At 40.3% G+C, this 122,837-nt stretch overlaps 4 protein-coding genes and 1 long non-coding RNA gene across 15 annotated transcripts in view; 3 read left to right on the forward strand and 2 right to left on the reverse strand.

The window, feature by feature from the left end:
• Positions 1-4,071, forward strand: part of SLC23A1 (solute carrier family 23 member 1) — a 24,982-nt gene extending 20,911 nt beyond the window's left edge. For both annotated transcript variants that reach the window (XM_039367025.1, XM_039367026.1), the window contains 2 exons: positions 1,040-1,135; positions 2,069-4,071. In XM_039367025.1, coding sequence (XP_039222959.1) covers positions 1,040-1,135; positions 2,069-2,316 — 344 coding nt within the window. In that variant the 3' untranslated portion in view covers positions 2,317-4,071. The remainder of the gene's footprint in view (positions 1-1,039; positions 1,136-2,068) is intronic.
• A 1,150-nt stretch (positions 4,072-5,221) lies between these two features.
• PAIP2 (poly(A) binding protein interacting protein 2) lies at positions 5,222-21,295 on the reverse strand. Of its 5 annotated transcripts, none has more exons than XR_005559620.1 (5): positions 15,546-16,489; positions 12,872-13,031; positions 11,836-12,012; positions 10,130-10,206; positions 5,222-6,316 (listed from the first exon to the last, which is right to left on the reverse strand). XR_005559620.1 is itself a non-coding variant. In XM_039367029.1 (4 exons), exons 2-4 carry the CDS (start codon positions 13,007-13,009, stop codon positions 6,260-6,262), a joined length of 372 nt encoding a protein of 123 aa, XP_039222963.1. In that variant the 5' UTR covers positions 13,010-13,031; positions 21,138-21,295; the 3' UTR covers positions 5,222-6,259. The 5 variants fall into 5 exon arrangements, 3 of the variants coding, with proteins under 3 accessions (XP_039222963.1, XP_039222964.1, XP_039222961.1); XR_005559621.1 differs by lacking the exon at positions 5,222-6,316 and adding an exon at positions 6,323-8,803 and having other exon boundaries at positions 15,546-16,490; XM_039367029.1 differs by lacking the exons at positions 10,130-10,206; positions 15,546-16,489 and adding an exon at positions 21,138-21,295.
• Positions 20,714-24,375, forward strand: LOC120318885. Its single transcript, XR_005559622.1, has 2 exons — positions 20,714-20,863; positions 24,331-24,375. It is a non-coding gene; the product is annotated as an uncharacterized LOC120318885 (long non-coding RNA).
• Positions 24,376-29,321: 4,946 nt separating this feature from the next.
• MATR3 (matrin 3) lies at positions 29,322-77,766 on the reverse strand. 4 transcript variants are annotated; one of them, XM_039367033.1, is made up of 16 exons: positions 77,742-77,766; positions 47,582-47,680; positions 44,074-45,132; positions 39,402-39,463; positions 38,550-38,591; positions 37,445-37,545; positions 37,054-37,103; positions 36,029-36,154; positions 35,550-35,675; positions 35,268-35,438; positions 34,807-34,938; positions 34,358-34,401; positions 33,873-34,254; positions 31,461-31,797; positions 30,798-30,919; positions 30,277-30,327 (listed from the first exon to the last, which is right to left on the reverse strand). In XM_039367033.1, the coding sequence occupies exons 3-16, from the start codon at positions 44,968-44,970 to the stop codon at positions 30,277-30,279; spliced, it is 2,643 nt and encodes an 880-aa protein (XP_039222967.1). In that variant the 5' UTR covers positions 44,971-45,132; positions 47,582-47,680; positions 77,742-77,766. The 4 variants fall into 4 exon arrangements, with proteins under 4 accessions (XP_039222965.1, XP_039222967.1, XP_039222966.1 ...); XM_039367032.1 differs by lacking the exon at positions 77,742-77,766 and adding an exon at positions 73,902-74,058; XM_039367034.1 differs by lacking the exons at positions 47,582-47,680; positions 77,742-77,766 and adding an exon at positions 73,902-74,058.
• A 176-nt stretch (positions 77,767-77,942) lies between these two features.
• Positions 77,943-121,028, forward strand: SIL1 (SIL1 nucleotide exchange factor). 3 transcript variants are annotated; one of them, XM_039367037.1, is made up of 11 exons: positions 77,954-78,031; positions 80,272-80,416; positions 80,945-81,058; positions 81,830-81,977; positions 85,979-86,099; positions 87,859-87,967; positions 89,304-89,495; positions 90,565-90,686; positions 101,025-101,121; positions 113,673-113,837; positions 120,599-121,028. In XM_039367037.1, exons 3-11 carry the CDS (start codon positions 80,951-80,953, stop codon positions 120,947-120,949), a joined length of 1,413 nt encoding a protein of 470 aa, XP_039222971.1. In that variant the 5' UTR covers positions 77,954-78,031; positions 80,272-80,416; positions 80,945-80,950; the 3' UTR covers positions 120,950-121,028. The 3 variants fall into 3 exon arrangements, with proteins under 3 accessions (XP_039222972.1, XP_039222971.1, XP_039222969.1); XM_039367035.1 differs by having other exon boundaries at positions 80,272-80,392; XM_039367038.1 differs by lacking the exon at positions 80,272-80,416 and having other exon boundaries at positions 77,943-78,031; positions 120,602-121,028.
• Positions 121,029-122,837: the final 1,809 nt, after the last annotated feature.

The following is a 122,837-nucleotide window of genomic DNA, read 5'->3' on the forward strand; positions in this document are numbered from 1 at the left end:
ACTCTGAGAAGGATGGAAGGTAAGAATGTGTGCTTTCTTTGGTTGTTAATGTGTTGATAAATCTACAAGGGATACTTGAGATGGTAGTAGAGGTGGATGAATTTGGAATATAAGCCTAAGTAGATTTGTTTTTATGCAGCAAAGACTCCAAGGCAGAAAGAATTTGATTAAGAAGCCAAATGATTTCCTGTGAATCTTAGATTTTATGATGTTGTGAGGAATTAAAAACCAAGGTAACTGTGTTTGAGTGAAAGTGAGGTAAATAATTACAAGTTATGCCTATACATGATAAAAAGTGACATATAATTAATGTGTGTCCTGGTGGAATAAGATGGAAAAACAGATGGATAGATTTAAGATATGTAAATGCTGGTTGAAAGGTAGCAGGTAGCATATGCTGTTGTGAGGAATATAAATGTCACAAGAAGTGATAATGACTACGTACAACAGCTCTGCTCACTTTATTATATTGAAGTGAGAGTTGAGTAGGTTGGATGAACATAAAAGCTATGTGCAATTGGAATGTAGTAAAATGAGAGAATGGGTACTAAATGCAACCATGAATGACAATTATATTAGAATTATGTGGTGGTGGTTTGGTTATATAAAGTGCATGAATGAGGATCAAATTAAAGTGTGAATGAGTCAGGAGGAAAGGGAATTCCCAGAAAGTCATAGTTGGATGAAATTGATGGAATCATCAAAGAGACATGAGAGGTGTTAAAAAACAAAAGTCAGAGTATGTATGAGGTGATATGCTGTATAGACATGGTGGAAGCATGGAGTGGTTTACAAGGAGAGAAAGATATAAAGAGATGTAAGGAATGGTGTTTGGCTAAATCAGATTTAGCTATATTTCTCTTCCTTTTTCTGTCACTTATATCTTGCATTCCTACTTTTTTTCTATGCTTTATATAGTGTTTCCTACTCTAAAAGGGAATACAATGAGATATTATAATCAAGATAAATTTGAGAAATGCAGAAGTATATCAAGCTTATTTTGATCATATTTTGGACTATAAATTATTACTGTTTGTAGGCATTGCTGAAGTGGACCAGATATTAAGAGTACTCTTGACTACAGAAATGTTTGTTGGGGGCAGCATTGCATTTATATTGGACAACACTGTTCCAGGTAACAACCTTTTCATTATATTATTTGGATGTGTTTAGCCTGTATTTCAAAAGATTAGATTTAAGGAACCCCCAAATTCATCCAAAATAATATACACTTTTATCACTTTGAGCTACCTGTGATCATTTGGTGCTTCCTGGTTACTGCATTAGCGCTATTACACTAGATAGAACCTCATACATAGCAGTGGCATAAATTTCAGAATTAGATGTACAAATATTGTATTTACAACCATTTCTTTTTCATATCTGCTTTCCCAAATATATTAGGAGACAGATGACTCCCAACATTTTAATCTCCTATCGTAATACTGTAGCCTGACAGTTTTTGTAAAGGCAGATGTAGTGAATATTATCTTAAAAAATTGATTCTTGTAGTCCTGTCTCATAACATTTGCCTTTTAATATTGTAACTACCTTGTGGCATCATAAAAGGCTAACGAATTTATTATGGCAAGGATTTTCAAGAACCAGTTGCCTCTCAAGTCTATCAAAATATGCCACAATAAATATGCTAAATGTTAAGGGGCAGGAAGTTGTTTTTGTGGCACCATAACTATTGCCCCAGAATTTATGGTAGGGATTTCCCACCTTTCACCTGGTTCTCCACTGGGTAACAAAATCATATTGAAAACAAATGTGTTTTCTACCAGGATTTTAATATTTTTCAAAATGTAGTATTCAATTGATTCATTTATGGGATGAGATGCAAAAAGCAGATGCTTCTTTTAACACTGTTTGAGCCATCACAAGCAAATCTAGCATGCATTTCCCATTAAGTTTATTATTTCAGCTTTTATGTTCCTTGAATCTCATGGCATAACTCTCTACTTCGTTAATATATTATTAGCACAGCTTTCTTTTGTGAAGAATTGGATCATTGGAACATTTTTTCCACAACCACCTGATTTATAATACACATGTTCTTTTCTAGGGACTCAAGAGGAACGTGGCTTAGTACAGTGGAAGGCTGGAGCACATGCCAACAGTGATGAATCTGCAAAACTGAAAAGTTACGATTTTCCATTTGGGATGGGTGTAATTAAAAGGACTCACTGGTTAAAGTATGTACCAGTGTGCCCTGTTTTCAAAGGTTTTAAGTCAAGAACAAAGAAAGATCCCACTCTATCAGAACAAGTAGAGAATACAGTGGATGCACCAGAGATGTGTACCAAGGTTTGAAGGGGTTGTCCATAGTATAATAAAAAGTTAACAACAGAGACTGAAGAAAGGTTTAGGTGTATTTAAAATATTCCAGTGAAAATGTCTCAGATCAGTCAAGATCAATGAGTGAATCACATCAGAGGACATTTGTGTGGCTATTCAAGAACTTTTATTTTTATATATATTCTCTTAAAAATGTGATTTAAGAGTTCACATAAGCATTGTCAAAACACACTCACTCAGAGACAATAATTTCATTCATTTTCATTTGCAAATATCTAGTATGAGTTTAGAAGGAAAAGAGGTACTTGTACTTGTATATGTACCTAATGCTGGAAGACATCTATTCTAAGACTCTGAGATCTGGGCCACAAAATCCAGCAGATGATAAAAAGATACACAAAATAATCTTTGTTCCCATCCAGATTTTAATAGCCCATATCTGATCATGTGTCATCCAGGGTCAAGCTATTGTAGTCAATCCCAATTATGTGACATTTGTTCATACTTACATGCAAGTAAAACCTTGGTTTTTACTGACCAGGGTTTTTTTTGGGAGGTGGGGGGGGGTGAGGGGACAACAATGTCCATAAAAGTGAAATATCTGTAACATTCAATCTGATATATTTATGTCATTGGTTATTTCTGTCAATTTCTGTCAACTGTGTAATGAAGCAAAATATGTCAATTGTTGGCAATGTGCCATAAACAACAGATTTTTCCTACTATTTGAGGTAATATCTGAACTAAAATATTATCCGTAATTCAGAATCAAAAATTGAGGTTTAGCAGTCACTTGTTTCGCTTTGGTAAATCAGGCACTTTTATTAAAATAGTAATAGGTGGTAGATAATCTGATGAACACTCTTATCAAGATTTTCTTCACAAGTATAGGAATTAGATGTAATTCCAAGAATCAAATTCTGTTTTTATATACACATATATGAAATGGTGCAAATATCCAAGATCCATTCATCTTTTTACAATTATCATCCTTTTACAATTATTAACATGTTTGTCTTATAGAGACAACCAGTAAAGGCTGAAACCTAAAATGAAATTTTAGCAAATCTGAACTGAGTAATTTAGCAGTAGAAAAAGGAAATTGGAAACTTGCCCTTCCAAGTGTTGCCAGATTAAACTTTTAGCATCTTTATCCATTAACATGGTGGTAAGGTAGCTTGCGTTGAGATTCAGTGACATGTGGAGAGGCCCAAACCCCCATGCCATACCTATTCAGGTATTTTCTTGTATACTTCTCAAGTATGTACTAAAAATAAATAAACAATACAGCTACAGTCCATTCAGAAGGTATTCAGACCCCCTTCACTTTTGTCAATTTTGTTATGCGGCAACCTGATTCTACAGTTGTTGAAATAGATTTTTTTCCTCATTAATCTGCACTTAGTACCCCATAATGACAAAGTCAAAAGAGAATTTTAGAATTGTCCATAAATTTATTAAAAAGAATGTCCTGGAGTGGCCCAGCCAGAGCCTTGACTTGAACCCTGTTGAACATCTCTGGAGGGACCTGAAAATGGCTGTCACCAACGGTCACCATCCAGCCTGATCTTGAGAGGATTTGCAAGGAAGAACGGCACAAAATCCCCCAATCCAGGTGTGCAAAGCTTGCTGCGTCATACCAAAAAAAAGACCTGAGGCTGTAATTGCTGCCAAAGATGCTTTAACAAAGCACTGAGTGAAAGGCCTGAATACTTATGCCAATGTGATATTTCAGTTTTTTTCTTTTTAATAAACTTACAGACTTTCCTAAATTTCTGTTTTCACTTTGTCATTATAGGGTACCGAGTGTAGATTAATGAGAAAAAGTGAATTGCAACAACTGTAGAATCAGGCTGCAGCATAACAAAATTGACAAAAGTGAAGGGGGTCTGAATACTTTCTGAATGCACTGTATATGGCTTCTAAATGTGAAATTGTTAAGGTCAGTCTCCTTCAAGCTGAAGTCCCCCATTGTTTGGGCTATAGTTTTCTGCAGTTGCATGACTACTGGGAACATGCTGTAGTACATGAAGGGAATTATAATTCAGAACATATGAAGTGCAGCACATTGAAGAACAGTGACGTAGATTATTAAAATACAGTATCTTCATGTGATTATAACTGCTATTTTTAAAATTTATCATTAAGCCACCACCTATGTTCTGGATTTTTCCAGTTCATTTTTCCCAAAGCCACTTTTCCCAGAACTATCTTTTGGTGTATATCTGAAACAAACCAGCCTTGTTCTGTTTCATGAACAGACTAATATATTCCAAACTATACCAGTTTGGGCCTGGACTACCAGAAATAGCTCTTCTGTTCTTGAAATCTTCTGTATATTCCTAAAAAATCATTAAACAAGGGTAGTACACACAAGCTACCACAAGTAGAAAAGGAGCGGCACTGTTGTGGAATTACACACCAGAGTAACTACTATATGCTTTGGTCAGGTTTTTATAAACTAGCTAATTGGCTTTTATAATTGTCTACTTGAAATTCTGGCATCTACTTTTCCAGGAAACATTCCTGATATTCCACACGTAGTCTTGAATGCCTACATCACCAATGTTGTCATTTCATTGGCAGCTTGCAAAACGATAGTTGCTTTCAATCTCAAAGGGTCACAACTTCATTAAAAAAGCTTCCATATTTATGGCATATAGTACTAAATAAAGACAAACTGGGTTAGTAAATCAAGGGACAACATGAATACACATTTGCACCTACTTGAATTTGCTTCTATTATAGAAGTCTCTCTCTCTCTGACAAGAATGTCATTTGGATTATTTCTGAGAATTGCAAAGAATTTTTCATATTTCCAGCTTTTATCACAGACACTGGATTTGCTTTGGTTGTAAATGTAATGTATGAACAGGACAACAAAGGCATTTTCACAAGCTCCAAATAAGATGAACACTCATTTTGTCATTTCTACTGTTATTTATTTTTTTTAAATATTTTTGAAAAAATATAATTTTTTTACAATATTTTCAACTTAAACACTATTCACACTGAACACATAAGGCAGCGTAAGCTACCCAAATATGAAGTTTAAGAAGCCAAAACTGTACTAGGTGTTTTAAAAAAAAAGTTGTGCTGTAGACTATTGTGTAGTGATGATTAAACAAAGCAAGGGAAAAGCACCACTCAAATCACTAATACTAAATTTTACAGTTAAATCCAATTTTTAAGATTGTAAAATTTTACAGAGGCAGTGCCATGTTTCTGGATTCCTGGAAGAATCTGTGATGTACAACTAAACATCACCTTAAATATACACTCAGAAGTGGGACAAACATTCCAACATGATAACTTGCTGCAAATATAATCTCAATTGCCAAATTTTCTCCCCCCGCCTCCCCCCAACCAGATCTGTAGCCAAGAGAAAGGATTCTATACAGGCCTGTAAAAGTGATTCAGATATTTTTACAATTCACACTTTCCTCAAAAAAGAACAGCATGAAATAAAGTTTTGCTTGATAATGGGAAGAATTCATAGCAGTACTGAAATTCAGCTAATCTGCATAATCAGATAAACCTTGCTTTTATTTTCACATTAAGGCATTATTGGGTGCATATCGACACCGCCATAAGTTTTAATTAAAACAGACCACTCTTTATCAAAGTCTGAATCCTTCTAAAAACAGAATTGCAAGAGTTTCTCAGAAACTTGGTACTTTTCTCAACATGACTGGTGCTTCCTTCCTTATTGTCTCCCTCACAAAAAGCCTGGATCCAATTAGATTTTTCCAATTCATTAACCTCTGACAGCAGTTGACTTAATAACAGTCTCAGCACTTTTATTAAGCATGCAAGACTAACAAAACTTTGGCAATGCGTAAGTGTAACACAGTGACAAGAAGAGAGAGCGTTTTAACAATTAAATCTTCTAATACTGGCTTCACAGTGTGGAAATTGTGCTACATCCACCAAAAGAGGGCCCAGTCTACTCATATATTTAGTACTTCACCCCAGGAACAAACTCCTTTGCATTGGGATTCAGATTACTCTTGACCTGGAAGAGAGAAATTTTAAAAGCTTAGACTGTGAAACCTAAGGTTTTCTTTTGAACATATTTGCACTAAGTTTAACAGGAATTCTTTGCAGTGAAAACATTCCTGAACATAGGCCTCAGTGGAGAAAGCAAGATACTCTTGCCAAGGAAACAGCTTAGAGTCAGCTTACATGCCAGATAGATCAGGATCCCCTGGTTTGATTGATACCACCCAATTCAAGATCTCAATCTCTTCCTTCGATAGAGCTAAACCAACTTTCACAACAATAACTGAATATATTATAACACAGGGGCGTCAAACTGCTGGCCCACGGGCCAGATGCGTCACGTGGAAGCCGCGCCCACCCCAGCTCCGGCAATGGGAGTTTGACACCCCTGTTATAACATGTGGCTCTCCAGATGATGTTAAATTGTAGTTTTCAGCATCATTCTCCACTGGCTATTGTAAGACAAACAAAAGTGGTAATACAGCAGCAGCATCTAGAGCAGGCATGTCAAACTCGCGATATCACGCCATTGCCGGCAATGGGGTGGGCGCGGCTCCAGTATGATGAAACCAGCCCGCGGGCCAGCAGTTTGACATCCCTGATCTAGAGGATCACATTATTGCTCTTCTTAAACTAATTTTCTAAACTTGTTGACAGTATTAACAAAAATGTAGAGGAGGAAATCCATCAGACACTGTATGAACCTTTGATAATGTCCTTTACCAGAGATTCTTGAGCAAACTTGGAAGCGGGGGGGATAAAGAAGGCTTATGTTCTTAGGGATTGGAAATTCTCTTAAGAATTAAAAAAGAGAGAAGAATAAATAGACAATAGTGCAAAGTGAAATTCTCAGGGACTGGGGGTGGTAGATCATTGTTTCTAATTAGTTTATAAATAAACTGAAGTTAAGGACTAAGGTGATCCAGTCTGCTAATGACATAAAGATGTGCATTTTGATTGCAAAGATATTGGGAAGAGCTCCAAAAGGTCCTCTCTCCAAACTGAGTAAGTAGGCCTCAAAATGGCAAATGCAAATCAGTAGGAGCAAGCACAAAGTAATGCAGATGGGTATAAAAATTCCAAAGGTTACCTCCATGAATGGGAGTTGAGGTTACTAAGAGTGATCGGAAAAAGAATGCTGGGAGTCAGGGGTGCACTGCTCAACAAAAAGGAACAACTCAGAGAGCATTTCTTGTTAAAAATGACAAATCTCGTGTTCAGATTTAAGAATAGAAAATGTAAAAAAATTCAGTACAGTAATGGCAGGACTGGAATACACTTGAAAAGGTGCAAAATAATCAATACATAAAAGAGCAACCATAAGTATAAGAGGGGCTCAGATAGGTTTCTTATAAGAAAGGACTACTTTAGGGCTTTTTAACTTGGGCTGAAAGTAAATAAGGAAAGTTGTATAACATCATGCATGATGCAGAAAATACAGATCCCATTCTTCGTTTTATTTACAATACTGGAAGTTGAGGTCATGCAAAATATTTCACACAATGCATATATAAACTATGGAATTTCCTGCCGTAAGATGGAGTCCCAATTTAGACTTAAAAGAACACCAGGCTACGAGTTCTCAATCTGTAGGCCAGCGATGATTATGCTCCACAAAGGTACTCTAGTAGCTTATCTAACGTGCAGGTATCCAATATAAATAAATCAAAGTATTACAATTTTAGAAGGCTGTTATACCTCTCAATATTTGGTAATGTCATTTGAAATTTTGCAAGATTTTGACATTCTCACCCAGAATATGCAAAATCAATCTTATGAAAGTCCTAAGATTTTAAATCTATTATCTTCCTATCCACATGTCTGGATTCATGTGTACTATAATACAGACCATGATACACCAGGGACCCTCATATATTTTTCTTACAATATACAAATCCTACTTTTAAGAAATAGTTTTGTGCTTTATTTGATACAACCCAACTTGTAAATTCAGAGCAGGGTGAACAAGCTTAATAGGCAGGTACAGGCAATCACAAAATAACTTTACTTTCAGTCAGAATACTAAAAAGACAGTAATTTACTTATAATGAAAGCAACTAGATCAGTTCAATACATTTGATATCCACATAACAAAATTGCCCATCCACATTAAATGTTCAACTGGCAAATCTAGCCAAGGTAACAATTCACAGAGAGGGAGGTTAATCTTTCAACGTATCAATGCAAAAATCTAAAGTGCAATAAATTGTTCCCAAGTCTGCAATGAGCTAGGTTTAGAATTTATCAAGTTTTTTCAAAACAATATTCCTGTTAGTGATAACAGGCTGAAATTATAGCTAAAAAAAGTAGTTCATCTTATAAATAAAATTCTAAGCTTTTTAATTACAACCAAAACAATAGAATTTTAAGAATACCTACCAAATGAGAACATCATCAGACTATGATATTGTATCTACTATAATATAGGAGAGTTCATGTGATCTTTAGAACTATTTGTAACCCTGCAGACCTACAACAGGATCTGAGCTTCCTGAAAAACCTATTAACAGATAAAGATAATCTAGTTAAAGCAGGGTCTTCAAACTTGGCCCTTTTATGACTTGTGGACTTCAACTCCCAGAATTCCTTAGTCAGCGTGCCTGGCTGAAGAATTCTGGGAGTTGAAGTCCACAAGTCATAAAAGGGCCAAGTTTGAAGACCCCTGAGTTAAAACATTGCATTCTGTCATGTCTTTACTCAACAGTTTGAGCCAACATTTACTTTCCTTGCTGGAAAAAGTATGTGACACTTTAATAATCTAACAATATAGTAATAGTAGAACCTCCTTTACCAGAAATTGTTTCAATTAAATGCTTCCAATGCTTGTTGATCAATACTTCAAATTGGCTTGGAAGAATGTTGGCCCCACCCCTCTTTACACCCATTTCAATTCATGGATATTTGTGGACTGTCTAGCACAGAGGTAGGCAACCTTGGCTCTTTTATGACTCGTGGACTTCAACTCCCAGAATTCCTGAGCCAGCACGGCTCAGCTTGGAAATCTTTCCCTGTCCCCTCAGCATGGCTGGCTCAGGAATTCTGGGAGTTGAAGTCCACGAGTCACAAAGCAGCTTGGGCCTAGGCCAGAGGTAGGTAACCTTGGCTCTTTTATGGACTTCAACTCCCAGAATTCCTGAGCCAGCCATGCTGAGGGGACAGGGAAAGGTTTCCAAGCTGAGCCATGATGGCTCAGGAATTCTGGGAGTTGAAGTCCACGAGTCATAAAAGAGCCAAGGTTGCCTATCCCTGTCTAGCATAAATTGCGTATATTAGCATTTTAATATTTTAGTTGGGTTAAAGGTCAAGACTCAGCCATTCCTGAATGTAACATTTATTTTGCTTCACTAACTCTGTTATAGACCTACTTGTATGTTTACAAAACAGTGAACTGAGTTTTTGGAATTTTTTTAATATTTACATATAAAGAATTCCGTGCAAACTATAAACAAACCTTCTTTTTAAGTCTTTACCCTATCCCAGAGGGTAACATTTACAGGAATGATTCCCATCTATCAATGTCAAAGAAACCTCTATATATCTCTTACTCATATTCAGTATAATTATATGAGAAATACCCTGTGGAATAAGAATACCTAAATAATTGATAAATTCAGTACAGGCCTGAAAATCAGAATGATTTAAATACGAGGTTCAAGAGATGAGGAATAAATCATAATGATACACTTCTAGTAACATTGCATGAAAATATGTTTTTACCATGTCCTAAAGTATTATCTTCTTGGCAGAAATAATTTACATATATTTTGACTTTGAAACAAGGTTCATAATTTTCAGAGGCAAACATTCTTTTGAACTACATACTGACCTCAAGGAAACTGACAGATGAACAATGGAAATGAATTCTCCATGTCCTTATTATTCCCTTGAGGTTAATTCTTCAAACTAAATTTAAGACAAATTTATGAATTACCCAGTGGACTGAAGACATCACGTTACATGCATCCTATAAATGAGTTGGCTATTGACATAAATTACGCATGGACAAGTACAATGAAATATGGTTATCTTTTATGGAAACCTTTGTGGATCAGTGTGTGTTTGTGTGTACGTGTACGTGTACATATATATAAGCACTCATATAAATTACTTAGCTTGTAATCAATCTTTACTGTTTTGTTTTTTTAAAAATAATGTTTATTTTACTTTTCTTCTTGGATGTTTTAAATGAAGCAAAAGTAAAAAAAATATGAAGAGGGCCCCTCAAGCTCTGATTGCTCTCTCATTAACTGGAACATCTGACTCAATTAGCGTCTCCATACAGATTATTTCACATACTTTTTCCAACAAAGGCAAGCAGCGTTGCCTGAGTGTGTCTAATAAAGACACAACACAGCATGCCATTTGCAATATTGTTTATTTAACCATCACCTCTTTATCCATTAATAAGACTGCAGGATTATGGATGGTACCCAAGGATTCACCAACTTTCTCACACCATTGTAGGATTTTAATTAGTCGGATCGCTTTAAAAAATGTACCAAGATTTTGTAAAAAAAAAAAAAAAAGGTGCTTTCAAAAAACATGCACAGTCGGTGCCAACTCGGCACACTTCCTTCAAGACACTGACTGCCTGTGTAGGAACCATTTAAGCAAAATGCATTTTCTTCAGAACAGGAGGTTTACTTATTAGTAAATTTATGTAAAATTTAATTTATCAAACCCAGTAAATACAAATAAACAAACCAATATTGTAACTTTGGGAAAAAAATATATGCATGCTGAATATGAGCTAAAATGTCATGCTCAACAGGTTCCTCTATTTAAATAAGTTACATCATCTGTGACATCAAAGTAACCACAAGTTGGCTTAAAAAATCAGGGGAATATTTAAAGGTTTAACGTTCTAGTTATACTTTATGACCTATACTCATTTTCATATGAGCCTAATTTTACCCTTTTAATTAAAAAGTAATTAAAGCCTACATCAGGGGGTCTTCAAACTTGGCCCTTTTATGACTTGTGGACTTCAACTCCCAGAATTCCTCAGCCAACGTGCCTGGCTGAGGAATTCTGGGAGTTGAAGTCCACTAGTCATAAAAGGGCCAAGTTTGAAGACCCCTGGCCTACACTATTAAAAAATAGTCCTATGCATCATGGCCAGTAGACTTAATTGTACGGCAAATGTTAGTAATAAAATGCTTCCGGTCTCTCTCATCTACCAGATCTTCAAATGGTATCTCTGTAGAGTGAAAAATTAAAATTAGGGAGACCTCTGAACCCTACAAGAACTAAACCACTTTCCTAATCATTTAGCCTACACATCCAGTCTTTACCCTCCCAAATGGTTCCATGTATTCTTCTCTCCCAATGCACACCTGTGCACTTGACAAAAGCAAATACTAAAAGGAGGAGGATAAGATGGTACAGTTGTTCTACGTACAAGGTCTTGATTGTTGTCAGAAGGCCACATCTCAGCTAGCTTCTGAGTGAGACAGCTAACAAAGTATACTGCTAACATTTGAAGAAAGGGGCTTGATTAAAATAATTCCAAATTTAAAATCAGATGCTTACCACCAGATCTTCCAGTGACGAACTGTCACCGATAACAAGATCGTTAAACTGGTCTTGAATTTGATCCATCGTTTGCGGAAGATCTCTTGCTGGAATAAACCATTCGTGCTCTTCCTCTTCCAGCATTTCTTGGAAGCAACGTTCTATAAATTCTTCTTCCCACAATTCCTCTTCAATCTATAATTGGAACAACAGAAGGAAATCTACTATCAAGGGACCTGAGTGGAACTGTCTGAGCGCTATGGCAAAAACCTCTCAGATGGATCCTCCCCAATGTTAGGAGAGCTCAGGTGTTGAGCTCCCACAAGCGGCAGCAACTGAGGGCAAATGCGGAAAAGGAAGTTTAAATAGCTGCTTCTTCCACACAGCCACAACATTGGGTCTGAGCCCTGCACGGCTCTTCCTTTACTTCCTCAGTCACCTGAAGTAACCCTTCCCCCTCCCACCTGGTGGGTTATTGTTGTTCTCTGAGCTTCTTTTTCTGCAGACATCGTTATTAAAATATAGAGATAAACCTTATCTATGCAACCAAAAGTTAAAAAAAAAGCAACCAAAAGTTAACAAAGGAAACAGATAACAAAGCCAACATTTAGGAAACTAGGAAACAGCACCAGATAAACAACTGGGGAGAAACTACACTCCAACCAAGTTTGGCAGACTATATATAAAAACAACTTCAACTACCTCCACTCTCTAATGCACTAATGATGTAACCTAGCTTGATATTGAAGTGCAAGGAAACAGCACCAAGAGACCAATATATAGCGTTGCATACTAAATGGTAGTTAAACAGCAAATGCAAACTGGGAATAGACCTACCATCAAAAATCAACTCTTCTTCAAACCAAACAAGGATGCAAGATCAGGAATTCTGGGAGCTGAAGTCCATGAGTCATAAAAGAGCCAATATTGCCTACCCCTAGCAGAGATTCACAGAAAACACTGGAAGAAAACTAGACTAACGGAAAAAGTGGGATCTGTCCAATAATGCAGAAGAAAAACAAAAACAAAAGAAGCAACGTATCCTCTCACTTACCTGCCTGTTGAATTCCTCTTCATTTTCCATCCACATATATTCTGCAAATGGATTATCATCTTCATGAGAGTGACCATTCATGATCATGTCTTCACTGATAATGCTTGGACTAGTACTCCTACGACTTGGATCTTTCATGGTTGTGCCTTTGAGCTTAAGCCTGAAAGAAAGTGTCCCCAGGAGTTAAGATTTTTAGTTGAATTTGTAGCAATGTATGCTTAGATGTCAGACCCGTGTGAGGTCAGCGATATTTTCATGCAGGTTTGTCTGTCTACTTGAACTTTCAATGGACTTGTTTAGCAGAGAATTACTTTATAATGCAAGATTCTTGCTAGGAAGACAAGAGGAAAAGAAGAAAAGAAAGGACAAAACGTGTTTGAAGATTGGTCTTGTGAACCTACCTTGTCTTCTTCAAGTAAAGGTTCTAGTTCTAGTATATACAGGTTTGTATCAAATAGAAACCCATCCAGGAATATGGCAAGGAGGACTTAAAGGTATATTCCACAACATGTGCTGCTCAAAAGCAACTAAGCACAGTCATCTTCCCCTCCATCCATTGCTTTCTTACAGATCCTGTCAGTAAGAAATCTAAATTGGTCCAAAGTTAATTTTATGGATTCTCCAAGCTTGTAGCTATGCAGTACATGTGACAATATGTTGCATATAAATTCTCTAGTGAGCTATTAATTTTTTAAAGCTTTTTAAAACAGTTTTTCTTCTTCTAAATATTACTTTTCCTCTGGGTTTTATTTATTTGATTTGAGCCTTCTACTTTCAATGAACTCTTGGCAGGTAACAATCAAGAACTAATAATAAAACATCCATAATACAGGACCCTTCATTTCAACCCTGAGCTAGATATTCTCCTTTACTGGTACACATTGTTACCATCTAGCTTAAGGGTGTCAAACTCAATTTTATTGAGGGCCGCATCAGCATTGCGGTTGCCCTCAGAGGGCCAGGTGGGTGTGGATGGAGTGGGTGTGGCCTACTGGGTGGGTGTGGCCAGCTCTACATCGTTTGCGTTAAGGGTGCCTGTTGGGGCCTGGGCAGAAGTGGGATAGATCTGAGGGTCTCTGGCAGAAAGGGGTGGCACCAGGGCAAGTGCCAAGGCATGGTCCACTGGAGGAGCCTCACTGTTCCTCTCAGGCCATGTGGGGGGGGGGGCTTATGGAGCTAAGACTGAATGCGTTTCAGCATAGATGGCCACCACAGAATTGTACATTGGCTCCCAGCTGGCCTGGGCCAGGGCCAAGGCAGAGGGGGCTGTTCCCTCACTATTTCCAGGATGGCTTTGCGGGCCACATGAAACCACTTCGTGGGCCGCATCCGGCCCCCGGGCCTTGTGTTTGACATGTCTGGTCTAGCTCAACATGGTTTTTTTTTTTTTTAACCAAATGAGATGTCAATTTTACTATCAGTATCTGTAAAAATTTTCAATTTTACTAAAATAGTTCTAATGCAACAACTACCATATGTGAACTTACACATCATCTTTTCAGTTAATTAAGTTTGCAACTGAGGCATCTTTGAATTTTTGCATTTGAAGGGTTTAGCATCTGCATGTTATCAATTCATGTTTGAAAAACACAGTTTTAGAATGCTATATACCAGCATCAATGCTTGCACTGAACTTCAATTACTTTCCCTGACCAGAACAAGTATCCAGGCTTTTGACCTATAAAAATGCCCAGCTATAAAGGTTCCATGAATCTCAAAGGGTAACTGCATTTTTCTTTTTGACTACTGACAGTCCTCATTTAACAACTGCCTAATTTACTAACTGTATGCAGTTACAGAAATGGTGAAAAAATAACTTTAGGATCAATCGTCACATTTACAATCTTTACAGGTTTGTAAAGCAAAAGAAAACTGAAGTAAGATCGTAAGCATAGCTGTGACTTCACTTAGCAATTTATTGACTGAATTGCTGGTCCCAACTGTGATTGCTAAATGAGAACTACATCTATACCATTATGTTTTAAGACTCAGTAATATTAGCAATTTTGTGTTACCCATCATATTAGCAGCCCATCCAAATCGGAATACTTTCCCCAAAAAATGCCACAAGACTTTATTATTTAAGGTATCTTTAAACAGTAAGCAGTAATGGAAGAATTTTGTTTCTAGTATTTGTTGTTCCCGGTGTTTGCTGAAGATATCCACATATTATCTTGCCAACCCAGAAAGAAAAACCAGGTTATTAAGAAGATGAACACTGAAATTAAAAATAAGCTGCTTTTTAAAATATTATTCAAGTCATAAATATATGCAATTATTAAAAACATAGCAGTAATATCCAAGCTGGTTTTTAAAATAAGAATTTAATGTTAGCTCTGCAATTTTTAACTGTGCATTTATTAATCTGACTATACATCTTAAATACCTACAATACTACATTGTTCTTCAACCATTATTAGCAGTGAAGAAATGATGTCCTTATGTTTCCCAGATACCACCTCCTGGAGGCATAAATTGTATTATTATAATCTGCAATTTAAAATCCAAATTTACTCTCGCTCCCATAGGGAAACAAAAACACTCTCTAATGAATATTTTACCATAATGCTTAAAAAGTAAAGATGTATTCAAACAAACGCTTACGCTTATTACACATTTTGTTTAAAACATATAGATTCTATTACTCAGTTTGGGAATCTACGCGGCTGGTCACCTTAGAAATTTCATCATGTTCCTCTCTCCATTTGCAACAATCCAAGGGAGCTGTGTTTAAATACAGACTTCCCTCTGGCAGCTCTATGTCTCTTTCTGATGAATCCTGCTATGCAGGAGTTCAGGGGATTCTGATGTCAAATGAGATTATGACCTCACGAAGCTCACCTTTGAAGGAGGATGAAAAAGGAAAGAAAGAAAAAAATCCCCAAACCTGCACAACTGCTCTAAAAGAACGGGTTTCCAATTTTCTTTGCTGTATTACTTGTAACTGTACTTACTGTATAACACTATGTGATGAGAGTCTCAAAAGATCAACGATTTTTTTCCCCACGGTTTAAAAACCTGTTCCAAAAACTGCACTAATGCACAGAAATTATGGATGTGTTCTAGGGAATAATTTTTAGGGTTTGGTAGTTTTTCCTAAACTGGGCATCCTTCAGATATACAGTATTCAAGTCTCAGAATTCTCAGCAGTAACCATATTGGTTGGATAAGTTTGGGAGTTCTCTAGAGTCTAGACCGCACATGTCAAACTCGCGACATCACGTGACGTTGCGCAATGCATCGGAGCTTTTCCCCCATTGCCGGCAAAGGGATGGGCATGGTTTCCCGGTGATGCGTCCGGCCCATGGGCCGGGAGTTTGACACCCCTGGTATAGACCATGTCCAGATTTGAGAAGACTGATATATGGGTAACTAAAAGGTCCAACACTGTCCTGTACATTTTTACGTATGCTGCAGATATTTTTAAATCTGATGAATGTCTGTAGGAGTTAAACAGGAATTCCTAAATAGTAAAGCGATGTGGAAAGTGTTCTTTGAATAGCCAATACATTAAAAAAACCCTGACCATGCTATATATTAGACCCATCTCTTAAGCAGCTAAATACTTTATACAGAGTGAGTTAATACATAATCGTACTTTTGCTTTTGAAGCCCAAGTGAAGGGTTTCAAAAGCTCCACTCAATACATCTAAAAACCAGGATACAGTATTCTGTTTCTTTTACCTCTCTCTCTCTCTCTCTCTCTCTCTCTCTCTCTTTCTCTCTCTCTCTCTCTCTCTCTCTCTCTCTCTTTAGGAGTTGGAGACAAATGCTGAAAGTCAGTAAAATCAAAGGATGGAAAAACAGCTGTCCTCTTCCTTATATTAGCTCTAAATTGTTTACATGTACTAACTTGTAAAAAGCATTCCCTTGAATATAAATTTAAATCTAGAGTAGAAGGGCAGCATCCAAATTATAAAATACCTTAACAACCAAAGCCTCCTTTAAATTTGATAAAAGATGCCTCATTGTTTGACTTCAGACATCTCTGAAAAACCAAAAGAAAGAAGTGAGTTACGCTAACTCTTAGCATCAATGCATATTTATTTATTTATTTATTTAATATGCCTGAGTTATTATTTTTGTAAATAGTTCAGGGTGGCACATATATGATCCTAATAATCCTTCTTCCTCCAATTTCCTCAACAACAACCTTGTGAGTCAACTGGGCTGAGGGAAAGTGACTTGCCTAAATCACCAAGATGGCTTTCCTGCCTAAGGTGGGACTAGAACTCAGTCTCTTGCTACCAGTGTTTCTCAACTTTGACAATTTTAAGGCATGTGGACTTCAACTCCCAGAATTCCACAGCCAGTGTTGCTGGCTGTGGAATTCTGGGAGTTGAAGTCCACATGCCTTAAAATTGTCAAAGTTGAGAAACACTGAATCTAGGCCAACATATTAACCTCTGAACCAAACCAGCCTACAAATACTTGCATTTTAAGTAATTCTGAAGACACATCACTGACCATTCAAAAAACAAATAATTAACATGCAGGTTCTTTTTTTTTTCCTTTACTTTAATCATGATAGCTATCTATAAATCAGTAACGTGATTTTGACAATGCTAGAAGTGCCCTCAAACAACAAATTTACCGCTTCTGGACTTTATGTTGGTGACTGAAAAAAATAATGAAAATTTGATGTTAGATTTTGATGACTAGATTGACTTTGTTGTTATAGAAATAGTTTGAAATAGAAATATAAAATAAAAGGCTGAGGTGTACAGGTAATCCTCGACTTATGAACACAGCTGGACCCAAAATTTCTGTTGCTAAACGAGACAGTTGTTAAGTAAATTTTGCCCCATTCTATGATCTTTCTTGTCACAGTTCTTAAGTGAATCACCGCAGTTGTTAAGTTAGTAACATGGTTATTAAGTGAATCTGGCTTTCCCCATTGACTTTGCTTTTCAGAAGGTCGCAAAAGGTGATCACGTGACCCTGGGACACAGCAACCGTCACACACGAATCCGTTGCCAAGTTGTTTGAATTTTGATCACTTGACCACAGGGATGCTGCAATGGTTGGTTGTAAATGTGAAAAATGGTCATAAATCAAGGTTTTTTTCAGCGCTGTTTTAACTTTTAACAGTCATTAAATGAACTGTGGTAAGTCAAGGACTATCTATAATTAATTTTTTTGTATTCTTTCGCACTGAAGAAAGTCGGAAGTACTATTTCTCTTCCTTTTCTTGGCACCTCTCTTTATTTCTCCTTTTATTTTTATTTGTATTTTATCTCAAAACAAACTCCTAATAAAAAAGATAAAAAACAGATCTCCAAAGTTATTACACCTGATTATTCATCATATTCTTTTGAAAGGCTCCGTCATGATTCTGAAATTTTGTAATGGTTTTATCTGAGCTAGGCTGGATGTGTTGCCCTCAGTACCATAGATGCCGGCGTACAAGGCGACCCGGCGTATAAGACGACCCCCGTGTTTGTCGCCGAGCTGCATTCCTAGAACGTCATCTTATATGCCGGAAACTACCAGTATTTCCAGCGTATAAGACGACCCCATCTTTGGCGCCGAGTTTAGCGCTTGCAGAAGTCGTCTTATACGCCGGCATATACGGTAGTTTTTTTTGAACATTTAAGGGGATTCCTTTGTCTCTCTGGTGATGTCCATGGGGCAATGGCTCAATAGAAATGCTAAGCATTATCCTGCTACATATTCCCTATATAAGCACTCTAGACTGACTTTCATTTGTCTGATCTTGACGGAATTTCCACCACTTTTTTTTTGACAAGGACTCTAAAATATCCTACCAACTCACTCCATTTATGCTATAGTCTGTACAATGCATCACACCATTAATTAACTTTGAACAATCATTCATTAATCGATTTTTATAATACTATTTTATTTTATGATGTACGTTTCTACTTTAGATCAAGGGTCCCCAATCCCCGACCCATTACTGGGCCGTGGGCTATTCGGAATCGGGCCACATGAAGCGGGCCGGTGCACACAGCTCCACTTGTGCAAGTGGCAAGCCAGCACACAGCTCCACTCACACAGTGAACGATGTGCACGTGCATGTGTACTGGTCCGCCACTCACCTGAGTGGAGCTGCATGGGTACCAGCCTGCTGCTCGCGCAGCCGGGTTCTCCTCTCCCCCCCCCAGCAGGGACACCAAGCTGCCGTGGCTCCTGGAACATCTTCCACCCTCCTGAGATCAATTCCACTCCCCCTCTTTTGGCCTTCTGAAAGACCTTGAAGACATGGCTATGCCAACTAGCCTGGGATCCCAGACTGGGGTGTGGCGCTTTGGAGGTGGCTAATGGAGTAGATAACACTCCACCTCTTGTCTGGGAGCACTTTGCTCCCTCCTTCTCCCTCCTGTCTAGTTTGATTTTAATTGATTTTAAATGTAAGATCCTTATTTATTGTTTTAATGTTTTAACGTGCATTTTATTCTGTGTCTGTAAGCTGCTGAGTCACCTTTGGCAAGATAGGTGGCATACAAGTTTTTTTTTATTGAAAAGTTTTATACAAATTTTATCACAATACAATATCCCTCCCTCCCTCCAACTGCACAGTTTTCCCCTTTATAGATTGGATGTGTTTTGACACCAGTAGTCACAGATCACAGATCTGTGATCCAATTTTTGGCATAGTTGCATGCAGTTGCTAAGGCTCATTCATGATTTGTGAATTAACAGAACTTCCAAGTGGACTCTATGGAAAAATTAGCAGGATCCACATCTGTTTTCTGAGGTATCAGATCCATTACTATGAATACAGGTAGTCCTCAACTTACGACCACAATTTATGTTAAGTGAGTTTTGCCTCATTTTAAGACTTTTCTTGACACATTTGTTAAATGAATCACTGCAGCTGTTAAATTAGTAAGACGGTTGTTAAGTGAATCTTAACAACAAGAGCCGAGGTGGCGCAGCAGTTAAGAGTGCAGTACTGCAGGCCACTTTAGCTGACTGTGTTCAGCAGGTCAGCGGTTCAAATCTCACCGGCTCAAGGTATATATATATATATACACACACACACATTGCTTACTGGTGTACACCACTTAGAGCAGCGGTTCTCAACCTATGGGTCGCGACCCCATTTGGGGTCGATCGACCATTTTTCGGGGGTCGCCAAAGGCGGCGATCCGCCATTTTCTCCCCTCCGGGGGCGCCGCCGCGCATGGGAGCGCCGGCGCGCATGCACGCCACGCACGGGGGCGGGGCCACGCATGCACGCCGCACATGGGGGCGCCGTGCATGCGGGCCCCCCGCATGCGCATAACGTTTGTGTGACGGGGGTCGCCGTCACACAAACATTGAGAACCGCTGACTTAGAGAGTGCTTGCACTTAAAGCGGTATATAAGTCTCATAAATAAATAAATAAATAAATAAATAAATCTGGCATCCCCATTGACTTTGCTTGTCAAAAGGTTGCGAAAGGTGATCTAATGATCCCCGGACAGTGCAACCATCATAAATGTGAGTCAGTTGTCAAGCATCCGCATGTAAATCACTAGACCATGGGGATGCTGCAACGGGTCATTAAGTGTGGAAAAATGATCAGTCAATGGTCATTTTTCCCAGTGCCGTTGTAAATTCGAACAGTCACTAAGTGAACTGTTCTAAGTCGAGGACGCTCTGTAGTTCATGCAAACTGATGGGAGAACCGTTTCAGAGGATTCCCTCTGTCAAAAGGCATCAATCTTTTTAGGTCCTGGCGTTAACTGTCACTTTATCACCTCCGCCCTCTACCGTTGCTTTCTGGCCTGTACAAAAACAAGACCCAGACGACGGAGCCTTCCTTCGCAGACAAGCCGAGACACCCAACCCGCCATGCAGCTCCGCCCCTTCCCCGGCCAAGCCCCACCCCTGACCACGCGCCCCTCTCGAGCCCCGCCCACTCCGACCTCTTTGTTCGATTTCTTCAGAGCGCGCGACGGCTTCGCCCCCACCGATGGGGAGGGGGAAGCTGTGGAAAGAAGCGGCGCTATCCCATCATGCACCACGCCCCCAACAGACAGGTAGTACACTTCTTGAGAGACCCGGATGGATGGATAGATTGGATGGGGCGGAGGGGGGGGGGGAAGTAAACCAACGAGAACTCGAGCCCCGAAAAGAGGCGAGGCCGTTGAGCTCTACAAAGTCGACTGCTCCCCCTCAGGACTCTCGTCGTTTTTTGCCCAGTAGTCCAAGGGGCGGGGGGGAAGGGAAAGATAAGAGGCGAATGGAGAAGAAATAACGGCACCTTTCAATATTCAGCCCCTCCCCTCTGCGCTTCCGAGCCCTGAGGCGCACCTCGTGTAAGCAGCCTTTCAGACACCGAGGCTCCCAGCTGGCCGTTGCTTCTCGCCCTTCTTTATTCAGGTCCCTTTCTCCTTTGCCACCCCCTTCCTTTGGATACACAACAACTCTCTTAGGCCGGATATGATGTCACTTCCTCCGCTTGCGTGGTTTTTTTTTTGCGAATACCCGTTTCTACGCAAGTTCTCTCACTTCCGGTAACGGTCGTAGATCTACCAAAGTGTAGAGCGATTCCTGTCTATATAAAGCAGGGCGCTTTGCTTTGAATGCTTCGAAGTGACCATTATTCTCTCTTCTCCCTCCCTGGGGAGAAAAATTGGAAAGGGGAAACTATGATCAAAAACCGGCTTAAGAAGTATTTTTCAATATTGGACGCTACCTGTGTAAACCAGGCTCGAAAACTACGATGATTTTTTCTTAAGAATTTCTTTAGAGGATGAGCCAGTTAGAAGTCAAGACTTCCGACAGCCTTTAAAATTTGACGTTAAGGCCTTTTAAACCACGTGCCCGGTGAAATAACTCTGTCAACTCTGCTGATTTATTGAATAAATCTTGGCTGGGTTTGTTCAATAAACTAAAATGTCAATTTTCATACAGACCGCAGATATCCAGGGTGGATAACCCGTCTCGTAGGGTGCGATGCAAAACTCACCCTAAAGGTATTACGTTATACTTCTCATAGTTGGCGATGACCTATCATTCTCTTCAGGTTTTCAGGGTGAAGAAATTGAATTTAGAAATTGAATATAGGGAGGAAGTTTAAGATGCTGTCTTTTAAGTCCCATTAAAATTCCAAAAGTTGGTTAAGTTATATCTAATTATAATTACAGATCAGTTCATTCGATTTTAGCCCCGGACACACTGATTTTCTGAAGTGCAAATTCCAGAATACAATTTGAAGATGAAGTGTTACTGACCCCCCCCCCCCAAGATTGGGCACCCTTCTTTAGCACACTGTTCCACTTAACTGACTCTTTGCATAATTAATTGCAGAAGCTTTTACCAATCCTAGCAGGCTTCCCTTCTTAAAGTTTATCAAGATTTAAGTATAATGTACAATTCCTTCCCAACGACTTCCTGGCTAGAGGGTTCTAATTCTTGTACTCATTGCATCTGCATTAGTCAGAATGGTCTTATAAGATGTACTGTTAACGGTGTATTTAATGGTAATCCAAGGTATATCCATTTAATAGTTTAAAAGAAAATTTCTGAGATCAAATACCAATATAAAGGAAAGGCATGGTATACTTAGCATTTTTTAGGAGTGTTCAAAACATAGCTAGCTCAAAACAACAATTTTGAATATTCTAAAGTTGAATCAACCCACAGTGCATCCAACGTTTTGGCTTTTGCTTGGAACAAGACAGAGCAATTATTTCCACATTCTCATTCTTTAGCTAAAGGAATTAAAATCAAGCCAGCTAATAATGGGAATTGATACAATTGATACAAAGGTGGCATTATACAGGAATAATAGAATGATAAGGCTGGAAGAGACTGGGAGGTCTTCTAGTCCAATCCCTTGTCCAAGGCAGGACTCCTTATAGCCGTGGTGGCGAACCTATGGCACGTGTGCCACAGGTGGCACGCAGAGCCCTCTCTGTGGGCATGTGTACCATTGCCCCAGTCCTAGGCCTTCAGCTGGATTTTATAAAACCTTTTCGCTTTAGGCCTCCACCGCCGTGTGCAAAAAAAAAAAAAAAAAAGGTTCAATCAATTTCAACTTATGAGAAAAAGAAAGATCTCGCAAAGTTGGAATTGATTGAACTTTTTAGTCCCACCCAGTCTGCCGTTACCACCGCAGCCACGCCCACCCAATGGGCCACACCAACCTGGCACCCGACGATATGTAAATGGGTTTTGGGTTGCAGTTTGGGCACTCGGTGTCTAAAAGGCTCGCCATCACTACCTTATAGCATCCCATACAAATGATTGCCCAATATTTAAATTTTTTTTTCCAGCAATGGAGTACCGATAACTCCAGGAGGCAAGCTGTTCCATTTATTAATTATTCTGTCAGGAAATTCCATGTTTCCAGGTTGGTTCTCCTTCTGATGAACTCTCACCCATAGCTTCTTGTCCTGCCCCAGGTGCTATGGAGAACAAATTGGCCCCTCTTTCTTCTGACAGCTCTTCCAAGTATTGGAAGATGACTATCGGGTCTCCCCTAAGCCTTCTCATCATTAGGCTAAACATAGTTCTCTTAGCCGTTCTTTGTATGATTTAGCCTCCTTACCCTGTATCATCTTTTTTGCTCTTCTCTGCACTCTTTCTAGAATCTTTTTTTGTATCGTGGCAACTGGAACTGGACCCAGTATTCCAAATCTGGGCTCTCTAGTACAGTATAGAGCGGTAGTATCACTTTCTGTGATCTTGAAACCATCCCTCTGTTTTACAGAGGGGATATCAAATTTTATATAGAGAAAAAAACCACAAAGGATATATATGATACATCAGAAACAACAAATTAAACAATAAAAGATATTGATGTGCTTTATTAGATGTGAGAAAAGACAAACTCCCTTAAAATATGTTGCATTTCCTACTTCCACATTCTGGTTTATTTAACACTTGCAACTGAATCAAATAGTCCTATTGTTTGGTTATTGAAAAGGCTAGTTTTTGCACATCAAAGAAAATGGCTTTGACTCAAAGGAAAAACTTGTTTCCTGATCTTCAAAAGGAGGCATGGATGCTGTGCTAAAATGCTAACATCTTCCAGAAATGCTAATAATAAAGCCTAAATTTTTACATGTAACACTTTTATTCCATTACCACAGGTTCCATTTTCATTTTCATCTATTATCAGCATAGCCCAGGTTGACGTTTCTTGTTCCAGTTTTAGAACCACATACACTGTCTTCCAATACAGTTTCCCTCAATATGTATCCGGTATATAGGTTGAATAAATAAATAAAAACCCATTATACAGTCTTGCCTCACTTCTTTGCTGATCTGGAATTTGTCTGTTTTACCATTTCTGTCTGGACGGTGGCTTTTAGACCTGTATATAGATTTCTCTTGAGGACAAAGAGATGTTCTGGGATTCCCATTTATCTGAGCACATTCCATTTGATATGGCCAACACAATGAAAAGCTTTTCTATAATCAATGAAGCACCTATTGAGTTCCTTCTATTACTTTTGTCTTTCTTTTTTAAAAAAAATATTGAAAATTTTAATTACAGTAGTAAAAGTCAATGCAAACTAACTTCAAAAAAAAAAAGAGAAGAGAGAAAAGAAGTAAAGAAAAAAGGAACAAATAAGAAACAGGGATAATGAATGTTTAAGGCAAGTGACTTTCAATTTTTATTACAAGTATAAATTTAGTAATTTGTCATCGTGTATAAGGATATGTACAAGTGTCTCTTCTTTCCATAACTCCATGGTGGCGAACCTGTGGCGTGGCACACAGAGCCCTCTCTGTGGTCACGCATGCCATCACCCCAGTCCTAGGCCTTCAGCTGGGTTTTATAAAACCTTTTTGCTTTAGGCCTCTACCGCCATGTGCAAAAAAATAAATAAAATTCAATCAATTTCAATTTCTTGCGATAAAAAAAGGATCTCGCAAAGTTGGGATTGATTGAACTTTTTAGTCTCACCATTTGCTAGTTACCACGGCAGCTACAGCCACCCAATTGGCCATGCCCACCCAATTGGCCGCGCCCACCCGGCACCCGACGATACATAAGTGGGTTTTGGGTTGCAGTTTGGGCACTCAGTCTCTAAAAGGTTCGCCATCACTGGTATAAGGGATAGAGGGTTTGTGTGGTATCATTTCCATCAATTTATACAATTTTTAGAGTTAATCGGCATAAATATTACATAACTTTCATAATTAGATAAAAATACAAATAATATAAACTGGAATCCATGCTAATTTATGTAAATTGTTAAAAACAACCCATTATTACCCATTATTTTGAGGTAATGTTGGACTGAAACTTTGTCTGTTCCATGTAGTCTTTAAATGGTTCTGCTAAACTGAGATTTTATTGTATGCTTCTCTATTGAAGCATCTATTATTCGCTACAAGTCATTAAAAAGCATGTCCTTGATCAATTTTTCTTTAGGTGACGTGTTCTCTTCAGTCAGTCTACTTTCATGGAAAAACAAGTTTTGAATTTGCCGTAAACAACAAATGTTTCATAAGAGATCATGCTGACCTCTAAGTACAAAATGTTTTCTTCTGTTCTGTACAAATACCCCATTTCAAAAGAAATGTAAGATGTATTATTATTTTTAATAAAAGAGCAATGTAATTGATATGACCTATATTTCCACTACATTTTCAAGATTTAATGTGTTTCATTGCAGGCTAAATACACATTGCACAAAAGACGCCATATTCACAATACCAGAAAATTAGGCTGCTAACTGTGTTTGCATTAAAAAAAGTAGTCCTAACTGAAAACCGAAAATGAGTGTGTGCCGTTAATGATAAAGGATGAAGAACTAGTCTCAAATTTAAACAATTTTATTCCATCTCTTCATATGTTCAAATTTCCACATACTGTACTTTCTTCCAATTCACAATTCGGGCTTTCTTTGGCTTTTCCCCTCCAGATGCTTCCTACTAGCATCAGTTGAATTTTTCTTAGCTACAGCCATCTTACTTATTTGACAGACAACAATAAATTAGTGAGAGCACAAATAGAGCAAAGCAGAGAAGTAATGAATCCAATTGGGATCTTTAGTTCTAAAAAATTAACTGTTCCTGGCTGAAGACTTTTCCACGAATGAGCAAAAACAATGGCTGCTGTGAGGAACAAAAACGTCTACAAGTTCTTCGGATCTCTCTGGAGCAGAAACTGGGAAATTGCCTGTGAGTATTCTGAATGGCAACTCTTTGTGAGGAGAGAGTGGTTTCCCATAGATTGGAGGTCTGGAAGCCAAGGGAGATGACAGCTTTGTTCTCAGCAGTGGCAGAGCTTTTTATAAGAACACTAAGCCAACCAAACTCACTTTCTAATCAATTATGGAACTGTTCAGTTTAACCTCTTTATGGATATTAGAGATCTTCAAACTGTGAGCTTAATTTGACATCTGATGAGTTTATCTTCTTCTTTGGATTAAAAACAATTTTAAACAGAAACGTAGGAATTTAAAATAATATACAAGTAACAAAAAACAAAAAATAAACATTTTGATTTAAGGTTTTTAAATGGACTGGGACACCAGAGAGATTTGGTATGTTATACTTTTGCTGTGAGATTTGAAAAACAAGTACGTAATTACTCATGGGAAGCAACTGAAACGGAACTAAAACCATATTAGGGACCAAGACTTGCTAATTATAAATGGATACTAAAAGGAATTGAAGGACCAGGCAGAAAAGCAATAAAATGCTAACCTGCTATAACTTTTTTTTAATCTTACGAGTTTTTTAAAAAAAACATTATTAACTAATATCTCAGAAAGGTTATAGATTTCAATGGATAACTTTTAAATGATGATTTTTTAAAAAAACTTTTACCCAATATAGATATTAGAATTTGAAGAAAATATAATTGAGATTACCAAAATCAGAATACAAAAAGATAAATAAAGGATCTGGATATGGAACAGCTGTGACATAATATCCTGGATGATGCTGTTTATTGGATTTACAAAAGTAGGTTGGTAAAAGCTTTGAAGATGTCTGTTGAATGCCAAAGATGATATAACAAACCCTGGGATGCCATAGAAATGATTTAGAGGTCAAGATTGTGCAGAGCAAAAAGATGGAATATGACTGAACTATTTGTTCTTACTTGTAACCTCTAATAGACTTTTCCTGAACTAGGATTGAAAAGAAAATGATTTCTGGATTGTATATAGAAAAAAGTTAGGCTACAGGGGAGAATAATTTACAGGTAGTCAAGTTAAAACTGTTCACTGTTTGAAGTTACAAGAGCACGTTAAAAAGTAACTTATGACTGTTTTTTAGTTATGACCGTAGCAGCATCCCCATGATAATAATAGTAAAGTTGGAAGGGACCTTGGAGGTCATCTAGTCCAACCCCCTGCTAAGGCAGGAAACCCTATACCATTTCGGACAAATGGCTGTCCAGTCTCTTTGATTACGTGATCAAAATTTGGACGCATGGCCACTGACTCATATTTATGAGTTGCAGTGTCCCAGGATCATGTGATCACCTTTTGCCACCTTCTGAGAAGCAAAGTCAATGGGGAACCCAGATTCACTTAACAACCGGGTTACTAACAACTGCAGTGATTCACTTAACAACTATGGAGCAAAGCTCACTTAACTGTTTCACTTAGCACCAGACATTTTGGACTCCATTGTGATCATAGGTCGAGGACTATCTGTATTTGTAATATTTAAAGAGGGTGGTTTGTTTTTTTTTACTGTTTATTAAAAACCAATAAAATTAACAAAAATATTTTAACTTTTTTAGTCCTTAGTAGCTCCAGCATTTCTAAAATGTTTTTCTTTAACACTGCCCTCCATATCGATTTCTTGTTCTTCTGCATAGTGATTCTATATGTTAATAGACGTTTATAATGATTTCAGAAGTGCACATATTAATATTACATAAATTTATGGGTAATGGCTTGTATTACTGGTTTTACAGTCGATCCTACAAAGAATCCAACTGATTATTCAAAAGTACATGACTACAGCTATTTTTCCCTCAATAATTAAAGAAAGCCGAGGTGATGCAGCAGTTAGAGTGCAGTACTGCAGGCCACTTTAGCTGACTGTATTCAGCAGATCAGCAGTTCAAATCTCACCGGCTCAAGGTTGACTCAGCCTTCCATGGTAGGTAAAATGAGGACCCAGATTGTTGGGGGCAATGTAAATATATATATATATATATATATATACACACACACATACATTGCTTACTGGTGTACACCGCTTAGAGAGTGCTTGCACTTAAAGCGGTATATAAGTCTCCTAAATAAATAAATAAATCCTCAACAGGGATCTCCAAATCATTTGGGACTTAACCGGATTTCTTAGGCTAGGCTAAATAATGAACTCCTGACCTATAGCATAGAATGTTCATTCAGTAACGATTTATACCAAGGATAAGAAAGCAGTGGCCTTACAAGTGATCCCTGCTTAATTCATTCAGTGACAGCATTGCCATGGCCACTGGGGTGCCCCTGTGGGCATAGCATCAAAATTTGGGTGCTTGGCAACCCAGCTGCTTTTATGGGGTGTGCTTCAGCAATTCCCACCTAGCTTTCCCCCCTCCAGTTCTCTGCCCTTTTGGCGCTGTGCATTAAATATCTATTGCTGCCATGCATTCCACACACCCAACTGATCTTCACCGTCCTCTTGTGCCTGCTGACAAAGGATGCCCCATCATGAGGCCGCCGCTGAGCACACAAGGCCGTCTTCCTGAGGTTGCGTGAAGCCTTGAAACCTTGCCAGGCTTCCTCATGAAATATTGGGCTATGTCACAAGGGGCCAGGCCAGATGTGCCTTGTCAGCAGCGGGAGCAAGAAAGTGAAAGATAGGTGGGGGACAGTGAAGCACAGAATTGGGACAGCTATAGCTTCATACTCTGGTGCTAACCTAGTCTGAGATGGCTGCAGCTTTGCACTATGGAGCTGGGGCAGCTGGGGCTTTGCGAAGGGCCTGACCTGGTGTGCCCCATCATCATCAGATGGTAAAAGAGATATCTGAGGCAACGGGGGCAACAGAAGGTGGAGCTATGCTCACAGCAGGCCGTGGCAGCCATTTACCCAGCTGCCAGCCTGCTTGTGAGCTGCCTAGGACTCGCAAGTTGCTACTGGCTTCACCACTGACTCTGCTTGTTGGAAGCTGGCAGAAAGTCACAAGAGGCGACTTACTTAATTACCCACAATTTTCACTTAATGATCATATCAGGGACTGCCAGGATTGACACAGCTAAGCAATGTGGCCATGTGATACTGCGTTTTACAGTAACTGCATTGCTTAGTGACTGAAATTTTGATCCCAATTACCAGGACTACCCATGCAACATTTAACTATAATATCAACATTTCAAGGCCCAGAAACCCTTCCATGTATGAGCAATGGTAGTATTGGAAGCAGCAATTCCGAAAGACCACTGGTTCTTCATGTTTGCTGCAAATTACATTAATGTCATTTTTTTTTTTTTTTGGGTGGAAACTCTTATTGTTTCACAATCTAGTCAATGAGCACACAAAACTGTTTGTAAACAGAAGCGAGGCTTAGTTTACTCGATTGGTTTGGTTTATTGGTTTGACACTATAATAACTTGAATTCACATATAGGTAAGCTGTTAAGTAATAACAATATAAAACAGATTTTACGCACAAACTGCTACTCATATTAGCTATGTGAAGGTACATCAAAAGCACAGTCCTAGGATGAAACCAATCTCAAGATGTATGCTCCAATTCTAGGTAGGATACTTTGAAGCAAGTCCAATTATATGTTAGTAATTGGTCTAGGATTAGAGCTGAAGTACAAACATAAAAAAGAAAACTATTTACAATGTATGGTTCAAATGTTGCTTTTGCTTATACTGGAGATGTATGAAAAAGTACTAAATTCAATTGCAAGCAAGAGCCCAGGAAAAATAATACTGGTCGGAAGAGCAAGAATTGAGTTCCTATTAAAATAGGACAGAAAAACAAGGACTCAGAGAAAACACAAGATTTATTAAAGCTGGCTATCACTTTTCCTATTAACTACCTAATACACCAACAAAAAGCATTTCCACTTTTTTTTAAAAAAAAAGAAAACCACACAAATTTGATAAACACTCTCAAAAGTGAAATGAAATAATGCAAGTCCCTTGAACAATAATATCAGTTGGACTTATATTAGAATGTGGAATGTTGCGGGTAAAAATAGTAACTGTTTATATTTAACTGAATGTAAAGCTTGAAAAGATTAATGGGGATGACATTTTTTGTGGTCTTCAAATGCTAAAACAGATGTCAGTACCTCAAGATTAAATCTGCACAGAAATGCCGAATGTCATCCCATTTCTGAACAAAGATTTGACAGTGTATATTTTGCCATAACATTAAACACATTACAGAATTAAACTTCTATTTCACTAAGATCTATGCAGTATAGCATTCCCAATTTTACTGTATTGAGATTAGCAACAAAAATAAAACATTTTTCCTTAAATTGGCATGCCTTTCCCCCTTTTCATTTAAGCCTCTGTTTTTGATTTCAGATCTTCAGCCATTTTCTCCATATGTTTCTGTAACACAGAAGAGACTTGAATCAAAACTTGTTAAGTAACAAGGCATATTTAACTGTAATGCCTAATTCAGCAAAATTATACCGGATGCAACGCATATATACATAAATACTTGACATGATCAAGATTTAACGCTGTGATTTATTTCAATTTAGACTGTTGTAAACAATTCTATCCTCTTGGTAGAGACTTTCACTAAATGCAATACAAATCAAACATAGTGGCATGAAATCTCTCATTTGACCTTTTCTTTTAAACATGTACGTAGGTATGTGTGAAATGTATTGTTCCTCTTTTAGATGATATTGCTTTGCCATCCCAGTGAGTGTTCTAGCAGTTTTACAGAATTGTCCAGATTCTCATTCCTAGAACAGTAATTTTTCTACATTCTTAGATGCTATCTATTAAAAAAAATTAGTTTCAAAAAGTGCATGAAACAGAAAATGGCACCTTGATAAATTTTCCGTTACCTTCAATTTCTGATAATGTGCAAGGCTGCTGCAGTGAACTTTTTTCGCAGAATCTTCGTTAGTATAGAACAAGGAACACAATTTGCAGTAAAATCCAGTTCTGGGAACAACATAGTTCACACCTAGATATAGAGCACAAAAAGAAAGTTGCAAATTTGACATAGACTATTTAGAATGTTGTCAAGATCACAGAATCATAGAGCTGGAAGGAGACAATTGCTCTAATTCATTTTTACTGAACAGAGTAAGTTAGATTCTGAATGTAAATCAATGACCTTTTAAAAACTAAATCTAAAGATCTAAATATTTTTATTTAGGGTGAGCCATTCTATTAGACATTTAAAAGGTCTCAAAAATTATTTACATACAATACAGAATTGACAGTCAAGCATCTATTGGCTTTTTTAAAGCATCCAGCATTTTTGCTTGTAGATATACATACCGTATATGCCGGCGTACAAGGTGACCCGGTGTATAAGACGACCCCCGTCTTTGTCGCCGAGTCGCCTTCCTAGAACGTCTTATACGCCGGAAACTACCAGTATTTCTGGTGTATAAGACGACCTCCGTCTTTGGCGCCGATTTTAATGCTTGCGGAAGTCGCCTTATACGCCGGCATATACGGTATGTAGTATATATTATCCAAAAGGAAACCATTCTTACCAACTGGAATATTTGGCTGATACGGTCCAATTCTATGTTCATCATGAATAGTTTTACTTTCTTGCATGGTAGTGTTATCTTTTTCATCTGTCATTGTGCTGGATGCCCCTTCAGATGATTCCAACTTTAAGTTCTCTGTTTTAGTGCCATTTTCAAATGTCTCATCTTCCTGCTCCATTTCTTCTGTTTTTGTTTCAGTTGAATCGTCCTCAGTTTTTACAACCACTTTCATTAGGCCAGCTTTGTACTGTTTCTGGTGATCTGCATCTTCCTCATCACCAACTTCATCAAGAGTGACAAAGCCTTTCATACTTCTTGGAAAACTACCTACATGTCGCTGTTGAAATAACGTATTTTAATACATTATTATACATGGCTTTTTGTGGGTTCTCAATTACACATTGAAAAATTCTTGTATCTAAGTTTGATGGTACAATTACATCTAACAAATATAACACTAATACTTTTAAAACCAATGTGAATCAACATTTGCAACCCCCCCCCAAAGTAACAAGAAAACAAAACAGCATTTATTTATGAGACTTATATACCGCTTTAAGTGCAAGCACTCTCTAAGCGGTGTACACCAGTAAGCAATGTATATATATATATATTTACATTGCCCCCAACAATCTGGGTCCCCATTTTACCTACCCCGGAAGGATGGAAGGCTGAGTCAACCTTGAGCCGGTGAGATTTGAACCACTGACCTGCTGAACACAGTCAGCTAAAGTAGCCTGCAGTACTGCACTCTAACTGCTGCGCCACCTTACGTGTGCCAGCATCACATGTAAGGTCCTTTGAACAATTTAGTTTTTAACATTTTCTGAAAAACCATAAGTGAAGGAAACAGCCTGATCTGTATCCATAATACTAGGACTTCCATAGACAGGTGCTACCTTCTCATTTCATTGGCCTTCCTCCAAAATTCTTTCAGAAAGTGAGATTTTAAGTATTTTTCTATCAGTCAGACTTACACTGGTTGAAGTAGGGGGTTCTTAAAATATTTAGGCACCAAACCATAAAGCAGCTGAAGATGGCAATACAAAGATTTTAAATTTATAGACCAACACAAGGATTTTAAATTGTACCTAGAAAGAAACTGGTAACACATGCAGGCCAGAAGAATAAATATTTTTGCGTCAATCCTTTCTTGACGTGAAATTTTAATTTTTAAAATGTTTTACTCTCATATAGAAAGCATTCAAGGTTTATAATTGTCTCAAAAAGTTTTTTTTTTTGCTTTAGCTCAGTTCCATAAACAACCTTTTTGCAAAAATATTGTTATCAATTTGCCCCCGTTTCAGATGCTGCTTATTTGCTAGAACAGTGGTTCTCAACCTTTTTAATGCCCCGACCCCCCCCCAACTGGTCGTAAGTCGAGGACTACTCAACCGGTCGTAAGTCGAGGACTACTCAACTGGTGCAGCACTGTTTGCAGAATGGGACTTTTGGCTGGCTCAGCAGGGCAGAGACAGCCTGGACAATTTCAGGGAGTAGCTAAAAGGGAGTAGCACAGCTAAGGAAAAGGGGGGGGGGGGAAATGGCGGACTGCGTTGTTTGGTGACCCCCGTGAAATGGTCGTTTGACCCCAAATGGGGTCCCGACCCACAGGTTGAGAACCATTGTGCTAGAACAACATAAGTAGGTAGGATACTCAAATTCTTCATGTACTACGTTTACTGAACTAGTTAAAATTCAGGGCAAGCCACTAGAACAGCGGCTCTCACCCAGTGGTGGGTTTCAAATATGTGAACAACCGATTCTCTGTGTGGATTTCAGAAGTCCACTCTTGGCCTGGGCAACAAAAAATTAGCTGCCGGTTCTGCCGAAGTGGTGCAAACCAGATGAATCCCACGACTGCTCCCAACCTTTTCTATATCTGCACCCCTAGAACACTTCTCGCACCCCTTACAAAAGTATGAAATAACAGCAACGAATTATGCATATACACTAATTTTGAAAGTCCAAGTTTTCGCATTCCCTGGAATATCGTCTCGCAGCCTGAAGAGGTGCGAGCACCCCTGGTTGGGAACCCCTGCGCTAGAATATAAGCTGACCGCAAACCAGACTCCTTACTAGCACTGATGATGTTATATAGTTTGGGTAATGAAATGTCTGCAAGAAAACAAGCAAGCTCAGAGAGCACCAAGGATCTCTACTGTCAACCTCAAGCTACAAATATTCTCCTTTATTGGCACTTAAAGTGCATTCTGTCATGCAATAATGGCAACCTACAAAAGAGGACATCAATGCAGATTACAGTCAACTGCCAAGGAAGCAAATTGTTTGTACACATACAATTCAAAAAGCTTCTTTCCCAAAGTCTGATTTAAACATTCTAACATGCAAAAAACACAATAAAAAAAACTATTCTTGGTTAAAGCACACATCTCTTTTTAGCAGTGTTACCTTTTTGAGTTTTTTCGCAGTTGAAGTAGCTGTGGTATTCTCTTCAGGTTTGGCAGCAGCATCAGCATCTTCGGCTGCCTCCTTTTTTTCAGCAGTTGTATCAGCCAAGTTAGCAACATCGGTCTCATCTGCTGCTGAGCTGCCACTCTCCAGTAATGCTGTTGCTTCCTCATCATCCACCAGCAACTCATCTTCAGATTCAAGGAGTAAATTGGATTCTTCTTGATCTCCTTGTCCACCGTCTTTTGCATCTAACCTCTCTGATTCGTCTCTCTCGTCGTCTTTGCCTTCAGTACTGTTGCTTTCACCTTTCTCGTTATCATCAGTCTTACATTTCTTTTCACTTCCAGAATCTTTGCTATCTGGAGAGATTCCTCTTTTTCTATATTGTAAGGAAAAGAACGTGTATTATCTATGACATTAGAACATGTATCTTCTATGACATTTTGTATTTTTAAGCAAATCAATTAACAGAAGGATTTTACCTTGCTTTATCTTTCTTCAACAAATCCATTCCTTTGTTAGGAATCTGAAACAACATTTCAAATTAAGACGTGGTACAAATATGCTCTGTAGTATACAGAAATGCCAGATATTTCAATATATATCACCAGCAGTTCCGAATTAATCTTGTTACAGTTCTTACAGCAACTTAATAAGGATCTGCAAGCTACTAACGTAGGCTTTTCCTCTGGAAGAATGACAGGGATTATTAGCCTCTTGTCAAGATTTAGAGACTGGAATGGGGAGGAAAATTTCTGCTCTCATGTTGTGTTTCCAAAGCTCAACACAAGTCTCGCATTCAAATTCAAACATTAATGATAACCAGTCGTACTCCTATTTCACTATGCACATTAAACAGCTATATACATGAAATTCTTTGTATTATTTACTGGACTCAAGATCCCAAACTTATGCTAACTCAAGTACTTACTCGTAATATTAATCTCTTGTATTTTTCAGATAAATCGACTTTCACACATCTGCCCTGGAACCAAAGGGCTTTATTGGAGCAGTGTTCCATCATAGCCACAGCATCTTCTCTGGTCTCCATTTCTATAAAAGCCTATAGAAAAATTATGCAAGATTTCAATTTACATTTTTAATGACCGATTTTATGAGATAAAGCTAGGTGATTTTTTTAAAATCATAAATCAAATATAAGATCTTGTAGCAAAGATAAAACAGATACATAATTAATTCTGGTGGACAGGTTAAATTTTCATACGCACATGAAGCATGTTAGGGATGAAAAGCTGCTAAAAACTGTTTCCCTAAATTACCACAACAAAAAGATGGCAAAAGGTGCTCAGTCACTACATACAAGAATTTTTTTTTATTCTACATTTCTACTTAAGTAACTAAACTCTTTTCTTATGTTACTACAAGAATTACCTGACTCTTCATTCTCATCAATATATAATTCTTTATTTTTCCATAGGGCTCGGCTAATTTAAGTACAGCATTGTCAGAATAGCCCGAATGTGGCAAATTACTAAGATGGATCACACGACCAAGCTGTTGCTTTGCAGGCTCAAATTTCTGATCAGGTTTTGCTTCGGGTTCCTGAAGAGTTAAGAACATGAATACATTATATTGAACATTAAGTTTTTAGTATAAGACATCATACAATAAGAAGATTAAACATTAGAAAAGAAATGTGAAATTATGGTTTACCTTTATTCTTTTATATTTTTGTGATAAGTGGACTCTTACAGGTTTGCCAAAAACCAGGGCTGGTGCTGTTGAATAATATTCCACTGCAGCTTGTGCATCTTCAGTGGTAGCCATTTCAATAAATGCCTAAAATAAAACAAAAATAACTTTTTTTCCCCCAAAAAAGATGAACAAGAATAAAAAAACAAGGAATTGTATTAATATTGTTATTTTGCTGCTACAAATATACAATAAACATCTTAATCTTGCAGAGAAATCTTTTTCTTTCAAGTATGTAAACATTGTTTTTAAAATAATGATATCTGGCATTCTTCAGATTTCTTTTTCAAGATATGCTTCCTTCTCTTAGTTACATTTGTTCCTGTCAAATCCTGTACTTCAATTAACTTATATACTGCTTAAGAAATTGACTGCCAATAGATGATTGATGTTTATATTGTATTAAAAATATTCTATCATATGAAATGACTAATACTTACCTCATTAATTTTGTTCAGTATGAGATGATTTGTGATGATTCCAAAAGGTTTAACAAGCTGTAGTAGCTGATATCTCAGGTTTTTCCCTCTCTGAAAGTCCATGATATGCACAACTCTACTTGTCTCCTGTTAATTGTCAGTAATAATAACCGATACATTCAGTAAAATGAACATAGGAATGAACTTTCTTAGTTCAGAAGCAAATTTTAAGCAAATTCGTAACAAGCAAGTCAATAAAAACAATGGAACAAAAATGCACAATTATATCCTGCCTTAAATTGAAATGTACACCACTCACAAGAGTTACTCAGTTTGCAAATATATCCTCATAAACCAGCGTTGCAAATGCACTTATTAGTAAGTATGTGGACACAGTATCTTGAAGAGAGACCTGAGGGTATCAATTCACCTTGCTCATCAACAGATACATGCAGCTAGGACAGTCTGTTATCTAGCAAATTAGGCTGGAGTTTCACATGATCAACATCGAACTGAGTATTGACAGTCCTTGACTCTACATCCATTAGTAATGATTTGCAGCTAAGACTGGTTCTTGTACTTATGACCACAAGTGTCCCTGTAGCGATGTGATCACAATTTAGGTGCTTGGCAACCAGCTCACACTTATCACAGCTGCAGAATACTGCAGGCATGTAACTGTGATCTTATCAGCTGTCTTCCAACAAGCAAAATCAATGGAAAATAGATTTACTTAATGTGATTTGCTTAATGACTGCAGTAAAAATGATTACAAAATTGGATCCAGTCATGTGATGACTCTTTTAACAACTGCATCATTTAGTAATTGAAGTTCTGGTCTCGATTGTGGTTGTAGCTTGAGGACTATCTGTAGCTTTATGTGGTAACTTAAACTTGTAAACATATGGTTTGAAAAGGTATATATAATCCAGATAATGGACAGCCTCTTTCGTTAAAAGCAGATACTCACTTCAAGTAAAACCAATTATTGAGTACAAATTTTAAATGTAAACATACATTAATTTTACAGAGAATTGAATACTAACCACTCTGCCTTTCTGCATGTGTCTAGGTCCTTGCATGTTTCCATTCCCAGCTATCAATACAGTGTAAGGGGAAAAAATAATAGTTCATTAGAAAGAATACTGACTTTGTGGCATATGATAATGCAGAACCTTAAACAGTTTGACTTAGAATATATCTGAAATTTTAGTATATCAAAGAAATATAACTCAAAGTAATATTCATTCAGTCACACCTCAATTCCAGATACTATTTATCTAATATGATCAAATAGTACTACTGTAAATGTCAGATAACAATGTTATCAAGATGCATACTTTGATTTAAAAAGTTCTACTGTGGATGATTTGACTCCACACTGCATGATTACATCCTGATATATAGTCCTATCAGAAATTAATTTAATTTTATTACCTCTTGACCCAACAGGTGGTCCTCCCAGATGAAATGGGGGTGGAGGTGGCCCCAAAATTCCTGGGGCTGGATTTGTTGATTGCAACATAAATGGATCACCCCTAAAAGACGCACACGAACACAGAGATCTTTTGTTTTGGGAAATATAATCTTTCACAACTTCCCATTCAGCTTTGTGCATATAAGTTGTAAGAAATCAGATATATGAAAATAAACAGTAACCCATCAATAACAATTTATTTCCATGGTTTGATATTTGCAGGTAATATTTATCAATATGACTGAATAGTACCAACACAGATGTCAGATAATGCTATCAAACATTTCTTTTTGAACCTCAGAAAGATACTTCCAATATATCCCTATAATTAGAAATGTAAGAAATAGACTCAAAGTTCAAACAGCTTGTCAATGTAGGATTCTAAATTATACTACTTTCACACTTTCAGTTTGTATGGAAACATTATATTTTACAGTCTCACTGGTTGTGACACTGGACAAACTTAATCAGAGAAATTTCAAGAAGGTGTACATTAGGAAAATATTATTTTTTTTAATGCAAAATATAAACAACTCTATTTAAATCACTCAATATCTAATGAGAGTTTTAAACACTGGGAGAAATGAGTTTTATCTATGTGTTTATTGTATGTATATGTTCCAATAAAAAAAAAGGACAGTGAGCATGTTCTGGCATAAGAAAACATGAAATATTAAAAGATTTCAACTGAAACAAAGAAATAAATAGGACAGAAGGAAATGGACTTGATCTGAGAGAATATTTTCCAGGGAAAGGAAGATTAGAATCAGGAATGATATATAACTATATCCCGATTCCAGGATTCCGTACATCTTAACTCTTTTATTATTTTAAAGCTAAAAAGCTCTAAACTAATTAGCAAATTGAATAAGAAGAAAAGCCTTTTTTCCTACGTTATTCCTAATTTGTGATTATTGAAATAATTAAGCAGTACAGTAGAAAATTACTTTTCTAATTCCAAAGTAAAACTATCATGCAACTCATAATTTGGAAACATCATTTTCCCCCTTTGATTTCTCTTGTGCCATTTTTTTTTAAAAATGGGAGAAAGCAAGCTTTACTTACAATCCATGTGCAGTGTCGTTATCAGGGTTCCATTCAGGGTATCTTTAAAAAAAAGAAGTCAGACAAATCACTCTCTGGAACGTAACTGTTGGGGCTAGAAATACCATGCACTGTATTTTGGATCTTAGCCCGAAGTTTTTAAATGTATAAATAAGCATAAATTGATCATTACAATTTCAGAGTCAACACCAATATTCTTAGTAATTTAAAAGTACTGGATTTTGAATTACATCAATGTGTATCTAAACAATGCAATGCATCTTTTCTAAAGGCGTTTATAAATAATACATTAAATTACAGATTCTACTACATACGTATTGGAAGCTTCCATACATTTTAATTTAGAGAATCATAATAGCAAGGTTTATTATTTAGGTCAACAGCAGATTTTTCAGCTGAAACAAAATATGTAGATTTATTTTATCAGTGGAGACTGAGATGGGAATAGAAGTCATAATACTGCAATCGTGCAATTTAGCAGATTTGCAGCAGGTTCAGGATCAAACAAATTCTGTGTAGACAAGTAATCTACAAATCTGCCCCCCAGTAAATCATATTAAAAATATGTGGTCAAAAAGGGCCCATTAAATTAAAAGAAGTAGCAGCTTTCAAATCTGTATATAAGCAATCAACTTAAAAATACAGCCTATTATTATACAGGAACAGGAAGGGGACAGGAAGACCTGGAGGAATGTTGTCCATGGGGTCGCGATGGGTCGGACACGACTTCGCAATTAACAACAACAACATTATTATACAATCCAAGAAAATTATATTAAGTTTTAGAATAAATGCTTCCTTTTCAAGCAAAACGGTACGGTTGTAAACAAAAATGTATGTTCAAATCCGTACATTTCAAGGAGAAGTTGACAACGTCGACTGTGACCTGCTCCATTGATATGTTGATTCCACTCCTGCAGAAGTACAAAGTTAGGATGATCAGAAACACAATTTTTAGAACATTATGTCAACATGTACAGAAGATTTTGCCTTAAGACTTGTGCTATCATTAAAAAGGTTACGGAAACTGACATCCAAACAAGAATCTATTTTGAGTTTCGTGTACTGCACAGTAATTTATCATGAAACAATTTAAGTTCACGTGTTTCCAAGACATGAAAGCATGCATTGTTTATATTTCAATTTCAAATTATTTCAAGATATATAACTAGGCCTAGTGCAAAATACTTCTGCATATGTAAAATACAACAACAAAGCATTACTAGTTCTGCACAAGTGCAGCTTGCCATGTAATATCTTATCTTGGCTGTGAGAATATTTCTCAAAAGGAGCTTGATGGGGAGTTCAGGGCAATACAGTAGCTAGAGATACTGGTAAATGTTTTCTTACTGCACTAGAAAAATGTTTTCCATCAGCAGTAAATCACTGCTGGGCACACAACAGCTTGCAAGTTTAGTATTCTAAGTTTTGCATAATGGAAGGGAAAAAAACTAAACAAAATTCTAAATGTACATTATATGTACAGCTCTGCTAATCACATCCAACAACCTGTCCTTCAACCAAACAGAACAACAATTTCACCTCAAGATAATGGGGAGAAAAGGAGAAACAGGCTCTGTTTCATGCTGCTTTTTAAATCTGTATTTACCAAAAGCAGTAGTTAACTAAAAGTCAAGATTGTACACTTACACCCCTAAAGCTCAATTATTGGTTTTAATATTAAGAATATTAAACACTAGCTGTTATCTGCAATTAGCTCTAGCCTGCTTTTAAAATTTGTTTTTAACGCCTACATAAAATCAATTCACTTTACATTTTTTTCTTCGTATTACTGGCTCAAAAAAATGTCAGCATAAAAGAAAAAAATAAAACCAAATAGTCCCATTTCATCTTACCTTCATAGAATAACTGGTTTTCAATGTTGCCTTAATTACAAACTGCTGTTTTAAAGTAAATTAATAAGTGCTTCCACAAGCACAGAACTGGGACCAACTGCAGAATTATAATCCAGAGAATCTCAACCTCATTTTAATTTAAGAATTGTTTTAGCCAAATGACAAGAACAGGCTTGCAGTTGTGCAAACAATGGTAACTGATATCTCAGAGGTAAACCAACCAGGATGAATTTCAAAAAGAATGATTTTCTCTGCCCATTTGTACCACTTAATACAGAATTTTATATAAATATAAAAAGGAGCACCTATTGTTATTTGGATTATATATACAGAAATTACTTTTTCTTATTACGAATGGGGTTAATTTAAGCAGTTTTAATCAATTATAGACTAAAATGTGCATTATTTTTAATATACTGCTATAAAACAAAATAAGACCTATTTCACTTCTATTTATGCACATGTAAATGGAAAGCAAGCAGAATCAGGCTTGATTAAGTACTGAATAGAAGGCTACAGGATATATCAGATCTACAGGCTAAATCCTGAACTTGAAAAGCATGTTAGAAGCCGTCAATGACAAACTTCTTCCCTACTGTTACCAAGAAAGCTACATGACTGCATCCATGTAGTCAGAAATAAAGCTAGATTCAAGGGTGTCTTTACTTTTTAAAATAGGGTGCTCTTCCTAACAGTATCAGTTCCAGTCATAGTGAACATTTTCACTCCCAAAAAGAACTCAAGAGATCTTTCTTGCTTTTTTCATTGTTTTTCTAATGCATTCTTGTGCAATTCCTATAAATTACTTTTGCTATATATTGCTAAAAATATAGAGATAACTTTTGTGTGTGTGATTTTGCAAGAACATAATTGATTTTTTCATCCTATTTTCCTAATCAGAAATAAAATTAAGTAAACCCAAATAGTTTTGAAGCCTGAGGGATCCTTGGTGCTCTCTGAGCACTAGCACTAGATGTTATCTAGTTTGGGTAATGAAATATCTGCAAGGAAACAACCAAGCTCAGGGAGCACCAAGGATCCCTCATTTCAACCACAAATATTCTCCCTTGTTAGTTTTAAAGTCTCTTTCATAGCTCTAAAATAACTGTTATGAGTTACACTTACCTTGACTGACTCAAAACATTCAATATATTAAGTGGAACTTAACGAATAATTTTACAACCAAATACTTTCTTTTTATTGTCAAAATATATTACTATGGTTAAAATGGAGTCTTATGAATCAGAAATTTTATCTTTCAATAAAGTCTTTGCTGGACTGTTCTAATATTTTTGGATCACATACATCGAGCCGAGAGAGGAGGGATGCTTCCAAAATCAAATCTTCTAAACTTCTGAACAGATTAATCAGTTCCTTGTTGCTAATCATATTTTTACAGGGAAAATGTATTATATTTCTAGAATCCCTAACAGAACAGAAGGTAAATTGATATGGCTAGTCTATAAATACTTACGAGGTATCCAAAAACGGTAAATATACAATTTAAAAATACTATCATTAAATTAAACTAACATGAAGTAAGGTTATCTGGTTAAAGTTACAAGGAAATATATTTTTAACCCCCCCTGGCCACTGGTTTTGAAATTCATTAACAGTCAGGAAAGGTTGTCCTTGATAATGGGAGAATGTATCTTCCGCCTTTGATATTTTCTTAATAAAAACATTAGTAAAAAGTACAAATTACAGTGAATAACATAGTGAAGCAAAATAATAGATTTTGTATAATACTTTCAATAATTTATTCTGTTCCTTGCACAGCTTGTTTCAATCTGAAACTGCACTAGAAACATTTAAGGAGGAAAAAAAAGGAGACTAGATTTTTTTTCTTTCAATTGCACGTGAATATATAGAAGTTTTTTTAGCTGTTTACAGCTGGGTCTTTTTTTCTTACAAGCTATAATGACAACTTTCAATTAAGATGTTCGTTTTAATCAAAACTAAAAAGTTTTAAAGTTCAGCCAAAAATTAATAGTTGAAAATGCTGAACTTATCAAAAGTCAGCATACTTAATATTCCAAGTAAAGTGACTATACATTTTGATAAACTGAAAGAAGCAAGAGATTCTGTTTAGAACAATACAACAGTATTTTAGTGCAGGAGACAGCTATATAATCGCCATTATTATGAGCTGTCTTATTACTAGAGTTTTACATAACTGCTTTTTAGAAACCTGGTGAATTTGAGATTGACCTCAAAGGTATTTATGCATACACACACCCATCATGGTATTTCCTTATGGGATAAGCAACATTATGTAAAGCATAAAAAACAGAGTAAGATCCCAAGTGTATCACAATATACTGCATACACATTTGGTTAGGATGATGTACATCCTGCTTCATGGGATACAGCCAATAATGCATTAACTTGCAAGGCAGTGTGGAGAGATCTTGCCTGGCACAGAACAGTGTTTTTCAAAGTAAAATGGGCTTTGAACTGTGGGCCAAAATGTGTGTAAACTGATCAGTTTGCATCAGAAGAGAAAGCTACCTATGGCACAAGTACAATTAAAGTTGGTAACGACCCCTCTATATTACTAAGACTAAAACATTGTATGATCACAGAGGTTCGCAAAGATATTTTATTAAAGTAGGAAAAAAAAGTTTCAGATGGTAGAAGAATCAAGCAGAGAATTCAGATGAACAAACAATATTTCATTTTTCACACTAGTCTCGAAACGATTTTGCATACACCAAGGTATTTTTTGAAGAGGAAGGACAACAGTGAAGAAAGTGTTAGTAATACCCAAGGAAATCATTTTAAGCACACAAAGTGCACTCTTACCTGGATTTCTGACAATATGCTTTGAAAAGAAAAAATGTAACAACAGTAATAATATTCAGCTTTAGTTTCCCATTGCCAAACTAACAGAGGACCAGTTTGTAAAACAATTAGGAAATATGAATAAGCCACACTTGCTGTTTGGTTTCAGACCTACATTCTAAGTATAAGAACGATGTTTGATCAAAACTCTTAAAAGATCTATTCTAAACAGACACTGCCAATAAGAACATGATATACTGTACAACAGCAGTAATCTGTTTACTTTTCTAAAAAGGGACAGATGCAATATGTGTAATAAAAAGTGACCCTTAAGTATGTAAGAAAGTTGTGAAAAGGAAGGAAAAAATGAGAAGTTTCAGCCATAGCATGAAAATAGTTTTTAAAGTGAATTTTAAAAAGAATGAATTCATTTAAAAATGCTATTACCCTACAAATTTGTTCCAGGACCATCCATTAAAGTATTTTCTCAGACTATGGACAAGAAGAAAAAAACTGAATGTGCAAGGACGGTATCTTAACTAGAACCAATTAGCAATCAAGACAGATGGGAAGAAATGTTGAATCTAGCTCTGAATAACTGCAAAACAAAATGAAAAACTACCCCAAACCAAGTAAAGAGATTATGTAGATGCAAAATATAGACTAGATGGTAACTGGCTTGGATTTAAGCAATATAGGTGAAACAATATATTAAAAGTCCTGGTTTCATGATTTGCTAATGATGCCCTGAAATTAAGTGGCTTTGTCACTTAAAATTCTTTTGAGACCTTTGTGTAAGTATTTAGAACACAGAAATTGAGGCAAAGAAACAAGCAATAGGGACTACAAAGTAAAGAAAAATAAGCATCTGATGCTGAACTCACCTTATTAGAATGAACAGGCATATCACAGATAGAGCACAGATGGGGATAGACCTTCGGTAAGAGTCCATGGAAGTCTTCAATATTGCTATCTGGTGGAGCACCTCTTTTTTTCTCAAAGAGAGATCTCTCAGGGACACGACTCAGTCTGTCATACTCACTGTCAAATTTACGATATTTATGCGAAGTTTCGCCATAATAAGAGTCCTCCCTACACCTTTCTCCATCTCTTAATCTGTCATCTTCATAATCCATTCTGTCATAATAAACAGATTCTTGAGAACGACTTCCATGATCATAATCAACCACACGGTTGAGACTAGAACCACCATCGTCAAAGCTATCTCTTCTAAAATGCCTTTTCTCTTCCCAATCATCCCTAGGAACTCTGTATGGCGGCTCCCGTGCAGCTGATCTGCCATCTCTACCAAAACTCAGTGAAGGACCTTCTTCAGCTCTCCTTCTTTTAAGTTGCAGAAGTATTTGAGGCAAGTTTTCAGGAGTGATCTTGTCCTCAGGATAACGACTCAGTTCATCTAAGTCTCTAGCAGACAGACCAAGGCTGGCCAGAATATTAGTGGCCTGCTCTGCATCTCCACGGTGCTGAGAAGACAGAGAGAGTGGGCCTCTATTTCCAATGTTAAATATAGACTGTAAGGCATGGGAAGATGCACCAGCAGAAGACAGTGCACTATGAGATCCTTGTTGATTCAATGAAGAACTCATTCCAAGATTCATTAAGCTAGCAAGGCGGGCAGTACCCTGGTTCATCCTTCCAAGAGATGCTGGCACATTTAAAGATTGGGTAGCAGCAGCAAGAAGGCCTATTCCTGCAGAGAGGTCACGTCCATGACCTTGGGAATCCCTATTTAGAGATGCCTGGTGGAATGACTTGGACATTGCTGAACTATAGCTTGTTTATTATGAATCAAACTTTAGAGATGTCTGAAAAGAAAGCTCACTCTAAAAAGCTAGGTAAACGTCACTTCAATAATGTTAACGCCAAGAAAGGGATCAATAATGATCGTAGATCTTCTTCAAGCTGAGAAACACCAAACAAGTCTGTAGAAAAACAAGCAGTTTTAGTCATAAAATCCTTTATGCGGATGCAGTTTTAAAATGTATGCATCATGTTGATCTAAAAACAATTTAAGATACTACATGGATTTCCCTATGTAACCTCAAAAATTGGATCATTAATCTTCTGATAAGAAATTGAGTTTTCACCCCAAATAAGCACCAATTTTTGCCACTAAATATATCTGTTTTCAAGCATTTATATTTAAATTGCAGGGTGCATACATCTTAACTGCTTCAGATTCCAGGAAAAAAAAAGATCACAGTATACCAGCTATGGAACCAAGAAATATAATTCACATTTGTTAAAAGCTATGACTTATAACATTGGTGAAAGATGAAACATAAGAATAGCTTATAACATTGGTGAAAGATGAAACATAAGAATAGCTGAGTACTTAATGAGACCAAGTAATTTTTCTTCAAAATTTGAGTAACTGATTTGAGACTTTGGAAAGAATATTAGGCTTTGGGAGCTCCAAAAACAGTCTCAAACATAAACCTATAGCCTATGCTACATAAACTCAAATCAGGCCCCGATTTCACTGATGCCTGATTGTGAGGCCAAAGTTTTGTTTGAAGAAAAGAAATTTTCTGCACTATTCTAATAAGCCTAGCTGTTGAAAGATATGCATTATTTCTAGAACTCCACAATACATAGCTAGTACTTCTCATTTAATAGGCTTTTATTTATGCTGGTGTTCATATACCAACAGTAAGTATCAAACAGCCCATTTGTTTCTATAATGGCTTTTGAAGAAAAGAGTTCATGAGAATTTTATAAAGTATCTCAGAATGCTAATTTTATGAACTCCCCCCAAACAAATGAGACCTCATTGTACCTCAAACACTTTTGAAAAATCTCACTTAACTCTAAAATTTTAACACCCATTCTTGCTACAGAATAGTTTGAGGAAAGGCCAGAAGCAGAGTGGAGGATAAAGACATTCCAAGTGAACATATTTTGCAATTATTTTCTCATTTAGCAAGAATACATTAGACAAATACTCACAAAGTGTACAAAACATTTACCAAGTTTCATTGGTAATAGATATTTAATGTAACCAACACATTTTGCTAGTAACAGTGTGACAAGTTGCTAAGTCATATAAATATATACAATTATATGACATGCAAAGGACTACTTAAAAATGTAGTATTAAAACTGCTGCTGGAAGCAATTGTTTATTGTCAGATAAAACTGATGCAGGGTACAATAGGTATCTATTGTAAAAAGATGTTTTACTAATATCCAGTTATTTTTTTGTAAAGGTAAATGGAATGAATAAATCGAAAAGTACTAATACAACTGTAATGCTAGAAGAATAGGCAAAATATTGTAAGCACAGAGCAGATGTCGATGGAAATAGAAAAGAAGGAATGGACAAATGTCAAGTGACAAATATAATCTATGACACTTGACTGAACGTAAGAATTCCTAAACAAAAGTTTAACCAGTTTGACCAGAGTTTAGGAATAAGATTTAAAATATTTGAAAAATATTTTGAAAGTTTAATCACTGGCGTAGGGCAAATAAATTGCTCCCAGATTAGCAGGTGCCAAAACCCTAGCAGATGAGTGCAGCCTTTTAAAAGACCAGTAGAAAGCCTGGTGCTCTTTCACTGCACGTATGGACTACGTAGCTAGAAACTTCCTAGCAGCAGTAGAGGAACTGCTCATCTTTCCAGCTACATCTACAATGTAAAGGTTAATGGAATGTTTACTCTTTAATAGTTATTTGAGTTAATTTTTCTGACTCCATCTGACATCTTGTCACTGACAAAGACAGTAACATCAATTGATCCGAGTTCCTAATTCTTAAATAGTCAAAGAGAGGAGATGGGTTATATAGTGATGAGAAAAGCCTCTATAAGATACTTCCAGTAACCTGCTAGTGCAACGGTTCCTAAACAGAGTCTTAACATTAGAGAAACAGGTGCTAGAATGTAGCATAAGAAGGCCCGGCTCAAATTAAGTCCTAATAGGTACAGTGAACTACTCAACTTTCACTTTCAGGGGCAACATCGTAATTTCAATTTTTTCTTTGCTGTTTTGGATTAGAAGGGCATGGTAATCAAGAAAGGTATCTACTTTTATTAATTTTGTTTCCTTTTTAGTAGTGATCAAATGTTAAGGATAAATTTAAACTACTGATGGTAAGAGAATACAGGGATGATAATTTTTTAACACAAAGGCACAGCATAAGCAATTTTTGGTTGAAAATAGGTTTCAGTTTGACTCAATGATCATTTTTTTAAAAAAGAAAAGACCTTTATTATTTGTGTGTTTCAAGAGATCAAGATAAAATATTTTTTGAATCGATGTTGCAAGGTTGGTTATATTACTTAAAACACACATATAACCACATCTTTGATCTTAGTCAAGTTTTGAAGGATTTAGACAATTGTCAGATCCAGGAGCATCTGAAGAATACCTCCTGACAGAGTTGGGCTGCCCAGCAGATGGTTTCACTGCATAGCCTGGTTTCCACACAAGCTGCAACTGCCCAGGCTTATATGAAATCGATGTAAACCTACAAAGAAAAAAGGAGATATCAGAGTAGTCTTAAAAGTGGAACACTCAAAGGGGATATCCCAATAAGTTGGTGAGGGAGAAAAATGACAATAGCAACATTTCCCGAATCGGGATAATTTCACTTCTCTAGGATTCAACTGTTTTTGTTTGCCATCTTTTATAATGATTATAGAGTGAAGCAGTATGAGAAACTGGAAAAAAGTAGGATATGTAATCAGTCTCCTTAAAAGGTTGTAAGAATTATACTGACTTAAGTCCTAGACATGATGAGGCATATATATTATATAAAGAAACTAAAAGTTAATATGTCAAGCTTAAGAATTATTTTACCATTGCCTATTAAGGCTCAGAATGTCTTCCATTTTGCCTCAAATGGAAACTGGAGTGGAAATAGAGAAACGGGATTTTCTACCTATAAAGAGATAGCTCTGTTCTATTACTACACATTTCTAAAGGTCTATTTAGAAAGAAACAAACAAAACTGTATTACTGGCTTTTTACTAGGGTATGAGATAAAAGTCAGCACAGAAAAGGGAAAGAAATTGTATTTTTCTGTGAGAAGTTATTCCACTCATGTAAGTAGGAGAGGCAATTATTCTCTCCCTAACTTCCTAGACTTCCCCCAAACTAGCATAAAGCGAGGCATAATGGGTAATGGTAAAGAAAGTTTCATAATACATGCAGATGTTCATTCATGTAACGTTGAACTTCAACCAAAGATTTGAGAACCGATTTGCAAAACAGGCAGAGGCCTGTCAAAGAAGAATAATTTATGGAAATATGGGAACATTCAATTATTGAAGAATGGGTCTCCTGAACCTCAGAATGCTACTTGATTTAAACAATAAAAAATTATATTGCCTAGTATAGAAATGTATGTGTACTACATTCAAGAAAATTTACTTTTTAGTGTTGCTTATACTGATATTAGCTAAATAAACTCAGGCAACTAGTTACTTCAGTTTGAAAAGAAATTCCCTATTTCAGTGGTTCTCAACCTTTTGTTCACCACTGATGCCTTTTAAATACCTTTTGTGGCCAACGCAGCACTCAAGATTTAAATCATATTTCTTCAAGTCTTCAAGGACCCCTTGTGACAACATCATGACCCCCCAGGGGTCTGCGGACCACAGGTTGAGAGCTATTGCCTTATTCAATTGAAGCATATAAAAACTATATCCAGAGACAAGTTAGCAGCAAAAATAATAGTGTTATCAAGTTCAGTTGTGCAATGGGAATGGAAAACACTTAGCATTCCACCACTGCAGATGTTTTGGAGCAAAGGTTGGCATGAATGCAGGGGTATAATAGTCCCCATTGATTTCCATACCCATGCCAGGATTTCAAACCCACACCTAGCCATCTATAAAATTATAATTTATATAATTTTTATATAAACTATAAGGTAATCCTCAACTTACCACAACTGAGACTAAAATTTCAATGGCTGAGCAAAGCAATTAAGATATTACGTAACTGCTTCACTTAATCACCACAATCCCTGCATTTCCAGTTATAGTTGTTAAGTGTACAGTTAGGCTATCTAGAGAGAGTTCAAATCCCATGAAAGCCAGCTGGGTGACCATGGGCCAGACACTCTCTTCAACCCTGCTCACATCACAGGGTTGTTTGCTGTGGGGAAAATAGGGGGGAGGGAGGTGCGTTGGATATATTTGCTGCCCTGATTCGTTTGTAAAAATAGGAAGTTCCATGGCAAGATGGGCAGCAAATAAATTTAAAAGATAAATGAAACTGGTTGTAAGTGCAAACAGGCTGCCAACAGGTGTGTCAAGCACCAGACCATGATCACAGAACCATGAGTGTGCACATGTAATGCTTTGCGATGGACAGAAGTGCTTTACAGGAGGTGGAGCACCCTTTCTGAGGCCATAATAATTTTGGACCATCACGAAAGGGTCATAAGTCAAAGCCTACCTGCAACATATTTAACTGAACATTTCTTAATTCTGGAATTCCAGGAATACCCCAAATAATTATAGATCATTTAAAGTGAAATAAAATAGCATTTAAATATTCGGTGTTATCTAGTAGCGTTGGTAATACAAACCAAACATTTCACATACTATATAGATCTCTTACATGATAAGCCACCAACACAGGTCCAGTTTCACTTATTAGGTTATTTATAAAAGAAGCAATCACAGTTGTGCAATAAACGTTTCTTTGAAAGAACTGATATTCTCTCGAATAGCAATTCCTAGAAGAAAATGAGCAAAAATGAGCTGCATCCACTACCTCATTTGTTTTAAAGCACCTCTTCCCATTCAGTTCCAAACCACTGCACAGCCCTGTAACGTATGCAAATTTCTTTAGCAGAGGTGACCTCTGGAATGGAATACTTTAAGTAAATGCATTACAAAGTAGACACTGAAGGAGCAAAGCCTTCAGTTGGGATTTCTGCAATATGCAGCAAAACTAGATAAACCAACAAACATGACTTCTCAGTCGCCATTCAGTCCAAACCATGAACCTCTAATGATATATTCCATAATCTGGCAGGAGGCAGACTGCACAATTATATAGGTATTATTTAAACTTTATATTCTAAGATACAAGCTTAATGAAATAACATTGATAACCCAAATACAAGCACAAAAGGGAGTTTTCTCTTCAAAAATCCTTCTCAGAGCAGTTGGCAGTAAAAACTTTAGATTGGATGAACCATGCAATAGCAATAAATTACATAGTGGTCTTCCTATGCCAACCTCCCTTTCATGTAGTATCATGTCATGTCAAGTTAATGTTTATTACAAAGACCAGAACCCTTTCTTCTCAGCACCTTGAAATGAAGAAGTGAGAGCCCAACTTCTCCAAATTAAGTGAAACAACTTTCAGTTGTAAACTACAAGAGAAGGGGCGTTGACTTACCTGAACGCCTTTTCTCAGCACGGAGATGGATAATCCACGCAGTGGGTTGAGACTGTATTCCTGGCCAATCAGATCAGTCAGCCAAAGTTGCCACGCCCCGTCTTGGACCATGATCCTTTAGTCTTGACTCGAGCGCAGCCATTGACTGACAGTAAGACGTTTTGGCTCCACTAAATATACCCTATTATTCTAGCCTATAAGGGTGGGTGTGGATTATCCATCTCCGTGCTGAGAAAAGGCGTTCAGGTAAGTCAACGCCCCTTCTCCAGCACTGGAGATGGATAATCCACGCAGTGGGACATACCAAAGCCTATTGTCCCTTGGGTTGGGGAATAGACTGGTCCCGTGTGCAACTTTGGTCTAGCACCTGCTGGAGAACCCTCCTACCGAAGGAGGCCTCTGCAGAGGAGTACCTGTCGATTTTGTAATGACGAATGAATGGAGAGGGCGAGGCCCAAGTGGCTGCCCTGCATACCTCTTCAATAGAAGCCTGCATGGCCCATGCTGCTGAGGTGGCAGCACTCCTTGTGGAATGGGCTGTGATATGCTTGGGGACTTGCAAGGACTCCGCCTGGTATGCCCCCGTGATGCATGCCCTAATCCACCTACCGATGGTAGAGGACGAGACCTTCCGGCCCCTAGTAGCAGGGTGGAAGGATATGAAAAGCGCTTCCGAGCGTCGGAATTCCGCTGTGCGTGAAATGTAATGTCTTAGTGCCCTGCGTACGTCCAAGGTGTGCCATTGTTGTTCCAGGGGATGAGCTGGGTTTGGACAGAAGTCTGGTAGGACTATTTCCTGTGATCTGTGAAAAAGGGAGTTGACCTTTGGAATGAATGAAGGGTCTATTCTTAGGACTACCTTGTCCCTGTGAAAATGGCACAGGTCCTTCCTCATTGAGAGAGAAGCTAACTCGGATATCCGCCGAGCTGACGTGATGGCTACCAAGAATGCTACCTTATGGGTCAGATAGCGAATGTCACATGTTTTGAGTGGTTCGAAGGGCGCTCTGGTAAGAGCTTGTAGTACTCGTGGTAGTTCCCACGATGGATACCTGTGCACGGTTGGCGGTCTGATGTTTGCAGCCCCCTTGAGGAAGGATCGTATTAAGGGATGCTTGCCCAAGGATTCACCGGGGCTGGCAGAAAGTATAGTTGAGAGGGCGGCAATTTGCCTGCGCAGTGTGTTTGGCGAGAGGTCCCTCTCTAGGCCATCTAGAAAAAATTCTAGGATCTTGGGAATTGTGATCCCTTCGAGTAACAATTCCTGTTTAGAGCACCATGATTGGAAGCTTCTCCACGTGGCCTCGTAGATACGGTTCGTGGAGGGGCGCCTTGATGCCTGTATGACCCTAATTACACCCTGTGAGCAAGCCCCCTTGGCTAAAATTGACCGTTCAAGAGCCAGACGGCTAGTTGTAGCCATTGTGGCTCTGGGTGGGAGATCTCCCCCTGCTTGAGGGAGATCCTCTCCGGAGGAATCCGCCATGGATTCGTGCGGGAGAGACTCCTCAAGTCTGCGAACCAAGGTCTCCTTGGCCAATAAGGGGCCACAAGGATTACCTCGGCCCTTTCCCGCAGAATCTTGCGTACTACCGCCGGAAGGAGAGGTAAGGGTGGAAACGCGTACAGGAGCCCCCTTGGCCATGGGCTCCGTAACGCGTCCGTCTGCTCTGCTCCCTTGGATGGGAATCGGGAGAAGAAGCGAGTTAGGTGGGCATTGGAAGGAGAGGCAAAAAGGTCCACCTGGGGAAGCCCGAAGCGGTGACAGACCTCCCTGAAGATCCTCGGGTGTAGTTGCCACTCCGAGTGATCTATTGTTGATCTGCTCAACAGATCTGCTTGGATGTTTGCCTCCCCCGATATGTGGTCGGCCTTTATGGAGGCCAGATTTTGTTCCGCCCAGGCCCCCAGTAGGAGGGCCTCGGCCGAGAGCGAGCGAGAGTGTGTGCCCCCCTGACGGTTTATGTGGGCCTTGGCTGTCACGTTGTCCGTCAGGACCAGTACGTGCCTGCCTTTTATGCTGCTGTGAAAATGCCTTAACGCTAGGTGAATAGCCCGCAGCTCGAGCCAGTTTATGTTGTGTCGGAGATCCACCGCTGACCAGCGGCCCTGTGTCCACTTGGTCCCCAAGTGGCCTCCCCAGCCGAATAAGCTCGCATCTGTTGTGACTACTACTCTGTCTGGTTCCCTGAAGGGGGACCCCCTGAGGAGAGCTGGAAATAGCCACCACCTGAGGAAGTGTCGTACTCTCAGAGGTATGCCTACCCTCTTCCGTGATGCACTGATTTGTTGTCTCTGAAACGGGAGCATGAACCATTGCAGTTCTCTTGAGTGCAGCCTTGCCCAAGGAACTATTGCTATGGTCGATATCATCTTCCCTAGCAGCTGGGAAAGGCAGACCAGCGTCACTGACTGACCGCGGCTTACCTGTTTTACGGCTTTCTTTATGCTGCTGAGGCGTTCCTGTGATAGGTACACCTTGCATTCCTTTGTGTCTATGACCGCTCCCAGGTGGAGTATTCTCGTAGTTGGGGTTAGATGGCTCTTTGGAAAGTTCACCGAGAAGCCGTGGTCCTGCAGCATTTTTATCACTAACTTTAGGTCCGCCCGAGACTGCTGGGCGGACGATGACTGGATTAGAATATCGTCCAGGTAGCACTGGACTCTGACTGGTACGTTTCTTAGTTGTGCTGCCAGAACCGCCAGAATCTTGGTGAACACCCTGGGCGCTGATGACAGGCCGAATGGAAGTGCCCTGTATTGAAAATGGTGCCCCCTGTAGGCAAACCGTAGAAAGCGGCGGTGAGCCAGAGAGATAGGGATGTGCAAGTATGCCTCCGTGAGGTCGATCGATGCCAGAAAATCCCCTTTCCTTACGCTTCCAAGGATGGAGCGTAGTGCCTGCATTTTGAATTTGCGGTATTTTATGTAGAAATTTAGCCTTTTCAAATCCAAAACGGCTCTCCAACCCCCCGAGGGTTTTGGGACCACGAAGAGGATAGAATAAAACCCCTGGTCTCTCTGGTTCATAGGCACCGGCTCTACGGCCCGTATGTTTAGAAGGTGCTGAACGGCCTCGTTCATGAGCCTTCTCTTTGTTGGGTTTGTGGGACAGGGGCACGGGCGGAAGCGGTTCGGGGGCTTTGAGAGAAATTCTAGAGATAGACCATGACGTATGGTGTTCCTGACCCATACGTCCGTGGTGGTCTCTTCCCACTGGGGAGCAAACCCTGCTAGTCTGCCCCCTATGGGAAGGTCTGGGCGGGAGTCATCTGGTACGGCGGAAGGGGCGGTTGTTCCCCCGAAAGGGCCGTCTTCCCTGTGTTTGCCTATGTCTTGTGTTCTGTCTGTCCCCCTGTCTTTCCCTATCCTGTCTAGCTTGGAAGGGTTGGGAATTTTGAAAGTAGTTGACCCTGGCTTCTGTACGAAAGGATTGTTTCCTTCCCCAGGAGCCGGGTCTCTTGTCCTGCCTTTTAAGCATGTGTTTAAGGACCTTGCGCTTGTCCTTGTTCTCTGTCAGGTATGGCGTTAGTGCCTCACCAAACAGCTTTGCCCCTTGGTACGGAGCCGAAGCCAATTTCCACTTGGATTTGGTATCCGCCTGCCAGTTCTTTAGCCAGAGGATGCGCCTGCTCGTGTTGTTTGCCGCCATTGCCTTGGCTGAAAACTTGGTCGCTAAAAGTGTTGCGTCCGACGCATATTCCGTGGCCGCTACCATTTTGCTCAGTTCCTGGTGAGTGCGTATATCTTCCATGGGAACCCGGCCCTGTAACTCACGGAGCCAACAAAGTGTGGCTCTGGTGAAAAAGGACGCGGAGGTAGACGCCCTGGTAGCCCAAGCTATTGCCTGGTGCGTTCTCCTGTAGTTGGACTCACTCTTTCGGTCCTCGGCTTTAAGAGCCTCAGCAAAATCTCCTGATATGGCCGTGTCCGATATCAGGGGACCTATGGGTTCGTCCACCACCGGCACCTCCAATGTTCCCTCTAGCTCCCTTGCTACGTTAAATAGCTTCCTCTCCGCATTGCTAGGAAGCGGTAGGGAGGTTGGCGCTGCCCACTGTTTCCTTATTGTGTTTAGGAACATGGTCGGGCAAGGTATGCGGTGTTGGGTGGTTACCTTTTCGGCGAACGTCGGCTCAGCCTCCGTGTCAACTGTGACAGGCTCCGCTGGTGTCCCATGCCCCAAATGGGCTGTGGCCTCAGCCTTGCGCAGAATAGTAACAAAAAGAGAAGGGTTAAACAGGCCGCTGAAGGACGGCCCTTGAGGTGAGGTGTCCTCCTCCTCCTCAGACATTTGAATCCCTTGTGACGTACCTGGCTGGTCCAGGTAAACTTCCTCAGAGACCGACGAGTCTGAGACGGAGGAGAGGTCCTGATGGTCCTCCGTTTCCTCCCGATGCCTCGTTCTAAGTCCTAGAGGCTTGGCTTTTGAAGTTTGAGCCCTGGCCTCAAATGCACAGTCCACTGCCTGTGCTATTAGGGTAGCTAGCAGATCCCCCGTCAATGCAGGAGGAGTGACCATTGCCTGCGACCCTGCAGGTGCTGTGGTTAGCATGGTCCTCGGGGTTTCCTGTAACCTCCGTGGGGAGGGGGATCGGGAGAGCGATGAGAATTCGCCTATCCCACCCTCTGTTTGGGACTGTGATGAGCTCCCTAATGACCAAATGGCCCGTGGGGATGAAGGGAGACCCAGCGGTAGATCAGAACCTATTCCCCCATTCTGCCTATTTTCAATTCTGGCCCTTTTCTGGGCTCTGTCGAACTCTTTTTCTAGGGCTTGGTGTCTTCTGATTGCCTGTTTGTCAGCCTTCTTTGATGACTTCCTTGCAGCCTTTCTAGGGGCTGCAGAGGATTCCGAATCCTCTGAAGCAGGTGCTCCAGAGGATGAAGGCGGGGCTCCAGTGGAGGGAATGATTGCTTCCTCCATTCTCCACTAACGCTGGGCCGCGATAGGGGGGACCCAGGTAGTAGGAGAGCTCCAACTTTGAGTAAGGACAGGCGCACTACTGGGGGCGTCTGGAACTCAGGAGCAGACTCTGCAAAATTGTCAGAGTTAGTCACTGTGCACGGATAAGAACAGGCACGCTAATGGGAATGCCTGGAACCCGGCTTGACTATGGTGGGTAAGGACAGGCACGCGACTGGGGATGCCTGGAACCCACCACTAAATCCAGAGGCGTACGGGCCACTAATGGGGGACCCGAAGTCTGGAAGGAGCCAAAGGCAACTAAACACAGTTAGTTATGAAAGGTTCTTATTTACTTTAGGTAGAAGACACCAAGTCCTGGAACCAGTAGCTATGTGTCTGATTTGAATGTCTCTGGATGAATAATAGATGCTTTAGTACCCCAGTACTGCTTGCCTATTAATTCACTCCAGCGGCTGAACCTAGCTTTCTCAAGGAACTTTAACTCCCCTGTTTGGACAAAAAATATGGCCGCTGCTGCCAGGAGACTACTGCGCATGTGTTAACAAGGCTGCCTATGCCACGTGCGGTTGTAACAAAGAGCTGCGCGTGCTTCCAGCTGTGCAGACAATGGCGCCTCGTTTAAAAAATCCTGAGCAGCCTGGAGTGAAAAGACTGCTCCTTCGCACGCCAGCTGTTTCCCTTAATCAATCTCCCTCCCAGCATGCGTCCCCTTTGTCCTCCACTTCCCTTGCTAACTGCCTGCCTTTCTGTCTTTTTTTTTTTGTTTGTTTGTTTGTTTGTTTTAAACGCGAGGGGTTGCCCGAGCCTCCCCGTTTGTTTAAGGCGGCTGCCGGCTGCTGGAAGGTGGCTGGGGTTTTTGGGTTAGGGAGGGGAATTAGGGATTTCCCCCTTTTAAGTGGGGGTGGTTTCCCCTGTAGGAATCTGACTTCCTGAGTCTTACAATTTATCAAGGAAATTTTTGAGTGATCAATTAAATTGAATTAAATTATCTCTAATTAGCTTTTAAACTAAGCAATTTCAGCTATTAGGAAAAAAAAAAATCCCCCCTAATGGAAAGGAACTATACCTGCCCAGGAGCCAAAAGTTGTAGATGTCTCATGGCCAGATCAGTCAAGACTGAAGGATCATGGTCCAAGACGGGGCGTGGCAACTTTGGCTGACTGATCTGATTGGCCAGGAATACAGTCTCAACCCACTGCGTGGATTATCCATCTCCAGTGCTGGAGAAGGGGCGGTTGTCTTACCTGAACGCCTTTTCTCAGCATGAAGATATAGCATCCATCGATGGGTAATCAAAGCCTTCCTGCTCAGTTTTAGACTAAGACCAAACTTTAGCCACGCCTCCCTTGGGCGTTCCTTTCCCAGTTTTGACGAGGCGAAGCATTCATTAGATCTGACACAATAGGTCCTCCTATAAGAAATCTGCCAAGACTAACTGTTAAGGATGGGTGTGGATGCTACATCTTCATGTTGAGAAAAGGCGTTCAGGTAAGACAACGCTCCTTCTCCAGCATGATAGATGTAGCATCCACTGATGGGACATACCAAAGCCACCCATGTCCCTGTCGGGAGGGAAGTCTAGGCTTGAGATTCGTGAGCAGAAACTACCTGCTGCAAGACCCTTCTGCCGAAGGATGCGTCTGACGCAGCGAACTTATCAAGCTTGTAATGCCTTATAAATGAAGAGGGAGAAGACCAGGTGGCTGCCCTACAAATCTCTTCAACTGAAGCCTGGGTAGACCAGGCCGCACATGCGGCCGTGCTACGCGTCGAATGAGCTGTGATGTTGGCAGGAACAGGGAGAGATTGAGCTTTATATGCATAAGAGATGCATGATCTGATCCATCTTCCAATGGTTGAAGATGACACAAACAGTGCCTCCGTTCTGCAAAATGTTGCAGTTCGCTTCACGTAGTGGTGCAAAGCCCTGTGCACGTCTAATGCGTGCCACAACTTTTCCAGGCGATGAGACGGTCGAAGACAAAAATCCGGGAGAACCAGATCCTGAGACCTATGGAACCAGATATTGACCTTCGGAATGAAAGAAGGATCCAATTTGAGGATCACTGTGTCATCCAGAAAAATACACAGGTCATTCCTGACCGAGAGTGCGGCTAGTTCCGATATGCGCCTTGCCAATGTGATGGCTACCAAAAAGGCTACCTTCAAGGAAAGAAAGTGTAGAGAGCAAGATCTAATGGGCTCAAATGGTGACCCAGTAAGGACCTGTAGCACCTTTGGCAAGTCCCATGTGGGATATCTATGTACCACAGGAGGACCAGTATTAACAGTTCTCTTAAGGAAGGCCGTAACTGCTGAATGATGAGATAACTGATTCTCACAAGTGAGAACAGTGGATAATCCTGCAATCTGTCTGTGAATGGTATTATGAGACAGTCCCTTGTTCAGGCCCTCTAAAAGATAGTCTAATATAATAGGGATGGTCACAGCCAGCAGGTCAACCTTCAGAGTGTTACACCACGAGCGGAAATGTCTCCACGTGGCATCGTAAATCCTATTGGTTGAAGGACATCTGGAGGCTTGAATTACGGCAATCACTCCAGATGAATAGGACTGCTTGGATAGGCTCTCCCGCTCAAGTGCCAAGCGGCTAGTTGAAGCCACTGTGGTTCTGGATGTTGGAGTTGACCCTGAGTGAGATACGATCCGGTGAGATCTTCCACGGCGGGGAGATCGACAGATCCACGAGGTCGGCAAACCAAGGTCGCCTTGGCCAGTGTGCGACCACCAAGATTAATTCTGCCGGTTCTAAGAGAAGTTGTTTGATGATAGCTGGAAGTGAAGTGGAGGGAATGCATACAGAAGCCCTTTGGGCCACCTGCTGCAGAGAGCATCCATTCCCTCCGCCCCCCGTGATGGAAACCTCATGAAGTATCTGGGAAGTTGAACGTTTGCTGGTGAGGCGAACAGGTCCACTTGAGGCTGTCCGAACCTCTCCGATATCTCCCTGAAGAGGGCTGGATCCAAGTGCCACTCCGAGTGGTCTACCATCGCCCTGCTCAGAGAATCGGCTTGACGATTCGCCTCCCCGGAAATGTGTTCTGCACTGATGGATTCCAGACTGGATTCTGCCCACAGACCCAGTGCCAGGGCCTCCTGCATGAGGGGCCAAGACCTGGTCCCTCCCTGCCTGTTGACATGAGCATTGGCTGCGACATTGTCCATCATTATAAGGACGTGATTCCCTGTTACTATGTTGGAGAATTGGCGAAGCGCCAGGTGTATTGCCCTGAGTTCTAGCCAATTTACGTTGTGTGTGAGGTCGGACTTGGACCATTGCCCCTGTGCCATGTGTGTCTGAATGTGTGCACCTCAACCGAACAGACTGGCGTTCGTGGTCAGGATGAGTCTGTGAGGTTCCTTGAAAAGTGACCCCTTTGTGTATGGCTGCCGACGCCCACCATTGGAGTGACATCAGTGTGTGATGTGGAACTCTCACCTTCCATGTGGAAGCACTCATGTTCCGCTTCTGGAAAGGGAGTAGGAACCATTGGAGATGTCTGGAGTGAAGTCTTGCCCACGGCACTATTCCCAGACATGAGATCTCCAACAGCTGAGACAGCTGGACAAATGGAACTACCTTCTCTCTCTGGATCTTGGGAACTAGAGATCTGATGCTGTTCTTGCGTTCCTGGGAGAGATAAACCTTGCATAGGCTTGAATCTATTACCACCCCTAGATGTAAGATCCGAGTGGTAGGGGTAGTGTGGCTCTTTTTGAAATTCACAGAAAAGCCGTGCCTCTGGAGTTGTATCTATTATGGTCTGTAGATCTATCTGTGCGGAGCGGAATGAACTGGACTGGATAATTATATCGTCCAGGTAGCATTGTACTCTGACCAACATCAGCCTGAGATGGGCTGCTAATACTGCCAGTAGCTTTGTGAACACTCGAGGAGCTGAGGATAGACCGAAAGGTAGGGCCCTGTACTGATAATGTCTGCGTGCATGGCCGAACCGGAGGAATCTGTGGTGATGGGGTCGGATGGGGACATGAAGGTAGGCCTCTGTCAGATCGATGGAGGAGAGGTAATCTCCTTTTCTGATGCTGGCCAGAATGGACCTGAGGGACTGCATCTTGAACCTCCTGTAAGTTAGGAAGTAGTTGAGTTAGGAAGTATTGAGTCCCTTTAGATCCAAAATCGCCCTCCAACCCGAGGCCTTGGGGACCACAAAGAGGATGGAGTAGAACCCCTTTCCCCTTTGGTCCGGAGATACTGGTTCTATGGCCTCTATATCTAACAAGTGGGCTACAGCCGTTCATACTAGCTCGGCCTTGCTTGCGTGTCTTGAGGATGGACACTGGATGAAGCGGTCTGGGGGAATGGATTTGAACTCTAGGGCTAGGCCGAATTTTATGGTCTCCCTTACCCAGGTATCGTTGGTGGTGACCTCCCAGGTGTCGCTGAATAGAGCTAAGCGACCATCTATAGGAGGATCGGATTCGGCATCACTTAGACTTCCTGTATGGATGGCCCCCAGCTCCTCTGAAGGGACGCTTGTATTGGGATTGACCCCTGGTTCCTGAACTTTGGCAGTCCTGTTGGCGATCCTGTCTGGGGGAAAAGGATCGGGAACCTCTGGGCAAATCCCAGGACTGCCCTGATTGAAAGGGCTGTCTCCATTCCCAAGAACTTCCAGCACGAAAGGACTGCCTGCGAAATTCTTGTTGGGGTTTCCCATCTGCCTTCTTAGAAGGGTGAGCCAAGGTCTTTCGCTTGTCTTTCCCTTCTATTAGGTACAGTTCCAGGACCGGACCGAACAAATGGGTACCACTGTAGGTGTCTGTAGCTAGATGCCACCTTGACTTCAGGTCAGCCCTCCACTGCTTTAGCCACAACAATCTGTGTGATGCTACTGTGGCCGCTATAGATCTAGCTGTATACTTGGTCGAGTGGAGGGATGCATCTGCCATATATTCTGCTGCTGCTACCAGCTTACCTAAGGTTTGTTGTGCACGCACCTGATCCGGAGGAATTAGAGCCTGTAACTCACGAAGCCACATAATGGAAGTCCTCGCAAAAAAGGACGAGGACATTGCAGCTCTGATTGCCCAGGCTGAAGCCTGATGAGCCCTGCGGAGGGAAAACTCAAATCTTTTATCTTCCGCCTTGAGGGCCTCCACCATATCTCCAGGAATCATGGATGTGGAGAACAATGAGGTCAAGGTAGTGTCTACTGTAGGTACCTCTAGGAGGGAAGAAAATGTGGATGAGACATTAAACAATTTCTTTTCTGTGTTACTGGGTGGAGGTAAAGTGGCTAATGAAGACCACTGCTTCTCCACCGTAGTGCGGAAAACAGCAAGGCAAGGAATCTGTTTTTCCTCCACAACCTTCATCGCAAACAAAGGATTTGACTCCTGTGCAGTGGAGATAGATGGTTTAGGCTCCTGCTCTGTAACCAAATTTGCCATGGTGCAGGCCTTTAACAAAAGAGACCTAAATAGAGAAGGATCAAAGAGACCCGATGTTGGGGTTGTATCCGGAGCCACCTCTTAATCCTCAGACATAGGGATGTCAGTTGTCTCCAGGTCCACAGACTCAGCCTCTCCAAGCTGAGATGATGTCTCAGAAATACCAGAGCCTGCTGACTGGGTATGTCCAGTGTGACCAATGGACAAGTTTGGGGGAGGCAGTATCTGTGGACCCCCCCTGTGCCAGAGAAGATGACATAAACTGGTCAAAAGCCTGGTGCATAAAGGTCTGGAACTGTTGTGCCCATAATGTTCGCTCTGCTGAACCAGCACCAGCCGTAGTGGCTTGAGAAGCCTGTGGGGTGGTGGAAGCAGACTGAACAAAAGGGTCAGGATAAAGAGGTGGAGAAGAAGAAATAGGAGGAGGAGGAGGGAAACCGACCTGTTCAGTTCCCCCTTGAGAAGACCAAGCTCTGGGAGCCTGATAAGATGGCACAAGTGGAGGCTCAAAGGGTGAGTTGTCCAGCAAAGCAGGGGGAATCACTTCAGTTTCACTGGACCTGAGCCGCTGAACTTTGGATAATTCTCTCTCCAGTGCCAGATGTCTCCTCGAGGCCTCTCGCTCAGCAGCCTTGGAGGGTTCTTTGGTGGACAAATGCTTGGTCTTGGCTTTCTTCTTCCTCCCCATGCTCAAATCTGAACATCTGCATTTAGATTGTGCGGGGGAAACATCAGAACCCTGCGATGTCTGAGGAGTATCACCGTCTGCCATTGCGCACTAGACCTTCCAGATAGGAGAAGCCCAGGAGTGGGGGGTAAAAGCACGCAGATCAAGTTGCCCGGGAAGGAGACTTCCCATGCCCTGAACAACCACAATGACAAACAGCCGGACAAATCACTAGAATTGTCCGCTTAGGCCCTGCGACACAGCGCCGCATGCTAAATGAACAGGTCTGATAAATTCTCCCACAGAATTGATCTGTCAATGAAATTGAATGAACTGATTTAACCAGAATACAATTAAAGGAGTGTACCTCCCTCTGTGAAAGCCTTGTGAAAAATGATAAAACAAAATACCAGATGCACCCCCTTGGGAGCCTTACACAGAAGGCTACTCTAAATAATCGGTCTGAGATCGGCCCTAAATGTAGGACTCTCCAAGATGGCGACCACACCCAGCTCCGAATCCAAAATGGCGGCCACGAGTCACCTTGCCATCTAAGATGGCGATGCCTCAGAACCGATCTGAAATTGAGACTCCACAAATCCCCTTTTTATACCCCCTTCAGGGAGCCCAAGGGATTCTCTAGCGACCGCTCTCTCGCCCCCTTAATTTATAAGGCATCCAAGGACTTGCGTTTCTGTTGTGCAGGCAATCTGCCGCCCGATCGTCTGGAGCCTCGTGGCCACGAGGCAAGAAGGAGGCGGCTTGGCCATTGAGCCCGATCTTCCAGAGCACGCTTGAAGAAAAATGCTCCTGGGCGCTCGGGGAACCAAACAGCACCAAACAGCTGATAGGAGCTGAATCACTGCTCCGTGGCGTAGCTCCTGGCGATCTACGAGTACGGGCAGGCCCCTGGATCTAACACTCTCGAATTGGAGTAAATCTAGTCCTAGTGCACTCACTAGCTAAATCAGATTAACTGAACATAAACTAAATGAAATTTCCTAACTTTCTATCCCAATTCTGACTATCTAAAATTAAACTATCTGAGGAGCAATCAAAGTTGTGTCCTACTGAGCCGAGACTAAGACAAAACTGGAAAAGGAACACCCAAGGGAGGCGTGGCTAAAGTTTGGTCTTAGTCTAAAACTGAGCAGGAAGGCTTTGATTACCCATCGGTGGATGCTACATCTATCATGCTGGAGAATGCCTTAGCTACAAAAATACATCTCAAATGACAGAAGAGGAGACAAATCCAAAGAAGATGCAAGAATTTAAAAGGACAATAAAAATTGAATAAATTAGAAAGAAAGCTAGTGTTTGCACAAGTTAGAATAGAAAGGGTCATAAACTTAGAAAAGCAAACAAAAGGATATCCCCTATTTAACACCCCTTTGATGGTCATCTGGGGGAAAGACAGAATGACCAGCAATAAGGGTATTTTCAAAAATATTTGATGAACCAATACTAGTGTGTTTAAAAAGAATAAGGAAATTATAGGGAAGATCAGTTGCATTCTTGTGTTTGCAGTGAATATGCAAATAGCCATGTTGAACTGAACTTTTAAATAGGGGAAATTAAACTAAAATAAAATGTAACTGATAAGTTAAAACTAACCACTGAATCCAAACATCTACCTAGTTCTTTGAATATCTGCATATGCAACTACTGATCCAGAAAAGGGGCATTGTTTTACCTGAACGCCTTTTCTCAGCAGGATGGTGTAGAATCCACCGATGGGTAATTTCAACCTTCCTGCTCATATGAGAGTAAGACAGAGCCTTAGCCACGCCTCCCTCTGGGTGTGTCCTCCCAGTTTTTGTCGAGGCAAAGTATCTCTGACGAAGTCTTGGCGCAAGGCCCCAAACAAAAAGTTAATACCCATGCCTAGACTACCTGAACAGGGAGGGTGTGGATTCTACATCATCCTGCTGAGAAAAGGCATTCAGGTAAGACAACGCCCCTTCTCCAGCAGGATGGATGTAGAATCCACTGATGGGACATACCAAAGCCACTCATGTCCCTATAGGGAGGGGGAGTCTAGGCCTGTGTCCCCTGAGAAGTAACCACTTGCTGCAGGACTCGCCTACCAAAAGCAGCCTCTGCCGCAGCAAACTGATCAATCCTATAATGTTTGATGAAGGAAGAGGACCACATCGCAGCCCTACAAATCTCTTCAACTGAAGCCTGGGTAGACCAGGCCGCTAAAGCCGATGCACTATGTGTTGAGTGAGCTGTAATGTGTGAAGGAACTGGAAGGGACTGAGAAATGTAAGCCCTAGAAATGCAAGCCTGAATCCAGCTGCCAATGGTGGAAGAAGAGACCTTCCTACCCATTGCGGAGGCTGAAAAGACACGAACAAGGCCTCCGACTTTCGAAAAACCGAGGTCCCCTTAATGTAATGGCGCAGAGCCCTGCGCATGTCCAACTTATGCCACTGTCCTTCCAGACGATGTGAAGGATTAGGGCAGAAGTTAGGGAGGACCAAGTCCTAGGATCTATGAAAACCTGTATTAACCTTCGGGATAAAGGATCTAATCTGAGGACCACCCTATCCTCGTGGAAGGTACATAGGTCATCTCTGACCAATAGTGTGGCCAATTCTGAGATCCTTCTGGCCGACGTGATAGCCACTAGGAAGGCCACCTTCAAGGTAAGAAATTGAAGGGAACAAGTGCTAAGCTGTTCAAATGGATGAGAAGGCCTGCAGCACCTTGGATAAATCCCAAGACGGGAAACAATGTACTGTAGGTGGCCTAGCATTGACCGCGCCCTTGAGAAAGGCACTGACTGCTGGGTGTTGTGACAAGGGAACTAGGTTGTCACAGGTGAGAACCATCGATAATGCCGCTACCTGCCTGCGTATGGTACTGGGTGACAAACCCTTATTTAGCCCTTCCAGTAAATACTCCAATATGTCAGGTATGATTATAGAGAGCGGCGAGAGCCGCTGCCTGTTGAACCATGAGCAGAAGTTTCTCCATGTGGCATCATAGATCCTATTAGTTGAGGGGCGTCTTGAGGCTTGGATCATCGAGATCACCCCGGAGGAATAGGATTGCCTATTCAGACTCTCCCACTCAAGTGCCAGGTGGCTAATTGGAGCCACTGTGGATCCGGATGTTAGAGATTCCCTTGGCTGAGAGCCACTCGGTCCGGGGGAACCCTCCACGGTGACGAGAGCGACAGATCCACAAGGTCAGAAAACCACGGACGCCTTGGCTAGTATGGAACAATTAAGATTATCTCCGCCTGCTCTTGGATCAGCTTGCGTATGGTCGCTTGCAGCAACGGGAGGGGAGGGAAGGCATAAAGCACCCCCTCCGGCCACCTGCACCAGCGTGCATCCATTCCCTCCACCCCCCTTGCTGGGAACCTGGTGAAGAACCTGGTGAGCTGGGCGTTCCCCGGAGAGGCGAAGAGATCTAGGCATGGATGGCCGAACCTGTACAATATTTCCCTGAACAGTTTCGGGTCCAGTCTCCACTCCGAGTGGTCCACTGTGGCCCTGCTCAGGGAGTTTGCCGGTCGATTTGCCTCCCCCAATATGTGTTCCGCTCTGATGGAGCTCAGAGTAGACTCTGCCCAAAGCCCTATGGTCAGAGACTCCTGCATGAGTGCCCAGGAGCGGGTTCCTCCCTGTTTGTTGACGTGAGCCTTGGCTGCAATGTTGTCTGTCAGTATCAAGATGTGTTTTCCTGACATGAGGGAGGAGAACCGTTGGAGAGCTAGGTGACTGTCCCTGGGCCAGGTCTGAAGGTGGGCACCCCAACCGTACACACTGGCGTCTGTGGTCAAGGTAATCCTGGGAGGTTCCTTGAAGATAGTCCCCTTGGTCATGGCGGAGGAAGTCCACCATAGGAGTGATGACAGTGTGTGATGAGGAATCCTGACTTTCTCGTTGGAAGCACTGATATTCCATTTCTGGAAGGGAAGAAGGAACCACTGAAGGTTCCTGGAGTGAAGTCTGGCCCATGGAACGATACCCATGCAAGAAACCATCTTTCCCAGGAGTTGGGACAGTTGGACCAAGGGTACTACCTTCTCTCTCCGAACTTGCTGGACCAGTTTTCGGATGCTGATCCGACACTCCTGAGAAAGACCTTGCATAGATCCGAATCTATCAGTGCTCCCAGATGGAGAATACGTTTTGTGGGTGTTATGTGACTCTTTTTGAAGTTCACAGAGAACCCATGATCCTGAAGTGTCTGAATTGTGACTTCCAGGTCTGACTGAGCTGAATGGAAGGATCTGGAGTGCACTAGAATGTCGTCTAGGTAACACTTTATGCGCACTGGCATCATCCTTAGATGAGCCGCCAGTACGGCCAAATTTTTGTGAAAACCCTCAGGGCTGAAGAGAGTCCAAAGGGGAGGGCCCTGTACTGGTAATGCCGGTGCGCGTTACAGAATCTCAGAAACTTGCAGTGCTCTGGAAGAATCAGGATGTGAAGGTATGCCTCTGTGAGATCGATGGAGGAAAGGAAGTCCCCCTTCCTGATGCTGGCCAAGATGGACTTTAGGGTCTGCATCTTGAAACTTCTGTAGGTTAAGAAATAATTTAGGCCTTTTAAGTCTAATATCGCCCTCCATCCTCCTGAGGCCTTGGGAACTACGAATAGGATGGAGTAGAACCGCTCTCCTATCTGATCCTGTGGTACCAGTTCTATGGCTCTGATTTCTAGCAAGTGTGCGATGGTTGCGGTGACTAATTGTGCTTTTGTCGTGTTTCTTGAAACCAGGCACTGTATGAAACGATCTGGGGGAGAAGATAGAAAATCTAGAGAGAGACCCTGTCTTATTGTTTCTCTGACCAAGAGTCAGTGGTTGTGCCTTCCCAGACGTCGTAAAACAGTGCCAGGCGAACCCTATGGCACAGGTCGGCAACCTGCGGCTCCGGAGCCGCATGTGGCTCTTTGATCCTTCCCCTGTGGCTCCCAGCCTCCTCTGCCTTTGCAGAGAGACAGAGACAGAGACAGAGAGAGGCAATTGCGCTTCCCTGCTTCTCTCCCTCTCTGTGTAAAAGAGAGTGCACTCACAGTGTTCTCCGAGGAGCTGAAAAGCTTACTGGGCGGAGCTCCTCCCTTTGCTGCGTCTCTGCAGGAAGCAGGAAGGGCAGGAGAGAGCTAGCTAGCCCAGTTAGGCTGACTCAGGAATTCTGGGAGTTGAAGTCCATGAGTCATAAAAGAGACGACGTTGCTTAACACTGAGCTTGTTGGACAACAACTTAAAGCTTGCCAGGTGAGCAGCAGATAGGAGGGGGGGGGGGAGAAAGAGAGAGAGAGAGGGAGGGAGGGAGGGGGGAGAGGAAAGAGAGAGAAAGAAAGAGAGTGGGGGAAGAGGAGTGGCAGACCAAGGGCAGATAGAGAGGGAGGGAGAGAGAGAGACCCTTCTGACATCTAAAATGAAGATAACACTGCATATATCCTTTTTTTACCTGTGTGTCTATGTAATTTTATTCTCTTAAAGCATTCTCTTGGTGATCATTGTTTTAACAGTATGGATATTTCCAAGAGTGATATTTTTACTTTTATTTTTAATGTGTGTGTGTGTGTGTGTGTGTGTATGTGTACACACACACACACACACACAACTATAATAAAGGTAAAAAAGGATATATGCAGTGTTATCTTCATTTTAGATATCAAAAGAGTTTTGCGGTTCCCGGTGTTTTGTTTTTGGTGGGAAATGTGTCCAAGTGGCTCTTTGAGTGTTTTGGGTTGCCTACCTCTGCCCTATGGGGTAGTCCTCCTTGGCGTCACTTGGACCGCCTGTATGGACGACTGCCCGATCCCCTGAAGAGACGTTTGGCTTGGAACTGACCCCTGGCTCCACTATTCTGGCGGTCCTGTTGACGATCCTGCCTGGGGGATAGGATCGCGGGCCTCTGGGCCAATCCAAGGACTGCCCTGCTCGAAAGGGCTGCCTCCACTCCCAGGGTCCACTGGGATGGAATGCCTGTCTGCGATATTCCTGCTGAGGCCGCCTATCCAATTTTCTAGAGGGGTGCACCAGGACCTTACGCTTGCCCTTGCTCTCGATGACGTGTGGTTCCAGGACAGCATCGAATAAGTGCGTTCCACTATACTTGGATGTTGACAGACGCCACTTTGACTTTAGGTCTGTCTGCCACTGTTTCAGCCACAGCATCCTACGAGAGGCAACTCTGGCAGCAATAGATCTGGCAGAGCACCTGGCCGAATGAAGAGATGCGTCAGCAATGTACTCTGAGGCTGTCACTAGCTTCCCCGTTGTCTGGTATGCTCTAACCTGGTCTGGCGGAATGAGCGCCTGAAGCTCCTGGAGCCACATTATTGATGATCATGCAAAGAAAGAGAATGAGGTAGCCGCCTTGATCGCCCATGCCGAAGACTGGTGAGTTCTACGAAGGGAGAACTCGAACTTTTTGTCCTCCGCTTTCAGGAACTCAGCCATGTCCCCTGGAATGGTGGTGGTAGAGCGTCCACAGCCGGCACAGCCGGCACCTCTAAAGGAGAGGCAAAGGAAGAAGAGACATTATAGAGTTTCTTTTCCATACTGCTTGGAGAAGGTGTGGTGGCCAGGGATGACCACTGTTTCTCTACCATAGTCCGAAAAACTAGCGGACAAGGAATTTGTTTATCCTCTACGATCTTCTCCGCAAATAAGAGGTTGGACTCCTGGCTAGTGGAGGTGGATGGTTTGTCCTCCTGGACCGAGATCAGGTTGGCTGTGGTGCAGGCCTTCAAGAGAAGAGATCTGAAAAGAGAAGGATCAAAGAGACCCGAAGTAGTCACTTGCTCAGGTGCTGCCTCCTCATCCTCTGACATGGGTGTGTCGGCTATTTCCAAGTCTAATGACCCCTCCTCGCTTAATTGGGAGGAGGTCTCGGAAACACCAGAAATGGGTCTCGTGTCGTGTTCCACCTGGGGAGAAGGAATAGATGGGGGAGGAGGATGTGAAGGCCCCTGACTACTCCTAAAGGAGGACATAAATTGCCTGAAGGCGTGATGATGAATGCCTGGAATTGGCTTTGGGACCACATCTCTCCTTGTTCCCTAGAACTGGCCCCAACCTCTGTTGGGGCTACCCGGTGAGAAGAGGAAGAAGAGGAGCGAGGAGGACCAACCTGCTCAGTTTCCCCCTGAGAAGACCATGCCCGCGGGGCATCCTGTGAAGAGGCAAAAGGTGGCTCAAACGTGGGAGTGTCCAATGCTACGGGGAAAACCACTTCAGTCTCACTGGATCTGAGCCTTTGTGCCTTGGAGAATTCTCTCTCCAGTGCCTGATGTCTCCTGAAAGCCTCTCGCTCAGCTGCTTTAGAAGTCTCTTTGACTGACAAATGTTTTGTTTTGGCTTTTTTCTCCCCCCCCCCTTCTAATTCGTCTGATCTGCGTTTTGTTTGCGCGGCGGGGGGGGGGAAACACTGGAACCTTGAGTTGCCTGGCGCGAGGAACTGTCTGCCATTGCAGTCTAGATAATCCTGGTCAGGGATATCTAGAAGTGGGGGGAACCCAAGCACGCAGATCAAGTAGTCAGAGATGGAAAACCGATCCTCGCTCTGAAAAATAGCAATGGCAAGAACAGTCAGACAGCTTTCTAATTCTGCCTGTCTAGGCCCTGTGGCTAAAGGCCACTGACTATTTGAAACAGGTGGTCAGAAATATTACCTCTTCACTCCACTTACACAGGTCCTAAAGGATTTGATCCTGTTCCTCAATGAGTAGTTAACACAATGATAAACTTAAGATGAGGCAAAGCCCCATGAATTTGGGATCATTCCACACTTGCTGTGGGTGTATGAGAAATTCTTTTACCCCCTGGTACAGGCCTGACTCGCAGACCAAGGCACTAAGGCAAGATCATAGGTTGCTATGTAGCACAATAGGTCCCAACAATATGGCGTCCGCCTTGTGGGCCTTTCAAAATGGCGGCCACGCTAGGACCATGTGGTCAAAATGGCGGCCGCGCTCCTTTCTGAGCCTCCCAAGAAGCAAAAAAGCAAACTTTGGCAAAACCAGGGGCAAAGAATACAAGACACAACTACAATCCAGCAAATAAATGGATAAACAGGACGATCCCTGTTCCCTCCCGTTTGTTAAAATCACTTGCGGTTCGTTGCGCAGCCTCCGCTGCGATCCGGTTGTGGCTGCAGAAAAAAAGCCTCGTGCTTTCGCCGCTCGCAAAGTAAAGAAAACACCGGCGGCACCCCCAAGAAGCCTTCCGTTCTCCGTTGACCAGCTGAATGGTGGAGATTTTCAATCAGTCGGGGTGGGAGCCCCCACCCAATCAAGGCCTGCAGCCTCCAATCCCCAAGCCCAAAGAGGCTCTAAGCGTTGAAAAAGGACAGAGTCCTTACAAAAATCCTTTCAAATAAGCCAAATCCAATAAGTTGAAGCAATTTAAAATTTGAAAAGTACAATCAAGTTTGAGTAACTCTAATCTAGCTATGAAGCCTAAAATTTTGCACCCTACTGAGCTGAGACTAAGACAAAAACTGGGAAGACACACCCAGAGGGAGGTGTGGCTAAAGTTCTGTCTTAGTCTCATCTAAGCAGGAAGGCTGAAATTACCCATCAGTGGATTCTACATCCATCCTGCTGGAGAACATATCTTTCCCCAACTTGGTACCTGTATTCAACAACTAGAAAATATGAATTTTTTTCATATTTTAAAATGGATTCAAACAAAGTATGGGAAGAAAGTTACAAGTAGTTACAGATCAGCTAAAACTACCTAGCAGATATTAGTGATAAAATATTAAAGAAAAATCATCAGGAATATACTGCAGAAAGTACTTTCAATAAAATGGGGGTTCTCTAAGAATACTTTTTATAGTTTTTCAAACTTTAAATTTTTGTAAGGAATGTAAATTTAGCTAAATTATCAACTTATGATCACAATTGGGACCAGAATTTCCATTGTAAGTTGTTGCAATTGTAAGCTGAGTCAGAGCCAACTTTACAATTTTTTTACAGCAGTTATTAACCAAATAACCATGATTAAGTGACCTACAGACATTAAGCAAGTCCAGTTTCCCTAGTGGGAGTTTTTGCTGGATATTGGGGAAAAAATTGGCAAATCGCAATCATATGACCATGGAGTGATGAACTAGTCATAAATATGAATCGGTTGCCAAGCACTCCAATTGTAATCAAGGGTAGCATGATGGTTGTGTGAGTACAGGTTGTAAGTCACTTTACAAGGCCATCATAACTTTGAACTGTCATTAGAATACAAGGTCATAAGTTGAGGACTGTCTATGATTATGATCCAAGAAATTATATATGCCATAACTTCTTTAGAACTCTTTCAAAGTAGCTTATAAAAAATTCCTGGAGAAATATTTTATCTCATCCTTCCTCTGTCTGATAACTGGTTAAAGATCAGGAAATAGAGAGTAAAATTAAATAGATACTTTTCAAAGGGAAGGAACTGGATTTCCTTAATATGTAACTATTATTCAAGAAAAAGGAAAGAAGGGATTGAGAAAAGCAGCAAAATAAACTGTTTAAACTTGGTGAATGGGCTTTAAAATGGAAACTGCAATTTAATATAAATGTAAAGGACTCCACATTAGAGCAACAAGAAATCAGAACTCCAAGTATACTTTAATAGAATCTGCGTGAGTAATGACTAATCAAGAAAGGTATTTTGGGAGTTGTGGTAGATGTAGCATAGTCAAAATATCAACTGTTATGTAACCAATGTAAAATAAGTGAATTTCATCCTACAGACTTTTAGAAAGTAGAGTGTTATCAGTCATAATATAAAAATTGTCTAATTTAAATTTATAGTATGACACTCTTGGGAGTACTGGTTATGTTCCCACAATCAAGCTAAGCCATAACCTAGATATGTGCATTATATACCATACTTTACAACTTAGCACAGTGCATAAACCCAGCCACTGTGTAGAATTCTGTTTACTGCATCTCAGAAAAATTACTATAGCAGCAAAGAAACTGATTAAAAGAAAGCAATTCCATTACAAGAAGCAATTATAGAAATTTGGATCATTTATTTCAATGCAAAGACAGGTAAGGCAAACTGTATTTTAATATGGAAACTGTGCTTCCTTTCTCATATAGTTAGAATTATCCCTGAAACTAAGTGCAGACAAATGAAAGGCTGTAAGTGACTAAAGTACCTTGCAAATCACCTTAAATACAAGTGCTAAACAAACACAGATGGATAGGCCACTGATTTCTTGCATCTGAACTCCTTAGTCACATCTAAGTAACTAAAATGTTAAAACTAGATTGATCAAATTTTCTAATATTTTAATCTTAAAAAGCAGTCCTTATTCGACATGAATGTGAATTTAAACTGTGTTTTAAGAACTTCTAAGATCCAAGTGCAATATCCCAGGGTTCAGTCTTGAGAAACTAGAACTTTATTGATAGCTAATATCCTCTTTTCCTTTGTCTAAACTTGTTGCTTATCCCTATAACAGCTATGTTTCATAAGGAATTGGAAAAAAAATAGCTGGGCAATTCAGCATTAACATTCAACTCAAGATGTTTTAATTACTATATATATGGTATTCACAAGCTGTAATTTTTTTAAAAAAAAGGTATACCAAGTTTGTAATTACACATAATTTCAGGAATGAGCAAAATTGGAGAATAATTCCAAATATCGACCAACACTGAATTATATTACTCCAAGGCTGCCAGTCTAGAAAAAAAAGTAGAGCTAAGCCTACAAAGTTGCAACCAAGGTAAAGACATTCATTATTCAATTCTAAGTTCATTAAACTATTCATCAATTTAATCATTCAATTAAATTCATCAATTTAAAGTATTCATCAATTTAATTCAGAAATTAAATATTTCTGAAAGAATGTTATAGATTAATATGGCTATACTAAGCAGTCAAATATCTTTGGTATAGATTATCTTGGCCTAATTTTTTCATAATGAAATATTTACACATATTTTTACTAATAAATATTTGAATATTTACAATGGGAGATTCCATATGCACATGTCTGTGTGTGTGTGTGTGTGAGAGAGAGAGAGAGAGAGAGAGAGAGAGAGAGAGAGAGAGACTTTGCTCCATTAATTTGGGGAAGAAGAAAGTTTTGTAGCTAGATTCCCAATTCAAATGTTCCACTATTTACTGTGACATGTTTTGGAGAAAAGTTTGCAATCATATTCATTAACCATTTCTGATGAATATTCTACTTCTATTCTTTAAACATTTAAGTTTTGCATAATTTTATGGAAAATACCATGGAAAACATAGCTATTACTAGTCTCAGTACACGTCCAATATCAAATCCTGATGAAATATAGGCTGCAATAGAATTTTTTGCGTTTGATGAATTAATCGGGCCTTTGATCAGCATGAGGAATCAACTTCTAGAATTAAGCACAATTCTGGAATCTTGAAAAAAATACAATAGGGATTCACTCTCACTACAACCAAGCCTAAAGATTGAAGTTGTCTGTTTAAAAATTTCAAATTCGCAGTTGTGCGTATTTCATATACAGAAACCATCACCCACAAAAGCTATGATTAACAACTTTCCATCTTTGCACGAGCCAAAGTAAATTAGTTTTCTAGGTAATTTTTAAAAAATCCCGCCACTTGCATTCAATCAGTCATTCAACGGAGATCAAATCCAACCATCTCAATAGCAGACGACAAATATTCGATTATGATCTCAAAATGGCGATCAGTAAACTTGGGATCAATTTTGCAGTTACGATTTTTAAAAAATCATGCATTAGACCAAGCGCCTAGTTCAAAGAAGTAATGCCCACAAGGCGCTATTAAATATTCAAGTAGCACTAGTAATGCATTTGATAATCAGCATCCCTGAATGCAAACGAACTTACTTCTGAGCAAACACGCACAAACCTTATTTGATCGTCGCTAGTAACGAGAAACACTAAGGAACACTATCTTTTTTTTAAATTGCAAAAAAGCGCCCAAGAACATAAGATAAAGACACAAGATGCACATCGGGTAGCTCCTCCAAGAGAAGGTGATAAATATGGCCTACGTAACAAAGAAGGTCGTATAAACCTCGACTCAATCAGGCTTCTTTTGCTTTCGAGACTCGCGCATGCGCACGACCACACATCAGGCTTCGGCGCCAAGGCCTATTTTCTCACTGTGAGGCGCGCACGACCACTTTCCGGCGGGTAGGGCTTCTCCCTTTCTTTTCCCTCTCCGCATGCGCACGAACGTTGTGGAGCAACACGCGCCCCTCCTCCCTCCAAGTTGCCAACGGTTGAGGCCAAACGGCCCAGCAAAGGAAGCCTTCGCGGCCTAACAAGAATCGACACCACCCACCTACACCACTCCTACCTCAGCAAGAAAAGGAGTCTTTCGCTTATTTTTCCATCGCTACCGCAAATAAAACCTGAAAAAAAAAAGACCAAGAGGAAAAAAAAAAAAATCCCCAAACGAAGCTGCGTAGGTCTCACTCCCACACCGCTCGCATTGGACCGCTAATCTAACCAACGCATGCGCCGTCTGGCCGCAGGACCTCGAATTTTGTGCGAATGAGGTTCTCGCGAGAGAACGCGGTCGTCGTGTTGCCCAGCATCTGTCGCGAGAAGCTGAGCTTTGATTTTATTTCAGGTCTTTTACGTCCCCCCTCCCCGAGCTGGAGAGGAAGTTTTCTTTACTGGCACTAATACCATTTTTTTTCCTTCCTCTTCAAATTAGCATCGGGTAGATGAACGCAATAAGCCTGCGTTTACAAAAATAGCTAGACTTAAATGTGATTGACTACTTTGAAAATCCAACAATAATACACAGTTCACTTATGTTCTAAGAATCCAGACAATTGGCTTAATTTAATAAACCATGTTGAGTTCAACGTGGTTCAGTCCACACATTCTAGAAGTCCCCAGTGGCAGTAGCCATACACAATCCGAAAGATATTCTGTGGCTTCACACTTTCACACCAATTAAAATGTCACTTGTTCATCTGCTTTTGGCTTAACAAGATTTCAACACAACTATTGTAGATTTTTTTCTTCAATTGTGTCTCATTCTTTGAGACTGCGTTGTCAAGTTTTCTTGGCAAATTTTAACTAGTGATTTGTCTTTACCTCCTTCCTAGGGCTTAGAGAAAGTGACTAGCCCAAGGTATATACTAGCTGGCCTTGTATCAAAGGCAGGATTAGAACTCACAGTCTCCTTGTTTCTAGCCTGATGCCTTAATCACTACACCAAACTGGCTTTTTAAATATTAGCAAAAATGCTAGCAAATGCCACTGTTCTGAGCCTTCTGAAGGGGAAAACATAAATCTAAATTAGAATAGGCTCTAGACAACAAAGGGTTGTCACAGGGAAGAGGTGGTTGATTTATTCTTCATAGCACCTGAGGGCAGGACAAGAAGCAGTGGGTAGAAGCTTGATGGAGGGAAATCCATCTGGAACTGAGGAGGAATTTCCTGACAGAATGATTAATCAGTGTAAAACAGCTTGCCTCCCTTGGAGTTGTGGAGGTTTTGCTGAAGGTTTTCAAGAAAAAGATTGGATAACCATTTATTGGGGATGGTATAAGGATTCCTGCCTTGGGCAGGGAGTTGGACTAGAAATCCTCCAAAGTCCCTTCTAGCCCTATGATTCTATGAAATATATTAACATACAGTTGAGGGAAGTTAGCCCAGAGAAGGAAATATTAAAAGGGCAGACAAATATATTTTTCCTCAAAAGGATTTTTAAAACCAGAAACCAATCCTGGCCTCAAATCTCTTTGCCCCAAGCAGGAGCCAGCCCTATACAAATGCAGATGTAAAACCATCAGAAAGTTGGAGCCAGAGAACTCAAGAAGACAAAGAGAAAATCTGCATACCCCACCCAAACTCTAGGAGTCATTAGCCCCATCATCAGGGAAGCAGGATATGATAATATGATTAAACCACAGATATCAAGGCCTAGAAAAACACTCAGAAATAGCCTCAAAGTTCATGCCACAGGAACAGGAAACTATTCCAAACAAAAGGCTAGAGGGGGTATAAAAACCCCTTGCCCATGTGCTCAGCCTTTCTCTCCTCTGCTCTTTCCTGCAAGAACCATCTTTCTGCTTCTTCAATAAACTGTAACCATCTTCCCAAAGCAGTCGTCATGTTGCTTATTTATTCCCAGCTTGGATGAACCAGGATGAAGACTTACTTCTAACACAGTTAAGTGGGTTTAGTCTGGACAAAGTATTCCTTTGCCCACACAATACCCAGACACAAGCTAGCCAGATACTTATACAATAGAATATTGGAGAACCTAGCCCATACATTTATAGAAGGTTTAGTGTGTTGCAGTAAGATAAATTAATTGGTTAATTGAATAAACCATGATTAGCCACAAGAAACTATCACTGCCTAATTAGGTTCAGATTGTTACATCATGCTAATACAGATATGTTTCCATTTCATTTATTTCTGAGTTTTCTTGCCACTTAGCCATTGTGTTGTAATTTAAATAGTCTGGCAGTCTGCTATTTGGATCTTCTAAAAAAAGAAGCAATCATGCCAAATTAAGGATAAGTTCTGTAGAAGCATTTGCTAACATGTCATTGCAGTGTGGGAAGTCAGCCCCCAGAGAAGGAAATATTAAAAGGGCAGAAAAATATGTTTCCTCAAAGGATCTTAAAGAGGCAGAAAAGCATGCCCAGTTTCCCCTCCCCCAAGCAGAAACCAGATCTGTACAAATACAGATGTAAATAATCCAGGAAGGTTGGAAGCCCCCAGCTAGAAGATTAAGAAGACAGACACCTAAAATCTACATACCCCACCCAAAGTCTAAGACAGGACATAATAGGATTAACTCACAGATGCCAAAGGGCACACCCAGACTCAGGCCAGAATATATGACACAGAAAATACAAAGCCTCAAACAGGAACAGGAAACAACTCCAAACAAAAGGCTCCAGAGGGTATAAAAACCCACTCCCTACATGTGCTCTCTTTTCTTCCAGAGCCATGTTTCTGACTGGCTGTTCTTTTCAATAAACTGCAACCTTCTTTCTAAAGCACTCGCCATGTTGTTTATCCCCAGCTTGGACTGAACCATGATGAAGACTTTTCCTTCAACATCAGAGAATCAATAATATATATCACAATATCTTGGTTATTTTGACATTATAGTCTCCTTGATTTATAAAATTAGATTCATGAAGGCAGACATCACCTAATTATAGAGAGAAGCAGAATTTGGGGCTTGATTTGGAATTTTCTGAACAAGACTTCACTGCTTTCACAAATGAATTGCTATAGAACAGGGGTGGGGAACTGTGGCCATTTTATGACTCCTGGACTTCAAACTCCCAGAGTTCCTGATACAGCCATAGGCTCCAAAGATCAGCCCTTATATGTGGCTAGTCACAAAAATCACAGGGAAACAGATGAAGAATCTTCCTACCATTCTCTACTTGTGCCTTGCTACTTCATATTATTTTTGCCTTTGTTCTCTCAAGAGAAACAGGGGAATGGGAGTGCCTGCAAATGAATCTTTGGCACGCATCATTTATGTTTTCTATAAGAACTGAGGAGGCCTATCTGTAGCTCAGAATTTTTTGAAATGAAGATATTGGAAATGTCCTTTCATTTTTTTTCTTAAGATAGGGAAGAAAGCCTCTTGTCTACAGGCACACTGGTGATTCCTTGGAAAAGGTTGCCTATATTAATACTAGTATGAGGCATGCTTTAAATGAAGTCCAAAGCTTGGACTATAATCGGAATCTATGCAGAGTTGACAGAGTTTGCTCTTTTTAAATAACCCTCCCTCTTTAATGTAGATTAATAGTATAAATTGGCAGCTTAAAAATAAAAGCCAGGACAACAAATTAATAATAATAAGTAGGAACACATTCCTGTACAAACTATTGATATAAGATGAAAAGTTAATTTCTGCAGGATGAGTTAATGGCTAGAATTGGGTTGTTGTTTTAATTCTTTATTAAAAGTGGAAATTCGTGAAACTACACTTGATCTATCTGATTCAGTATTCTATACTGGAGATACCTCCTGTGTTCAAATTTAGGTTTTTTTTATGCTCACTAGGGAAATGAAGGCTGACAAAGCCTTTATTAGATGAGAAAGAAATTTGCTAAAGATATGTACATACAAATGTACTGTGACTGAAAGCGAAGAGAGAGGAGAGGAATTGAATACAAAGTAATGAGCGCTTTTTTCTGACCTTTGGAGTCAGTCCGAGGCGGAATCTGGTCAGGGCGGAGAGGCATTTAACGGACCAGGAAGTGTAATAACTTGCGAGCTGGTGAGCGTCTCTAAAATTCTTGTCTCTATGCCACCTCCTGCAGGGCAGCCACGTTGGGAGCGCGGCTTCCTTTGAATGGGCGGAGCTCTTGCCCGAGAACTGTGACGCGAGGGAGGGGGGCGGTGGTGACGCGGGCTTTCCTGATTGGTGAAGAGTGCGTTCGGGGCGGCTCGCGGTCCGGCTCCTGCTGGAAGAGGGTTCGCAAAGAGGTAGGGGCTGGAGGGTGGGCGAGAGAGGATTACGTGGTCGTGGTGCGTATTCCCTGGGCTCCTTCCGAGGCAGCCGGGCATCCCCTCCAAGCACGAAGCGGCGCTATCAGCTGCCGGGGATCTTTCCCCTCTTGTCCTACGCGCTGCCCATATGTTTTAGACTTGACTCTCGATTGCTTTCTGCGTGGCTGATGGGAATTGTGTTGGAAACCGTTGGGTGCAACTGGTATCGCATTTGCTCTATTCCATAGAAGTGAAGGGGAATAGTCGCCGTTCTCTTCTGCTTTACCTGGGCCATGCGGGTTGGATGCTTGAATGCTACTGCATAAATAAATGTTAACTTTAGAAAAAGTTTGGGGAATATGAAGCCACGGTAGAACCGTCTTATTTTGCTTTTCAACACGTCCCTGAAGATTATGGGCGGATTGGCTCTTTCCGACCCAGCTTTAGAAAGCCGGTGTTGACAACACAAACTGCGTGATAGGAACTGCGACGGTTCCGTGTCACTTGCCTCCCGTCCCATCTCCAGTTGCTGCCCAGATAGAACAGCCTCTCGGATAGATAAACACTGGATAGGAGCAATGGTGGGATTTAGCCAGTTCGCACCAGTTTGGCAGAACCGGTAGCTAATTTTTTGTTGCCCAGGTCCAGAATGGACTTCCGGAAGCAGCATCCACACAGAGAACCGGTTATTACCATATTTGAATCCCACCACTGTTAGGAGTCAAGTCTGTACACTATTGAATCTTGAATTAGATTAATCAACTTTTAATTATAATATGTACCCTTAAAGTTAATCTAATATTTCTATTAATACCAGCATGTGAAGTTGCTCTTGAGAAATATCATTTATTTATTGATTGAACTTATATGACTCCCATTTCAACCAGGTGACTCTGAGCGGCTTACTATTAATAAAAAAATGCTAATATAAAACATTAAAACTAGAAACACTTTATTATAAAGAAATATATTATAAATAAATGATATTACTTTGAAAATTGAGATGGGTTGGGAACGCCTGGACTGGTCCCTGCAGTTTTCTTGGTGAGCTTTTTTTTGGAAGTGGCTTGCTATTGCCTCCTTCCTATAAGGGTGCCCAAGGTCACACAGCTCACTTTCTAAGAGGGAGCTAATACTCATGGTTGCCATGGGTTCTGATTTGCATGATATACCTCTTGTTAACTTAAGCAGAGTTTACTTCATTTACTCATTTTTCTGGATTTATATGAGAATTGTAAACTAACTGCACAGCCCATGAGATTTATAGGTGAGTATTTAATCCAGATTTTTTCTCATTCTAATAAATGCTGTCTAAGTATTCTTGCCATAGTGTTATGAAAGTGTTATGAAATGGATGATAATGGTGATAGTGTTGATAGTGTTATGAAATGGAATTTACTTGGGACAATTGTCAGATGTTTAGCAATATATAATTATAGTCATCAAATAATGCATTAAATAAACAGCATGTCCTTCCTCATCCTTAGCTAAGTAAATGTTGCCATACTTTGGGAACATACAATCAAGCAGCTTAAGATAATAAACAAAATCAACAAAATAATACAAAACTACCTCCACTGCAAAACCAGCTCAGTCAAATATTAGAATCCAGATGATGTTTGCAAAGGAACAATCCCCAAAGTTCACAAGGCAGAACAAATGACCATAAATTACCTCAAAATCACAGTGATAGTATCCCAGCCTGATAACTCAAAGCAATATGAAGGAAGGAGAGGGACCCTGTTGTGTGAAGGTTTCTAGTTCTCATGGTTCCTTTGGTCCCAGAAGTTGTGCTCAGCAGTCATTTCTGTTCAGTAGTTTCCTGTGATGAATGGTGTGATTCAAGGACTTTAAAAGGCCTTTTTGTGATGATAGAAATGGAGTAAAATTGTTTTCTCCCCTTGCCACAAATGGGATGGCAAGCGTGCTTCCCCACTGAGTTAATTCTTAGGAGGAAAGTAGGGTTGGTTTTCAAGAAGGTAGCACATAGCAGCAGGAACTCTTATCAAGGAAGGGCATAACTGAGACTGTTCCCATTTCAGTTTTCACTGAAGGAATTGCCGTAGTGGGAGGTAAAGAAAAAGGGGAAAGAATAAAAGAGAAAGAGACGTAAAGAAAAAGATTAGGAGAATAAAGGAGGTGGACGCAAAGAAAGTTGGAGGGAATGGTGCTAAATACAATACTGTTGTTTGAGTTTGTGAGATACAGAGCTTTCCTTATTGTATTTAACCTTGCAGGGTTCCTTGTGACTACCAAACTGCTGTCTCCATATATGCAGAAAAGAATGCTAATAGCAGCTACTGACAGAACATGCTTATTTAATTGACAAAACTAGGGTGGAAGAACCACCTTTACTAGGTGGGTGGAACTTGTGCTCCCCAGGTATCTTTTACTTACAATTCTGAGCAGTTGCTGCCCTTATAGTTAGTGGGAAGGGATGCTGAATCTGTTTTTACTTGGACAGTCATGGATTTCCCACCCAGACTCTCATTCAAAAAGAAAACAAAATTAAGGAAAGAAGCAGCATTAGCAGAAACTGTGCACATTTATCATTATTTTAAAAAGTATATAAGGACCACTTATTTGAATCACTGTGAACTCTCATATTACTTATACTTGTATGTAATTAAAGTTCTGGTAGTCTGCACGCTGATAGTATAAGCTTAAACTACGGGTATTCTGAATTTGCTCTTGACTAAAGAATATTTTCTGAGATAAGATTATAAATTTATGAAATTTACCCATGTATCAATGTCTTTGGAACAGAGCTTTGGGATATATATTTTGGATCAGTAATATTTACTGCTTAGTGTCATGTTTGTTTTCTGTGGAATATGGTAAATTGTAAAATGTGATGAAAATAACGGATGGAAATGGGCAGGGATCTATTAATCAACTGTCTAATTTCAGGTTGCAATGCCTCACGTCGTCTGCTGTTGGTCCTCCATTGTGACAAAGCTGAATTTGGTGGTCTTGCTGCTTTTTATAACGAGTTTCTCTTTGTGCTTGAATGACAGAGTTGCAGTAAGTATTTTTAATAAACAAGTATTGAATAAGTTTCACTAAAGAAAGTTAAGCCATCAGCCAGAATGAATATGGGCGAACAGGAGGATAATCTTCTCTTTTTAGTACGGTGGGAGCCGCTGTGTTTTTCGCCATTTTGAGCTCATCGACAGGCATGGCCGCCATTTTGGAGGGCCCTCGTGTACCTTAAGGGTACTACCGGGCCTGCTCCCAGCTTATCTCAGCCTGCTGTGTCAGACTTCTGACGGGGGGAATTTCTCCAGCACCCTTTTAGGGCCACAATTCCTTCCTTTATCAAGGAGATAATAAACAAAAGGGTACGACCGCCATTTTGAATTCCATTAACTGATCACATCTATACATCACATATTTAATTGGTTTTTTAAAAAGACCTTCTAATGCATGTGTAAAACAAAAAGAGTATTTTTGGTAATAAAAGATAATATATATACTAGAAAGCTGACAGCCTAGGTTCAAGACCCAAGTGCGCATAATAGGGTAAGCTCCTGTTACTTGCCCCAGCACTTGCCTGCTTAGAAGTTCAAAAGCATGCAAATGCGACCAGATAAATAGGTACCAATTCAGTGAGAAATTGTCAGTGTTCCATGTGCCTCGGTGTATAGTCATACTGGCCACACAATTTCTGGCAACCTGGCTCCCTTGGCTAAGAAATGGAGATAAGCACTCCCCCCCCCCCCCCGAGTTGGACATGACTGGACATTTTTACCTTTATACGCAGGTCTAAAGTATCCCTATATTTTTTTTATATAGGAATTTGCTTTGACAAAAAAAGAAGAGAGTGATTTAAAAAAACAAAACAAGGAAGAATTGGAGGTGATCGAGGAGGAAGAAGAAGACTTTGATTCTGAAGACTTGGAAGTGTTTTATCCAACAAATCAGTGGCAGACTGTCCGGCCAGGTAATGGAAACATGGTTTATTTTTAGAGCTGTGCAAATAATTCAGAAGGGAGGCTTGCAAAGTGACCAAAACACCCATCTTTACTCTGCTGTTCGAAGTATTGTTAGGGAAGAATTAGGCTGAATTAGGCCAAGATTTAGCTTAATCCAGCATTTCTTACACTGGCCAATTCAGTGCCTGCTAGTGTTTACAAATATGAGATGAAATATTGCCCTGTACCTGGTATTGGGAGCCATACTGCCCCCAGCCTAAAGATAATGCTGTATCTGTAGTAGCCCTTGATAGACCTGTCTCCCATGAATTTAACCATTGCCCTTTTAAAGGATCCAGGTTAGTAGTCATCACCAAATTTTGTATTTAATTCTTCAGGTTAATTATGTGCTTTACTTCAGTGGCAATGCCAGAAGAACTGTCCTCTCTGGTTGCATGTATACAAATGCACTCAATGATCCTTTCAGAGGATACTGAATACTGGCTGCTTAGAAGAAAAGTTATTTACATTATTTTATATGCTTATCCACAGGTACTAGGGTTTAATAACCTTCAAATCTCAGTTGATCGAAGGCTCTGCTGATTAATTGGTGCAAGAAAGTTTTAATAAATTTGGGGGATTCCCGGACACGTGATAGAGGGGGTATCTAGAGAATTTGGATAGGATTTCTTATAAGGAATTACTTAGTTTGGTAGGGAAGGACTGGCAATTAAAATCTTTAGCTGAGTTGAAGCAAGAAAATATTGTACACTCTTGGTTTCAATATAATCAATTGTTAGTTAGGTGGAGTTTAGATCAAAAGGTTGGTATTACTTTAGAGGATGTGAATTTGATAAAACAGATTAAAGATCAAACTCGAGCCCATATAAAGAAAATTTATAATGTCTTAATAGAATTGGATTCTGAAACGGAATTAGTTAAAGATTGTATGGTAAAATGGGCACAAAATATTCAAGAGCCGATTCTATTGGACACATGGGAGGTAATTTGGATTAGAAATGTAAAATTTACTCAAGCTCAAAGTTTGAGAGAAAATTTTTATAAAATGTTTTATAGGTGGCATTTGGATCCCCAAAAGTTGTCTTGTATGTACCCTAACTTGCAGCCTAAATGTTGGAGATATGGTAGTTTGGATGCAACTTATTTTCATATTTGGTGGACTTGTAGAAATGTAAAAGCTTTTTGGATTAAAAATTGGTGGAACATTCAGAATATTTTTAAAAGAAAGATAAAGTTACTCCTCAACTATTTTTGTTGGGTATTATTGTAGACTTTGATGTTAAGGAAATTAATTTGATGTTGAATTTAATAACAGCAGCAAGGCTGTTGGTAGGGCAATATTGGAAGAAGGATTGTTTGCCTACTATAGAAGAATGGACACTTAAAGTGTCAAATTTAGCAGAAATGGCTAAGATTTCTGCTTATTTGAAGGATTATTCACAAGAAAGATACATTTTGGTTTGGAGAAAATGGATAGATTATATTCAGAATAAATATGGGACTAAAAAGTTCCATTTATTTTATGAATAAATTTTAGAATATTATCATTGTTATTATTATTAATAGTTTAGTATAGTGGAAATTTTATGATATTGTGTTTATAAATTGGGATTTTAATTTGTTTATATGATTAAGTTTATTTTCAAATTGTTTACTTTGTGTTAAAAGAGAGTTAAAGCGCATTATATTTGTTTATATAGTTGGTTAATGTTAGTTAGATTATGATTATTATATTTATTACCCTGTATTCAGCTCTGGGAAGTGGGGGAGGGGGGAGGAGGGGTAGGGGGGTGAGTTTGGGGTATATTTTGTAATTTTGTGTAAAACTTTTCAATAAAAAAAGAAAGTTTTAATAAATGAGACTGCTACTTGAGCTAAATTATTGAAGCTCTTTTTGTCAGTAGTGCATGACTTATGGGAAAATATTTAAAAAATGAATAGAAGTAAAAACTAATATCGTAGTTCTTAATATTTCCTCCAGTCTCAAAACCAAAAAAAAACCCATATATAGATAATGAGCACTTTTTGAAAATGGAGTCAATTATATTTTAATTAGATTACACCTTTTTTGTCTATTTACATTTTGGAGGTGCAGACATGAAGCCAAATTATGAAATGCACACCACAGAAAATGCAATACGTTTTAGATCCTGATATTTTTATATACAAAACATGTGTAAGACACGCTGTTCAAATGCAGTCATTCTTGCTTGATTAAGATCTAAAATGAAAAAAGCAATTATTGTGTAATCTATTTTCATTATCATTTTCCTTAAATGAAATAAACATGTTCAGTTCTGAAATAAAACGACTGCGTTTCAAACTGTTCTGAGAACAAATTTCATGTCTCACACTGGATACGCTTGAAAAACTGTGAGATTAAAGGTAGTCCTCAAATTACGGCCACAACTGAGCCCAAAATGTATGTTGTTAAATTGAGACAGTTATTAAGTGATTGGCCCCCATATTACAACTTTTCTTGTCATGGTGAATCACTGCAGTTCAGTTAGTAACAGGATTGTTAAGTAAATCTGGCTTTCCCATGGACTTTGCTTGTCAGAAGGTCATGAAGATCACATGATTCTGGGACACAGCAACCATCATAAATGCATACCAGTTGCCAAATGGCCAAATTTTGATCATGTGATTATAGGAATGCTGCAGTGGTTATAAGTGTGAAAAATGGTCATAAGTCACTTTTTTCGATGCTGTGGTAACTTTGAACAGTCACTAAACCAGGGGTAGGCAACCTTGGCTCTTTTATGACTCGTGGACTTCAACTCCCAGAATTCCTGAGCCAGCATGGCTCAGCTTGGAAACCTCTCCCTTTCCCCTCAGCATGGCTGGCTCAGGAATTCTGGGAGTTGAAATCCACGAGTCATAAAAGAGCCAAGGTTGCCTACTCTTGCACTAAACAAATTTGTAAGTTGAGCACTACCTGTACTTAAATTACAGATTATATTAATGAAAATCTCAATCTTTTCATTTATGAATTTCCTTAGTTCTTTAGAAACACATACTGTGCAATTCTGACTGAACATATGTTTCCTCTATCAACCATTTTAATCCTGTTCCCTTTTTACATTTGTGTCTTTTTTAAAATACATGTTTGCTCGGTATGATTCCTTTCTCATGTTACCTGAATGGCTCAGTATTTGGATTGTCAGTCCTTCCATTGAGATTTTTTTTGCAGGACTTTTGGTTAACAGCTTTAAAAGGTCAAGTCTCCCTTGAATAAACTTGACTCCTAATGACTTCATTGATATGTTGAATCCATTAGTTTTTAAAAGATAAACATACAAATAGCAGAAACTTTCACAGAAAATCTAGGCTACTCTCATTCTTTTCTGTTAGAAATTATTCCCATGTTTCTTTACACCGTAAAGCCCATTGCCACGAATGCTCTGTGAGTATGGAAGCTCATGAGTTGCTGTTCATTGGAATCAGTAGTGCTAAGAAAGTTTTGCTTCTGATTTTCAGATTACATACTTTTTCTTGGGTTAGATTATCAGTTTATTTTTGAATAGGCACTGATTACCCTGGTTTACTGCAGAAGAAATTAGGACTTCAGCAAATCATATTGTTTTAAAATAGATTTCTAATTTTGTGTTGCACGAATTCAGGCAATCATACAGTTCTGACTGTTGATAATAGTATTCTGTCTGCATTTGGCATACGTACACAAATGGTCCATGGATTCCACAACAATAATCTCTGTAAAAGGAGATTAAATATGGTAAAGTAGCATATTACACTTTTATTTATACAACCAGACTTATGATTCTCCAGGTGTTGCTGAGTTACAGATCCCAGAAACTGCATAGTGAGGAGTGCTGGAAATTATTCACCATTTGGGGGCATGGTAGGGGTCTCCAGTTAGATGATCTTACACTAGACTAATATGATGGAACTTTAATATTCTTTAATTTTTAATTGGTCCTCTTTTGGAATATAGTTTTGAATATTTATGGAACAGAAAGAGACAAAATGGAAATCTTCTTATTTTTAGGTCAAGCTATTCCTGCAGGATTACATGTACAATTAAATCTTGAGACTGGAGAAAAATTAGCCAAGTTTCCAGATGACAACGAAGAAAAAAGTGACACAAAAGATTCTCCAAAAAGTAAAAGGTATACAGATTTTAAAAGGCCTCTTTTTCTTTTTAAAACTTGACGTGGATCAGCTTCTATTAGTTTTCATTGTTTCTTTGAGAGGGAATGCTATCAGAAAAACGCGTCTTTCCAGAGCAAGTCTTCCATAGAAGTCATGACTGAATGGAGCTGAGCGTTTACTGGCTGGATGCCCTTCCTGAAGCCTACGCAGAGTTCACAGCAGGGTTTTTCTCTTTGTGGCCTGGTAGAGAAATATCTGTCACTACTTAGGATTGAACTCTCAACCTTCTGAGTGGGAGGCAAGAGTCTTCACCTCTAACTACCATGCAGTTCAGCCATATACAAGAAAATAAATAAACACAAACAGTAACAAGAGAGTGGCCCAAAATTTCAGCCTCCCAAGACATTCCATTATTGACCTCAAGATAGCAGTAGTGATACAGAGGAACTTCATCAGCATTATACAAGGAGAGACAACTAAAGTACAATGCATTAAAAAAATGCATTCCATTAGAAAAAATTTGAATAGGACAATGGGTTTTTAGACCATTATATCTGCCAATTAATGTGGCTTTCATTATGCTATTGTGTAAACCCATTAGCTTGTTTTTCTCCACCCACTTTTTCTTGCTTCCACTTTCTGTATTTAAAGTCCTCTAATAGTGAACATGCTCTGTTCATTTTATGTCATGAGCTGGTACTCATGAAAGCTTATTCCCTAATAAAGTTGGTTAACCTTAAAAGTGTTTACAGACTCCCTGTCTACAATGTATTATAACAGTACAAATAATGGCTGGGGTATAGCATTTCAGAATTAGAATCAATATTGTTCTTAACTTTGGGGCTTCAAAAATTAAGCAGGGAGTGCATAACATATCAGGGGAATAACTATTTATTTATATGCCATTTTGATTGTTTACCCAAACTGGAAGATGAAATTTAAATAAATAATAAATAGAAAATTATCTAGCTAAAGATTCTATCAACATATCAGTACTAACTATGTTTAGTTACTAGTTCCTTTGGGATAAAGATTACATTTTGATGAAAAAGTAACATTTATGTTAATTAGCATATTTAAATGTGAGGACCAAGGGATTAAGAATTTGATGCAATATGAAAAATACATTATTTGAGCTATAAAAAACTAGAAAGATAATCTTGCACGGGATCAGTTTTTACAAAATACAGATAGTCCTCGACTTACGACCACAATTTCTGTTGTTAAGTGAGACATTTGTTAAGTGAGTTTTACCTCATTTTACAGCCTTTCTTGCCACAACTGTTAAGTGAATCATTGAAGTTGATAAGTTAGTAACCCGGTTTTTAAGAGACTCACTGTAGTTAAATTAGTAACATGGTTTTTAAGTGAATTTGGCTTCCCCATTAACTTTGCTTGTCAGAAGGTCACAAAAGAGGATCATGTGACCCCGGGACACTGCAGGCATCATAAATGTGAGGCAGTTGTCAAACGTCTAAATTACGTGACTGTGCTGATGCTGCAATGGTGGTGTGAAAAATGGTCATAAATCACTTTTTCTCATGCCGTTGTAACTTTGAACGGTCACTAAACCATTGTAACCATTGTAAGTTGAAGATGACCTGTATATGGAAAGGTTTATGATGGCATGCAGCACACACTCTGCTAGAGAGAAGTTCCCTGAAGATGGGGGGAGGGGTGCTTAGTTGAATAAATAGGGTCAGGCTGGCTTTTCTGAAGGGGATATATCCATTCCATTGTTGACACATTGTTTATGGTTTTATGTTTTTATGGCAGGCTAGGCCAAATAGATATTGACCCAAGTTCATTCACAACACAAGAACTCAAAAGGGCCTTGGCTAAAATGAAAGAAACCACAAAGGCAGACGATACATCAGAAGAAAAGGTATGATATAAGTCCAGGAAAATAACAATGGGAAGGCTGCTGAGCACTTAGCACTCATATCCTTAAATTCAGTGGGGAAAAGGTGGATAAAGGAAGTGAAATCAATGACACAAATGTGAACCAAGAAGATGGATGCGGTCTGGTCCGGCTGAGTCCCGATAATCTCTCCTTCCTTATCATGTCTGTTTTCTTCCCTTTTCTAAAGAAAGGGAAAGAGCAAGAGAAACAACCCTCCACTTCCAGTGCAAGGATGCACATTCTCTTTTCAGACTGAGGGCCACACTGAGTTTTTGAATGATATCCAGGGGACATAGATTAAACAAGATGGCGGCAGCACACAAATCTTATAAACAAGCAAATCCAATTCTCTGTAATTTAGTTGGTAATGTAATTTTAATTGAAACACGGTGAAAATAAAATATGGTCAGCATGCACACAGTTCATAATGTATCATTGTGTTCACATCACAAATTTCAATTGGGAGATGACTTTTAAAGGGAGTTGGGTAATGAGCCTCTGCTTTAATGAACCAATCTGTCTTTGGCTTCTAAATGCCTTTGTTCTTTTATTTTCTTATACTTTTGTGAGGATCCATGCATAATAGCAGGTAAGGAAGCTCACTTAATATTCATCAATAGGTGTATCCATCCATTTTTTTTTTTACTTGCAGGATTCAGATGGAAATGGTTTTGATTTTTTTTTTTAAGTTAAAAACTTGGGCAGTTCCCAGACAATTGCAGCAAATGTTCCAGTTTTTTTTTATAAAGGCATTTGTGTATCAGCTCATTGCCTACCTAGCAAAAAGCACCTGAGAGTGTAGCAGATGAGCAGACGAAAGACCACGTTGTGGCTTAACTTGTGTTCTAACATTGCTGAGTCTTTTCTATGTGTTTTTCACTTTGTTCAGTCTCCTCCTCATTCCTGTAGGCAGATGCTTCAAACTAGGGGCCTGATTCTTTGCTTTCTGAAAGCATTGGTTCAGTGTATGCCTACATCAGTTGACATTGAGCAGGTGGTTGCTAGAAAGCAAAACAACAGAAATAACAGGCATTAAAAGTAGAAATGATTAAAATCCAGAGGGTTATTTTCTTTCTCTTTCCCCATCCCCTATCCCAGTTTCTAGAAAGCAGCAGCCCTAGAATGATAACAGGAATCTTACAAAAACAGTAGACTGTAATTATTAAGGGATATTTATTTACTCCTGTTTCTGCCCACAGAGTAATAGAGGTTGTTTATGTGCAACTAAGAAGCACCATTTGTTTGGAGAAACAATAATGAATGTCTGCATGTTTACTTTAGGCTTAGAGTCTTTTGGTTTGCTGCCTCCATTTTCTAGGCTCATCGGGAAGACGTCCGACGTAGATTCCGTCCCATCGAAAAGCTAAAGGAAGAATTCAGGGAGCTGAATCTGCAGATGGAAACTGACCTTGAAATTATGCTGAAACTCATCAACAAATTCAACAATTCAGATTCAACACTTGAGGAGAAAATTACAGCACTTTTCGATCTTGAGTACTATGTCCACCAGGTAAAAAAAAATAAATTAAAACACTAGCAATTGTTAGGGGCCATTCTAGGAACTGACATTTACATGACTACATGTCTTGTAGAATAGCAATAGCAATAACACTTTGACTTATATACCGTTTATATATAGCCCTCTCTAAGCAGTTTACAAAGTCAGCATACTGCCCCCCAACAATTTGAGTCCTCATTTTACTGACCTCGGAAGGATGGAAGGCTAAGTCAACCTTGACCCGATTAGGATCAAATTCCTGGCTGTGGGCAGAGTTAGCCTGCAATACTGCATTGTAACCACTGTGCCACCATCTCATCTGTAGAAACAGGTGTTAATGAATTCACCCTTCCTGAATAAAGAACCTGAACTCATTTGTTCAAATTTTGAATCATACGTGATTTGCATTAAGAGTATTACAGCATTGTTCTTTTACAAAGGTTTTCCTCGATTCATCAAGCCTAACGTTAACTCTTTCTCTTAATCACATCTCAAGTCAGCTTAGTCATTTTATGATCAATGTTCTAACGTCTCATTCCACATCATTTGTACTGGCCGATGAGTTTCTAATCTGCTTATTACTACCTCCCAAGTGTTTTAACTCCCTAACCTTATTAATTAAGTCAGAATACTATTTAACTCACTAGATTCCCAGGGATATATTCTAAAAAAATACGAACTTTAGCTTTCTTTCTTCTAATAAGTATATTATTTGTACAGGGAGTTGGCGAGCTAATCACAGCAACTGAATTTTCAATTACTCCCTCCAGAGCTGATTATAACTAAATAACTGTAGGGTTGTATCCAGAGATCCCATGAATAGGATTCTGCTCAAGAAATATTTTCTCCATAAGAAATACTGGCAGAATGTGGGACCTTTCACAACATTGTAAAAGATTGCAAAGAGGCTGGGCTTAAAGTTGCAGCAGCATTATTTGATTTGAGGCAAGAGATTTTGCATTTGATTTTAAAGCCTCTTAATCATTTAGCATTTGGAACGTGTGAGTTGATTTATCTCTGTATGTATATGTTTTTAATGCAGTACTTACTTGAAGGTGGAACCCATATATATCTTTTACAGGTGGATAATGCAAAAGATTTGCTTTCCCTTGGTGGTCTGCAACTTTTGATTAATGGGCTAAACAGCAGTGAACCATTGATGAAGGAATATGCCTCTTTTGTATTGGGAGCTGCACTGTCCAGGTGAGCACCCCTACATATATGTGTTGCTTTAAAAATCTGGGGGGGGGGAAGGGGTAACCCAAAGAAAGTGTCAATACAGGTAGTCCTTGACTTACAACAGTTTGTTTAGTGACCGTTTGAAGTTATAGTGACATTGAAAAAGAGACTTATGACCATTTTTTGCACTTAACAACCTTGTGGTCATGTAATCAACCTTCAGACTGACTCATCTTTATGACAGTTGCAATTCTACATGATCCCCTTTTGCAACCTTCTGACAAGCAAAGTCAATGGGGAAGCCAGATTCACTTAACAACCAGGTTACTAACTTAACAACTGCAGTGATTCACTTAACAACTGTGGCAAGAAAGGTTGTAAAATGGGGCAAAATTGACTTAACAGATGTTTTACGTAGCAACAGACCTTTTGGGCTCAGTTGTCATAAGTTGGAGACTACCTGTAGCACCAATACAATTCCACAATTGGAGAAGTGGGAATGCTGTATGTTCATCTATATTTGGGGCTCCTGTTTCACAACTGATCAATCCTGAAGTGAGTAGAATAAAAAATACTCTGCAGTTGCTAAGCAGCTGGAGATGGCTATTTTTAACCTCTTTTGGAATTTGGAAAACAATTACCCGCTGAAATGTAGCTTTCACATAGCAGATTGCTGCCTCATTCACATGGCCAGGTGAGGTTATCAGAGTTCTGCTTCATACAACAAAGAAACAAGAGCTGGAACATACAAACTTTGGGGAATTAGTTGATAATTAGATTTTAAAGTATCCTTGCTGAAAGGATTCTAGTGTCAGAAACAAAGCATATAAAGAGGAATATATGCTCTCTGAGATTATAACAAAACCAATCAAAATTCAGAATTCCCTGAAAGCCCATAACTCATCTTAGAATTCATTATTTAAGTAAAGGTAATTTGCAATCTTGCAATCCCTCCCCTCCCACCTGGGGTTTTCATCATTGGGTCCTGTGTATGTGTATCCTTATCAGTCATAGTCCGATAAATGCTTGAGAAGTTTGCATTAATCTGACTGTTTATCATGGGTATTTTTCAGATCTCTTCTCAAAGTAAAATCTTGAACTATTGCTTTCATCTGTCAACTTTAGAATGCTATTAAGATTTTAAGGTGCCATTAGATGTGAATACTGAAGCTTATCCGTGAATATCACTACTTTCGGAAATTGCCTAGTCCAGCTTCACCATGTTGTGGCATGGTTAAATGTTACTGCGTATAGGTATTGGGCATGTCATGTGAACATCAAAACCACCTTTATATGCTTCATTGTTTGCTACTTTGTCTATGCCTTCTTACAAAATCATATTTCAGAGGGCCAGCTTGTATTATGTTGCAGATTAACAAAATCAAGTTTTTTAAAAGTCAGTTGGAACATTTCCAATCCATTATGTTGTCAGATATATTTCAAAGTATTCATTTCAGAATTCATGCTATGTTTTGACCTGGGACTTGATTAGTACATTGTGTTGGCAAACACCATCTTACCTGCTGGCATTTTAAGTGCCTTAAACAAAACAAAATCAATACAGAAATTTAGAGCTGACAGTGCACAGAAATTTGCACTGAAACTTGATTTAATAGGCTATATAGAAATTGCCTAAATGCATGTGAGTTGTAAGATATAAGCTGCAGAATCCCAAAACAGAAGAACTGAATGCTATGTATAGCATTGTTTAAAAAAGCTGGAATCACACCAAGCAACAGATTTCATAATGTGTGAACCAATATCTATTGTCTTATGTCAGATAATAGCTATTATCTTTTGTTCATTCAGCTATCTTTCAAATATTTTTATATTGGCATAGGTTAAAATGGAACAAAATCTGAAATGTACCTATTCAAAGGCAAATATATTAAAAACCTCTATAACTCAGCATATGTCTATAAAGGATATGCAAAAGCTGTATGCTTATTGTTAGAAGCAAAAAGGGCTCTCTGCATGCATTTACAAAATAAGAATATATCTGTGCTGAAGTCTTCTGTTTCTTTAAGAACAAAAGGCTAAAATTAATTTCAGGTGATTGTAGTCTATCAAGATGATGAAAATATTCTATTCTTCTACAAAAAGACATCCCCATCACTGTCTTCTGCCTTATTATGTTAGACATATGTTTCCTATATCCTTAAATCTATAGATAGTGAAAGTCAGGAATGACACTTCCTAGGGCTGTCATTGGGAGCTTCCTTAATCACTGCAAACATGCATTCTGTTTCTAATTCAGGTTCATACTGTTAAAAAAGGTCTTATAGGGATCCCCCCCACAGAAACAGTAATTATATGCAGCGCTTGGCCAATTCACATGACTGATCCTATGGTTGTGCTGGGTGTTATGGTCTTGGAAATTCATTCAGTGGAATATATGGGAGTGATTTCCATTGGCCAAAGTTGCCTACACTATTTCTCCATACCATCAGCAAAAGAAATCTTTTCAAGCTTTGTTCTCTCAGATGTCTAAACCATGGTTATAATCCATGGATTACATAATCCACTTCAATAGTTAAATGATGGAAATCAACATGTCTGGCTTTAAAGTTTTCATTATACACGTCTGTACAGGATAAGGCTATCAGCGGCTGTCAGAAATGACAATATAATTGCTGGGGAATGTGTGTGAAAACCCGCTCCCCTTGTGGCTTCTTTTCATTCCTCTCTTACAAGAACTTTAATTAACAATTACGGTGACCATATGTGCTTCATTATAAAGGAGAGCCCTTTAAAGGTGTCCTTTAGATTTATTTTTCAAAAACTTACTTTTGTCCTTTAATTTGCTCACTTAAATTTTACTGTACAAAGGGTACCACTTAACGCACAGTATTTCATTTTCATGTGAAAAACATGGAAATTGAATTGTCTTTCTCAAAATAAATTTACATAGAGTGTTTGATTTTTAGACAGTTTTATTAGAATTTGCATTTTTGTTCAGGTTTTTTCTTGATTTTGCTCTTAAATTTTCCTTTGTAAAGAAAAGTTATGAGCTTAAACAATTAATTTTATCCCTAGGAATTCCTTTCAAGTTTGCCCTTGATTTTTTTCCAAGAAAGTATGGGCACGGTACTGATAATTAATTATCTGAAAAAGGGGATTCCCAGAGAAACTTAATCTTCATGTATATAAATTCATGCTTTGAGGCAATATTTACTTTTCTGTGCATATTTACCAATTTTCCATGGCACACTTTAATTTGGCATAGAGCAGGGCCTGACAAGAGCCAGCAAAAAACTAATGGGGGCTGCCAGCCGCCTCGCCAATATTCATTAAAAGCTGCTACTAGCAGCTGAGAGAACCGAACTGGCATCCAACAGTCTTCTCTTCCAACCACCAGTGGAGTGTGATCACCATGACAACCGTTGCTGGGGGCGGGCCCTTCTAAGAGAAGAGAGTCGTGTCTGGCAGGGAACAATAGGAGGTGCCTTGCAAACAAGTTGCATGGGGGGGGGGAGACTGAGGGAGAGAGAGCGAGAAGGTAGCCATGCTGAACTAAGCTGGTTGCTCCAGAAGGTCAAGGGGTTGATCAAAAGCAGTAATTGCCATCTCTCTCTTAAAACAGGTCATAGCTTGAATGGTACCAGCGATATTTTCTTTGTATATCTCTCTTGTAAAATAAGAGTTTGTCTTGGTGGTGGTGGTGGGGGGGGGAACCAGAGGCTTTTGAAGGCAGCAAGGTTCAAGGAAAAGGGCATAAAAATAGAAGAGCTTTTGTGCTAGATCGATTCAAGGAACAATTGAACACAGCAAAACAGTTCATTGTATGATGAAAGGAAGCTAGAAGGAGAGCAGCTTTCATTCCCAGGTTCCCCAGCAATTATGTTGAGGAACATAATGCCTTGGATGCTAGGTAGCCTTTTCTGACTGCCGTTGGTAGCCTTATTCTGCATAGGTGTGTGTAATCGAAGCTTTAAAGCCAGCCATGATGGTTGCCATCCCTAAGCTGTGGAAGCGGAATTCTGTAATCAACTCTGTGCTCTGTGAATCAGTTATTGCTTTTGTTGATTCTGAATCTTTCACTGTTCAGCTTCATTGAGTGATGTGTGCTTTCTGTAGCACGAAAAAGGAAGGGGGAAAGAAAATCTCTAGACTGTGCATAATTTGATATAGTTCTCTTATTATCCCTCCTGTTTTTTTCTATGTGAAAGAGCCCCATAGAATGAAGCTTTTCTGTGCAAGCTAATTGAAGACAGCATGACCTGTCTAGCCCATCAAATCTATGTGTAAAGGCACAAGATATGGCAACCTTCATGAAGCTCAGCAACTCTGGGTCCTGGAACCCTCCTGTGGTCACCTTCAATTTCTGTAGGAGAAAGCCAGGAAATATATGTCATGGGTAGATTGGGGTTTGGGGGGGGGTTTATTGTACTGAAAATTTGACCCATTTATAATTCTTGAGGGGAATAGTAAGGACCCCCTCAATCAGTTCTTCCAAGAAAGCAGAACTCTTGAAATGGCATCAGTTCAAAAGGAACTTTTATTGGGAAGTGTTGTCAGCAGGAATAGAAGCAGGATCTGAGGGTTTCCCACACAAATCAAATAATTAAAACATCTTCGCTAGAGTCTTGGCCGTGGGAATCTTGGTGCATGGAATGAAATGCACCTGTTTGGAGAACAGGTCAGTCATCACCCAAATGACCGTGTTCCCTGCACTCTCTGATAACTCCACGATAAATTCCATGGAAATCTCCCACCAACATGCTGATGGGCTTGCTACCGCCTGCAATAGCCCCGGCGTCCTACCCTGTCTTTGTTTTGTCACTACACAGATGGGGCAGCTAGCCATGTAGCTTTCAATGTCCTTCTTTATGGACGGCCACCAAAACTGTCTCTTTACTAGATGGAGCATTTTCACGAACCCAAAATGTCCAGTCATCTTTGAGTCATGACATAGTTGCATAAATTTCAGTCTCTGGGCTTTGGGCACATATAATTTTCCACCCACCCAAGGCAGTCCATCATCCATCGAGCAGAGATTCTTATGATCCAGGAACCATTCATCTGTTTCCAAAGCCTGCCTGAACTCCGCTCCTGCGTCGCTATCTAGGGGCCTTGGTTTCTTTGCTTGCAAGCATGTGGTTACTGGAGCCGCTAATTGTTTAGATGGCATGAGGGGATCACCACTTCTGTTCTGGTGCTGTTATACTGTAGCAACCTTGACAAACCGTCTGCTAAGAATTTTTTTCCCCCAGACAAGTATTCGATAGTAAAGTTAAACTGGTGGAAGTGTTGAGACCACCTTGCTTGTTTTGGTGCCTAATGTAAGGACCCGCTTCAATCAGTTCTCCCAAAAAAGCAGAACTCTTGAAACGGCATCATTTCAAAAGGAACTTTTATTGGGAGGTGTTGACAGCAGGAATAGAAGGCAGGATCTGAAGGTTTCCCACGCATATCAAGTAATTAAAAGAGTCCATAGTAACCCTACTCTAACTGTCCATTCAGACGGTTCAAACAGGCCGATCTGCAGGTGTGAAAATGCCGTGGGAACAGAGTGGTAAGGCACCACTTTCAAGGCTGTTAGGTGTCTGCACCGCTCGGAGTTAAGGCAGATGGCCAGAGGTACATTCCATTCTCACCCCATTAGAGACACATCAAAGAGGATAGAGCAAGAGACAGAGCAAAGCAAATACACATCTGCACCTCAAGCTTCCCCCTCCCCCTCAGGAGAATGGCAGAACCCAAAAAGAATAAGAAATCCCATGCACACAGAACACAGGGTTCTGACAATCAGATTTGTTATGCTCCGACTTTTATGGAAGGAAGATCTACTCTTCTTGATATTAAAAGGCTGACTCTAAAATATGATCATAATGTTTTAAATACATCATCATGTTAATGCAGGGGTTCCCAACCAGGGGTGCTTTCACCCCCTGGAGGTGCGAGACGATATTCCAGGGAGTGTGAAAAATTGGGTTTTCAAAATTATAGTGTATATGCATAATTCGTTGCCGTTATTTCAAACTTTTGTAAGGGGTGCAAGAATATATCAGAATATATCAGGGTGCGGGGTATAGAAAAGGTTGGGAACCACTGTGTTAATGGAACAGAAAAAGCCAGGGAGATGTGGAAAATGAGTTTGAATTTTAAAAAAAAAGAAGTCAACAGATACAACACTGAGTTGGCAAATGAATGGAATAATTTGTGAAACGAAGCTGAGAGAAGAGAGCAAGGGAAGATATTACCTTGTTTAAAGCAGTACTTAGAATGCAGGAAAGGTATTTTATTCGTAAATGTTATTGCTATACCTACAAGGTTCAGCCAAAATGACTTTTCACAGTCAGGTTATCCTATCACTGGTTCTTTTCTCTTCCTGTTTGTGATTATGCTGACTTATTGTTCAATACCCAACCATTGTTTATTATCTTGATATGTTTATGGTACTGCAATATTGGCTTTGTGGGTTAGTTGGCACTACTAGCTGTATTAAATGGCTTTTCCCTCTTCCTATTGTCATTTTTCTCCAAGTGAAAATGAAGAGTGTTTCCTTTGAAGAGAAGCCAACATATTTGTGGCATCTCACTGCATACTCAGGGTTGATCTTTATTTCATGTGCGCTATCTTTATATCTTGGCTGGCATTGGAGGTTTAATGTAAAGTTTTCAAAAACGTGTCTCTTTAATTCTTAACAATATCATCCTCCAGTCCATCAATCCACCATCAAACTGTAGCTTCCACTTCAATGTTTCTATACCCTTGGTCCTTTCCCATTCAATCTGCCCTCAAAACATGCTGTATATTCTCTAAAACTTTCCAGAGGTTTGTCTCACTAGTGAAAACCCTGCTTCTTAACCTGGGCATCTGCCTTCTTTACCTGTCCAGTTCTGTTTATACAATATTATTCCTTGAATCTGTATGCAAGACATCATAGATATCTTTGGAATAGCAAATGCCTTTTGTAACAAAGGAGAGATGCATGCAGTCAAAAGAATTGTATACTATTTCCATCAGTCTTTATTCCCATCATTTTCCTTTGCCATTTCCCATATTTACATTCAGATTGTAAACCACATGAAATACAAATCTGCACTGTGTCAAGTCCATAGAGAATGCTATATAAATTATAATAACAACCTAGCAACATAAAAAGGATATTTCTGTCTAAAACTGTCTACAGAATGCAGTTCTACCAGCCACGAGCAAGATCAAAGACCTAAAATTGAGCTCAGAGGCAAAATTAAGATTTGGAAGTTCAGACTGACAAGCCAAATATGTTTTCAGTAGAGATAGGCACGTCTTCCGCTTTGGCAAGGATGTTGACATTGATCCTGCTAGTGAAAGTCTCTGGGTAGATTTAAAGGTAAAAATCACTTTGCTTGAGCAGGGTCCGTATAAGATTATCTGGGACACTACACATCCTCTTCACCACCTATTTTCCTTGTTATCTTCTGGGAAGAGGCTCCGTGGTATCCGAAGCAGAATATCCAGATTCAGCCAGAGTTTCATTCCATACAGCATTAACCTTGTGAACTCTCAAGCTTCCTCCTTCCGTTATATATTCAAAATGGACAGTATTTAATATTTATTTGCTACGTATATGTAGGGGTATGGGTCTATACATATGTTGTATATAGTATGTTTTAAGTGTGTGTCATGTATGTGTTTCACTTTGAGAGCGGGCAACTAAATTTCATTTTTGATATGTGCCGTTGTGCCCATAGTAAAAAAAAATGACAATAAAGATGATCTTATCTCATCTCATCTCATCTTATCAAAGTAGTCTAGGCTTGGTTATTGATGGACATGGGAGTAACTCCTATTTCTGAATCGACTGTGAAAAGCAAAAGTATCTCTATCATAGAGACTTCTCATCCCTGCCCAATTTCCTTGAAGAATGGTTCTGATTTTCATTCTTATACTTCCCTATTTTAACCTAATACAACAAAATCAGGATTTGGTGTTACCAATCCACCATTTACAGCTAAGTTTAGGATGAAAAGTGTAGTTCAGGATTATTAAGACACAGTTAGTGGCAGTAGATGATCAGGAAATGTGGTTTCAGGATAGCAGAGTATGAGTTACGTAGACAATCAGTTCATATGGAAACAGCAAAAGAAAGAAAAGGAAGAAATCTAACAATTCTCAAATTACAGTCGCCATTTCCCCTGATAATCTCCAGAAGGATGTGAGTTTTTATCTTTTGCCATTCTGACCTATAAGATAAAACTAGACTCTTTGCATTACGATGCCTAGATTACCTAAAACAGGGGTAGGCAACCCAAAACACTCAAAGAGCCACTTGGACCCGTTTCCCACCAAAAACAAAACACCGGGAGCCGCAAAATCCTTTTGATATCTAAAATGAAGATAACACTGCATATATCCTTTTTTACCTTTATTATAGGTGTGTGTGTGTTTGTTTGTGTGTGTGTATATATGTGTGTGTGTGTATATGTATGTATGTATACACACACACACACATACATACACATACACATACAGGTAAAAAAAGGATATATGCAGTGTTATCTTCATTTTAGATGTCAAAAGGGTCTCTCTCTCTCTCTGTCTCTCTCTCTCTCCCTCTCTATCTGCCCTTGGTCTGCCTGCCACTCCTCTTCCCCCACTCTCTTTCTTTCTCTCTCTCTCTTTCCTCTCTCTCTCTCTCTCCCTCCCTCTCTCTCTCTCTTTCTCTCTCCTATCTGCTGCTCACCTGGCAAGCTTCAAGCTGTTGTCCAACAAGCTCAGGGTAAGCAACCGCGGCTCTTTTATGACTCATGGACTTCAATTCCCAGAATTCCTGAGTCAGCCTAGCTGGGCTAGCTAGCTCTCTCCTGCCCTTCCTGCTTCCTGCTTCCTGCAGAGACGCAGCAAAGGGAGGAGCTCCGTCCAGAAAGCTTTTCAGCTCCTCGGAGAACACTGTGAGTGCAATCTTTTACACACACACACACACAGAGAGAGAGAGAGAGAGAGAGAGAGGGAAGGAAGCAGGGAAGCGCAATTGCCTCTCTCTGTCTCTGTCTCTCTCTGCAAAGGCAGAGGAGACGGAGCCACCGGGGAAGACTCAAAGAGCCGCATGCGGCTCTGGAGCCGCAGGTTGCCGACCTGTGACCTAAAAGATCTAGAATCCTATTGTGGCAATATTACTTTTTTTTAAAAGCAAAAGAACACGCTAAACCTACTAAGTTTTCTTTTCATGCATGCACATAAGACACGTTTGTAAAAATGCTAAATGTTTTTAGTAGATGCGTGCATACACTTCCTGTAGAGATGTGCGTGGAATGGAAAACAGTGTTTTTTAGAATGTGAAACACACAACTGCCTTCTAGAAGTTCTGATGAACCATGCTGGATGAGCCGTGACTAGCAGAAACAAAATTGCTGCGGTTAGGTGGAGCTTTGCGGCTCAGATTCGATAGCCCTGTTATGGAACATTTTAGCCTCCCTCTTGATGTCTTGAAGACTCCCTTTTATAATGTTCATCTAAACATTTCCATACCTGATCATCTCCTTTAATATTGCAACTATCTCGAGCTGAAGATAATGTCCCCCGGTGCCCTTCTGGGTGACACTGAGTTAATCATTTTCTTTTAGGACAACTACCTTCATATGCTTATCACCGTAGGGGTAAAATGAAGAGGAATCCTTATGCAAGTCAGTTTTTGCTCCTCACCATAGGACACAAATTAGCCAAAACCAAACCTGCAAAGAATTTGAGGGAATGTTTAAGACAAAGTTCATATGCCTCGCCCTTTCTTTCCCCTCTTGTGTTCAGTAGCTCCCAACAAGGCTTATCTCAACAGCCTGAGGAAGCCGCTAAGGGCGTGGGGGAGACAGGGGTGGCAGGGCACTGATCCTGTCTTCCCAGCACCTTCTCTCTCATGCCTCACCCGTATCTGCTTCATCATTGCCTTTTTCTTCCCTAAAGGAAACTAGTAAAATAGAAGTAAAAACGTTTCTGCCAGGAAGAATACAGTAGCAATTTGAGGCATATTCAGAACCAAATGACCTTATTTTATTCCCTCTCTGGACCAAAAATTACCTGTTTTGGTTCAGACATCAGCCACCCAAAAGCAACTGCATTGTGCACAGAACAATTTGTGCAGGAATTACTTTGCGTGTCCGTGGCTTGTGATAAAATGACATTGTGTCTTTCATCTTGTCAAATTGCTCCAGCAGGTGGCGACGTGCGAAGCTAAACCAACATCCAGTACATGCTGTTTTGCAGTAGGAGCTCTCTCCAGGGCTTCGTATTCATTTTCAGCTTTGCAAATATATTGTTTAAAAAAAAAAAAAAATCCTTACCCTGACACTATTATTTCTCATGAAAGCCAGATTGCAGTAAAGTTTAAAGGATGCTGAGGTGTTTTTGACTGTAATGAGTTTTTATTTTCTCTCTTCCCAGCAACCCCAGAGTGCAAGTTGCAGCAATTCAAGGAGGTGCTTTACAAAAATTGCTGGTTATTTTGGCTACAGATCAGTCCTTGGCAGTAAAGAAAAAGGTACGGGATGGGGGGGAGAACATGTAGAATTGAATATTTTACTAGAATGTTTATAGCCTTCTTTGCAGGAATGTAAATATCCAAGGCTGAATCATGAGGACGACTGGGCAAAAAAGTGGTAAGATTAGGTTATTAGATTATTATAATCTAATAATGTTAGATTGTTCCTAACATAATCTAATAATGTTAGATTATTCCTAACATTTAAAGGTGCTAGCACTAATCCTCAAAGGTCATGCCCTTTTGCTGATTAGTGCTAGCAAAGCTGGGCTGCAAAATCTAGATTGTCACTAGATGTCAACAGAAAAAACAAACCACTTTGCTTCTGCCTCATGGGCACCTGAAATTTGCAGCCCAGGTCTGATAGCTCAATCACTCAATAGCTTTGAAGGTCGAAGTCTTCCTTCTGTGACAATCACCGGAACATCTTGACACTTGATCTTCATACATAATTTTCAAAATAATTCTTACTGAAGAGCTTTAGTTGCTGGCAAGGCACCAATGGACCAGGATACATGGCTTTGAGCTTAGGCAATCCTTATGAAACCCTCTTTTGCTCCTGGAAGATACACGGATGTACATTTTTTAAAAAGTATTTGTTTGGTTTGGTTTGCATTCTAACCACCTCCACAGAGCACACTTATAAATATTAGACAATATTAGTATAAGAAGGAAAAGCAGTTGGTTGATTGCAACCTCTGTTTATGCATAAGGTTATCGCAATCAGTGACCAGTTGCATGTGGCAGAAAGATATAAAATGAACATTAAAAATGCATTTTATATAGTTATAAAACCCTAACACAGAAGACACTTTTCTTGTATAAAGTAATGGCAGCTATAAGGATTTTGTGACTATTTTGGAGATGATGATGATGATTTATTGAAATTGTATCCTGCCTGATTCTCTATGTTAACCTAGTCTGATAATAAGAAGCAAATAAAGTCACCCACAGACAAATGGAAGTTAGGGCATATACTGCTACAAAAAGGACACACGCGGGATCAAAGAAGCATCAAAGAAGCATGTGGGCTAGAATCTCAGGTTCTTCCAGGCAATTTCATTCAGAAAAGGGGTGAGCGTTCAAAGTTACAACGTCACTGAAAAAAACTGACTGATGACCCTTTTTTCAACACTTACGACCTTTGCAGCATCCCCATCAAAATCCAGAGGCTTGGCAATGGATTCATATTTATGACGGTGACAGTGCCCCAGGGTCATGTGTAACTTTCTGACAACAAAGTCAATGGGGAAGCCAGATTCACTTAACAACTATATTACTAACTTAACAACTGTAGTGATTTGCTTTAACAACTGTGGCAAGAAAGGTTGTAAAACGGGATGAAATTCACTTAAGAAGTGTCTCGCTTAGCAACAGAAGTGTTGGGCTCAATTGTGGTTGCACGTCGAGAACTACCATTATAGGTTGCAGAAGCCAGGGAACTGCTAGAAGACTGAAGGTGAAACCAAAAATAGAACTGACCTAAAGGGATCGTAAACTCCAATGGATCACTCCACCATCTAAGACAGTGGTTCTCAACCTTTCTAATGCCGTGACCCCATAATACAGTTCCCCATGTTGTGGTGACCCCCCAACCACTTATACATCACCGGGTACCAGGGGCGTGGTCAAAGAAAAGGGGGGGGGAAATGGCAGACAGCCTTGTTTGGCGACTCCCGTGAAATGGTCGTTCGACCCCAAATGAGGTCCCGACCCACAGGTTGAGAACCACTGATCTAAGAAGATTGCTCTGTTCAAAATGCAGCAGGCATGCAGAATAATAGCCTTTGGCATCTGGATTGGATAATATCTAAGGCTTTTAAGTCATTATATGGACGCATCTGAAACCTGTATAATATCTGAGAGATGGATTTGGCTTTAAAAAGTTTTAGGGCAATTGATAGATACTTGCCACCTTCAATAGGAAAGAAGTCCAATATGGCTTTAGTGCTCTTGTTAGCCTTATCAGAAATAGATTTAGTTGTTCATACCAGATTCCAAAGGATTAAAATACTACGCCAGGGATTTTGAAGGATGAAACCAGACATGTATTGTTATTATTTTTTTTTATCAGCTACGAATGTTTAGAGCCTCTAAATCCCTTTGAAAAGGCCCCAGGGATGATGTCTGAGGACCAGCCTGAGTTAAAAAGAGCCAGAATAAAGAAGCAGCGCTAATTCTCTATTATTCACTTTGCGGGGATGGAATTCTGTTTTTTAAGTCGAGGTGATGACAATTGAATTCATATCAGTATTGAGGAGAAAGAGAATCAGAATATAGCACTGCTAATCTTATAAAGAGAAAGCTGTGCTTTGTCTTAATGATGTCAGGGTAGGGCGGCTGAATGTGGCTTGAATGAAATTAAGCTGAGCATGCTATCCCTCAACAAACTGGTTTTTCAACGCATGCAAAAATCCTAATGCGGCCCATCCTTTCATTGGATCCTGTTTAGATTTGGGAAGATCACAACCTGCCATAATAAGGTATAGGACGTCCTCGACTTACAACAGTTCATTTAGTGAGCGTTCAAAGTTACAACGGCACTGAAAAAAGTGACTTATGACCATTTTTCACAGTTGCCACCTTTGCAGCATCCCCATGATCAGGTGATCAAAATTCAGATGCTTTGCAAACTGGTTCATACTTAACGATCAACCATTTGTCTGAAATGGTATATAGGGTTTCCTGCCCGAGCCGGGGGTTGGACTAGAAGACCTCCAAGGTCCCTTCCAACATGATGATGATGACGACGATGACTTGCAGCATCCCAGGGTCACATGATTCCCTTTTACGACCTTCTGACAAGCAAAGTCAGTGGGGGAAGCCAGATTCACTTAACCACCGGGTTACTAACTTATCAGCTGCAGTGATTCGCTTAATGACTGAGGCAAGAAAGGTTGTAAAATGGGGCAACACTGACTTAAATGTCTCATTTAGCAACAGAAATATTGGGCTCACTTGTGGCTGTCAATCGGGATCTACCTGTAGAAGAAGCCACCTCGATGAAGAAAAAGAAATAGAAATTATGTATCCAGGGGAAAATGAATAAATAGAAAGTGCTGTCTTTTATTGAGCAAAGTGAAGTTTTGCATGAAGGGTTGTTAGGTTTCCACAAAATCATCACTGGGTAAGTTTTTCAGGGACTGGAAACACCCAGTCTGCATGACGGAAAGCTCTCCGGGGCTTCATCCAAGAACGTAAGCTAAATACAAATATTGCTGGAAGCCACATTCTCCACACACCCTCATCCTCTTCCTACTGACATTTAGCCATTCTGCATTTTGCAAGGCTCTTGGACTGGCCCTACGCCGATGGATTCACACATCACTGGGCAGCGGAGGCAGTTCAGCTCCGCCGCAGAGCACATGAATTGTGAATTCAGTTGTGCTGAGCATTTGAAAGTCATCAGGTTGCCTGGCCCTGAAGTACAGCCCAATGCTTCATGCACCAAGAGGGGATGAGATGGGGTTGGGGTTTGAATGACACAGGAAAAGTGTTCTGGGAGGCAACTCTTAACGTGTATAATAATAATAATAATAATAATAATAATAATAATAATAAAGTTGGAAGGGACCTTGGAGGTTATCTAGTCGAAACCCCTGCTCAGGAAGGAAACCCTATACCATTTCAGACAAATGGCTGTCCAGTCTCTTAAAAACTTCCAGTGTTGGAGCATTCACCACTTCTGGAGGCAGGTTGTTCCACTGGTTAATTGTTCTTCTTTTTTTTTTATTGAAAGTTTTTTAAATTTTACAAAACAAATCCCCTCCCCAAACCCCCCCACCCTCCCATACCCTCCCCCACCTCCCCAAACCTCCCAAACCCTCCCCCAACCTTCCCAGAGCTGAGTACAGGCTTACCGTATTTTCCGGTGTATAAGACGACTTTCTAAAGCCTGAAAATCTTCTCAAAAGTCAGGGGTCGTCTTATACGCAGGTATATACGGTAGCTGTTCTCTGAATTTAAAACCAATCTGCCCTCTAGTGGCCAGCCCTATTTTTTTACAGAAATAAGCACTTAACAGGACAAAGCTTTCTAGCAGCAAAGGAGTTCCTATTGTACTCATCTATAAACAGAAATTCAATATTGTACTGTATTTTCTGGCATATAAGATGACTTTCTAAACCCTGAAAATCTTCTCAAAAGTTGGGGATCGTCTTATACGCCCAGTCGCCTTATACGCCGGAATATACGGTAATTAAAATTTTTCAGAAAAAGAAAAGAAAAACTTAAATCCTAAACAAATCTAAATACATTAAATTAAATAGGTTATCTTCTCTAAAAAATAATAATTGCAATCATTAAACACATTATAATATACTCTAAACATTTTCTAGTATCATACTTATATTATTATCCATCATTCTGTATAAACTCCCTCCAAAACACAAATTTAAACATTACTTTCTTTGAATATCTATACCTACAATATAAAATCTAATCTCTCCCTCTTTCTTTATCCTAGAACACAAAAATAAACATATAAACCTTCATTATACCATTAAAACTAAATACTCTTTGAATACTTAAACTAAATACTTAAACTTAAACTTATCTAAGATTTTCATTCAATCTCCATAATCTTCTCTCCTATCAAAAAAAAAACTTAAAAGACATATAAATCCTAAACAAATCTAGGTACATTTAATTAAACAAGTTATCTTCTCTTAATAATAATAATAATAATAATAATAATAATAATAATAATAATAATAAAAAACCCAATCATTAAACACATTATAATATACTCTGAACCTTTTCATATCATACTTATGTTATTATCCATCAATATTTATAAACTCCCTCCAAAACACAAATTTGAACATTACTTAAAACATTAGAATTCCCTTATACACATTTAAATCTTTACCAATAACAAATTCCATCCACAATAAACACATTCCTTATCAGTCTCTCTTGTCCATAAACCTCAAAAGAAGTGCTTTGAAAACTGCCCTTAAAGCTAACTCCAAAAAGTTTGTAAATCTTGCTTCTCCCACAGACTCAGTACTCTTTTGAATACTTAAACTAAGTAATCCTTGTCAGTCTCTCTTATCCATAAATCTCGAAAGAAGTGCTTTGAAATCTGCCCTTAAAGGTAGCTCCAAAAAGTTTATAAATCCTGCTTCTCCCACAGACTCAGGAGCCAATACTTGTGAGGCTTCCTTAAACTCCTTCTTCTGTTGCTCTTTTTCTTTACGATTATATGTTGCACGAGTTGTCCTCTGCTCCTTCATCTCGACTTGTTGAGGCCCCTCAAACTGAGATTTCCCATTTTTCATTAATATAGGCTCTTCAGACTGCAATTCTACCCTTAAAGGTTGCTCCAAAAAATTTATAAATCCTACTTCTCCCACAGATTCAGAAACCAATAGTTGTGAGGCTTCCTTAACCTTCTTCTGTTGCTCCTTTTCTTTACAGTTATATGTTGCACAGGTTATCCTCTGCTCCTCCATCTCGACTTGTTGAGGACCCTCAAACTGAGGTTTCCCAATTTTCATAAGTATAGGCTCTTCAGACTGCAATTCTACCTTCTTTTCTTCCAAAGCTTTAAACTTAATAGATGGCGATGAACATAGCCCCAGGACCGAAGTATAAAAGTCTTTTGCTTGAGAAACAGTATTAAGTCTATAACATATCCCCAGGTAATTCACCACCAGGTTAATTGTTCTAACTGTCAGGAAGTTTCTCCTTAATTCTAGGTTGCTTCTCTCCTTGATTAGTTTCCATCCGTTGCTTCTTGTCCTGCCTTCAGGTGCTTTGGAAAATAGCTTGACTCCCTCTTCTTTGTGGCAGCCCCTGAGATATTGGAACACTGCTATCATGTCCCCCCTCGTCCTTCTCTTCATTAAACTAGACATACCCAATTCCAGCAACCATTCCTTATATGCTTTAGTCTCTGGTCCCCTAATCATCTTTGTTGCTCTTCTCTGTACTCTTTCTAGAGTCTCAACATCTTTTTTACATCATGGTGACCAAAATGATGCAGTATGGCAAAGCTAAGAGAAAGATTTTTTTTTTCTTCTTGAGGCAGCAGGGTCTTCAGATGGTAAAAGTGGAGCTGGGAGAGCTGAAGGAGTTAAAAATCACAGGTTGTCCTCAATTTATGACTGTTCGCTTAACAACCATTCAAAGTTATGATGGACCTCCCCAGAGCTACTAATAACCTGTTTTTGGAGTTACGAGCACTTGCACAAACGCACGAGACACACAAAACACACACACGCAGTGGTCACATGATCACATTTTGGGCATTTGGCAACTGATTCACCTTTATGGCCATTTGCATTCTGCTTCGCTCACGTGACTGCCATTTGCAATTTCTTTTTCTCCTTTTTTTTTAACCGGTTTTCAGCATTAACTTCCAGTTTCCAACAAAAAGTGCCCATTGGCACTTAACTTAACAATGTGGCATTTACTTAACAGCCATCATAAAAATATGGTCATAACTTTGAATCTAGTCAAGCAATGTCTCAAATTGCAACAACTGCAATGACTTATGACCATAATTCCAGGCTCAATTATGCTCTTGAGTCAAAAGATTACCTGCATTAGGATAAGAGATTGAGAAGGTAAGGATGGAAAACAGCTCTGTGGATACCTTATGGCTGTTCAACATTCCTGGTCTGTTGATCAACCCCATTTTCTTGGAATAATGGTGAAAAATAATGTCTGAACTGTTTCTGCACTGGTTTGGCTTTGTCCACCCTAGGGTTGGCTTGGGGGATTGTTTTGTAGCACAAAATTCTCCTAAAATTTCCTGAATCTGGTCTATAGAATGGTAGGGCAGACTGTCTAACATCCTAATGGCAAGCCTGAATAGCTTGTTGTTGTTGTTGTTAATTGCGAAGTCATGTCCGACCCATCGCAACCCCATGGACAACGTTCCTCCAGGTCTTCCTGTCCTCTACCATCTTCTAGAGTCCATTTAAGTTCACACCTACTGCTTCAGTGACTCCATCCAGCCATCTCATTCTCTGTCGTCCCCTTCTTCTATTGCCCTCAATCTTTCCCAGCATTAGGCCCTTCTCCAGTGAGTCCTTCCTTCTCATTAGATGGCCAAAGTATTTGAGTTTCAACTTCAGGATCTGGCCTTCTAAAGAGCAGTCGGGGTTGATCTCTTCTAGGACTGACCGGTTTGAACGCCTTGCAGTCCAAGGGACTCGCAGGAGTCTTCTCCAGCACCATAGTTCAAAGGCCTCAATTCTTTGGCGCTCAGCCTTTCTTATGGTGCAACTTTCACAGCCATACATTGCAACTGGGAAAACCATGGCCTTGACTATACGCACTTTTGTTGGCAGGGTGATGTCTCTACTTTTTAGTATGCTGTCTAGATTTGCCATAGCTTTCCTCCCCAAGAGCAAGCGTCTTTTAATTTCTTGGCTGCAGTCCCCATCTGAGGTGATCTTGGAGCCCAGAAAAATAAAATCTGTCACTACCTCCATTTCTTCCCCATCTGTCACTACCTCCATTTCTTCCCCTGAATAGCTACACCTTAACAAAAACAGAAGTAGACCCCACGAGAGGCTGAGACACTTGCTTTCTGCCTCTGGCAGTCACCAAGATTTGATGTTCTCTCCAGGAACGAAGACTTGAAAAATGCTCCTGGCTGATTGATTGGGATAGAAGTTGGAATGAGAGTGAAGATTTGCTCTCCGAGCTTGTGTGGGTTGGTTAAGGGTCAGTGCTGTCTCTGAACCCTGAAGTTGGGATCTTATTGGCTCTTCAGTTGACCTCACTGCCTGGTGTACATGGTCTAGTGATTCTTCCTCAGTGTGCAGCTTCGCTATTCTTTTTGGCTGCAAGTGCTTCGAGGCCTGCTACAAACCCTAGTCTGATAAATAGGTCACTGCTCTTATGTGGGTTTGTAAAGCCATGTGGCCTGCTCTAATCAGGATCATGCTGTCAACCTTTTAACAAGGCCGCTTCTGAATATCTTTGCCTTCAGCCGTATTCAGAGCTCGGAGTTTCTCGGGATGTTTGTGCGCCACAGGCAAAAGGAACGAGACGGATATGTATGTTTGTGTATGAGCAAAATGCTTCCTGAGGAAGAATTTCGTCCATACTAAAGGAAGACCATTAGAGAACTGCGCTTGCGGAAAATGTTTATGGCACATTCCTGGATGCTTTGCTGAACAAACTGGTAATCTTACAAAATGTTCATTCAGCCTTTGTGCTAGAGGGAAGAAAGGTGGGCTGGAGAATTTGTCTCCTTTCATCTGCTCATTGCTCACTTGGCTTCAAGTGGGCCAGTTGTCAATAGTGTGTGTGTGTGTGTGTGTGTGTGTTAAAAGATTATTTTGTCTTGCTTTCAATGACTTTATGGATCATCCTTGAGCAAAGAGGCTCTGCAAGGCTTCTGTGCTTAGCAATAGCAATATCGCTTAAACTTATAAACTGCCCCATAGTACTTTACAGCACTCTCTGAGTGGTTTACAAATGTCAGCCGATTGGCCCTCAACAATCTGGATCCTCATTTTACCGACCTCGGAAGGATGGAAGGCTGAGTCAACCTTGAGCCGGTCAGGATCCAACTCCAGGCTGTGGGCAGAGTTAGCCCACAATACTGCATTCTAACCACTGCGCCACCAGAGCTCTGGTAGCAGTGTTCTTGGGCCTATTTACACACATTTGGGCTGGCTGGTTTACATTTTCTTCCTTTCTATCCTTGAATAAAGAAACAACATAGGAAGAAGATTCATTAGCCAAGACTTTGCTTGTGCCCCAGGGAGATGGCAGGATGCTTTTAATTGGCCCAGGATTCCTATTTTACATTCTCCAAGCCACTTCTGTATTGACCGCCCTCTCATTATGCTAACTTTTAGCACAAAGAAGAATTTGTATCATCCTGGTAACTCGAGCAACACCAGGTCTGGATAAGGAAACCTTTGCACCATTATGAGCTCTGGAGGACAAAGACAGGTTTCATCTATTGGTCAATTATTTGGCTGTGGCCTAGCATTTTGTGGTTTGTAAAGCATGTCTCATGATCTGGATTCAAGTGCTGCTATTTATATACCTCTAGCTCAGTGGTCCTCAACCTGTGGGTCGGGACCCCATTTGGGGTCGAACGACCATTTCACGGGGGTTGCCAAACAACGCAGTCCGCCATTTTTTTCCCCTTTTCCTTAACTGTGCTACTCTCTTTTATTCTATTGGCTTTTGAAAGCCAATAGAATAGACTCTCTTGAATAGAGTCTAATTCTATTGGCTTTCAAAAGCCAATAGGAATTGTCCAGGCTGTCTCTGCCCTGCTGAGCCCGCCAAAAGTCCCATTCTGCAAACGGTGCTGCACCAGTTGAGTAGTCCTCGACTTACGACCGGTTGGGGGTCGCGACATTAAAAAGGTTGAGAACCACTGCTCTAGCTCCTCTGTCTGCTAGCCACAAATATTCCTCTAGTCCTGTTTCTTGCTGCTTTTTTCATAAATGAGACTCCTGCATATGAATGAAATGAAGGATAGAAAGGCGGGATGTCACTTGGTGCTTTTGGTCAATTACGTTTCTCTCTGTGTGTGTGTGTGTGTGTGCGTGTGTGTGTGTGTGCGTGTGTGTGTGTATAGTAATTTCACAGATAATTAATTAAAGACAACCACATTCATAATTATTCCTCATCACCCTCCCATAATATCTGCCTGGCAAATTCAATCCTGTGGAGTTAGCATGTTCAGGTTCTTTTGACTAAAGATACCTGCCTATCCCTATTCAGGCACTGTGAAAATTGCAGTATTCCAATAGTTGAGGGGCTCCTATAAAGATGAGGAGGTCAAACTATTTTCCAAAGCACCAAAGGGCAAGACGAGAAACAGTGGATGGAAACTAACAAAGAAGAGAATCAACTAACCAAGGAGAGAATCAGCCTAGAACTAAGGAGAAAATTCCTAACAGTGAGAGCAATCAACCAATGGAACCGCTTGGCTTCAGGAGTTGTGGCTGCTCCATCACTGGAGGCTTTCAAAAAGAGACTGGGCAATCATTTGTCTGAAATGGTATAGAGTCTCCTACTTGAGCAAGAGGGTTGGACTAGAAGACCTCCAAGATCCCTTCCAATTCTATATTCCATGTTCTATATTCTACGAAGACATATTTTTCATGGGCTGGGGGTGCTAGAGGTCTTGTGACATTACAGCATGCCTTTGCCATAAAAGCCGAAGCATCACCTAAATTACAAGAAGGAATAGACTGGAGAAACAGCTCCTGAGAAGAAAAGTGCACACAGGGAAGATGTACTAAGAGAGAGGCTGGGTTCTCGTGAGCGGTGAAATCAAACCCAGGCAGTTGCATTGAATAAGCCAAAGTTGGCTGGGTTCAAACATAATGCTAATCCTTAAACCATGGTTCACAAACCATAATGGTGAAGTTCGCGCTACCAAAGGGTGTGAAGGAATTAGAGGTGACCATAGGGAAGGCATGAGAGAGCTGTTAAGAAGGGAAGGAGTGAGTTGTTAAGAGGAGGTCTTGGGGAAGATATTGCACAGTCCATCATCTGCAAGAGAAAGAAACTCAAAATTATCTCCCCTTGGTTTTGTTTAGTATAAAATGGGACAGAGAGGAACTTGTATAGGCTTTCAAGATTCTGTTGTTCTATTTTACTACAATAAAAAGCATTCCTGGAACCCTTGCCAGACTCATTTCTTGATCGGACTACCCAAGGGCTAAGAAAAATCAGACAAATCACACTTTGGCTCATCATACAATTACAATCCATAAAAATTACAACCCAGTAACCCTGACATCTGCAACCCTTAACTTTTGGGGCATCAATGATTCTGTGATTAGTGTGCCAGAAATGTATCCAAATCCGGTGTAATCTTCACTGCAGACAGCACCTTATAATCTTGATGTTCTGTTTAGCGTGCCTTACAGAGAAATGTCAAAGCCACAGCAATCATTAATGTTAATATCTAATTAATGAGGATTATTAAGCTCAAGCAAAAGGGCTGCATGTACTACTACTACTACTACTACTACTACTACTACTACTTCTACTGTTTTCATTCCCAGGTGTTTGTGCTTGAGTCAATTCTGTGATGGGAATAAAATCTTGAAAGGGCTTATCTCCGCTTGGGCGTTTGGATCACTCTGAGAGTTGATTTCTTTTCATACAGTACTTGTGTTTTCAATATTTCTGTGGATGCAATTTGTTGCCTTTCCCCTGGGGTCTTGCAAACCAGGATCTCTGTGCAGATATATTATTCTGCCGGCTTCCCAGTCTGGAGGAAAATAAATTGAAATCAGTGAATAATGAAGAGCAAAATAATTCTGCCCCCAAGAATTGTGAACATTTATCTTAAAGCCCAAATTAAAAGCCTTTGGTAGGGTGTTGGTGGTAGTATTTTATTTCAGCTATGGATCAGCAAAACGTAACATGCAAGAATTACAGCTATTCTGTTACATTATAAGAAATGAGTAAAATTTAAATCACTATTTTATCAAATTTATATGGCCACCCATCTCACCAGAAGTTAAGTCACTAGCACAGTCTCTACAATTGTGATACCTGCATTATTAAGTTTATAGAGTTAAGATTATGAAGCCGAAAGTAACTATAGTTGAGATTTATGTAATGTAAGTAAAACTATAGAGCAATAACTAAAGGCAAAAATAGAAACAACATGAATTGTAAAGCTACTACATTACTAAAGTCTGCAGGTAAACTATATTTCATATTAATATTGTAACTATAAGACTATAATCACGTAGTATAAAATAAAGTAGCATAGAAATGAATCACAATAACTTCAAAGGCTAAAGAGGTAGAAATAAGCAATTATGTGGAAATTTATGGGCATAGTCTCATTAATCTGATAGCTCTAATAACTATGAGGAATAAATTGTATTGGTATAGTAATGGGCTATACATAATGAAATAAACATCTAAAGTCCCTCATTAGCTGTGTTTATTTGTGGGTGGGGTTTACACATGATATAACAGGTTTGGTAAGTCTAAAGAAATAAAGTCATAATAATCAACTAGTAGATTGTTTTAGCAGCACCTAGATAACCTTCACTTGAGGGGCTACCTACCAATAAGATATTTTCTCTGAAGGAGGCAGAGCTGATTTGCCTTATTTTTGTCAGTTTCATGAGATACATCATTGGGGAACCTTCAGGAGCAACTTTTCAGGGGTCACAGATGAGAAAAAAAGGATTGGTTAAAATTGCATTCCTCATATTTCTTTAGGAATAGCGTCATGCAAACAAGAGTTCTGTTCATAAAAATTGGATCCCAGCCATACCCCTTCTGTTCTGCTGTGAATTCATTACATTTCTGTTCAGGCACCATCAAACATAATTGCCCAGTCCTTTGAAATAGCGCGTCCTGTCCTTGCGTCACAATGAAGCCATAACCACTTTGGTAATCATATAAAAATAATCTTTGTTACATATTGCCCCTCTGGAGTGTGGCGGTGTATTTGTAAAATAAGTAAATATTGGTGCTGTGTCAAGGCATGAGAACTGAAAGAAGTACAGAAAGGACATGCATAATGAGACCCAGAAAATGAAAAAATCATGATGATGGATGCGGGTTTGTTTGTTTTTTGTTCCTAGGCTCTTTTTGCTTTATCATCGATGCTGAGGCACTTTCCATATGCCCAGCAACAATTTCTCAAACTGGGAGGCCTTCAAGTACTCAGGAATCTTTGCACAGAGAAAGGAATGGAGATACTGTACATCCGCACTGTGACCCTTCTCTACGACTTAGTAGTAGAAAAGGTAAGAGGAGCCATTATACTTTATAGAATTAGCACATTAGGGGAGCAAGCTGAGCTGGAAGGTGAGGTTAAATATGTCATCAGTTTGGAATCATTGCATTGCCACAAGAGACCTAAGTCCAGTACACACACACACACACACACACACACACACGTTGACTCTTACCTTGCACCAGTTTAGCTTTGACTGTTGTATTAGAGGTAGCAATAATACACTCTTCGATGCTTTTGAACTCAACAAATTCTTGCATTTCGTGCATTGCCGTGAAATCTTTTCCATTGACTTTGATCTTAGTGTTGGCATTACCTATATTTGGGCTGTCCAAAGATGCCACTCTTGTGTGACCCATCTGGTTATATTTTAATAATTCTCAGGTAGATTTCATTTGGATGTTAGTCTGGACAGAGATGCATGATGGCAAGAAAGTACTTAGGAAGCTGTCTATTTGTCCAATTCCTGGTGAGAGGGCAAGCCTACCAACCTTGCTGGGAATGCTAAGTGATAGGTCATTACCAGGGTCTTTATCCCCCTTCAGCCTCCCCCATTGTTGCTTTGCTCTTTGGATAGGAGGGCAGGTAAATGGTAAAGCGTAGATAATTGCAAGTTTTTTGGTAACCACTCCTAAACGTCATTGCCCATGACCTACCTAGTTACCCATCCTGCTGCAACATCAGAAAGCAATAAAAAGACGAGGTAGATTCACATTGTAATAAATTAAACTTTTAGCCTAGGAGTCAGTGATCAAGTGAAGTGCATAATGTTTAATATTTTTTCATACTGGCAGATAGGAATGGCTACAATTGTCACAATTGCAATATCTTCTTCCTTCCAAGGAGATTGTTCTTGTTCATCAATCCAGCCAACCATTCCTTCCAAGCAGGGCATTTTGTCCTTCCCTTCTGGGCCCATTTCCCCAACATCAACTGGGCATTCTGCAGCTCCTTATCATGCTTAGTCCTCTTTAGCTTAAGGTTTGGGATTGCCGCAGGGGTCCCCCCCTTTCCCCCCCCTTTTAATGTGCACTTGAAGTCTCCTCCTTCCCTCCCTCTGTATTTTAAATGGCCTGGTATGGCCTTCTTGTGTATGGACAGATATGCACCACCCAAGGCTGCTATTTAAGGAATGATTGAGATTATTCAATAGTTCTCATTCTTTCAGGAACTCTGGAGAATCAGCCAAGATCATTAGTTCCCTATTATAGATAGGATTGTAGAAAAAGCTGACCTAAAGAAAACATTGCTGTCTAGAGAAGTCCACTTGTATCATTATATTTCAGCTACCCTGTTGTACCATCTATCCTAGAAAGTTAATCATTTGGTCCTTAGAGAGCCAGTTTGGGGAAGGGGTTAGGCACCAGGCTAGAAGCTGTGAGTGAGGGAATGAGTTCTAGTCCCCATCTTACGCATAGAACCAGCTGCGTGACTACGGGCAAATCTCTCCCTCTCCCTTCCCATCCCCATGCTTGTTCTTAACCTTTATAAAAGACAGTAACATTTAGCACACTGCATTAAACCGAATTATACATTCATCTTCTATATAAATAAAAATGTAAATGTTCGTTTGTTCAAAATCTTAAATCTCCGAAAGTTTTTCACCGATTGCTTTGAAATTTTGACACAACATTGCATTCGAATACGCGTGTGGTTTTATATACCTATATTATATAGATGTCACACGTGTGACAGGTAAAAACATGTTTTTTTAAAAAAAAAATAGGTAAAAACATGTTTTATTTGAAAAACAGCGCCATCTGTTGAACATAATCTCTATATCTGCACACACAGTGGAACAACAAAAGATATTGTATACCCACAAGCATTGTGAAATTAAACATATTACAAACGTGCGCTTTCTCTTTTCTTTCTTGAGCCACAGCAACGCGTGGCTGGGTACAGCTAGTTGTAAATAACAAACACATTATTCTCTATGTTTATAATGTCAGCATAATATGTTGATAGTCACATATAATTAGATTTTTATCCCACCCTTTTAATATACTGTACTACATAACTCAGGACAGCAACTACACCTAATACTCCTGCCTCCTGTTTTCCCACAACAACAATCCTGTGAGGTGGATTGGCATGAGAAGAGATTGAAGGGCCCAAAGTCCCATAGCGGCTTTCACGCCTAAGAGACACTTACGAGTGCACAGACTCCTAGCTTGTGGCCAGCACCTTCATCCTAACATCAAGCTGACTTTCACTAAATAATGTTCACTAAATGCATCGTTCCCCAACCTGGATACTCTTCAGATGTGTGGAATTTTAGGGCATTGATAGCAATTGCCTTCTGAAAATCTGGGAGGTCACTCAATCTAAGGCAGACATGTCAAACCCGCGACGTCACGTGATGTTGCAAGACGTATCGGGACAGTTTTGCCATTGCCGGCAATGGGGTGGGCGCGGCTTCCAGATGACGCGTCTATCCTGTGGGCTGGCAGTTTGACACCCTTGACCTAAGGGAATAAATGATGACTTCATTGGACACAGAAGGGTTGATCTTCTCTTATTAAGTTGGGCAGGTGAGATTGGGTGTGGCTCCTTCAGACAAAAGAGTTGACTTGTGTCTGTGGGGATTTTCAATCATCCAGGCCATGGTTGTCCCAAGGGAGCTTTTTTGTAAAAGGCAACTGGACGTTATTGTTTGTTTGTTTTTTTCATCTGAAAATATTTTGCTTCTCATCCAAGAAGCTGAAGAAAGCTTCTTGGATGAGAAGTGAAGCCTTTTCAAAGGGGGGGGGGAACCCCAACAAAGTCCAGATGCCTTTGGGGAAAAAAGCACCTTGTTGACTTGTTAAGCTGAATCACATATTTTTTGCTTATAGCAGTGGGGAAACCTTTTGCCCGTCTGTGGCTTTTGTATTCCAGCTTCAATAAGCCTCAGCCGAGCTTATCAATATTCAAGGAAGACAGAACCTGCGTATCCTTCAGATGTTGTTGGACTGCTGTGCCCCAATGGTTGGTACAGCGAATTGGAAAGGGGGGAGTTGAGAAGTTTTGCACAGCACCTGAACGAATGTCTTTCAACTGTGCCTTGAACCTTGTCAGAACAGCTGTCAGGCTGTGCAGGGTATAGCCCAGAGGTAGGCAACCTTGGCTCTTTTATGACTCGTGGACTTCAACTCCCAGAATTCCTGAGCCACCTATGCTGTCTCAGGAATTCTGGGAGTTGAAGTCCACGAGTCATAAAAGAGCCAAGGTTGCCTACCCCTGGTATAGCCTTATTCTTTGGTTTATCCTTTAGTCTGGGCCCAAGTTCCTTCTCTACCGGCTGTTCCTTCTTGCCCAGCATGAATGTGTGTGCCACTAAAGGCAAATTACCAACAAGGAACGTATCGCAATCAAGCTTCTCTGCTGGGACTTAAGAACAGAGATGAGCAGGGCAAGCTCCCAGCATACAACTCAGGATGATTTGACTTTCCTTCTCTCTTAAGCCGGAGAAACAATCTTCCTTAATTATAATATAGTAGTAAGGAGATGCTTGTGATTAGGATCTAATTAATGAAGTGCATAGATAGCAATTTACCCAGGAGGCAGCCAAGTGAAGCAAAGGCATGTATTTTTTAAAATATTATTATTATTATTTAGAGAATGCCCGCCCCCATTGTGTTGTGTATCTGGCTGCCGTATGCTGTGAGCAACCTTTTACTTCATCTGTGTAGCCAGATGGCTGGCTTGCAGGGCCCATGTGGGAGTTTTGCAGACAGAATCAAGTATCTTGGCTGCATCCAGATTATTTCTAGGGAGCAGAAGGAGGGAGCAACACCCTCCCCCCCCCTTTTACTACTAGTCTGACATTGGTTCCGATCTAGCAGGGGATGGCTCTACAGTGGAAAAAGTGATGGTGAATAGGGTTCCCCGTAGGATAAATGAACGAGTCTTCCTTCATCCCAATACTTAGTGCTGCTTCCCCATCCTCGTGGATGCTGCGGAATGCAAAAAAATCTCCCAAAAGACTAGACTGTAAGCAGGCTCTAATTAATTTAAACCCTTAGAAAAATATGTTCCATTTTTTTCAAGCTGGCATTTTGTGCATATATGGGAACAGATGAAGGTAAACTGTACAGTCAGATGTCCTGTTCTACCACAGCCCGGAGTATGTTAGTGACTACGGAATTTATAGTCCAAAACAGTTACTTTTTTTTTTTTAAGGTGCCTATTAGATACTTCTAAGTGGACATATGCCTCTTGCAGTGATACAGGTCATCCAAGTCTTTGGTCCAATTTTTTTGGCTTGGTCTAGTACGGCATAGCATTCCAGAAAACATGCAATTAGCAGGGAGCATAAATCAGGCTTTGTCAACCTTACCAACTTTAAGATGTGTGGACTTCAGCTCCCAGAATTCCCCAGCCAGCAAGCTGGGTTGAATATTCCACACGTCTTGAAGTTGCCAAGGTTGAGAAACACTGCTGCAAATGATGGAAAGGTGGAGAAGATCCAGCAGAGAAAATACACCAGGAAATGTTCTTCCCTTTCTGCTAGTTGGAACTAACTGGAGAAATTAGCTTGGCTAGAGAAATAGTCACCTTCCGTTTTTAGTTATTTAAATAATTTATATGGCCACCCATCTCACATCAGTGACTTTTGCTGATCAGCTCAGTGAGAACTGAGACCCTCGCATCAGAGTATGGTGTTTATGAATTAATTAACCATTTATTTATTTGATTTTTATCCCATCTTCTCTACTTTATAAATAACTCAAGGTGGCAAACGTACCGAATACTCTTTCCTCCTCGTAGTTTTCCCACAACAAAAACCCTATAAGATGTCTTGGGCTGAAAGAGAGTGAGTGACTGGCCCAAAGTCACCCAGCCGGTTTTTCAGTCCTTGCCTATGAACATCTCCTTGTGTCCATGCAAAGTTTCTGACTTGCCAGTCCCACTAGATCAGTGATGGCGAACCTTTTAGAGACCGAGTGCCCAAAACCCATCCCCACCCCGTCCCCTGCCCCACTCTGTCCCCACCCCTGCTCCACTACCCACTCTGCCCCACCCATCCATAGGGCCACCCATTGCCTCCGTGGCCCGGCGCAGCAGATCGCCCCGGTGGTCTAGCAGCACCATGGCCATGCTGCTCCACGTGGGCCGCAACCAGGAGCGATTCTGCTCCAGGGGGCTGCTGGTGAGGAGGGGGCCATGGGGGGAGGCGGGGCTGGGGTGACAGCATGCGTGTCCACAAAGATGGCTCTGAGTGCCCCCTCTGGCAGGCTGGCCTTAGGTTCACCACCACTGCACTAGATAGACCAAGGCTAGGAAATCAACTCCACAGGGAAGCTAACTATATGGAGATTGGCTATAAAAACAGAATGCTGCATCTCAACAGTTTTCTGAATCTTTAGAAAAGGACATCAGGGAGGTGATCCCAACTTCCTGCAGAGGAATCTTATATTCCTAACATCTCTATGGATAGGATTAGATGCTGAACTATAAAGCATCTCTCATGGACTGGTCTTTAGATAGATATAATCGCTTTTCATCTTTTATTATAATATTGCTGTGTATTGGCAGTGAATGGCTTCAGGCAACAGAGCGGGACGAGCAGGAAGGCGGGGCGGTTTGGGGACATTCGGTGTCTAAAAAGTTCGCCATCACTGTCCTATAGCTTCTGAAATTTGACATAGTGGCTTTTAGTTATACTGTATATATACAGATACATGTATGTGTGTACAGAGAGAGAGGGACTCCTGCCTTCCTTTTTATGCTTTTGTTGTTGTTCAATAAATCTGGCTGATTTCCTGCTTCCCATTCCCCCCTCCCCCACAATCTTGTTTGTCTTGTCAGTTTCTTCCCCAGTTTGCTTTCGTTGTCCATATACATTAGGGTGGCAAGTTGCATTTTCATAAACTGGTAATGTATTATCAGCTGAGTCTCCCAGAGCAGCCTTTGTATGAATGGGAGATTTGATTTTGCCAAATCATTTTGCAGCAAGAAGAGACCTGCGATGGTGAAGTACAGATAGTCCTTGACTTAACGACCACAATTAAGCCCCAAATGTCTATTGTTAAGCAAGACATTTGTTAAATGAATTTTGCCCCATTTCACGACCTTTCCTGCCACTTTTTGTGAAGTGAATCGCTGAAGTCGTTAAGTCAGTTACCACATTTGTTAAGTGGATCCGGCTTGCCCCATCGACTTTGCTTGTCAGACGATCGCAAAAGGTGATCACGTGAACCCGGGAACGCTGCAACCGTCATAAATGTGAACCAGTTGCCAAGTATCTGAATTTTTGATCATCTGACCATGGGGATGCCGCAGCGGTCATAAGTGTGAAAAATGGTCATAAGTCCCTTTTTTCCAGTGCCGTTGTAACCTCAAACGGTCACTAAATGAATCACTGTAAGTTGAGGACTACCTGTATTTGAGATGTTGGGTTAGGAGTGGAAAGCTTCTGCCCATGGAAGCCAAGTGGGTGACTTAGAGCCAGTTGCTCTCTTCCAGCCTGCATCATAGGGTTGTTGTTGTTTGGGGAGGGGAGGATAGTGGAAGGAGGGGGGGGAGTGCTCTGTTCACTGCCTACAGGCCTTGAGTGAAAGACTGAATCAGAATCTAATCGTGAAACATGTCACCAGCATCTCAGTGTGCCTTCCGGCATGACTCAGCAAGCATTCCTCCCATTTTGAAACCCACACAAATAGAAAGATCTTGGTGCTGACGGCAGAGGCCGATAGAATTTATTTCAGACTTCCCGCCAGTGAGTATATTTCATGGTAGAAACATCTGTCTCAGCTTAAATAATCATTTGAGGACTCTTTGTTGCAGCAGCTGCTCAAGAACGGTGGCAACGAGGGTGAAGCTCCTGAGAGAACTCAGCAGTACGGTCAAGTGAACTTGATGCCAGCCCTTGTGGAACAAGGCTGGTGCACAATCATTTCGAACCTCCTGAGGATGCCGGAGCACGACAGCCGGGAGAAGGTCCTCAAGACGGTGCACGTCCTGCTCACCTTCTGTAAGGACACTTACGCTGGGGACCCCATTCTCAGCTGGGTCCTCAGCCTCTTGCGCCAGGAATATGAAGAGCTGGCCGAGGAAGAGCGAAAGGAAGGGGACGAAGATGGCTATTTCAAGGAACTCCTGCACTCTGTAAATAGCATTGCCCAACAATTAAAGTAAAGGGGATGGTAGCCTAGCATGTCAAAGAACCTCTGTGGGATTTGGAAAGAGTTATTATGAATAAATCTATTCTACTGAGTTTTTGGTTTTGTGTCCTGCTCTCAGTGTGCAGCAAGCCCATATTCTGGGTAGTAGGAAAATGGTTGCCTTTTGTCAGTACATTTCTGTGTGTTTTGCCCTAGTCCAGTGGTTCTCAACCTGTGGGTCGGGACCCCATTTGGTGTCGAACGACCATTTCACAGGGGTCACCAAACAATGCAGTCCGCCATTTTTTTTCTCCTTTTCCTTAGCTGTGCTACTCCCTTTTATTCTATTGGCTTTTGAAAGCCAATAGAATAGACTCTCTTGAATAGAGTCTAATTCTATTGGCTTTCAAAAGCCAATAGGAATTGTCCAGGCTGTCTCTGCCCTGCTGAGCCCGCCAAAAGTCCCATTCTGCAAACGGTGCTGCACCAGTTGAGTAGTCCTCGACTTACGACCGGTTGAGTAGTCCTCGACTTACGACCGGTTGGGAGTCGCGGCATTAAAAAGGTTGAGAACCACTGCCCTAGTCGGAGATAATTGCAACGGTAAAGTTCAGGAGTTCCTGCCACTACAGTGTTAACAAAAAAGAGCCCTTTTTGGAAATTACCTTCTCAAAAAAGAATATGCCCTACGTTTTACTCAAGGTCATTCGTTGCTTGCTTGTTTTGAAAAGGCAATTTCCCTGGAAGAAGAGTTTTTAGTATATTTCACATCTGTTCAGAAATCAAAAGTGGGGTCCATTATAGCTCTGGCACTTTCCTGTACATTTTTGCAACTTTTCCTTACCTGCTTGTTCATATTGATACAATATTGCTATTCTGGAGGAATTTGTTAATCCTATAGAAATGTTACTTTTTGACCTGCTAACTCAGAAAAATGAAACCGAGTGGTGAAACCTTAGGAAAGATTCTATGCAAGGAAGTGATCTAGATATAATATTTTTTCCCGTGTAAAAATCAACGTCAGCAACAGCCAAGCACTGAAAGACAGCTTGGCTGTTATTGAGTTGCCCCAGAAGTGCAGCTTGTAAGAGAAAGTTAGTTCGTTCCCTTCTGCAGATAGTTCTCGAGTTATGACTACAGTTAAGCTCACAATTCTTAGTCATAAGTTGTGATGGTTGTACAGCGGTTCACCATGTGAGTGAACCCAATTTTATGGCCTTGTTTGCGGCAGTCATTACACGAATGTGGCATCTGTAAAGTGAACGCAGTAGTTGCTATGCAAACACATTGTCCACTATAGGCACAGCTTTTGCTTAGAAACCAGGAGTAAATGCTGGTTTCTGGCAAAAATGTCATAAATCATGGTCTGGTAACTACAGGGCACTGCAGGTGGCCATAAATATAAGTGGTAGCCAAATGCCCAAAATGCAATCACTTGTCCAGGGTTGGGGGGGGGGGGGAAATGGATGCCAGAACTTCAAAATCGGGTCATAAATATATTCCCATTTTCTGGCCCCATCATAACTTTGGATGGTCTCTAAGCAACCAGTTATACGTCAAGGACTCCCTGTAGAAGGGAGATGTGATCCAGCTGAATGGCACTCTGCACAAACCCTGCTTAAAACAATTCTGCAAAATTCCCTCCAGCTTGGAACTCTTCTTCAGAAAAGAAGCTGATGCAGAGAAACCAAAAACACCTTGGGCAGAAGTAGCTTCCATTAAAGCCACTGCTTGCTGTTAGGAATGCCTTTTTAACTGATGCAACAGCAACTCATTCTGACCGCAATCTGGGCTGGACTTGCATAGTGGGTACCCAATTTAGCTGGCATTTCCTTTGCTCTACCCTTGTCGGTATAAAATCTGGCAAATACCTCCCTGAATGCCAACGCCAACGCCAATGAAAAGTCTCTCTTCCATTTGGA

This window comes from Crotalus tigris, unplaced genomic scaffold (assembly GCF_016545835.1).
Source record: "Crotalus tigris isolate CLP2741 ecotype Arizona unplaced genomic scaffold, ASM1654583v1 scf7180000020523.1239640, whole genome shotgun sequence".
Lineage (NCBI taxonomy): Eukaryota > Metazoa > Chordata > Lepidosauria > Squamata > Viperidae > Crotalus > Crotalus tigris.

Bases quoted from the DNA above. Each gene is read 5' to 3' on its own strand.
- PAIP2 (XM_039367027.1), bottom strand. The intron at 12,013-12,871 runs GTAAGTGAGAGG...TTCCAATTATAG, and splicing joins AAGAGGAATTCAACAGGCAG to ATTGAAGAGGAATTGTGGGA. The intron at 6,317-11,835 runs GTAAGCATCTGA...TCTCTCTTCCAG, and splicing joins CGTCACTGGAAGATCTGGTG to GTCAAGAGTAATCTGAATCC.
- MATR3 (XM_039367031.1), bottom strand. From the start codon at position 44,970: ATGTCCAAGTCATTCCACCAGGCATCTCTAAATAGGGATTCCCAAGGT. The intron at 34,939-35,267 runs GTAATTCTTGTA...ATTTTTCTATAG, and splicing joins TGATGAGAATGAAGAGTCAG to GCTTTTATAGAAATGGAGAC. The intron at 30,920-31,460 runs GTAAGAATGGTT...CTCTATATCTAG, and splicing joins TCAGCCAAATATTCCAGTTG to GTGTGAACTATGTTGTTCCC.
- SIL1 (XM_039367037.1), top strand. From the start codon at position 80,951: ATGCCTCACGTCGTCTGCTGTTGGTCCTCCATTGTGACAAAGCTGAAT. The intron at 81,978-85,978 runs GTAATGGAAACA...TCTTATTTTTAG, and splicing joins GTGGCAGACTGTCCGGCCAG to GTCAAGCTATTCCTGCAGGA. The intron at 101,122-113,672 runs GTACGGGATGGG...TTTTGTTCCTAG, and splicing joins CCTTGGCAGTAAAGAAAAAG to GCTCTTTTTGCTTTATCATC.